General features: G+C 32.7%; 13 protein-coding genes, 1 long non-coding RNA gene and 4 other non-coding genes across 23 annotated transcripts in view; 5 read left to right on the top strand and 13 right to left on the bottom strand.

Annotated features, from left to right (window-relative positions):
• LOC132277210 (ras-related protein Rab5-like) overlaps positions 1-3,095 on the top strand; it is a 5,440-nt gene extending 2,345 nt beyond the window's left edge. For both annotated transcript variants that reach the window (XM_059778990.1, XM_059778991.1), the window contains exons 4-8: positions 187-235; positions 1,455-1,528; positions 1,910-2,003; positions 2,413-2,540; positions 2,802-3,095. In XM_059778990.1, coding sequence (XP_059634973.1) covers positions 187-235; positions 1,455-1,528; positions 1,910-2,003; positions 2,413-2,513 — 318 coding nt within the window. In that variant the 3' untranslated portion in view covers positions 2,514-2,540; positions 2,802-3,095. The remainder of the gene's footprint in view (positions 1-186; positions 236-1,454; positions 1,529-1,909; positions 2,004-2,412; positions 2,541-2,801) is intronic.
• Positions 3,096-4,236: 1,141 nt separating this feature from the next.
• On the bottom strand, positions 4,237-8,356 carry LOC132277209 (uncharacterized). Of its 2 annotated transcripts, XM_059778989.1 has the most exons (7): positions 8,278-8,356; positions 8,143-8,198; positions 7,902-8,034; positions 7,049-7,152; positions 6,345-6,489; positions 6,116-6,256; positions 4,237-5,899 (listed from the first exon to the last, which is right to left on the bottom strand). In XM_059778989.1, exons 2-7 carry the CDS (start codon positions 8,181-8,183, stop codon positions 4,493-4,495), a joined length of 1,971 nt encoding a protein of 656 aa, XP_059634972.1. In that variant the 5' UTR covers positions 8,184-8,198; positions 8,278-8,356; the 3' UTR covers positions 4,237-4,492. The 2 variants fall into 2 exon arrangements, with proteins under 2 accessions (XP_059634972.1, XP_059634971.1); XM_059778988.1 differs by having other exon boundaries at positions 8,143-8,350.
• A 7,558-nt stretch (positions 8,357-15,914) lies between these two features.
• On the bottom strand, positions 15,915-16,736 carry LOC132277208 (uncharacterized). Its single transcript, XR_009470990.1, has 2 exons — positions 16,544-16,736; positions 15,915-16,357 (listed from the first exon to the last, which is right to left on the bottom strand). It is a non-coding gene; the product is annotated as an uncharacterized LOC132277208 (long non-coding RNA).
• A 1,956-nt stretch (positions 16,737-18,692) lies between these two features.
• On the bottom strand, positions 18,693-24,440 carry LOC132277207 (uncharacterized). The gene is made up of 2 exons (XM_059778987.1): positions 24,018-24,440; positions 18,693-19,187 (listed from the first exon to the last, which is right to left on the bottom strand). Exons 1-2 carry the CDS (start codon positions 24,282-24,284, stop codon positions 19,002-19,004), a joined length of 453 nt encoding a protein of 150 aa, XP_059634970.1. The 5' UTR covers positions 24,285-24,440; the 3' UTR covers positions 18,693-19,001.
• Positions 24,441-25,541: 1,101 nt separating this feature from the next.
• LOC132277206 (uncharacterized) lies at positions 25,542-39,379 on the bottom strand. Its single transcript, XM_059778986.1, has 6 exons — positions 38,647-39,379; positions 38,490-38,559; positions 38,250-38,355; positions 27,767-27,865; positions 27,545-27,676; positions 25,542-27,460 (listed from the first exon to the last, which is right to left on the bottom strand). Exons 1-6 carry the CDS (start codon positions 38,771-38,773, stop codon positions 26,186-26,188), a joined length of 1,809 nt encoding a protein of 602 aa, XP_059634969.1. The 5' UTR covers positions 38,774-39,379; the 3' UTR covers positions 25,542-26,185.
• TRNAL-AAG (transfer RNA leucine (anticodon AAG)) lies at positions 39,158-39,238 on the bottom strand. Its single transcript has one exon. It is a non-coding gene; the product is annotated as a tRNA-Leu (tRNA).
• A 4,376-nt stretch (positions 39,380-43,755) lies between the features above and the next one.
• On the top strand, positions 43,756-45,032 carry LOC132277205 (heat stress transcription factor C-1-like). Its single transcript, XM_059778985.1, has 2 exons — positions 43,756-44,056; positions 44,150-45,032. The coding sequence occupies exons 1-2, from the start codon at positions 43,850-43,852 to the stop codon at positions 44,933-44,935; spliced, it is 993 nt and encodes a 330-aa protein (XP_059634968.1). The 5' UTR covers positions 43,756-43,849; the 3' UTR covers positions 44,936-45,032.
• Positions 45,033-59,522: 14,490 nt separating this feature from the next.
• Positions 59,523-62,628, top strand: LOC132279886 (indole-3-pyruvate monooxygenase YUCCA2-like). The gene is made up of 4 exons (XM_059781937.1): positions 59,523-60,704; positions 61,448-61,696; positions 61,935-62,057; positions 62,161-62,628. Exons 1-4 carry the CDS (start codon positions 60,015-60,017, stop codon positions 62,392-62,394), a joined length of 1,296 nt encoding a protein of 431 aa, XP_059637920.1. The 5' UTR covers positions 59,523-60,014; the 3' UTR covers positions 62,395-62,628.
• Positions 62,629-84,650: 22,022 nt separating this feature from the next.
• Positions 84,651-85,780, bottom strand: LOC132278411 (transcription repressor OFP8). The gene has a single exon (XM_059780201.1). The coding sequence runs from the start codon at positions 85,560-85,562 to the stop codon at positions 84,651-84,653; it is 912 nt and encodes a 303-aa protein (XP_059636184.1). The 5' UTR covers positions 85,563-85,780.
• Positions 85,781-89,308: 3,528 nt separating this feature from the next.
• On the bottom strand, positions 89,309-89,390 carry TRNAS-GCU (transfer RNA serine (anticodon GCU)). The gene has a single exon. It is a non-coding gene; the product is annotated as a tRNA-Ser (tRNA).
• Positions 89,391-90,712: 1,322 nt separating this feature from the next.
• Positions 90,713-99,011, bottom strand: LOC132277203 (subtilisin-like protease SBT6.1). Of its 2 annotated transcripts, XM_059778983.1 has the most exons (10): positions 98,131-99,011; positions 97,774-97,902; positions 97,327-97,479; positions 96,354-96,470; positions 95,037-95,221; positions 93,800-94,063; positions 92,570-93,638; positions 91,511-92,008; positions 91,319-91,379; positions 90,713-91,228 (listed from the first exon to the last, which is right to left on the bottom strand). In XM_059778983.1, exons 1-10 carry the CDS (start codon positions 98,746-98,748, stop codon positions 91,137-91,139), a joined length of 3,186 nt encoding a protein of 1,061 aa, XP_059634966.1. In that variant the 5' UTR covers positions 98,749-99,011; the 3' UTR covers positions 90,713-91,136. The 2 variants fall into 2 exon arrangements, with proteins under 2 accessions (XP_059634966.1, XP_059634967.1); XM_059778984.1 differs by lacking the exon at positions 98,131-99,011 and having other exon boundaries at positions 96,354-96,480.
• Positions 99,012-99,917: 906 nt separating this feature from the next.
• On the bottom strand, positions 99,918-106,210 carry LOC132277202 (uncharacterized). Of its 2 annotated transcripts, none has more exons than XM_059778981.1 (3): positions 105,913-106,210; positions 101,124-101,218; positions 99,918-100,469 (listed from the first exon to the last, which is right to left on the bottom strand). In XM_059778981.1, the coding sequence occupies exons 1-3, from the start codon at positions 106,063-106,065 to the stop codon at positions 100,061-100,063; spliced, it is 657 nt and encodes a 218-aa protein (XP_059634964.1). In that variant the 5' UTR covers positions 106,066-106,210; the 3' UTR covers positions 99,918-100,060. The 2 variants fall into 2 exon arrangements, with proteins under 2 accessions (XP_059634964.1, XP_059634965.1); XM_059778982.1 differs by having other exon boundaries at positions 101,124-101,215.
• Positions 106,211-115,876: 9,666 nt separating this feature from the next.
• Positions 115,877-120,307, top strand: LOC132277201 (chloroplast processing peptidase). Of its 2 annotated transcripts, XM_059778979.1 has the most exons (5): positions 115,880-116,461; positions 118,170-118,307; positions 119,383-119,469; positions 119,715-119,782; positions 119,905-120,307. In XM_059778979.1, exons 1-5 carry the CDS (start codon positions 115,937-115,939, stop codon positions 120,035-120,037), a joined length of 951 nt encoding a protein of 316 aa, XP_059634962.1. In that variant the 5' UTR covers positions 115,880-115,936; the 3' UTR covers positions 120,038-120,307. The 2 variants fall into 2 exon arrangements, with proteins under 2 accessions (XP_059634963.1, XP_059634962.1); XM_059778980.1 differs by lacking the exon at positions 118,170-118,307 and having other exon boundaries at positions 115,877-116,461.
• A 1,671-nt stretch (positions 120,308-121,978) lies between these two features.
• On the bottom strand, positions 121,979-122,070 carry LOC132280630 (small nucleolar RNA snR60/Z15/Z230/Z193/J17). The gene has a single exon (XR_009471637.1). It is a non-coding gene; the product is annotated as a small nucleolar RNA snR60/Z15/Z230/Z193/J17 (small nucleolar RNA).
• A 546-nt stretch (positions 122,071-122,616) lies between these two features.
• Positions 122,617-122,708, bottom strand: LOC132280632 (small nucleolar RNA Z43). Its single transcript, XR_009471639.1, has one exon. It is a non-coding gene; the product is annotated as a small nucleolar RNA Z43 (small nucleolar RNA).
• A 2,112-nt stretch (positions 122,709-124,820) lies between these two features.
• LOC132277200 (protein LIKE COV 1-like) lies at positions 124,821-135,129 on the bottom strand. The gene is made up of 7 exons (XM_059778978.1): positions 134,845-135,129; positions 132,059-132,111; positions 130,806-130,915; positions 126,315-126,482; positions 126,125-126,222; positions 125,682-125,808; positions 124,821-125,267 (listed from the first exon to the last, which is right to left on the bottom strand). The coding sequence occupies exons 1-7, from the start codon at positions 134,995-134,997 to the stop codon at positions 125,170-125,172; spliced, it is 807 nt and encodes a 268-aa protein (XP_059634961.1). The 5' UTR covers positions 134,998-135,129; the 3' UTR covers positions 124,821-125,169.
• A 1,844-nt stretch (positions 135,130-136,973) lies between these two features.
• Positions 136,974-137,785, top strand: LOC132277199 (dynein light chain 1, cytoplasmic-like). The gene is made up of 2 exons (XM_059778977.1): positions 136,974-137,358; positions 137,482-137,785. Exons 1-2 carry the CDS (start codon positions 137,221-137,223, stop codon positions 137,623-137,625), a joined length of 282 nt encoding a protein of 93 aa, XP_059634960.1. The 5' UTR covers positions 136,974-137,220; the 3' UTR covers positions 137,626-137,785.
• An 844-nt stretch (positions 137,786-138,629) lies between these two features.
• Positions 138,630-143,160, bottom strand: LOC132277198 (uncharacterized). The gene is made up of 5 exons (XM_059778976.1): positions 142,843-143,160; positions 142,639-142,716; positions 140,421-142,193; positions 140,082-140,226; positions 138,630-139,528 (listed from the first exon to the last, which is right to left on the bottom strand). The coding sequence occupies exons 3-5, from the start codon at positions 142,188-142,190 to the stop codon at positions 138,876-138,878; spliced, it is 2,568 nt and encodes an 855-aa protein (XP_059634959.1). The 5' UTR covers positions 142,191-142,193; positions 142,639-142,716; positions 142,843-143,160; the 3' UTR covers positions 138,630-138,875.
• Positions 143,161-144,179: the final 1,019 nt, after the last annotated feature.

Raw genomic sequence — 144,179 nt, 5'->3', positions numbered from 1 at the left:
GTGCTAAATGTCCTTTAATGGCATGTTAATACTAATCTTTATTTTCATCCATTAAGAAAAAAATGGCTTCTCATGAAAAGTTTCATTTATATTTTAAATAATTAGTAATTTCATGATTGTATTTTATACATTACTGACTGGGAATCCCAATTGACAAGTAAAGAAAATGGTGTTTTTATTTTTCAGGAGTCATTTCAACGAGCCAAAAAGTGGGTTCTAGAACTGCAAAGACAAGGTGTTATACTTAAATCTGTAACACTACTAACACAGGCTCTAATTTTCTCTCTTCAGTTGATATTTGAAGCTAATCTCGTTTCAGTGGCTTCTATGGCCTGGAAAGTGATGTTCTTATCATGATTAAGTTATTTCTTCTGAATGTGTTCTCTCTTTTTGACCTTTTAGGCTTTTAATGCATTACTATTTGAAGTTTATAATATATGATTTCATATTTTCAGAAGTTGGCCTTCATATTTTCCAGTAGAGCCTAATTTCCACTAAACCAGCATTTGTTCTCCATTACATACTCCATTTACATTATGTTGTCCAATCTGGCCTAATTAAAGTGTTGACCAAAATGATCTGCTTTCAGTAGAAGTTTAAAGTATGAAATTTTATACCACGTGTTTTTTATTTTATTTATTTTATTATTATTATTCTTTCTCCTTTGTTTTTCTTTTTACTTATAAACCTCCCCTCCCTCCCTTCCAAGGGCCTGGGGGAGGGGGCGTTTGGGGGAATTGATTACTTAATTGCATTTAGGATATATTAGAGTGGTGGAACATTGACCCAATTTTATTTTTCAAGTTTTTTGGGTGAGAAAACTATAAATTAAGTTTTTTAGGTGAGAAAACTATAAATAGTATATCTTATTTATGTTGAACTGATTTAGAAGGAAACTTTCAAACATATTTCCTAATTCAAGCTTTATTCTGAAAGAAGATGTCTCATAACTAATGGAAAAGTATGAATAAAACAAGGTGAAGGATAAGTCAATTCACAAATTCAATGGAACAAACAAATACATAAGCATTCACTAGGAAATCACGTCAACTTATGGTCAAAGGACCGATTGATGTAACCTGGTGGACAATCTGAAGGGAAAATCTGAAGTTACAAGTATCTGTAGACTCGATGAATAGTCTTAGATTAGGCTGAAAACTAGCAACTCTGTTTTAGGGCAGAGTTGTGCCAATTCCAGCGATGTCTGCTCAATTTACTCTAGCTATGGGTTTAATATTGATCCTAAAAGAATATAAAAATAAATAATCTAATCTCTCAAAATCTGGAATTTATTCTATATAGCATACAGAGTAACATATTTAGTTATGTGAGCTCCTAACCTTACTTGCATTGTTGAATACAATATTAAGTCAATAACTAAGAGTTTACTGATTATTTAAGAAAATTTGGAGCTTATCCAACATCTTATTTAATTTCATCTCATGCTGTTGTAGGAAATCCAAACTTGGTAATGGTTTTGGTGGCAAACAAGGTTGACTTGGAGATGAAAAGAAAGGTGGAGAGCGAGGTAATTTAAACTAAATATTTTTCTTCTTGTTATCTTCAAGTTCCATTCAATTATTATCCACAGTTGATATTAGTTAGTCAAAGGCACTTTTATGAACAAAATGCTTTATGTGGTTTTCTCTTTTAAGGGTAAATTGTTTTCTTGAAACTTTCGCTTGCATTTAAATGAATTAGTCTTTTAAATCTCCAGCCAGATGTGGAACTTTGACTCGGTAATTCCTCTCAATGATACTCGTATGCTCTAATTTTGTAATTAGATTAATTAGATTGGGTGGAAATGTCTCTTAAAACACAGTTAAAACTTTTATCCTTCTGCACTTTTATGTGAGTTCTTTGAAGTTACTTAAGACAAGTTCTCTTGTTATTTTAATTACTGATGCAGGAAGGGGAGCAATATGCTAAAGAAAATGGCTTGCTTTTCTTTGAAACTTCTGCAAAAACTGCACAGAACGTAAACGAACTCTTTTATGAAATAGGTAACTATATAACTTATCTTTTTGGACTGAAGGCAGTGATCCCATGTGGTGGATTGCCAGTAATCTTCGTCTGATTCAAATCGGCGATAGTGACTGGTGATGTTCACAATCTCATAATGATCCCAAAAGAAAGGAAAAGAAATACATTTTTTTGTATGCTTTCAAATTAAGACATTAATAAGTGATTAGTAAACAATTCCTTGTAATGGATAATTGTGGTCCATTAGTAATGTTCCTTTTTTTATTTCTCTTCGGAAAGTTTAGTAGTATTGTTCCTTTGTATCTCTGTTTTCTGGTTGATGTGGTCATTATCTTCTAATAAGGTAACGATTACCTGCCAATAGGGTGGGATATTCGGTTTTCATCTGTAACTTCCTTTAGTTTACTTATTAAAACAAGTCTATTTCAGCAAAAAGATTGGTGAAAGCGGCCCCTTCACGGCCGACTGGAATGAAGCTGCACAGCATGTCACAACAAAGGGGAAGAAGACTATTTTGTTGCTCTATATGATACCCAAACTCGGTCAACAATTTAATTGTAAGTAACTTTTTGAATGCGTCACATTACTGAATTGGATATATTTCCAAATTGATTACACCCAATTTTTCTTAATCACTTCCAAAACACCTTTTGGTTCCTTAAAAATTACGCAAAACTTCTAAAAAAAAATTACTCTTCCTTCTATCCAAATGGTATGCAAATTTTTGTGCTCGACTAGCTTGCTTCTGCTCTTAATAGTTTCAAATTTGAGTAAATTTTTCTCAATTTGTTTGTTCTGCCATTCGTTTTTAATTTCAGGTATCCTCCTATTATTTGCGACGATGTGGGTGTATGAGATGGGAATTCATGATGGGCCAAATCAAAGTTGAAGATTCCACGAGTCACATTTCACAGAGATTTGTATGTCTATGGTGTGTTTTGCAAAATCTGGTGACATGTGATGAAATGACTTGCATGCTGATTTGTGCACAAGAATTGTTATTAAACTCTAAATGAATGAAGCTGCTGCAATAATGTCGTACATAAAAAATATGGCTTGCATCAGCCGAGAATTGATATTTATAAACCAAGGACAGAACCATTTCAAATTCAGGTATTTAGAAGCGAACACCAAAAACGTACTTTCAGTAGTAATGGAGAAATCAGTTTCCTAAGCAACTAACTCAATTAAAAATGACTTCAAAACACGTTTTAATTGTTTAAAAATGACTTCAAAAAGTTAAATGTAGTAGGCTATACAGAAAAAGGTAGACATAATTCATGTGGTATCAATGCAAGGTGAACCGCATTCATGTGGGATCAAGGCAAGAACGACGGGCGTAGACATCATTCATGTGGGATCAAGGCAAGAAATGTGGAATCAAGGCAAGAACGACGATAATAGTAATTTGATACATTATTAGAAATAATTTCTCTTCTGCAATAGGATTGAAACCTTCTGTCATACGAAGGCAAGGAGAAAGCCAGGTAAATTAGGTAATCTATACATCTTGGTTGATCTTTTCTTTTTTCTAGACACTAGTTTGATTTTCTTTCCTTCTAAAATATTCTCTCACCAGGAGAGAAATGATCAAGAAACCATCATTTAAGAGAGGAAGTATAAAGACAAAGGTTTTGTTTGAACGGCGAAATGGAAATGGAAGCAGAAAAATAAATGTTTTTCTTTTCTTTTTCTTTGCCAGAAATGATATGGAGGGCCCTGAAGAAGAGGGAAGTTTCTCCTCTTTTCCTCTTCCTTTTCTTCTGCTAGAGTGAGAACTCTCTCCGTCTCCAAGGAATGGTCAGCGCTAAGGCTGTTTGGCTCCCACCAAGATGGTTCAAATTTTGGTCAATTAATGGAAGTCCATTGCTTCTGAGATTAGGCACACCCTATTTTTATCTAGACTACAAACTCGAAATTAACAGTGAAAACCAATCAACCCATGAAACCACTCTTTTGCTTTTCGATGAAGCACGATACTTGCAAAAATTTCAATCATTGCAAAACAAAACCTACCACTCTAATCTTCTCCATTAAGGGTAGTTAGCTATACCCTAATATATATATATATATATATGTGGACAACTTCGGTTAGCATGGGTGCGGCTTTGGTTGACAGCAACAGTCAACCTTGAGGACATAGTTCTAAAGAGTCGTACAATTTTTCATGCAAGGGTATTACTATATGTTAAATGCAACTGGAAAGGTGTTGTGACAAACGGTATTAAAACTAATAACAGTAATCAATATCACTGAATTAAAAGAAATTCATCATTAGTCATGGTCTGATATAGTAGCAGTGTTGTTACAATTTTACAACCAAATAGTCGACACAACGAAAAATCAGACTAACAACATATTGTCTAAAGAGGCTAATCAACCTCTTTGCCTACTCCACGACAGACACTACGAGAGCCACTCAATAAATGGATGCAAATATAATAATAATTTTGATAGGTTGTGCACATATAAAAAGAAAATACTTCAAAGTTCCACTTGCTCTTACCCTTTACCGACCTCGCAGGGCTGCAAAGCGGGCAGCCAAATCATCATAGTCCGGTAACTTAGGATGCACATGCCGTGCCTGGTTATCTGGTTGAAAGGAATTGGCACGAGCAAAAGCCTTATTCACCTCTGTTGGAGCAGCAGTTTGCTTGCGAGGGAGAGAAACTGATCTGGTGTGATGAGGAACCATTTCTGTCTCTGCACCAGGCCAATCTTGGCTTCTATTTTGCAGGGAGTCACCAGCATAAGCGGTTGTATGGTCTGAGGGAGGAGCTTTTGACTTTTTTCTCACCATTCCCGGTTCGTAGTTTGATGGTTTCTTGCTGTAATGTAACAACAACTTATCTATCATCCTTTCCTCTTCATCTTGCTGTAAGCCCCTCCTCGAATTTTCTCTTCTTCTGCTACCTGAACTTCTCTTTACAACTCCAGCGTCTTCAAAATTGCCAAGATCTCCTTGACTGGTTGATTTTGGGTGTTTCCTCCTGACTGATCTTGGTTTTGGTAAGGGCATATCATATTGAAAATGATGATCTTTCTCATAACCATTACGATCTATCCTCACAGGTCCAAAGACCTGCCCCTCATGTTTGGGACATTCTGATTCTACCTGGCTCCTTTCTGCATTCGCTCCGTTATGGCTTGAAGGGTCAATGGAGGTTCCATCACAGTCAGAATCTGAATTTTTAGACCCTGCACTGGCCTCGTATTTGCCATCTCTTAGCTTAACATATGGAGGAGGGATTACTTTATCTTTTGATTTAACATATGGCGGGGGTAGAGCATTACTGTAGAGGGACTTTGGCCCATCTATTTCTTCCTTTTGAGTGCTGCTCTCTGAACTCACAATATTATGTTGCTCCCTATGGTGATAACTGGCAGATGAGACATCTTTAACCTCACTCTTAGAACAGACAGCAGCTTCCAGTTTTCCATGAGAGAGAAGTTCCTGACCGTCTTTTCCAGAGGCAATATTTATCCAATCATTCTGCAGCTTGTGTCCATCATCAACATATTCTGCCTTTATTCCGCACGATGGACTCATTGATCTAACTGTTTTTAGTGCAGTTTCCTTCACATTCAACTTTTCATGCTTATCAGCATTGAATTCTCGTCTTGCGTGGATTGGAATGTCACGTTTGTCTCTTCTTGGGATAGTATTTCCCCTGCTGGCGTGTGGCCTGTACTCATTATTGGTGAATTCCTGTCTTCCCAAACAATGAAGGTCTAACTGGTCTCGCAAGACATTGCCCTCCAAGCCATTGCGTATCTTGTGCCTATCATTAACAAGCTCAACTTTTTCTTTAGATGAAATACCAGGTTTATGTGTTCTTGGGACACTGTCATTGCCATTGGGCAATTTGTATTTATCATCAGTGACATGGAGAGGCCCGTATTTCCAAGGTTGGTCCTACAAAATATTCAAAATAGATGCAGAACAGTTTCATATTGCCTCAGATCTTAATGGTACCCTCCTGTGAAATTTTTTTTAAGACAAAAAATGGTTGCAGTGAAAATTTTAAAAACTGCTTTTGTGGGTAAAATGATGTCTTGAATTATTATTGTGTCTTATTGCCCGTCTTCTCTATCTGATCAGTCGTCAAATTAAAAAATACAGAGGGCATACCTGCGTAAATGCAGGGGGAGTAGCCATCCTCTGTTCAAAACCCCAGCAGTCCCACATGATTGAAAACTCCAATGCTATGTCTTGCAGTAGCTGCAGTTTCTCCTCCATTGTAGGTGGCTTTGAAGCTACTTTCTCAACAAACTTACATTAGCAATCAAGCCAGTTAGTTTGAGTAACATGACCATAAAATTACTAATGTCCTATTTAAAGTGGATCTACAGATAATCACCTTTTGATTCACAAAATATTCCAAAGAGTTTCCATATCTCTCTTGAAACATATCCCTGAGGTCACGTAGTTCAGGCAAATCAGAAAATCTTGCTGCAGCAAACATCAGGGACGATACAGCCTCCCTGCATTCTTTGGGACATTCCCTGTAAAGAAAACAATGAAAAGTTGTTTCAACAGCAATAGAATGGAGCACAAAGCAAAGTGTAACTAACTAAGAGTGCATTTAAGTGGGCATGCATAAAGAAGAGGATACGACCGTAATAGATCCCATTTCTGTCTTTCAATATTTTCCTTTTTGCCATCTAGCTAGTTTTCAGTGATAAAACAAAATATAAGCATATACATGTATACATGCACATTTACACTATTGACATATAATCTGGCAGCTAACGATAATAAATAAGGACAGCATGACATATGCAACAATTTGGAGGAAAATTTTATATTGCTGGTGGACGATGCCATAAACAGATCATTACACAGAGTTGGTCAAATCTAAGTGGGATGTTCAGAGGGTGGACCGGACAAAGAACTGATCTTTGATAGGAGTATTATTTTGCACAAAGTGGTTCCCTTCAGACTGAAAACTACATTCAGTTCTGGCAGCCTGAGCTTTTTGCATCAAGCAATGACCTTTTGATGTGATATGAAGCAAAACCAAATGCATTGTAATTATAACTGTCTAATTTGTCATACCCATACCTCTGTTTTTGCATGACTGAAAGCTGCTTCAATATGAATTCACAAGACCCCTCAATAAAATCATAACAGAACAAGAGGCACAGCCCAGCAATATATTCTTCAGTCTGTTTCACCTCCTTGCATAAAAAAGCACTTTTTAAGCCAAATTAAAGTATCGATAACATATGTAACATACATGAATTTTCATAGTTATGTAAATGTAAGAAGTGTGGATAAGCTGTCTCTTGGATGAAATGGAAGTTCTTAGAGAATAATAACTTGAGCATAAGCATAAAGTTGCCAATTATGAAACAGTAATTGCTTTTCAATCACGAGAAACATGAGTATGATGGGATTAAAGTTTGTCCAAGGTTGACTTTAGCTAATTCCAAACATTTATTATTATTATTATTATTATTATTATTTTTCCTCTAGTAGTAATTCCTAATATATATATATATATATATATTTGAAAAGCCAGAAAAGCTCGTAATCTTTTCTTTTGCTATATTTTCTCAGAAAACATATAGATATTGGGGACCTCAACAATCCAAGGTGCTTAATTTTGTTAAGCATAGTAATTTTTCTTCTAAGTATTCAAGGCTCTTTATTTTAGGTTTGATTCCTGCTGGACGATTGCAGTTTGATTTAGGAAGTCCCAGGTTAAAAATTCAAAATCCATTTTCATCCTAAAAAATAAATCAATCCAATGGATTTAAAACTTATTTTACGGTAAATGAGTTGCGAAAACAAATTCTGAATCAAATTAACATCAATCAAACCAACGGGTGCATAGAAAAATACTCCGTAATAAATACATAAATAAACAAAGTGAAAATGAAATTGAATTCGAAACAGAGCATGATAGAATTACCCTTCCGAAAGCATTTATATCGAGTCCATTAGCGAGCAGATCGGTAATATCTTTCTTCATAATCCTCTGCCGCGCGTCCTTATTCCTTCGACTCGCATCGATTCGCGTCCTTGTTTGCTTAATCAGTGCTTTACTGTATCGTAAAACAAAATTCAAGAATGTCATCCGCACAAGAGAAGACTGTATATATCTAAACATATACATACAGAGAGAGATGAAATCGATTCCGAAAACAACTCACCATTTACAGCTAAACCCTCGCCCTAATAGTCCGTCCAACATCTTCGATCTCTATTTCTGCAATCAACACAGTGAATTAATGATAATGCAAAGGACAAAAACAATACCTAAATTGCATATTTATCAGCAAATCCACCTCTAAGCCCACTCTAAATGTTACAGTATCGCTCACTCACTATATATATAGATATATATATATATATATATATATATATGCCTATATAGCGAGCTGTATAAGTAGTATATTTAGTATTAAAGGCTTTTTAATATGAACGGCGTCAAAACACTTCCGAGATGACATGTGGAGTCAAGGGATGACTTGTGTAAACTACGATTATGCCCTAACCTTTTAATTAAAAGGCGGCGGGATTGGATGCGGACGATGGTTGAAGTTTGTTGGGGTCCTTTCAAGCAATGAGGTAGGTGGAAGGTCCTGATTGGTCGGGAGTCTGGGACTTCGTTCTGTTAAGATAAACATGCTGGTCGGATAGTATGTGATGATTGCCAACAACCGTATGGACTTCAGAGCCGTTGGTCAGTGAAAAGTAAGCTTAAAAAGTAACGCCCGTTATAACGGTCTTATCCTTCTTTTCCATTTAAAAATTATTTACATGCATTTGGGTTTCCAAACATTACCCATTATTAACTTCCAAAAAATATTTATACATTATTTTTTTACTATTATGATTTTAAATACTCATTATGGAACTTATTAAGGTCGAATTTAAAAAGAAAACAGAAATGGAAATCATTGAACATTTATATATATATTTGTAAAATGATAAACATTATGAATGATTTTCAAGGTAATGTACTATAAATTATGTGGCATGTGAGTTGGCGGCAGCTTTGGGTAATCTAAAAGCAAATTTTTAGGAGAAAAAAAAAAAAAAGAAAGAGAAAGAAAGAAACTAATATTACAATTGATAAATATATATAGGCTTTTGGTTGATTAAGAAGTTTTAAGATAAATATTATGGAAAATGAAAAACTTCATTAATGATTTTCATGATAATAATGAATGATGTGACATGTGAGTTGCCAGCTAGGTGGAATAAAAAAACCAAAATTTTAAGAAAAAAACATAGGGAAAGAAAGAAACTACACAATATATGCTATTGATAAACATACGAAAAATGACTTAATTGACAATTATAAAATTCTCATACAAAATCGACTCATATAAAAATCTAAGAGTATCTTCAACAGTCTGTTAAATTATTGTGTATTTTACATAATTTTTTTACACAGCTAAATCAACATATTTCCTTTTTCCTCCATTTTTCTCATTCCATTAAAGAATTAACTCTATATTAAGTAGATTTATAAAAGTTATATGATCCTCGCATGACTATTGAGATATATATTTTTACACAAAAAGTATAAAATAATTGTTGGTGCTAAAAATAAATAATTCAAATTTTTTTGTGTAAATCAATCATGATATATCAGATTTACACAAAAATATATACACAACGGTTGGAGACGCTCTAATGTCACTATGCTAAAATTTCAACTCAAACATAGTTCTTTCTATAATGTGACTATCCTAAAATCATTTTAACTCAAACACAGTTCTTTCCATAATATAACTATCCTAAAATCCTTCTACTCAATCGCAATTCTTTTCACAATCTTATTATCCTAAAATTTCATCTCATACATTATTCTTTCCATCATTTATTTATTTATTTTTATATAGTTAGAATAGGAGTACATAAACAAACTCTTTTCATATATATATATATTTCATTTTCACAAACTGGGTTTCCATATATCTAAAAATTATTGGAATGCTTTTATAAGAATTTTATAAGAAATTAGTTTTGAATATTAACAAAAATAGATGATTGAAAATTTTAATTCTTATTTTATTAAGAGAAGTGATACTCACACCAAATACTTGTACTGAATTGCCTAACCGAATAATTTTTAATTGACTATTTATATCAAATACAACTAAGTAGAGGGTTTCATTTTCTTATTTATTATATAATTGACTAATTAAAAGAGTAGGTCTAACAATTCATTGCAACTATTCGGTTTAAGAATCATTTTCCTTTTATTAATTTGTTTGTATTTTTTTTATTGTAGTTATTGTTTTTTTAAATTTTCAATTGTTATTTTATTTAAAAGTTATTTTTATTTTTTTATTTTTGGTAAGTAAAGAGAGTTAATTTTATTAATTTATTTATAGACAGTTTTTGTTTTGAAAGACATTTTATATTTTAGTTTTCGATTACCTATTTTTACATGGCCGCTATGAAGTATCGATTTTGTATTTGTCGGGCCAAATAGTACTACTCTAAATATATATAAGCTTTTGATTGATTAACAACTTTTGGGATTATGTTTGCACAAATCTGATGGTGTAAATGTATATGTGTACATAGTGAGATGTAAGTGTCTAACCACATACAATGGTGTAATGCCACGATTAATATAAAAAAAAATCCCCTATATGTATACACAATTTTTTGTTAACCATGACGGATGCTTTGTTGAGATAATTAGAATCCTCATGGGATTCAATTAGGGTTTATGTTTGAAAGTTTGAGAGAGAAAAAGTTCAATCAGATGATTTAGAAAAAAAAAAAAAAAAAATGGTAACCGGATGATTTAGGAAAAAACTAAAAGAAGTAAATTGGATAGAAGAGAGAATAATGCTTTAATGAGGACTTTTTATGATTATGAGTTCTTTATGTTTGTTTAATCACAGGATTAAAACAATTTTTTGAGATGAGGAAAAAGTCAAATTATTCATTTATGGAATCTTTTAATTCATTGATTTGATAAGATTGTTTACATGAACCTTTTAATTTATTGGTTTGAAAAGGTAGTTTAGCCGTTAATTTTTTATTCTTTCTTTTAACATTAATTTGTTGTAGCAGAGCTTTTTAAGGCAAATTTTAAATATATGTAGAATCACCAAGTCACGTATGGATGAAGTATAATGTTTCTATGTTGAAATTTTTGGGTCATGCAATAGATAAAAAAAAATAACAAAAAAATAATAATAATAATTCCTACTACATGAATATATGGCAATCAATCAATCAATCATCATCACTGTGCACCCCATGTTATGGAGAATGTTTAGAAAATGTTCCTTCAATCGCGCGCTAAGTTGTTGATGGGTAAAGAAGGATTGAAAAATAAAACCTTAAAACAAGGCATGACTTTGTAGGATTGCCATATATGGTAAATCTTAAGCCTAGTAATTATTATATTATTTAATACCTCCACCTCAAACATATACATATACGTACACTTCCTTGTCAGCATGAATGTGACAGTCTATCTAAATTCTTCAATTGATACACACAACTTATCCTGGCAGGTCGAATAAAATAATATTAATTTATATATAGCGGCTCAATATTATATGCATTTTATAAGTGGCTCAATATTATATGCATTTTATAAGTGTGTCGATATATTTATATAGATACATCACCAAACCATACTTTTTTTAAAAATGGCGAGATTCAAATTGCTGTATGTACACCCTTAATGAACAAATGTTTACAAGTGAGTTTTTTCCCATATATATATATATATATTTATATATTGGGAAATGATATCCCCACTCTATTTTTATCTAATTACATTTCATTTATTTATTTATTTTAAAAAAAAAATAACAAAAAAGTCATTGAATTCATTATATTCCTTCACTTATTTTATAATATCAAAACTACCCTTTATACAAACTCTAACTTTTTTTTTTTTTTTAACCTTCTTTACTTCTTACCTTTTTTTTTTTTTTTTTTATAAGCAATTTTTTTTTTCTGTAATTTTTTTATGGTCCGGTCAAAAGAAATAATTTATTCAACAAAAATAAACTTTTTTTTTTTTTGGTTTTATCGAAAAAGATAATTTATTCAATTGAGATAAAAAAATAAATAAAATTTAACCTTTTTTTTTTTTTTTTTTATCTTCACAAAAGAGAAAATTTCTTCAATAAATATATTTTTTGGGATTTTTTTTTCCGATCAAAAGAGATAATTTTTTTAACAGTTACTTTTTTTAAAAAAATTTAGTCAGAAGAGGCAATTTATTCAACTTAAATTTATTTTTGATCTTGTAAAAAAATTTAAAAATTGTTCAATACTTTTTTTTTTTTTTTTAGTCTTGTCAAAAGAGACCTAAAATATTAAAGATAATGGGCAATTTGGGAACTAATTGTAACTCACAATTAGTTATAAGGTGAGAAAATTTGAAAGGACAATTGTGTTATTTAAAAAATTATTATTATTTATTTGTAAAGTTAGGGTTAGAATTATTATTTTATTTAAGATTAAAATTATTAATTTATTTAAAGTGCAATTGAAGAAAAATAGAGTGCTGCCTCCTTATATTTAAAATTTATGAAGATGGGAGAAGAAGGATTAGTGTACATATTAGATTCCATAATAGCTTCTGGATGAAAATTATTTAAAAGGAGTGTTAATTGTCGATATTCTGAATTTAATACAAAGACAACCCTTCCTAAATTTATCTACATCACAAAAATGGAATTCTGAATGGGACACATTACTAAACAATAATTAATTAATGATACCCCTGGAACCTTAATTTCAGAATAATTAAACCGATAACTGGACCGAATGTGATAAAGGGTCAATGAAATTAAGAACATGTCTATTACTTTATTCTAATTATTTTCTTCATTAATCCATGATAACGAAAGGTTTCTTTTAAATAATCTTTTGTCCTTTCCCTCACTAAATCAGCAAATCAAATGGAGTTTTAATGGTTCATTTATTTCTTATCTCGGATATACAAGCCAATTGATTTTCATTTTAACAAAACCAGATTAATTAATTGTGGTTTTTTCGGCAAGTGGATAGTCTTCATTCAAGTGCTAGTAAAGGTTTGTATATCTTAGTTATATCATGGGACAAGCGTTAAAAAAAAAAAAAAAAGAATGTCTAAAGTATATTATACATAACACTTTTACTCATTATTTAAAAAAGTATGTAAAAAATATTTTTAATCTTTTCATATTGTACTACTAATATCATAATATAAGGATATTATGTGCACATTACCTTATATATATTTTTCTTTTTTAAAACTTTTTTCTCTATATATATATTTCTAAAACTTCTTCTTCAAATTATATATATATATATATTGAAATTTTGAGAATTTGTAAAATAAGGATTTGAATTTTTCAAAATTTCATTTTACTGTTTCTACTATATGTTTTTTCTTTATTTAATTTTTTTTCTTACCAACATTGTTAAGCAAAAAAAAAAAAAAAAAAGGCAAAAAATCCCAACACCTGTGTAAAATAGTTTTAGGAGTTTAGAACAAATTTGTTTTCTTTAATTTGCACTTTATTTTTATTTTTTTATTTTATATATTCAGAAAATTTGTTGAAGTTGAACAAGACCCGGTGAATAATGTCTTTGGGATCCCAGTTGATGGAGCTGAAATTCCAATCATTGCAACGTTTCCAAATTTGCCCACATACCAATGAAGCGAGACCTAACATAAGTTTACCGTTAGACAGGTTTCCAAACCTCAATAAAGCGTTGCCATTGCCTAAACCATGGGATATATACTAAATCAAAATGGAGATGAAGAGGACTGAGTCGCCAAACCATATGGGATGTAGGACATGTGCAGGTGAGATGGTAAGTCGTTTCAGGTTCGAGGCCATATCTTTTGCAAGTATCATCAATAAAAATGACTCTGAATTTGAGGTTGGAAAGAGTAGAGATTCTGACATTAGATATACACTCCTATAGTTTAGTATGCGCATATAAATCTATAACATTTAAAAATATGTGTAAATTATTCCCAAATACTTGTTGACAGTTAATTTTGACCAATTTTTTTAATTAAATCCCAAAATATCCTGAATTTACACTTAAAAACTGAGATCAGTGTTTTTTTTTTTTTTCTTAAAGATGTTTTTGGTATTTCAGTTTTCAAATTAACAAAATTTCCTTATTTGTTCAATTTGAAAAAAAAAAAAAAAAAAAAAAAACTTTTTTTGAATTCAAATTGGTAGAATTTGAAAAAAAATTGGTTCGATTTTCTTAGTTATTTTTCTCAAATTACAGCAATTATAATTTCAAAACTCCAATTTTATGTAACCGAAATTAAGTTGAACTAATTGATAAAATTGGAGAAAAGTTTGGTTCAATTTTTTTTCCAAAAGTTAAATACTATAATTTCCAAATCTCAAACATTATGAATAGTAAAAGTTCTAATTACCTACAATGTAGGTGACTTAATACTTATAGTTCTTGAAGTTGCAACCAAGAAACGAAGATCGTGCATTGAACCTTAACGAATAGAGAGCCCTAACTTTTGCTATGCAACCAGAGCGAATTACAAAGATGAAACAAAGAATTGCAAGTATCATCACTAAAAATGCCTCTGAATTTGAGGTTGGAAAGATTAGTTATAGTTTAGTATGTGCATATAAAATCATAACATTTAAAAATATGTGCAAATTATCCTCAAATATTTGTTGACCATCAAGTTTGACCAATTTTTTTATTAAATCCCAAAATATCCTGAATTTACACTTAAAAACTGAAATCAGTTTTTTTTTTTTTTTTTTTTCGTCTTAAAGATATTTTTGGTATTTCAATTTTCAAATTGACAAAATTTCCTTATTTGTTCAATTTGAAAAATATGAAGAAAAAAAAACACAAAAAAACATTAGGTATGTTTAACTGCATGGAATTGGTAGAATTTGAAAGAAAAAAAATTGGTTCAATTTTCTTAGTTATTTTTCTCAAATTACAGCAATTTTAATTTTAAGGCTCCAATTTTATGCAACCGAACTTAAGTTGAACTAATTGGTAGAATTGGAGAAAAGTTTGGTTCAAAGTTACAAAAAGTTAAGTTGAACTAAAATTTTCTCTAATTTCATCGATTTCAATTTTAAGACTTCAATTGCATGCAGTCGTATTTGCAAATTTTGTATATGAACTTCTTTTTTATTTTTTTTAGTGCACTTTACCTATATTTTATGTGAGCAGATGTCAAAGCCATAGTAATTTAATCAATTTACACAATAGGATTTACAAATAGAGAAATCATAATAGTTCTCATGCCAAAATAAGACTCACAATCTGAAAATTTCACGACACATGCAGCACACGTGTTCTAGACTTCTAGTACAAAGCATCCAATGTCAACCACAAATGAATACATTTGTGGAATGTAAAATATTCGTCGGTTTCTCTGATGCGATTCCCTTAAATTAATGAAATTGATGACTTACCTATTTTAACATGTTCAGCACGTCTTCAACCAATTCTTATTGTTGGACCTACATACCAGTCTAGACGCTAAGTTTGATTTCTTTTTTAAATGGGCTTTGGAAGTTGCAACTTTTAAATAGTCATGAAGATTTATTATGTACAAAGGGCTGGGTTAAGATATGGGCTGGCCTGAACAGATCGGGCCTGCCATATCTACCGTTCTACATTCAGATCTACCAGTCCACATTCGCATGGGCCTGCCCCATCTACCATTCTACAAACCAGCTCTGTTCATTGTTCATACAATGACCAATTTATGTAGTGCAGGGGTTAGATGGATCTTGATTTTTACGTATTAAATGAAATATTTATTCATAATGTTACATGGGAAGGCCTCAAGAGTCTTTAAACAAATCTACATATTTCCAATTAACAGAAATTATTTTAATTTCTAAATTAATGTAACTTCTCACCTTTGTATATTTGATGACACAAACATCATCATGGGAGTTTCTGAAAACAAATCAAATTACACAATTCGTTAAGAATATTCAAAATCGGATACAAAATATACTCACCCAAAATCAATGGTTTAAGTATTACAAAGAAAAAAAAGGCCGGGTCCGCAAAAAATCACAACCACCCGTCAATGTTCATGATTCACACATGAATATGGACCATTAATTGGAGAGATTGATTGAGTTGATGAACCTTTGTGGTCATGTAGATCATGACTTGATGATCTCTCTCTCTCTCTCTCTCTATATATATATATATCTACCAAAAACATCTCAAGAAGTTGATGAGGAAATGAAACAAGTAATTCTCTTGATCAAGCAGTTCATGTCGAACCATTCTCTCTAAGACGACGTTTTGAGGAAGAAGGTCGCTGTAGTAGAGCAAGGTTGTGACTGAGGCAGCTGGATCACCCACCATAGCTGTCACAAGCCTCACCATTGACCGAAACATCAAAGGTGTTAGAGACTGCAATATACATATAACATTATCAACATTTTTTATAATTTCTTAATTCAAACACATAAAATAAAACACAGGTACCCCCACTAATAGTAAATAGTCACACATTCGTTTGATTTATATATAAAAAAAAAAACCATAAATCATAAAGAAAAGAAGGATAAATTGAGATATGATGAGTGCGAAACATACCATGGTTTTGGTGAGCAGATGCAGCTCTCAACAGTTGTATTGTTGGGGGTGAGAGAAAGAGAGACAGAGAGGCTGTGCTTCAACTCTAAAAGGGCCAATATGCAGCTGAAATTCAGACCTACCCGTCCATGCACATGTGTTACTGAGCTAAAGCAATACAGATGGATGTTGAGAGAGAATCCAGTATTTCTCAGACCACTGGGAATAGGTGGTCTTGACTAATGAAATTAAGACACTTGTTATGCCCCCAAATTAGTGTTTCAGTCAAATCAACTAATCAAGCTCTCCCAAGGATTAAGAGAAAATTGGATGCACAAAAGTGTAGAAATTTATTACAAACAAATCGTTGGTTGATGGTTTAGCAAAATGTACCGTGTGGGCGTTACGATATAAGTAGAGTGAAATTCTAAAGTATTGTATGAAGAGATGCAAGATTCTAAAAAATATTAGAGAATTTATAAATATGAATAGAAGAGTGTATAAAAGATTCTAAAAGTATTGAGAGTGTTATAAAATTGTGGATATTCAGTAAAAAAAAAAAAAAGTGAGCAAATAGAATGCTATAAATATGGTACATAGCTTTTACCTTTAAAAACCTAATATGCATACAGGATGTTATATGCACCATCATCTCCTAGTGCCTTTGATCTCGTCTTTCTCCCGCTTATCTTATTTTGTAGTATGTCTCTCGTCTAGGCAGTGAATCACCTAAAAGTTACACTATTTTTATCTGAATTATTACTCCACAAAAGTATGGCTATAGTGGATCACCCATGTTGTAAACAAATAACTATTTTCAACTCCATCACAACAATTCTTGCTATTGTCATTTCAAATTTTAGTCATGCAAAAAAATTTTAACATTATAATGTAAGTTTCACTTATCTATATAAATCTAATTAATATTTATTTTATATGTACATCATTATTTCTTCAGAAATTTGACTATAATTCTAATATGTGTCTAGTGCTCTCACCATGCAAAGAAGCAATCTACCATAGAACAACACTATAATGTAAAAATAATAAATTAAAAAAAATAAAAAAAAGCCAAAATAAATACTACTACATATAATTTTTTTTCCAAAGGTTAAATACTATAATTTCCAAATCACAAATATCCAGCTCAAAATCTAAAACATTATGAATAGTAAAAGTTCTAATTACCTACAATGTAGGTGACTTAATACTTATAGTTCTTGAAGTTGCAACCAAGAAATGAAGATCGTGCATTGAACCTTAACGAATAGAGAGCCCTAACTTTTGCTATGCAACCAGAGCGAATTACAAAGATGAAACAAAGAATTGCATACAAGTTAATTACAAAGCCAAAGCCCCAATTTTGTACTTTTTATGCGGTTTGGTTTTTTTTTTTTTTTCCTCCCCCAATTATCTGATATGTTAAGTAGGATGCTAAACGCGGGTGCACTTGCAAAGTAAAAAAGTGTTCAGTTTTTGCCATTTTACTTTTTCAAGTAGTAATAACTGACATAAGTTTTGAACACGTAAAATCACAAATCCAAGGATATTTCAAGGACGTAGACTGAAATTCAGCAACTTAAGGGTTGGTTTGAATACGTTTATGTTAAATTAGGGAACTTAAATTGAGGGTTGTGTTTTTATTCATCCCTTTTTCAGAAAGAAATAAGTCATAAAGCAAAGTTGAGGATAATTAACTTGGGTTTGGAGTCAAGGAATTGAACGATTTGAAACGCAATCCCATTTTAGCATTTGAAATAACCTGAAATTTAAGAGACTAAAATAGGAGAGATTCGAGTGAACTGCAAAATTCAAATAGTATCAAATCCCACATATTTATGTTGACCTTAAAACAGAAGCCACTAATAAAAAAGTCCATTGTCTGACATAGGAAAATAAATCAGTAAGAGCTAATTTTTCTTTCTAATACTGGTAGGTAAGATCTAATTTTCCTGATTACTTGTACCCTCAACCACCTGCCTGAAACTGCCAAAATCTGAAACCTATGTGGCACCATCTGGAGATTGAGCTAAATCCCAGTAGCCTTCTCTCATCTACTTCCTAGTCCCACAGGAACTAACGTATTTCAGAACAGATCGATTTTTTTGAAACCTTACTTTTAAACCCCTTCTGAGCCTTCTCGATACTAGAAAGTTAGAAACAACGAACATAACCTTCCATCTCAAACTCGATAGCTAACAAAACTGTTACATTGTTAAAAATTCTAAACCGAACCACTTTAAAGACTACAATGGTATTTTTGTCTGTCAGAAAACCCCAAGTAACATTAGGAGGTTTACCACGATCTTCAGTTCCATGCAAATTCCCATTAACACCTCTTCAAACAGAAGGACTCCACTTTGTTGTGTATTAATTCCTTCTATATGCATTCCATATGCAGTACATAGCAAAAGGTAGCTCATTCAAAAGTTCCATGAAAGAAATTTAAGGCTAACAATAATCCACTACAGACTGAAAGCTATTGGTTTTCTGGTTTATCTGTCTCTTCCTGTTCAGGATCTTCTTCTTCCTCCTCTTTCTTCTCTTCATCTTCTTCATCCTCTTCGGGAGGATCATATGGCAATGGGGGCGGTAATGGTGTTTTCATTGGACTAAACTGAGGGAATATATCAGGCCTGCGTCCAGGTTTGGGCCTTTCCCACTCCTGTTATGTAAAACAAAAGTAAAATATTTATCATACTAATTAAGAAAAAAAACAAAAATTAGAGTGACTCTCCTCATTATTATGATAATTTCGAATATGGGATTCTTCTCACTTAAGATGATCCCAGGATTATTTATTAGCAATTGCATTATTGACACATAATTGTACCACAAACGCTAAGTAGATCCCTTAGAAGATGATTGCATGTGAAAGTGCTAGCTACAAATATAAGCGAGAAATTCAATGGCATGGAACTAGAGTAACAGTTATATAATACCACAATCATAAGATAAAACTGGTCATGATAACAGCAGCGACAAGTCAGGACAACTGAATCCCCGTTTTAGATGCTTTTCCTAGTTTTCTATTGGCCTAGCCCAAAGTATGACTGCAAGCGGGGCTCAACTTGAGCACATAATGGACTCTAGGTGGCCCTGACCAGTTATTTGTAGTTCAAACCAGGCTTGGGTTGTAATATTAGAACCTGATCCTTACCTAGGATGATGCATTTGGCAACACAACTCGGACCAAAAACGACGCATTTGTCAAATATGAACCTTGTTTCTCTTTCCTTCAACAATAGATTTCATTTTTACCCATGATAAAAACTTGGGAACCATTTTGGGTATCTTGTATTCAACCCAAACTTGTGATGGTGAACAAACTGAGGTTGAGTTGTAGCAGGTTCTGCTGGATATCAGTTTAGATTGGGCCCAGCTAGAGACGACCCCTCTTGAGTTGAGCATGGGACACCTCCAGCCCCATCCGACTCAGCAGAAATAGGGTATGCTTTCCCGGAAGAGGTTCCAACCGCAACAAAAACTCTCATCTTCCCAATATTGAGAAGCAAGAAATGCTATTCAGCTTGACAGCTAACGGTGAAGAAATTCCCAAAAAGAATTCATGCAACTTTTGAACAATGAGCTTCCAAACCTTCCCTCACCATAAAATTAAAAAAAAAAAAAATTTAAAAAAAAATTAAAATTAAAAAAAAAGGACAATTCTTAAACAAATTTAGATCAACCATGGCCGTGAAATCTCAATAAGCATCACTGACTATCACGACCCAGCCCGCATTGTATAGATATTGTCCGCTTTACACACACTACTCTTGGTGCTCACGGTTTTTCTACAAAATGTGTGCATATGGTTAAAGGGTGTCCACACATATAAATGTCATCAAACCTTTCCCAGCGTACAACTTAAGCAGACAATATATGCATGGTGTGGGGTGAATCGAGACAGATGGTATCAGACCCAATCCCCAGCCGAAATGAGAGAGCATGCAAAAGCCCATGAGGGTCATGCCAGTGAAGCCGCTGGTCCCAAGAGGGGGTGATTGTGATGTCTCTCTTATATGTGTAACCACCCCTTAACCATGTAAACGTATTTTGAGGAAAACCGTGAGCATCGAGAGGACGGTGTGCAAAATGGACAATATCTATACGGGGCGGGTTTGTGACAGTGGGTGGTAATAAATGTCAATGTAAATGGAAGTTGTTCTCCACAAAAAAATAAAATAAACTTAAATCAGGTCCCTGGTCACCTTAAAGACACAAAGGGGCTTCAAACTAGCTAGTAAATTATATTACAATGTCATTTCTTAGGCAATTAGTTCTTGAGTATATTTTTCAATGCTCCCAGTGTATGCATCTATTTTCCTCTATCATCCAAAAGACACTCTAGAAAATTAGAATTCACATAATGGAATACAAGTACTATTCAATTCTCCTATTGGAATGTGGCAGCAATAACAGTTACAAGCTTGCAGCAGATGAGGCAATATTTAAGTGGCATTAAGTAAATTCAAAAGGTGGTGGTAGTACTGCTAGTAATATTGACCAGATGAAATTAATAGAAAAGAGAAGGAATTGTTGAGAGAAATATCAAGGAGCCTTAAACTAAAAAAGATTCTCCACAAAGAACCACCATGGCCCCCCATTTATAAAAACATTGCACTCAATTTCCGGTGGGATGGAGATATTTTGGAAGGAAGTGTGTGAGCACAGGGGAATGTCTAAAGCGCCTTGGCTTTAAAGGGAGGGATGACAATCTTAGCCCCTTCAACAACCCGCTATAACTCAACCACCAAGCTAAAACCCCTAATGCATCCCATAGGTGTGCTGTTAACACCCATTGCTACAGAGAAAAAACCTTGGAATTAAATGTTAATGATCCGTGTTTTGCACTCTAGGTACAACAATACATCACGACAGCTCAACATAAAACACCTACACCACTAGAGGTTGTACCCTGTCAATACTCAATGAAGAAAAGGATAACTCTGTTTCACAATCCAACTTTTTCACACACTGTAGTTAAACTATGCTTCACCTACTTTGAACCAAGTATATATGCTTTTCCGATCGTAGATCTATGGAGCTCCATAAACACACTGATTATGAACTGCTACCATAGTAAAAAAGTGGTTAAAGGCTTCAAAATTTCTCAATGAGGTAAGTTCTCGCGTAAGGAAATTGTGCTCGTCCAGAGCTCTATTTCAAATAATCTCAGAGATTCCAAAGGAAACGTAGTCCAAAAATGGGCGATCTAAAGATCGAATCACATGATTAGAAAGTGTTGGATAGCAGAAGCGCGCAAATAAGAAATATTATCCAACAAAAGCCAACAAAGCAATCACATAAACACAAGATATACATGGTTCAGCCAAAACCGGCCTACATCCATAGATGAGAAAAGACTCCACTAAGATTCGTAGAGATATTACAACAATAGAGTACCAACACCACCACTACACGAGCCTATTTCCTCACTACATGCATCACCAGTGTTTTTCTTACTCTTCCAACTTGCATAATACCTCTACCCATCAACTCACTCATGAGACTACATCTCTCTCAATCTCATAAGTCTCAACCCAACGTCTATGTATCTATTTATAGAGTTCCAAACCCAATTCCTTATTGGATAAGGATTACCAAACATAATACAACTCTAAAATAGAAACATAATTAGAGTAGGAATTTGAGACACAAATCCTAACAATCTCCACTTTGGCTCAAATTTCATCGAACCAATCATCGCTTCCCATGGCACTGATCATGACAATTCTTTTGCAGCTTCAATCTTGACGATACTCCTACAAAACTCCAATTGTCCACATTATACGTTGCTCGATCAGTCAAACCTCCAAGGCTCCACCTTTACTACTCGAGCTCTATGCCATGTAACCAAGCCGATTGACTCCACCTACAACCGAAGCCCATTGCAGCACATGTTGAGACTTCTTGTGTTTTCTGGATCTCCTTCACCTTTGGCTCTGATACCAATTTGTTAGGCAACGGAAGCACACGAACAATGAAAGATCCAACAAAAGCCAACAAAGCAATCACATATAAAGTTATAAACACAAGATATACACGGTTCAGCCAAAACCGGCCTACATCCATAGATGAGAAGAGATTCCACTATGATTCTTAGAGATATTACAATAATAGAGTACCAACACCACCACTCTACGAGCCTATTTCCTCGCTACCAGCGTCACCGGTGTTTTTCCTACTCTACCAACCCGCATACTACCTCTACCCATCAACTCCCTCATGAGACTACATCTCTCTCAATCTCATAAGTCTTAACCCGAAGCCTATGTATCTATTTATAGAGTTCCAAACCCAATTCCTTGTTGGACAAGGATTACAGAACAGAATACAACTCTAAAATAGAAACATAATGAGAGTAGGAATTTGAGACACAAATCCCAACAGAAAGGGTAGCATAAGAATAGGAATTAAAGTCGGCTTTTAGGGATCATCCTAAAATTTAAAACAATCCAAATACAGCCATTACTTCATTAATTATTTTCACCTTTTTGGATAAGTTCATTATTATTTTTATCTTACTTTTAATAAAAACTACTAAAGACAACAATGCAATTAATTAACTATTATATTTTCTGATTTTATTTTTGCCCAAAACAATAATAAGATAATGTCATTACATATTTCCCTAACTATACATGGGTGTGTGTGTGTGTGTGTATTGCTATATATCAGACCAAGTGATAATACTAACTTCGTGTTATTATGTTTATATTTTTTGTTTTGCTCAAATGTCATTGATAATGATGATAATATCATTCACTATATATATATATATATTATGATCTCATTCTCTCCCTTAATATTAGTTGTTTAGAATGATGATGCCGTTATATCCTCAGCCCCCTCATTATTGACAAATATCTAATAAAATACTTGGCACCACTTAAAATTTATTTTATCTTATACAATCATTTCATTCAAATTTCATGTTCAACATATTCCGTAATATTTATTATATCCTATACAAAAACAATATTCTATTCCCATTTCTAATCCCATAGTCAAGTTATCCTGTATATAATTTCTTGTTCTAATTGTGCCTTTTAAATTGTATCATTTTTCTCTTTTTGTGTGTACATATTATTTCTAGTTTTGCTCCTAATATCATTTACTTATATATCAAATAAAATATTATGCTAAAAGTCTAAAAATTTTCTTACTTAGAATTACTAATAATTATCCTATAATCTCTGTGTTAACATATTTCAAATTTTCAACCAATATTATAGTACTTCACATCACCTGATACATTGAAAAAAAAAAAAAACCATTGAGCTGTTGCCTTCTTAACCTTGTGTACATATATGATACTATGATAGTAAGCAAAATGTTTGGTTTATTATCACTGAAAGAGGAGAGACCAAAATTACATCATCAAACAAATAAATACTGTAAATAAAAAATCACAGATACTAGGCAATTCCAACATAATATGTATGTGTGTGTCTGTGTGAATATATAAGTATAGAGAGAGAAAGAGACATACGATTGGGAAATCGAGAGGGTTCCGGCGAGTTAATTTTTCCTCGTCGGGGGCCATACGAACCACGTGCCTCCCTGTCCTCCGATTACTTTTATAACTCGTAATCATCAGCGTTCGTCGAGGTACGAACAACGGCGTGAGCACAGAAGAGCATGGGCAACTTGTTGAGGACGACGAAGATGGAGATGTGTATGAAGATGTAGAGGGCAATGATACCGATTTTGAAATTGACGATGGTAGAGGAAGCATTGACAGTAATATAGACGCCATAATTTATATATGTGTGTTGCCTCTCTACTTCAGTGTTTCAATTCCTCCTCCTTCTTCTTCTTCTTCTTCTTCTTCACCAGCTCCTCCACTTCTGCCCCAAATCCACTACCTACGCCAAAACCACCTTTCAACTCGCAGTACCTTCAGCGGCTTATATAGTGCGTCGCAGCTCTACCAATTTTCATGCACTCCCGGGATAACGGACTTTTTAGCCGATTACCAAAATGAATGACATGTATTTCCCAAAAAAAAAAACCAATAATAATAAATAAATAAATGAAAGGACTTGTCTAATAATGTTGGGTCCATAAAAAATACTCTCTACTAGTATTACCTAAAGTTGTCTAATTTGTTTTGAATTGGCTATTATGATTTTACCATTTATTTCATAATTCAAACTATAATCCCAACTTCTTTTACATGTATTTCATAATTTGAAATATATTTTATTTTGATTTTAGGTCAACTGAAAGTGGTTTATATGTGTTTATATATATATATATTATTGTGAAAAAAACTCATAAACTATTGTCCTTTTGCAAATAACCCCTTAAATTACAAAATGCCCTTTGAACTAATGATTTGTTGTAGTTAAGGATAAACCCGTACCAAAAGGTTATTTTACCATTTCTAATTAAATTTGTCATTTCTTATTAAATTTTTTTTGTTATCTTTTTCCTTATCTAAATATTAATTAGACCATTTACCTTAGTTTATTATTATTATTATCAATTTATGATAAGAATTAAAAATGTATATATAAATAGAGTTGTAATTGCTAACTACCATTTTCTATAATAATTAACATATTATTAAAACTTTATTATTTAAAATAAATCTTATTATACTTGGTTTAAAAAATTTTATCTTAAAAACGTACCTTCTTTTTTATATAATATATTCATTAAAAATAATAAATTACTTAAATAAAAAATACCCTCTTTTTCATTCAATATATTCGTAAACAATTAAGAAGGTAATTGAATTGTTTTACAATTTTCTACAAAATTTTTATTTAAACAATTAATTTCAAAAATTAAAGGTAAATTTATGCAAAATTAATAGAGAATATGTCATCAAAATTAGTGTGAATTTTTTTTCATAATTTATTTTAATAATAAAAATAAATTATGTTTAATTCAATAAGAAATGGCATTATGATCATTTAATAAAAAATTAGTCCAAGCACGAAAACATTTTGCAACAAAATGTAATACTTTAAGGAATATTATAAACAAAATATACTATAAGGGGGTTATTTGCAAATTCGGACATAATTCAAGAGATTTTTTTTTTTTTTTCACTTTACCCTATATATTATAAACTCATTTAAATTTTGTTATCTTAAAAAATATATTTTCATCCAGTAAATTGCACAAGGACATCACTACTAATGCCACTATTTGCAAAGCACATGCACAACTAATGCCAGTATTTCGTTGACAAAAGAAGTTTATCAGGAGAGCTACGTGTCTCTTGCCTCATAAATCGTGGGTCAATATACACATTCAATGTGAGGTACGTAGTAGTTTTTTCCTTTTCTATAGATATTGAAGATGAAGCTGAGTTAAAGTCTAATTCAAATTTTATTATACATTGAGCTCCAACATAAGATCAAGTTTAAAGATACTTAAAATCTCAATCCAGGTAGACCTCAGGTTAAGAACAAAATTACAGTTAATCTCAAGTATTGTAATAACAGGTAGACCTCAAGTTCACTGAATCGCCAATCATATTACAAAATGAAAGAGCAACTCCAGCATGAAGTATCAACTATTTCATTCAAAAATGTTCTCAAGTTTAAATCCTAAATTATTGAAAGCCAAAATCCATTTCTTTGGAACCCTACTAGTTAGACCAACAAGAGAATTTAACAGCTGAATTGCAAACTGTTCCAAGTTTCAAGCTTTAACTTTCCATTTACCTGGCAAGCGTTTTCGTGCAAGCAACAATTTAGGCTTCAAAGATCCATTATTTTCCTCCTCACTATCTTCACTGTCTAAAACAATCACTGTGTCAGATATTGGTGATCCGTCTCCCCCTTGTTTGGTTGCTCCAGCCTCTCTCTCACCATGACCTTGCTTACTCTGCTGCTTCTCATCACGTCTGCAGTCATATAGCATAGGCAAAGACTTGGATGGAGTTCTAGTTTGGTTCTCAGTGTGCATGTTCATTGTGTTGTCACCACTACAGGACCCTTGCAATTGGCACAGAGGTTCCAATGGCAGCTTGCCGCCAATCCCATGCATCCTATATGCCATATTTTTGCTGCAGCTCCCTGCTTCTCCTTTGTGACACACACTCATTTGTGACATCGTCAGTGATGACATGGCTGATGAGGTAGAAAGGCTGTTGGGTTGTGAAATGGGTAATCTTTGAATTGGAGCCACATTCTCTTTGTTATCCTTTTCCTGACACTGCAATGATCCCAAAGAAAGCTTCTTACCAGCCAAACCAAGCTTCTTACGTTTTATGTTTGGGGAACCATTTTCAGTTCTATATAAAGGAACCTGGTAAAGCTGTAGTTCGTTGTCAATATCCCGTGGCATTGGCAAGGATCCATGAGACACACTAGAATTGGACTGGGAGGGTGACAGTTGAGGCATTGCCTGCAGGTTATCATCACTATCAGCACTTATTTGGGGAGGATGTAAAGATTCTATACACGGCTTTTGGCCAACACGACAGAGCTTCTTCACACTTGTGTTTGTACTCTCATTTATTGATTCACTATCTCTATCTTGATGAGATTGTTGCTCATACTGGTTGCTAACCTGCAGCAATGGCAACGAGCCTGAAGAAACCACAGAAACACTTTCAGGGTTCAAAAAGAATGAATGCTGATCTAAAACCACATTTTCCTTGTTAACATCACCTCTCATCAGGGATGCACCCAAAGGTTCCAAAGATAATTTCCGCCTGGTCCCACTTAGCTTCTCACAATTCCGATTATACTCATGGATCTTTTTTTCTGACACTTCTTTCTGTCCTTTAACTTTGATCTGGTCTATAAGGTGATGAATAGGAATCCCATTCTCTCCTTTATCACTACCGTTTTTTGTATTCAACATAGAAGACTCCAGCGACAGCTTTCGGCTGATCCCACATAGCTTTTTACGACTTACAACGCATTCATTAACTTCACACTGCAAGTCATCTGGCCCCTTAGCCTCCATCTGTTGTAAGAAAACATGAATTTACAAAAGCAAACTCATAAAATTAGAACAAAACAAACAATATGCTAAACTGCTAAATATTACCATGCTTGGAGAGTGGGAATGAATGCTTGGGCTGCCACTATCATTTCCATTTTCTTCAGCCCTTGCATATTTCTGGGTCATAGATCGTGCCTTCTGGTCAAAAGCTTGTCGATTATATTTGTACTCCTTGCTCTGCACATTAATTCAAACAGACCACAAATTAATCAGACATCTTCAGTACCACCAGTACGGCACAAACTATTTGAAAGCTAATCCACTTACTGCTTCACACATTAGGCCATCATCAGGGTTTGGTTCACTCAGTAACAAACCAATGCTAGTTAGCACAGTTGAAATGTTCAAAGATGGCTGCCATGCACCCTGCTCCGATGGGATGTAAACCTTGTCAATATTATATAGATGAATTGCACACAAGTTGCTTTTAAAAAAACAAAAATCCATTCTAAATACTTTAAAGAAAAAAAAAAAAAACTTTCTAAATACCAAGCCCATCCAAAACAACAAGATGAAAATCACAATCCCGGAAGAGCACTGGTCATACAAAATTCGTCACCCAGTACAACTATTTCACATGTTATCTTAAAGAGATATAAGACTAAAATCAGAAATTTGATCAGTGTGATTGTTTGCTATTTTTGCTTATTTATTAATATACGTATTTATTTATTTTTATAGTTTGAACAGGTTGGAACCTTCAGTATGCACTAGATTGTCATATCAGCAAATTTAGATACCAACTAGATGATGGGATTTATATGCCCTGGCATAGTAAATTTCCATTTGGATTAAAGTGACATATGTTCCTGACCTTTCTGAAATATTTATGTTTTATACAATTGGTGAATTCAATGTATTATGTTTCGATTCATTATAGAATTGATAGTATCCTCTTGATTACAAGAGATATTTATATATATATGTGATGACGATCAATACATGAATATAAATAGTAATCATAAATTGTTCATAGTCGGTAATTATGGATGGAATCATAATTAATTAAGACTTGAACTGGATCCGCGTTAGGTTGAGATATATTACGAGAGACGTCGTATGCAATTACTCCATATCACCGTCATGGCATTTGACTCTTAAGCATGAGAAAAGTATAGACTCTTTTATTAATTAATAATTACTTTAATTTGTTCGGCAAATTCTTCGGAATCCTTAGACCGACACTTTAGGTAGTTATGTAATTAATAGTTAGAGGGTTATATTTTCAATATTTGCATCAATGCTACTTGTTTTTATTTTGTATTGATTATGGTTGATCACAAAGTAAATTCGAAGGCCTTCGTGTGTTTTAAACAAAATGATTTATTATATATTTATTTACTTAAATTATTATTTTTGTCAAACAAATGTTTTATTGTGATCGAATCAGAAATAATCAAAAGTACCAAAATAAATATATTAATTAAGTAGCCGGATTGATGGCTTTATTTATCCGATAACTAATTATGCATAGAGGGGTCAAAGTGCAATATTGACTTAGAGGTTATTTATTATTTAATTAGAGTTCAATTAATTTCTTTTAGTGGAGTAGAAATTAATTTATGAATTAATTGAATTGGGTCCATGGACCGGGCCAATTATTAATTCATTGTAGCCAATAAAATAATAGGTCCAATGGATTCTCACTCATAGCCCAACTTGATATTGGAATCATATTAGATTTGAGACATGTGAATTAGAGATTGAGAAGGATTTGTTATTTCCTTTTCTTTATCTTTATGTTGCCTATAATTATACATGGTTTATGCATATTTTAGGTGTGATTTTTAGAAAAAGAAAAAGAATATATTTTCTCTCTCTAGAAAAGTAGGGTTTATGTTCTCATCTAATGGAGGCTCCCACAAGCTTAGTTTTCCAAGGTCATTCATGGAGGCATATGAGTGATTCCTAAAGGCAAAAACAATTACCAAGAAGATGGAGATCCAAGAAGAAGGCATCTTGCTAAGGAATCTACAATAAGTGAGAACATTCACTTCAGAAGAAAGTTTTAAAGGTTTACTGAGACCTTTGATGTAAGTATTGAATTTGTTAATTGAATGATACATCATATTTTATTTTTGCATAAAACTTGTCTCTATGTGATGAATCAAGATCTATGAATCAAAATCCCTCGAAAAGTTTTTAAAATTAGCACGTTTCCCAACAGTGGTATCAGAGCATGGTTTGATTCATCACTAGAGATCATGATTTTATGAAAATCATCATTCATGGATCCAAATTTATATATGCATATGTATATATTTTTATATTATCATGATATATGTATATTTGTGATTGAATGAATGTTGATTTATGATTCGGCCATGGATGAAGCTTATAGATTATCGGAATGTAATTTAATCTTTGGATGAATGTAATTAAGACGTTGATTTAGCCGTTTGAAAATTCAATGATGTAATTTAATTTTTTTCATTGTATTTCAAGTTATAAGTATTTTTAAAGCCATGTAATATTCATCAAAGGATACTATGAAGCTTCAAGAAGGTCTAAAAGGGTTAAATTAGGCTTCAGGAGTTTTCTAGAATTTTTTCGGCGATTTTTCGGCAACCGGAGTTTCGCCGGCAGCGAGGTCATTGCCGGAAGAGGACACGAGATTCAGTGCATCGTGGTACATAATATTACTATGCAACCGCATTAATAACCGCTGGATCAAATCATGTGAAGAGAAATGATCCGGTGTGCCAGCCTCCATATAGCGCGTGAGGAGCACGCGCTATAAAGCCAACTGCAGTCAGCGCCCTTGGCGCGTGAAGAACACACGCTGACAAGGTCAGCGCCTCAAGGCGCGTGAATACCACGCGCCGATTTCATGCAGCGCCATCTGGCACGTGCAACACGCTACGCACACCCACACGCGTATGGGGGCGCGTGAAAGGCACCCCAACCTCCTCCCAGCACGTGCAGGCACGTGGGAGCGCGTGACACGCGCTGGAAATCTCCAGGAGCGCGTGTAGGTTGTTCAGATGGGTTTTTGAGGTGTCCAATTGTGTCTGGTGGTGCGTGTGATAGAGTTACAGCTTCCTGCAGGTGTATACAAGCTGATGAAGGACCCTCGCTCAATAATTAGAGCACATAAATGTTAAAAGTTGATTCCAGTGGCCGTTTTTATTTGTTTTATCTGTCATTTATTTATTTATGTGATGCATGGAATAAATAATTGTTGATTAATTATTATTCATGCATTGGATCCATGATATTTAATTAAATGACTTGGTTTATATTAATTAAATTATGAAAATTAATTGGATTTGATTACTAATTAATTTGAGGACACTTATTGGGAAATAAAAAATTATTTTTTTAAATTATTTTTAAAGTGTGCTTCAAATTAAATATTAGTGAATCATTTAAATGTCCAAATATTTTCTAAATTTAATTGGATTAAAATCAAGACGTTTTGCATGCATTATATCATGTAAATGAATAAATTCAAAACCCTAATTATTAATGATTAAAAATTGAGTAGAAGCAGGGATTTTTATACATTGCCCCATGGCCTTCGTTATTAAAACCATTGTAATTAGATTTTCAAAAATAAGGCCTCACGCATGATTTGAAGAGTCTTAATACTATAAGAATGGTTATCTCATGAAAATAAAAATAATAAATGTTCATTGTAATTAGATCTTTAAAAATAAGGCCCTACGCATGATTTAAAGAGTCTAGATTATAATGACAAGATATTTAATGTTTTATTTTTCATTAGAGCATTAATAACGTTATACACTCAATCTAAAATCAATAGTGTTAGCTCCCCAACGGAGTGGTCTACACTAGGTGATTTTAGAAAAACTAAACATAATCGAGAATCATTTCATATAGATAGACAAGGCATTATCTTAAGAGATATGGAGATGATGGGATTTGCCCGCCAATAGCAATAATGAACTTCGCCAACCGAATAAGTTATTGGCGTATTGGTTATTTGATTTTTCATGCAATGGTTAAGGGACCCACATACTATTTTAATGGAAGTGCTCGCCTAATAGCAAATGAATCTCAACATTCGTAATAATGAACTCTTCCAACAGGATAAATTATTGACATATTGATTGGTTGATTTATTATGCTACAGAGTTGAGGGACCCGCATTAATTAAAAGGGATTGTTCACCAATAATGATAATGATCTCTTATTCAATTGAGATTTATTATATTATGTGGTTAACAAACTCATTTTAATTTTAAATATGCATGATAGTATTAATAATTCACCTTACATATTGTATGAATGCATTTATATTCAAATTAATTATGTCTAATCCATTTTATCTGCTTGCTAAAATATTCAATGTATGTGGACCTCATTTATAATGATTGGAAAAGAAACTTAAATATTTTATTCACAACGTAAGAGTACAAAATGTATTTAATACTCCTATACCTAATTTCTTTACTTTAAGATACTTAATGAGATGTTTTAGTGATATTAGATAGAGAGTATGCCAAAGTACTATGTCAGACTTGAATACCATCAAGATAGCCTAGGGAACTCCAGTATGAGATCGAATTTTGGAAAATGATTGTTTATTATTTAAAAATTGAACTGGAGGTCAAAAAGGCTGACTTAAATAGTAAGTTTAAGTTGACATGATTATTGCCTTGTTACCAAATTGGTTTGGCTCTTTCAGAGTAAACTAAATAACGAATCAGTTTGAGTTCACACTTGCTGATATTCTTATAGACTTGGTAACAGATGAAAGGATAATCAAAAGTATGGACGTTCCTACCAATCGAACCTAGTCTATACCATCTTCTTCTAGGCCCAAGTGGACGGGCAATAGAAAAAAGAATGATGATAATAGGACTAGGCAAGCACAAAACATGGATATCCAAAAGGTTAAAGGGAATAAAGCAGTGTATGTTGAGGGCGAAGGAAACTGTTTCTTTTGCCCTTAACTAAGACACTAAAGGACGAACTGTCTAAGCAATGACGTGGCATAGGAAAATGTATATTTAATCATTGAGCTATGTTATGTGGTTGTATCTATTGATCCCTGATGAATAGATTCTGGAACCACTAAACATGTTTGCAATTCATTGCAAGGATTTCAGGAATCCAGAAGCCTCGACGATATGGATATATATTTTTCTTTTAACCTGATGCCAATGTTGTAGCAAAGTCAATGGGAGTATTACATCTGAAATTAGAGAGTATGAGGATATTAGTATTAGAGAACTATCTTTATGCACAGAAGTTAAACGCAATCTAATTCGTGTTTCACTTGTGATTTATAAAACTGGTTTTATAAAATTGAATAGATATGCAATTACTTCTGCTGCATTGAAAGCTGGTTAATATACTATAATCACAAACTCTTCAGATTTGCAGGATGTAGAAACTAATGTGGCATCTTCTAAATTGAATGTTAAGAGAAAAATTGTTATTCCTAACTCATTGTATTTTTAGTGTCTATTTTTGGGTTATAATCAGTCAAAATGAGATTCAAAGATTGGTCAAAGAAGGTTTATTACCTAGTGAGGCAGAGGAGCCCAAACCAAACTTGTGAATCCTGTTTTAAAGGATAGATAACTCTAAGGGCTTAATCAGCCAGATGAAATAGACATAAAGGACAATTGGAGTCGGTACACACAGACACGTGTAGTCTTATGAACATCCAAGCAAGTTTACTCACGTTTTGGATCAATTTATCTGATGCGACACGAGTCTTAAAAACTTTTGGTACATTCTGAAAGTGTCAAGACTGATGTGGAGCACAGATTAAGTAAACTTATCAAAACAATCCGATCTGATCGTGGATATGAGTATTTCTTGGGATAATGCAAAGACTATATGGTCAATGAGGGTGTGGTGTACCAGGTTTTCCGCAATTGACGCTAAATGAATTTAGGTGTCAAAAAGGAATAACAGAATTCCGCTTAACATGGTTAGAGCTATGATCTGTTATGCTACATTATTTCTTTCATTTTAGAGTTTAGCTTTGACGATATCAATGTACATTATGAATTGCATTCCATCTTAGTCTGTCTCAAGGATACTGTTGAGCTGTGTTTTTTACTAAATCTTAGTTTGAATCACATGCACATATGGGGTAGTCATGCACATGTGCGCTTAATATGGACAAGTAAGTTGGAAGCAGATCATAAGCATGCTAGATTTGATAGCTACTCTAAAGTCACTAGGATGGATTATTTTATGATCTCAATGATAAAAGTTGATTGTTTATCTATAGGAGGATCATATTGTAAATAACATACCCGGTAACATAATGTTAGAGAATATGGTATTAGTACCAGTTGTACCACAAGATGAACACACTTATTATAGAGATTTAGAATTATAGATGAATTCCCTATTGATGCGTCTGTATCATCTTGTACACAGATTCCTGCATCGGTACATTGGGAGGATTATCATCCAATCCGACAGAATTATGTTTTTAGGTGAGACCGTTTGGAACATCCCTGTTAAACATGAGTTGGACCCAGTAAGTTACACGGAAGCGTGAACCGATATGGATACAGATCGTTTTGGTGAGTTACTATGAAATCAGAGTTGGAATCTATATATTCTAATAAATTCTGGAATTTTGTAGAACTTTATAGTAGGATGATACCTATAGAAGGCAAGTTAATCTACAAAAAGATTCCAGAAGATTTCTTAGTGAATAAATCATGAGTGTACAAGGGAATGTCATTATTTTTCTGATTCTATATATATTGATGACATCCTACTCATTTAGAATGATGTGGAAGTTTTGTCATCAATAAAGAGGTAGTTGTTCAATTACTTTTAAATGAAGGATTTTCAAAATGTTAGCTATATTACTAGAATCAAGCTTTTACAAGATCAGGTTAAAAGGAAAATAAGCTTATCTTAATAATCCTACATTGATAAAATTTTGACCAAGTTTGGTATGCATAACTCAAAGAATGAGTTCTTACTTTATTGATATGGATTGCTCTCTCTAGTAAGTAGTTTTCCAAGACTAGCAGAGGAAATTGAGCGAATGAGACTGGAACTATATGGTTTGGTATATGGGAGTCTCATATATGCCATAGTCTATACCAAACAGGACATCCGCTACATTGTAGGGATAGTCAATAGATATCAGTCCAATCCTGGACTTGATAACTGGTCTGTTGTGAAAAATATCATTAAGTACCTTAAGAGAACCAACGATCTCATACTCATTTACGGATTTGATGATATGGTACTAGTCAGGTACGCTAGTTCTGATTTTCAATCAGAAGTAGATACTATGAGATTCATGACTCGGTGTATATTCACTCAATAGAAGGAAAATCAGTTAGTAGATTGTTAAGCAGATTTAAACTGCTGACTCAAACCTGAAGGTAGAGTACATTGCAGCCTTAAAGGCGGCAAAGGAAGCTTTTTGGTTTGATCTCACTGATTTAGAGGTTGTGGAGCATAATAGCCTGCCTATCGAGCTATATTGCGACAATAGTGCAGAAGTAGTCCAAACCAATGACCCAAGGTTCCATAGATGGACAAAATACACTAAGAGGAAATATCATGTTCTACATGATATTGTCCGGCAAGAAAATGTACTTGTGGCTAGAAGATTACATTGGAACACAACTTTGTTGATCTATTAACAAAGGTGTCATTGATCAATAATTTTGATCAACGCCAGGATAACATTGAAGTTAGACGCAATTTGAATTGGCTATGAGGGCAAGTGGGAGCTGATGGGATTTATATGCCCTGGCATAGCAAATTTCCATTTGGATTAAAGTGACATATGTTCCTGACGTTTCTGAAATATTTATGTTTTATACAATTGGTGAATTCAATGTATTATGTTTCGATTCATTATAGAATTGATAGTGTCCTCTTGATTACAAGAGATATTTATATATGTATGTGATGGCGATCAATACATGAATATAAATAGTAATCATAAATTGTTCGTAGTTGGTAATTATGGATGGAATCATAATTAATTAAGACTTGAACTAGATTCGCGTTAGGTTGAGATATATTGCGAGAGCCGTCGTATGCAATTGCTCCCTATCACCGTCATGACATTTGACTCTTAAGTATGAGAAAAGTATAGACTCTTTTATTAATTAATAATTACTTTGATTTGTTCGGCGGATTCTTCGGGATCCTTAAACCGACACTTTGGGTAGTTATGTAATTAATAGTTAGAGGGTTATATTTTCAATATTTGCAGCATTGCTACTTGTATTTATTTTGTATTGATTATGGTTAATCACAATGTAAATTCAAAGGCCTTAGTGTGTTTTTTGACAAAATGATTTATTATATATTTATTTATTTAAATTATTATTTTTGTCAAACAAATGTTTTATTGTGATCGAATCAGAAATAATCAAAGGTACCAAAATAAATATATTAATTAAGTAGTCGAATTGATGGCTTTATTTATCCGATAACTAATTATGCATAGAGGGGTCAAAGTGCAATATTGACTTAGAGGTTATTTATTATTTAATTGGAGTTCAATTAATTTCTTTTAGTGGAGTAGAAATTAATTTATGAATTAATTTAATTGGGTCCATGGACCGGGCCAATTATTAATTCATTGTAGCCAATAAAATAATAGGCCAAATGAACTCTCACTCATAGCCGAACTCGATATTGGAATCATATTAGATTTGAGACATGTGAATTAGAGATTGAGAAGGATTTGTTATTTCCTTTTCTTTATCTTTATGTTGCCTATAAATATACATGGTCTACCTATATTTTAGGTGTGATTTTTAGGAAAAGAAAAGGAATATATTTTCTCTCTCTAGAAAATTAGGATTTATGTTCTCATCTAATGGAGGTTCCCACAAACCTAATTTTTCAAGGTCATTTATGGAGGCATATGAGTGATTCCTAAAGGCAAAACAATTACCAATAAGATAGAGATCCAAGGAAAAGGCATCTTGCTAAGGGATCTACAATAAGTGAGAATATTCACTTTAGAGGAAAGTTTTAAAGGTTTACTCAGACCTTTGATGTAAGTATTCAATCTGTTAATTGAATAATACATCATATTTTATTTTTGTATAAAACTTGTCTCTATATGATAAATCAAGATCTATAAATCAAAATTCCTCGAAAAGTTTTTAAAATTAGCACGTTTTCCAACACCAGAAACAGAGATTGTTCATAAACTTTTTGCTGTAAAGAAAATTCAATAGGAACCAACACGAGCGTAACTGACAAGTTATAACAATCACACCTCATCAAATTGATAGAACAATGGGTTTTATAGGAAACCGTAAAAACTAGGCGAACAACTTGGAAAGCTTCAGCAATTAATTAAATGCATGACTAGTATTCTTCTATTATTGTACTAATTCTTGGGTGATAGCTTCACTTCTCCGCCAATAATCCATGGAAATTTCACAATTTCACAAAGTTCAATAGTAGTGCATGGAGCTAATCAAGCAACAACAAACTCTTTCGTGAAGGTATGATGACTATAAGTTGGTTTTGCATATTTGAAAGAAGTCACAGTTGTTCACAAGCAGTAGCAAAAAAGGACGCTGAAGAATGGCTACTATCAGTTTTGACATTTGACCAAGTCAATGACTTGTCCAAAATAAAATTATATTGATAATTCATACAATGATTATGAAATTATTTTTCACTGTTAGTGTGCACAGGAGGATTCTGGCTTTCCCTTCCCAATTTCAAATGGAATAATTGTTCCCAGACACAGAAGAAGGTTAGGCTGCCTTGTCAGGAATAAAGAAGTGACATTAGCAAAAACAACTGTGGTTAGGGTCTGCCAACTTGGGCTACTTTAGGGGTTTGTTATAAATGTAATAAAGGGTCTCAGTTTCATGTTTTACACTTCTCATGTTTTGCATTTTGGAGCAACATCATGACAAACGTAGGCCAGGGAAACAAGTAGAATAAGGGGTTTTGCTATGATATGAGGTGTTTTTGTTGCAAGAGAACTCCAAGCAACTGACTACTACATCCGAGACACGTAGGAATGCAGGACATCTTCAAGTTTCCGCACTGTCTAATCTCAAACCAGGGCATATGCTGATGAGGAACATTAACAAACTACTTAAATGTCCATTAGCCTATAGAGGTTAATGGGTTAGTTAATCACCTGCCTAGGTCAGTTCTGCTTCTTAGTACTCTTACATTGCCTGCTCTTTCTCATATCTTTTGCTAACAATCTTCTAATCATAAGAAACTATTTCTAAAGTGACCAACTTGGCGTGATTCAGCTATTTCTTGCCCAAGGGAACTGACTCTGACATTTCCACTACGAGATCCTATTTACATGTGGGCTCCTCTCTTTGAGCAGAACTCTGCTAATACCTTACTGAAAATTCTAAAACAAATGAATATGATATATTTTTTTTCTACATGAAAACAAGTTGTTTCTTTTTTTCTTTTTCTTTTTCTTTTTTTCTATTTTTGGAATTAATTTGCTACTCTGTAAGGACATCTTCAAGAAATAATCAATTACCCTCAGGCAGAGATTTTGGAAGTTAGTTTTATTTCTTCCAAAAAAACATCATTATTCTTACACCCTTCAATAAACATAATTTCAATAAATAAAAAAGAAAAATGACACATAAAATTTATCAAATCTATATTCTCCCAAATTCTTCAGAAATATTTCATCAATTCGAAGGTTTCTGCACAATTACATGGAAAAAAGGCAACGATCATCACATTTCTTTATTTATTCCACAAACAGTCTCAGACAGTTAAAAGTTCACACACAAACCAAGCATTAACTTGTGCAATTTACATAACTCACCTTCGGGGGAAGGTTGAGAATGTCAAGGCAAATCCGGCCTCCATTGTCGATATTGGGGTGGTAGATGGGAGTAGCGAAGGTCACAATTGGAGGCTGAAATGGATACCTGTAATGTAATATTATAATCCAACAAAAACCCATCAATTCATCAACACAACTTACAACCAAAGAAATCAATGAAGCTGTAGAAACATAGGAATAGATATAAAGACAAATGTATATATGTGAGCAAAACCACACCTTTCAGGTATTTGAATTTTTATCTTAAAGAACCCTTCAGCATAAACAGTTCCTTCTGGGCCTTTAATCACTAAAAGAAAGATATTCAAACGATATATTCAGAACCAATCACTAAAATTTGACATCGATAACTATAGGGGATGTATTTTGGACTTACAGGCATCAATGGATGAGAGAGAGGAGGAGGAGGAAAGAAGTGGAAAGGACGCGCCAGGAGGGGGGTCGGAGAGGAGAAGCTTGAGCTCCTTCTGCATCCGAAGGCTGAGTCTGGCGGCTTGAGCCATTTCGTCGCTTGATTGATTGATCTCCCTCAGCAAATTGCTCTGATTTTTAGGGTTTTCTTCGTCTGGGTTTCAACTTGGGAAGGGAGAGGGAGCGAGCGCGGGGTCAGTGAATGTTGAAAATTTTGAATGTGATTTCAAATATGATGGAGACATCTTTACCGTACGATTTAGAAAGAGGAAAAAACAAAAGGGGGCAAAAAAATAGAATGTGATAGGCCAGATTTGATGGAGGAATCTCTACCGTTGGAAAAAAAAGGGTCTGATATGATGGAGGAATCTCATCCGTCCGATTTAGAAAGTGACAAAAAAAGTAAAAAAAAAATTGAATTTGATAGGCGTTATATGATGGAGGAATGTCAACCGTCCGATTTGGAAAAAGGGAAATGTTGAGAGTGGGATTTGAACCCACGCCCTTTCGGACCAGAACCTTAATCTGGCGCCTTAGACCAACTCGGCCATCTCAACATTGACGTTGGACTTTCCTTAGCCATTATAAATATCTATTCTCCAATCTAATCACGTGGGCCTTCCTCATTACCATTATCTTCTTATTGTTCTTTTTTCCATAATTTATTTATTTTTTTTTTGTTTGGAAAGACACGCATGCTCTTGTTATAAATTTATAATAATTCAAAATCCAAGCATTTGTTAGTTGAGAGGTTTTTTTTTTTTAATAATATTTTTTATAATTAATTAAATAAACAGATCAAAACATATGGACTTTTACACCCCTTTAACTCTTCCTCCTCTTCTTAGTTTATGTAAGATTGACAGTCATATATTTCTTATTTGCTCATACAAAACCCATTCATTCATCAAAACATATACGGAGTACATGCTTAGGAAAAAAATATGCATGGTGAGTCATGGAATTAGCCCTAATTAAAAGCACGGTGATTGAGATAGAGTTTTAAAACATCAAACATAGTCAAACATGTGAAAGATTTTTCTATCTTTAAACAAAAAAAAAATGAAATAACTACTTGAAGAATTGAAGGTAGTGGGGGCAATTGCCCCGGCAGATATATATATATTTTAGTATTCTACCCTTATAATTTGTTCATTTTTAGTAATATACACATAAAATATTATATTTGTCCCTCTTAAAATTATTTAAAAAATACACTATTGCCTCCAAAAATTTATTTTTGTCCTCCCTTACCTTACATCCTGACTCCGTCGTTGGTCTGCTCTAACGCTAGACTATTTCTCCAAATGCTTGACAATTCTCAATGTCATGTGCCATTATTAATTGAAAAAAAATATTTTGTAAGATTAGAATTGAAGGAAGAAGAAATGAATTTTGTACCTCTCCTTTGTTAAAGTTAAGAAATTTAGCCAACCATTTCATTCCTTTATGGTTTAAGCTTATAACTTGACCTTTTGTGCCTCCGAAATGAATAAGTTGGTAATTGACACAAAACAAACGATGAAAAACAGGACAAGGGCCTTTTGTGCTAGCACAAAAGTGGACAATAGTGGCGGCATAGTTGACAACAGATCAATATGGACTTACTCAATCTGGCACTGAGATCGTTGCCGATGATGTGTCATCTTCAATTCAATTATACAGTACAAATTACCCCCACTCGTCTAACAATCATCATGCTACTAATATTTGGTTGGTCCTCACTGTTCAATAATTATGCCACCCGGTGTTTTAATGTGGGTCCATATATCAGTGTTTGACAATCCCATCCTTCAATCATAATCATACTTGTGTATTATTCCTGTCCACTTAATCACTTGGAATGTGTCTGTCCAAAAGCCCAATGGTAGTGAATATTAAAGCCATATCATTGTGGACTTTTTCTTAAAAAGCCATTTAACCATGTATATACGAGTATACAATACTCTATTGTCAATTAAAAAAAGTGGTAGAAGTGGACTAACAAAGTGTGCTCTTGCAGAACCTTTTTGCGCATATAATACCTTTTTTGGGTTCACATAGTTGGTAGTTAGTTGACCTCCTCCAATGACAAGAATTCAAACAAAGCAATGAAGTAGCATTCTAAAAATTGGAGAATCTCTTAATGTCTTTGGGATGAGTAGTGTCTTTGAAGATACCAATTCCACTTTGATCTTAAATTCTTAATAAAGCATTAGTGTATTATAAATTCATTTTAATACTGTCTACTTTATAATCTTTATTTTATATACTCCAAATCCATGCCAGCAATGGAATGCATCACTCACTTCGATCAATAACTTATTTTACGCCACTCACTTCGATCAATTTAAAATAATGATTATATTAAGGGGGTAATGTTTGGTGGAATAATAAAAGTTCCAAGATATTGGTTGGAGTTGAAGAAGCCTTATTTTGTACTTTTTGTTCGAGTTTATAGAGACCTAATTTAGTGCAAAATAATTATAAATATTCTATTTATTTATCAGAATTTTATGTTACAGTTTGGTATACCAAATCAAAAATCACCAGATTAGAATACTAAAAAATAATTAATCAAATAAATTTAGTTCAAACCAGTGTCACGTAGACGTTGTTATTAATTAATTAATGGGTCATGCACATGGAGCAAGCAAATTGATTTTTTTATTTTAAAAAAATATATAGTGGACCATCTTGTTTATTTTTCGTAATCTTTGTCGTCAAGATCTTCAGTTCATCAAACTTAGACCTTGAGAAAATGAATCACAAATTCACAACTAAATATTGCTGAATGCTGAACCAACAACCATTACCAATCAGAGACTCTGTTGCTACACAAAGAAGTGTCTTGGCCACACACACACACACAAAAACAAGGCCAAAATGTATGTAGTATTTAATTTGGAAGAAAGATAATATAACACTTCGCTAACATAGATTTAGCATGGATGAGAGAGAATATATATATCAAACACTACAACAACTATCCGGCTAAAATATTGATAAATGATTGCTGTCCAATGCGTCAGCCGTAGTAGTATAATAGCAACTACTATATATAGTAAATTGTAAATTCTATATTTAATACCAGGTGCTGTTTATAACCCATCTGAGTCAATATATCCATTCGGAAAAAATATAATAATAAATCCATCAAATGGATATTTCATCATCTTAATTACTATAATAAGAACAGAAATAGCTAATTAGTGAGCGAAATTCCAACATGTTATGCAATTGATCCCAGATCATTATTTGTGCCACTTACGTTTCAACTTTTGCTTTGGATTAATTTAGGATTTCTTAGGTTTGATCACTTTAGAAAAAAGATAAAAATAAATAAATAAAGGATTACTGAGTGAAAATCAATTAAGCAACCAACAGGCTTACTAGAAAAATAAAAATGAATAAATAAATGATGATGAGCTAACATCGTCCAATAATAATTTTGTCAAAAGAAAACATGGTCCAATAATAAGAAAGCATTTGAATGCGTGGACAAGCACAGATTTGGAATATAAAAATATGTTTCCCAGGGTCCAAACACCCCATTCAAAAGCCCGTTTTAAAGTGGTCAGCGTTACTCGTGTCCAAACCACATGAAACCACGTATCAAAGTTACTTTATGTGCCAACGCACGAGAGAGTAACACTTGGAAAAGCCAAAATCAAATCGAATTCCTCCAAACAACTGAATCTTACCCCACTGTTTCCTCATTTAATTTTTACCACCCCCTATCTATATATATATATATATATATATTGACTCCAAAGTACTGTACCATGCCCCACCAATGGCTCGTGTTTTTTATGGCGATTATAGCAAATGGCTCTGCACGACCAAGTTTTTTTATCCAGTTGAGCCTAATCGAGTTGAGCATCTATCTGATAGAGGCACGACTCACGAGTTTGAATCTGATTAGTTATATTCTAGTTCTAGGTTTGAGTCAAAATAAGATATAAGTCTATAATTTCACGATTAAACTCAAATTCAAGTTCATGATCAAATTTAGTAACTAAAGAAATTCAGTTTCATTCTCACAAATTCTACCAAATTTGATCACATGAAAAATCTATTTGTGAATACACTGATTTTTAACATAAGTTATAAGTTGTTTTTATTGTGTCTAGTTTATTTAGTGAGGTCAAAAATATTGTTAATTTTTCATTATTTTTTTCCCATATTTTTTTAAAGTAATTTCTCATGAGGTTGAGTTCAAACTATTTAACGATATATGTAGTGGCGGAGCCAGAAATTTTCTTGGGAGCAATTTTTAACAGCAATAATATATATATATATATATATATATATATATATTATTTGAACCAAAATAATATATGTAAAAATTAAACAGTACTAAATATTTCAAAATATTTTTCATATTCTGAAAATTAACAACGCATTTGTTTGTGGTAAGTCAAAAGTTAGAAAAAATATCTTGTATTGCTGAAGAAAGTGTGAAAGAATATAATATTTTAAGATATTTTTTGAAAATATTATATTTCTTTAATATCATATTTTTTTAAAAGATTATATTCCTTTTTTGAAAAGATTATGTGCAAGTCAATTTTTAGTGGGGACAATTATACAAATATAAAAATCTTTCTATATAAAATTTAAAAAAAAAACTAAAAAAATTAAAAATTCAGTGGGGCAGTTGCCCCTACGTGCTACGCCAGTGGATATATGTATACTTTTTAATTATAAATTTTAGTTTCTCCATTATAACTTGAATTTCTTGTCAGTAAAAAAAGGGTTGGCGTCTTGATATAAATTGGATTGAATGAAAAATTATTGGTGTATGCAAAGGAAGGATGTAAAGTGTAAAGTAGAAAACACGTGGTATGGATGGGCTTTGGTTTTGAATTAAAACAGAAACACACTCATTGTCGGAGCGTGAGAGAGCATCGCCACCTTGAAAAATATCTAAGCTGACGTGTGTGAGAAGAAAGATAAAAGCGAAGGCATGTGGGACCAACCATGTCACCCCCCAGAGTTAGCAGTAACGACGACTGCCACGTTAGCACTTGATACTGTAGTTGACTCTCTCTTATATATTACGGTGCTCCCTCCTCAACAATACATACCAACTGAATCCATCCATCCATCTATCTATATATCTATCTATTTATCCCATCCACAAATACAAAAGCACAAAACGGAGTTTGTCGGGCCACACAGTGGGGATGGAACCCAACACCCCCCTAATCGCACCGTTCGTTATGAAGACTTATCAGATGGTCAGCGATCCCATGACCGACGGCCTCATCACATGGGGTCTAGCCAACAACAGCTTCATCGTCATCGACCCCTTAGATTTCTCTCACAGAATTCTACCTATCTACTTCAAACACAACAATTTCTCCAGCTTTGTCCGTCAGCTCAACACATATGTAAGTAATCACACACACATATATGATATATATATATATAGATAGATAAATGAATTATGTAATTTGAACTGTGTTTGTTTGATTATGTATCAGGGGTTTAAAAAGGTGGATCCAGATAGATGGGAGTTTGCGACCGAGTGGTTTCTGCGGGGGCAAAAGCAATTACTGAAGAATATTGTGAGGAAAAAACATAGTCGGAATAGTAATTATAAGTATGAGGAAGGTGATGATGAGGAGATATTGATGGAGATAACAAGGTTGAAGCAAGAACAGAGAGATTTAGAGCAAGAGCTTGAAGGCATGAACAAGAGGTTAGAGGCAACGGAGAGGCGCCCACAACAAATGATGGAGTTTCTTTATAAAGTTGTTGAAGACCCAGAGATTGTGCCCCGTATGATGCTTGAGAAACAGAGGACTACAAAATTGGCTGAGAAGAAGAGACGTCTCCTGATATCACCCCCTTCTTCTTCATCAGGAGCGGCGGTATCAGATTCGGTCAAGAGTGAAGAGGGAGATGAGAACACTACCGCAGGGGTAATTCCGTCAACTTCTTCATCGGAGACGGATTTTGACCTCGACGGGTTTTGCTGGTCATCGGCATCGCCCGAGACGTCCTCTGTCGCGTGGTTCAGTCAAAGACAAGTCATCGGTCGGCCTCTAATCATCCAAGAACCTAATTATTGTACAGCCATTCCGAGGCGGACATCGACAGCTTCTGCCGCCGGAATAAATGGTTTTACCACGGCGTCGCAGCCCATGAAGGATGTATCCGGGTACGACAGTAGCGGTAGCGAGATGGGTTACTTAGGAGGTTTAGGAGCTGGGGCGGATGAGAGTCCACCGCCTTATCCGTTCTCACTGTTAGGAGGGGGCTTTTAGTTGCTTCACAAGTTTTCATCATCTTATGTTATTACATATTATTTTTTATTTTCTTTCTGTAAAACAAAAATAAAAAAATTTAATATTTGTTTTTTTAGTTTTTTATTCTTTCTTTTCACATGAACTTAAAGCAAACGCACTCATTATACCAACTTTTCTTTTCCGAATACAGCCACACAAGCTAAGGAAGCTATTTTACCAATTAATAATAAGTCACTAAATAATGCACAATCTTTAGAAAAGTTAAATAATGTAGCAATTAGTTTACTGAATAATCTGTTTTACTTTTTTTATTATTTATTTTAAGGCTTAAAGCAAATATTCATCACTAAATATATATATATATACATATAAAAAAAAAATTTTATTTTTTACTTTAGAAAGTGAAGAAGTACAATTAGGCTACCAGGACTTGATATCACAAAATATATTTACTGTATTTAAATATTCTTTATTTTTTCAAAAAAAAAATGATGTAATAAAATTATAGAAAATTAAAATGATTAAAAAAAAAGTTCAAATTTTTTGTGTGCACAAAGAATAAGAATGTGTGCTTAAATGGCCAGCTTGGTTGGTAATTCTGTGGATTACTCCATGTTTGGTTTGAGTCTCATTCAAGGTGATACATGAGTTTGTTTGCATCAACTGCATACATTTGGAGTTTGTAAAATCATTCAAAAGAGTTCAAGGTGGGAAGAGGGTATAGATTAATCCTTCATTTGTTTTAAAAAAAAGACGTAGGAGTAATATATAAAATGCGCACATACATATAGAATTGATATACACATGTGAGTATATATTGATATAAAATTGTTTGTATATGCATTGATATAACAATTTTTATATATTAATATATAATTAGGTGTGACGATATTGCTTAATTGGTTAAAGGCCAAGTCTTAAGTGCCTCTCATCATATGTCCCTAGTTCGAATCATTTCCTCCTTTAACCCTCACTAACTATTAATTCTTTAATCATTGTTAGGTAAAAAAAATAAAAAAATAAATACTAATATATAATTATTTTATTTCCAACTAAATTCAAAAGAAAATAATGATTTTGAGCTTCAGAATTTGGCAAGAGATGATAAATTAACTACTAGAAAACTATTCAAACCAATATATTTGTAGCATGAAATCTATGTTTTAAAATAAAAAAATATAATCAATGTATAATTGAATATCAAATTTAAAAAGGGTTCGATGCATATATAGTTTCCAACAGAAAAGAAACCAAATTTGGATAGAAAGAGTACAGTGTAACTAACTGAATAGTCCTTCTCATAAGTTTAGGCAGGAGAGTGTGTGATAGGCATAAACAGAAATAGCAGATTAGAGTTGGCCAGAGTGTGAGTGCAGTACCACACCAATCCCATGTGATCACGCGTCCCTTTGCTGCCCCCCAAGGACAGCTCTATTCCCTGCTGCAAATGCGCCCTTTATAATTATGGTGGCCCCAATATCCTCTATGCCTCTGCGCTCCTACCAGGAGTTTAATAATATTTATTTATATAAGTTTGAAATTCCTATTCAAATTAAAATTTTAGTCTACCTAGTACTTACAGCGTAAAAAGCAACTAGGCCACTAGTTTATTCTCCACAAATTTACTTTTGCAAAGTGAATTTTGAATTTTGTCTTGGAATAATTATTTTGATTATCATATTGATTTTAACAAAGAGTTGTACTGTTTTTGTTGAGAATTTGCATTGAAATCTATGACACATAATAATAATTAATAAGATATAGCAAGTGGAATCCAACGTACATGAATCTTATCGATAATTTCAGATTTCATTATTTTAAGTTTAAAAATCATTTCTCTTTTGCACAATGGTTCATTTGTGAACATATATTGAAAATTTATTAAATAATTTTTGGAATAATTAAACCTGATAAATCATCGTTTGACCTGCTAACAAATGTATCGAAAATACATTCAAATGACATATGCTATGTAATAATTTCTTCCCAGACATATGAAACTAAGTTCACTCTCTATTACACGTGATGGACTTGATAAAAGTGCAAATAAAGAACAAAGCTAAAATTAAGATTAGATTAGCAAAAAGTCTAACTAATCTCCAATGAATCAATGGCTGATTGATGCCTCAATTAAAAGAGCCTGGTCAGACAGACTCTTCCTTCCAAATAGGGTTAGGTTTAATCACGTGATGGCGAGCGAGAGAGAGAGATTAACGTGAGTGATGATCACGTGGTCCCCGCTCTTTTCCATATATTTTCAAAGGTACGCGTTGTGATCTGGGATAGGCTGTGGCACCCAGTATTTTGACAATAATGTAGAGAGAGAGAGAGAGGGTGGGCCCACTTCTTTTATGAGACAAAAGCATCTCGTCTTTTTTTCACTCATTTTGAGGGGACCAATCCAATGCTCGTGCGAACACGTGGGGGCTACATAGTGGGAGGACACGTGTTACAGCAGGAATGCACCACGCCTGTCTTTTTTCGTAGAGCGTTGCCCCTGATGGTGTGTGTCCCATCATTTGTGCCCCCACTTTTGAGTGGGACCTACAATGTGATACGTCCCACAACTCGCCACCAATTGCCCTGCACAATTCATGAATAAAAGTTACTTTTTGAATTAAACTTTTTTTTTTTTTTTTGTTTAAATATTATTTCTCTCTTGATTCTCTTCACATTTGATTATAAAGGGTGGTAATGTCGGTAACAAATTATTGGTTATATAATATACCATCAGGTCAAATAATCATTGAATGTGTTTATATAACTCTGTGAAATTACTTATTAGTATTGGTATTGTCAAGTAACTTAACACTATTAATGATGTTAGAAACAAAACAATGAGTGTAGTAACATGATTATGGTGGTCTTCACAAGGATGGCAGTATAGGCAATAATTCGAAAGATAAGTCTTTAAAATTATGCTTTCGAATCACATTACTGACTTAAATAATGTATATATTATGGGGTTGATATATGTATTGAAAAAAATAATAATAATTACAATGAAATATAGATATCTAAATATCTCTCAATTGAAATTATTATCAAAATAGTTCCTAACACTTCTTTAAAATTTGTCCAAATTTCTATGATCACCCGACATTAGTCAAAGTTAAGTTTGTTTGATGGAACATTTTATAAATGTCAAAACTACTACTACGTGAAAGAAAATTACTCAACTGTCTTTGTTAGAAAACCAAATAATCATTTTTGTATACAATTCAATATATTTGTTGTCAAAGCAAAGTATTCAACAAAATAGATATTGGCTAATAGTAATTCATCATTCGATTAATCAATAAAGCATTTGTTAAATAAAAAAAAAAATTGTCTGCAACTACACACAAAAAGTTGTTTTCAACTCTGCAAAACCCAATAAAAAAAATGATATATATAAGAAATGATAATTTTGTTTAATTAATTTTTTTTAAATGGTCATTGGTATTCTAAGAGATCATTTGAGTCATTTTCTCTCACTTATGGATAGCTTGGGTATTTAAAAAAGATTCCATTGGTTAACGGTAAGAGTTGTTAGAGAAATTTGGACAAACTTTAAAGAAGCTCAAAGGTGATTTTGATAATAATTTTAGCTAAAAGATATTTCAACAAACATGATAGGAGGTTGGGGTATTTCATCAATATAATTATTACAATTTAGTGTTTCATTATTCTTCCATATTTTTAAAAAGTGCTTTAATATAAGTCAGTATAATCCACTTATTTCGCGCATAAGTACATGTTGATTCATTAAACTTAAGTAAAAATATTTAGAAAAAAAAAAAAAAAACTTAAGTAAAAATAATTATCGATTTTCATATGTTTTAGAATTTTTGTTCATAATTATGGTTTCTTTCCCACGAATAATTTGACTTTATTTCTTATCTGAACCAAGGAGGTATCATAAAAAATTATTTATATAAGGAGTTTGGGAATATTTTGTTTCTAATTCATTTACACATTGGATAACATATGAAAATGTAAGTATCGTATTGCCTAAGTAGTTAGATTATTCTCTATATTCAAAAACCAATGTCGGAACCTTGCACCATTCCCTTCCGTTAACCCTGTTCCCCTGCCATAGTTGCCAAATATATATATATATATACCTTGAATGATATGAATTCCAAAATCGGATTTGATGGGAATTAAGGAACAGGTGAAGAAATGTGTACATATATATATCCCGGAGAAAATTTATTGTCAAAAATGTTCATTAATACAATTTTCTGAAAATGAAACTATTGGATTAAACCAATCAACCAATCATAATATTTAAAAGACTCTTTTTTCAGATGGTAATTTCATGATACTTGTATAACATTTAATTTCGAATCTTACCAAAAATTTAATGTTTACACTGTTGTTATTGTAATTTTTTTTTTATATTGACAAGAAATTTATATACCCACTTTACTTTTTTGAAGACTCAAAGTCTCACCATCCATTTTAAAATATATAAAAAATACCATTAAATCACAAGACTTTTGATTTGTTGTTATTGTATAATATATAGGTCACACTTAAGTGTTTCATATATCCTTTGTAATATAGGAGTGCGTTTAGTAACATTTTCGTTTTCTATTTTTGTAGTCTTAAGAAAGTAGAAACATGATTTTGTTTTCTTGAGTGAAAATAGAAAACAGAAATGATATTTATTAACACTTATTGTTGCCACAAATTTGAAAATATAAAACAATAATTGTGTTTAGTAATACAACATATTTGTTACAAAATGTATATAATATTATTTAAATTTTTTATTTTTTTCATTTCTATTTTATTTTTTTCATGGCAAGAATTTTAGTGGTTAATGATTAGAGGGGAGGGTAGATGACTTGAACACAAACTCTCAGACACAGGGAGCAACCTAACCATTCAGGCACGACACTTGCTTCCATTAATATCAAAAAGTCATAAATCTAAAAAATTTAATTTAAAATTATAAATCTTAAAAATACTCAATACATAAGTACAAAATTAGATATACTAAGACAAACACATTCCCACCAATTATATATATAAACACATGTATTTGCATGATGTATACATTTGTTATGTGATATATAATATATTTAGCATATGATAATTTATTATGAATAAAAAATATAAACTAATATATCTTATATGTAATAAAATATATATTGTGTTATAATATTATAAATTAATTATAATTTAATATTTACATATAATATAATATAGATATGATATATAATAATATAAAATATCTACTACTTATTAATTTAATAACATTATATTCTATATCAAAAATTATTTTGTCACAAAAAATCATTTACATTATTATTTAATATATTATATATTAAAATATATTTTTATCAAATAAAAAATAATATACAATATTTAATTTATTTTGTATTAAAAATATATATTTTTATTAACATTTAGTACGGACAAATGATATGAATTTTATTTGAAATGAATAGTGCCTGCACTAACATTAGTGAAAACGTTTCTATGCTACAGTGCCGAAAACATAAGAAATATCATTTGATGTTTTCTTTTTTCTTCACAAAAATTGAAAACGTTTTCTGTTATAAAAAAAACAAAAACATTTTATTGAACGCAATTTTTATTTTCGTTTTACCTTTTTAGAAGTTGACAACAAAAAACAAAAACTGTTTCTCGTTACTAAACCCAGCCTAAGTTACAATAAGTGTGTGACTCTTACAACTCTTTACTGCTTTAATGAATATATCTCTATTTTTTGCCTTGAAAAATACGAGTATCATTAATGGATTATTCGGCTTCTAGAATTGGAGCCTGGAAGTGACGGAGCCAGAATTTTTTTCGGAGGCATATTTTACACTAAATATATATAAATTACTATTTTTGGTGTATATACATAAAGGGACTTGCCGTTTGGTATTACTTTTCTATTACTAAAACGCACTTTTAATTTTAAAAATTGAGGTGAGATGTGTTTGATAATAATTTAAAAAAAAAAAAAAAAAGTACGGTTAGATAGTTACAAATGGTAACTTTTAGAATTACGTATTTGGTAGAGGTAGATTTTTTTAGGTAACTATATTTTTTTAAGACAATTTAATCCCTCTTTATTTTTTAAAAATACAATCTTATCCCTGATGTTAAAAAGAATATATAATAATTATGCAATCAATTTGTGTTGTCTGGGACTTTATCACAGATCTGCACCACTACTATTATTGTTATCACATCTAGTATCACCCCTTTAAAAACTTAAATTAGAAATTCAAATTATATTAGAAGTTTTGTTTGCTAGAAGTTTAGTTCATTTTTACCATCATCTAGCGGAATCAAAGAAAATTCACACCCCTGTAGCTAGATCGGAAATCTTATTCGTCTAGTCTATTTGAGTATTTTGTAAATTTTATTTTACGGGTTAAAAAGTAAGCAATATAATTTTTGGAACTTCTATTCTGATTGTGATTATTTCCTATTTATTAGGTGAGTTCATTTTACCATATCTAACCAAACTTCGCAGTTAAGTTCTAAAATGTGCTAGTGTATCCAAAGAAGGGATTGGATGGCCAGATAAGGATGGATGCACAAAGCATGCCTGCTCAGCTGAATAATTTTGGGAGATGTTGGAAATTGAAAAAAAATTAAATTTCACTCTTGGTTAACTTTATTTAAAATTAAAGTCACATAAAACCGTAGTTAGTATATTCATGAAAAAGTCAAGCTATAATTAGTCAAACTAAACTTCAATATCTTAAATCTGATACAATTTGAATTTCATAAAACATGAGTACTGACGATATTTTATTATTTTCTTTTGTAAGCCGGAAAAATACATATATAAGATAGGGATATTATTAGTAAATTCAGTAGTAAAAGTGCTTTAAGAAACATTTTTACCAAACAAATTTAAAATTGATTTAAGTATAAAAAGTGCTTTATACAATTTATCACCAAATGTATAACATACTTTTTACTCACAATAGTTTAGCAGCTCTACTGATAAGAGGGTTTTCATCATTCTATCGGCAATCCCAAATGGGCACTTAGGTGGATATGTATAGAGATTGATATTTTTGGGTTGGGCTTCGGAACCAGGACCTGTTCTGACGGTTTGACCATTGTGATGGTTTCGTCACTAAATAATTATGGGCCTTCCTACTTTTACAGTTCTTTTGAAGAGCTGGATTAGCCCAATAAACTTTATAGTTCATTTGAAATTGGAGCCCATTTAAACTCTATAAATCCCTCAACCAAGGCCATACAAGAATTGTGGTTTTCTTTGAGTTCTTGTAATTGGACTACCAATTTCTTCTAAGGATTTTTTTTGGGGACCTAATTCGATCACTCAAAACCAAAAATCTTTTTTAACATATTATTTAGCAAAGGATAAGTTGTTAATAATATGGATTCAGCTCTTTTGAAAACCGATCATATATATATATATATATATATATCATATAAGGTGGCAAAAAAGTGCTTTCAAAATGACATCTCTTCGTAGACAGGGTCTGGTGGCATACAAGTTTCCTGTAACTATGGGAAAGGTGATTTTTGGAGGGGAAAAAGAACAATATTTTATTTTATTTGTGTGTTTGTGTTTTTTTTTTTTTTTTTTTTTTTCATTAAAAAACATCTTACTTTTTCTTTTTCCCAACAATGTTCTTATTCAAATAGTAAATTAACATCACATTTGGAAAAAGTATACATGTCTTCTAGTGTTGTCTCAATGTCTATGATGCCAAAACAATATTTATATAGTAGGTAGTGATTTTCCTTCACTCTCCTTACCCTAAAAAAAAATAAAAATGGCCTTCACTTTCTACCCCACCTTCCAAACTATTATTTCAATAGAAGCCTTACTTCCAAAATTAAAAAAGCTTTCACCAATGCGGGTGCATCCAAAACCTGCTTTTGGTTACTAATGCGTGTCTAGCCCCTTATTGGAATCCACTAATCTTCCGCGTGGATATCTTTATCCACCACTAAATTAAGAATTATTCTAAGCTTCAATTGTACTATTTTGTGTTAATAAATGTCTCCCTTATGTTTCTTTGTTCATTTTTGTAGCTAACTTTTATTTTATTTCATTCAAATAAATTTAATCGTTCAACTTTTAGACAGGATGAAAACCAACATATATGCCACATGATTTTTCGCATGCACAACAAATTATTATTATAATCCCCATAAATACATTATTGTTATTTTTTTTCTTCTACATAACACTTGTTCAACCTTAAACCGGCAGGCCTCTACCTTGTCTCTAGTTTCAATTTAGACAAAATATGCATCTTAAGAGAAATTATTTGTGTAAAAATTTAAATTTTAGTTACAATACGTATTATGAATGCAATTTAATATCCGTATCTTAAATTTACATAAAAGTGACATAATAATGATATAATTACTTCACAATTAAAAAGGCTTTATATGCAATTGAAAAACAAAAAAATCCAAAAACCTTACTAATATAACTTTTTTTCCGTATCCGCGGACCCCAAAGTCTTGAAGCAACCATCCATTCACTCTCTTCCTTTCATGATTTTTAAAAGATGGATTTAGATTAGGAATTTAAATTTTTTCTTTTACCTATTTGGAAAACTCAAATTTTGTTGAACACCTAAGCAAAAAATGATTATGAAGTTTTTTAAACAATAGACTCCATGGTTTTAAAAAAAATAAACTATTACCTTAATTTATATGTCCACTAACACTTGATAGGTCGCTAAAGTCTAATTATGGCAAAGATAGAGAAAAAATATTTGTAAATGAAAAGAAAAGTGACATCCCACTGTGTCTAATCAAGCTATTGATTTGTGTGGACTTGGGCTCCAAAACATAGTTTAAACGAGTTGAAGGCATAGTGATATACAGTGCCCACCCACATACTCTTGTCTCATTACCACCTGTTCTATCAACTTGGAAGGGCTGAAGGAGTACTATTCATCTCAAACCTAAAAAATCATTCTCTGCATGTGTATTTATCATATATTGTAATGTTTGTTACGTTATACACAAATCCAAACACTATTAATATTGGACTAATTTGAACAAAAATATCTGAACATTGAAATAATTGATAGAGTGGTGACGTGGTGTTGTCTTATGTCCTTTAAGATAGTGGCCCATGATTATTGTGAGCATCATTAAAGTAGTCGTCATTAGTTAAAAAGCTCCCTAACCTTGTCAGAAATGGAATTAGGGAGATATTTTATTGACAACAAATGGGTCGGTTTCTAACTTTAAATGTTCAAGTTGTATAATAATATTACTTATTTATTATATTATTTTTTTAATTTGGAAACACAGTTTATTAAGCATCGTCCATTTAGGTCAAAGAATAAAAATCTAATTACATTGATTCTCCCAGTTTATTATATATGTGTGTGTGTGTGTGTTTTTTTTTTTTTTTAATTTATATTGAACAATATAACTTCCTTTGCGAAGGCAAACGGTCTTATGCTGATGGAGGAAAAGAAAAAAATCAATTCCCTGATTATTTTTTTAATATATACGCATCACCTACAAACTTGTCATCTGCAAGCCTCGAAGTAAATTTGATATATATATATATATTCTTTTTGGGACTCAAATTCTATGGATCTAAGGTGAAGCGATGGAGCAAAGGCTGTGTAGCTCCTTAATATATCTTCTAAATTTAAATGAAAAAATCGAATAAGAAAATTCAAATAAAGATTTAATACGCTAATTATTGCATTAATTGTCACTGATTAAGTCAACAACTGTAGTTAATACTTGACTAAGTTCTCCTAGCTAGCTTACAAGAATAAGAAACATTCCTTACTATTTTTTGCATACGAAAGTACAAGTTTGGCAAAGGATTACTTAAGCATGTATCAAGTATATATACATTTATATATATATATGCGTCAAGAATGAAATTATAGCATAAATAAAAGTTGATTAAATGTTGTCATTATTAACTTTACTTCTTTGCTTTTTTTCTTTTTTTCTGGGAAGAATTTTAAGCACTTTCTCTCCATTTAGGATCCATAGTAGAGAATAATAATTGCTTACCAAAAAGTAGAGAATAATCATCTAATTATATATGTTGATGCTCCTAAGTCAAATGTTTAATTTTTTATTTTTAATGCCCAATTAATTGTTTGCTATGAAGGAAAGAAGGAAGGAATATAAAGAAAAGATGATTAGTAAATAAACAATTATTTAATTTTAGCTTGTACAAAGTATTTGTCGGGAGAAAAGTGAATATGACCATATGTGATAGGCTGATAGTGTTTAAACATTCTCATCCCACATTCAGGGCTCAATACAGTGACACTGCAGCAAATGCGCATAATTACATTATTATAAATTTAACAAACCAATTACAAACTTAAGCTTAATTAAAATATTCTCTTGAATTTCCTTTTTCATAAATATATATAAATAAAGTTGTTAGTCTTGTGTCCCTCATGTTTGTTAAAACACCTGCATTTCAAGATATTGGAAAACAAAACATTGATCATAATCCAAAACTGATCTTCAAGAATGAAGAAATCGGTATGAGTATGTCCCCATTATCCCCAATTCTTATACTGTATGATTGGACAACAAATCCGTAATCTTTTTTATTTCTTTGTTTTATTTTATATTAGTGTTTGGTCCAGAGGCATGAATACAAAATGTATATAGAATACAAAATGTATATAGATCAAAATTGAACAGATCCTATGATGACATACAAATCACCCACTTTGATTTAAAACTAGCTTGCACAATACTACTAATTACCCTATTTTTCCAAATATTATAGTTAATTAATAAATTACTATTTTGTGGAACTATTTTGTGGAACATTTATTATTTGAGATGTTTTATTTTCAGTGCCAAGCCTTTGGTTTGGATGCTTTACTTTCTTGTTTCATAATGTCCACTAGTTTGTGATGCTTAATTTTATTAATATTATAGTTCTAAGTAGCACTTAATTGGAATTGGAACTATATACAAAAATATTAATTAAACGCTAAAGAATGGTATATGATCCTTCCAAACACTAATGCATGACATATTTGTTGACATTCCTAAATGACCAAACAAAAAACCATTCAATGATAATTGTTTCTGTGTGTGCGTGTTGACAGTTAACTACACCTAATAAATTTTTTTGAAAAGCGAGCTAGCCTAGCAAGCACATCAGTAGTAATATGTAAAGGTTAGAGCTGCATATCAACATAATGTATATATCTAAAGAATATATATAATTTTGTATTAATTTCACTAGCTGAACCTACTTTTTAATGATTGTTCTGAGTGTAACAAATGAATGCCAAAGTAAATCTGAATTAAAATCAGTAGTAAATAAAAAAATCTCATGCTGACACACACAAGCGCGCACACACACATATTCAAACTAGTTGTGTTCAACAATCTGTCAAACTCAATTATGATATATAGTGGTCACCAAGCGATGGACCAAATTAATTCTCCATACTAGTAAGATGTTACAGGAGTCGTCCTATATATGACAACACATTGCAATCCTATCACCCTTTAGTTGACTGTGTAACAATATTCCCTAGCCTCTAGTCAGACATAGATATGTATAGATTGCTAATATATATATATATATATATATATATATCACAAAAAATTGTGAACCCTCAATAGGTACATTCATGAAGGAAAAATGGGTCCAAGTCTCCAAGGATAAACAATGTGAAGTCTCAATCAAATATGAATGCTTCGATATATCATTGCAAAAAATATTTTAGAGCCTCAATAATGTTGCTCTAATTAAAATTTCAACTAATTTTGTACCTCGTATAATATTATAGGTGGTACCAAATTTGGTATAAGCTAGGTTCTAAGCGTGCGACTACATATTTATAAATACATTGGCTGAGTATTATCGAACAGCATGAATGATATATATGTATACATGAATATATATAGGTTGGCAAGCTGTAGAATGGATCATAATAATAATAGTGTGTACGTATTGATGATATTGATATTGATATTGATATTAATGTCGGTGAACTACATTTGAGTGTCTTAAAGCTAAGTGAGTTATAGATGGATCCAAGTTAAGAAGAGAAGCTTTAAGGACCACTTACTAGTAGAATTGGGGACTACTTATTAATTGCTTAATCATTGCCCACTCTTAATCAACGCATTCCTAACTTGATGCTACTGACACTACTTAGTCATCATTCAAAAGTCACCAAATTAAATTTATATACCTAACACTTTTAATTCATTACTAAGCTATTTTGGTTGTGTAACACTGTACTGTACTGGTCCATCCCTATCATTACCTTGTGGTCTCTCCCTCAAGTATTGAAATTCTATTATTTCCAGTTATATATATATATATATTCTTGAATTAATCACAAAAATCATCTAAGCCTATAAATTTGATATTGATGAAAAGTAAATATATATATTGTAGATTCAAATGCATTAATTGCAGTTTTCCCTCATACACTCTTGTTTGGTCATCGATCAAAACACGATGAATACTTGTATAACTACTTTCTGAATTTTCGAACTCTATATTCTAACCACGGATAGATTCTGAGTCTTGCATTGTCACTACAGCTAGCTAAATGAGTGTATGATTGGTATGGCAATGCATAATTGGAAGGAAATTTGGCAAACCGTAAATTCTGTTTTGTGAACACATCATAAGTGTCCATGTTTGGAAGGAAAGGATCTCAGTAGAAGGAAGATACTGTTGGTTGTTTTTGATAGATTTTAAGTTGAAAACATAAAACAAACAATTAATAGATAGCAAAAGAGATTCCCTGAGTTGTAAGGTTTTTTGGAGGGTACTTTAAAAGAGTTGAGTGTTGTTTGATTCTCATTTACCACCACCCCAATATTCCATACAATTTTCAATTTTGGTAACCTCTCAATATTAAGATTATTGGGGCTTGTAGGATCTTGATTCCCTTGTTTTATCAGTGCAACAAAAATTCAAATCGGCTAAATTATGCAATCTTTATGACAGTATACCCAAAGAGAGTAATTTTAATTATGTGAAAGGACATATAATGCATGTACCAATAGTTTGACTATGCATGCAAGCATAAACTTTACAGATTTTTCATACACTGTGAGTAATAGCTAGGTTCATTTGGGCTCGTTTGTTTGAGAGTAAAATATTTTTAGATTTTTTGTGTTTTCTGGTGTTTGATTTTTGTAAAACATTTCTTAACAAAAATAAAATAACTTATTCATCAATTTTCAGCAAGCTATTCTACACGTCTCACCTGATGGACTCTACTTAGACTTTTACCAAACACCAAAAATATAAAAATATAAAAAAATATTTTATCTAAAAAAAGAAAAATAATGGAACTTCAATATTTCTGAAATTAATAATAGTAGAAATATAAAAAAGAAGAAAAATAAGATAATTGTGTAAAAGTTTGAATGAGATGAATCACTCATTTACAAATTTATAGATAAAATTTATAAAAAGAGCACATACTCATATTACAAGAAATCAAATCTAAATCAAATCACAACATATTATAAAACATATTCTATAGTATAATCAAATTTCTGACATATTCTATAGAGTAAGTCATTCTATAAGTCGTGAATATCATATATGCTAACAATAATATTATTGTGACATAATCAAACACGACAAGAAACAGAACATTTAGGGGAAGAAAAGTCACCAGAGCAAATGTCAAGAACTGGGCATTAGCTGTTTTAATGGACCAATGGTGATAGAAAATTAGACACAGTGATCAAGTCGTCACTAATTGTTTGTTGAAACGTCATATGAAGAAGTCCCTTTTTCAGTATTCTCCCCGACAAGTTTGAAAACTGGGAATGACGCTAACAACAATTCATTACAACAAACAAAATCATCCACTAAAAATCATAAACTCACCTGTTAGCGCGCGCGCACAATAAAAATAAATAAATTAATTAAAAAAAAAAAACTCCTAGACTAATGAATGAAATTGTTTAATCCGCCGTTAACAACATAGTGTTTTGAGGGTTTTGTCCCGTTGTTCCTTTTTCCTCTTTAATAAAATTTTATTTATATATATATATATATGAAAATTTATTATAATTAAGAGGCACTTGTCTTAATACAAGAGTGTTTAGTTTCAGTAGTTTTTCTCCTCCCATACAGAATGTTAGGATAAGGCTTTCATCGAGGTACCTAACAGTGCACATTTTTAGTGTATGTTACTTATCACTAAGAAAAAGAATTACGAATAAAAGAAACAAATATAAAGTACATTTTTAGCGTAGTTAATTTGGCAGCCTTTGGCTTACCACTACAAAATATCCTGGAAAACCTTGACCATCCATCATCTATCACATCATCAATGAAATTGATACCAGTCCTTGTTTATCTCTCTCAAGGCAAAAATTATTAAATAATTCGATATCATGTGATCTTGGTCATTCACAAATTATTATGTAATTTAAAAATTAAACAATACTTGTGTCAATGAAATCTTATGATCGATCTTATTGGTTAATGGTAGTTAGTACTGTTACTAATTTATAAATGTTCACTATATAAATACTGGTACGAGTCTACTACTGTGTACTGAACCCCCCCCCCCCCACACACACACATATTTATATGTGATATATATAGACTACATAGTTGGTTCAAATCTCAACTCCATCGTGTTTCCAATCTCAATTTCCTCAAACCTCTTCCGGAGCTCTCGCTTTCTCCGTTTTCCCTCCAATACTGAATAAAACAACCATCAGCAAATTCCTTTCCTCAACCTGTTTGGATAAGTCCCTTATCTCTCAAATATCCATTCCTTAAATCCAGGATTCGTTCATTGCCAAAATATCTCCATAATCTTCCCTTTCGATAAGCTGAAAAACATGTCTCAAATCTTAGCCTAATCTCTAATCTCTAATCTCAATCACCTGCACATCAAGATTCATATTTTGTGTCAAAAACTTACTTAGATACATGGGTTCGTTTCACTTAGTTTTTCATTTTGCTCTTTTTTCCATGAACTAGCTAGTATACCTACTAACTGGGCCATTAGCTCAACTGGTATAATCTCTTCTCTCTCAAACAAAAGAAGGTGAGGGGTTCAAGTTTCAGACATTTCTGAGCGCGTGTGAGAGCATTTAGTACCCTAGCCCCCACCCAATTTTTTTTTTAATTCTAATGCTGTTGATGGACTACTTGAAAGAAGTTGAAAGCAAAATGATTCATGATCCTTTCATCGACAAGATGACTAAAAGTTCGGTTTGGGTGCCCGGACCGGTCATAGTCGGTGCCGGACCTTCGGGGCTGGCCACAGCTGCCTGTCTCAAACAAAGAGGTGTCCCAAGTTTGATTCTTGAAAGGGATGATTGCATAGCTTCTTTGTGGCAACGCAAGACTTATGATCGTCTTCGACTTCATCTTCCTAAGCAATTCTGCGAGCTTCCTCTCATGTCTTTCCCTTCAAAATTTCCAACTTATCCAACCAAAGAACACTTTGTGGCCTACTTGGAGGACTACGCGCAACGGTTCGATTTAAACCCGGTTTTTAACAAGACAGTGGTGAGTGCAGAGTTTGATTATAGATATGGATTTTGGGTAGTTAAGACTATAGGACCAAAAATGGAGGAAATGGAGTACGTGTGTCAATGGTTAATCGTCGCGACTGGTGAGAATGCAGAGCAGTTTTTGCCGGAAATTGAAGGCAGGAATGAGTTTGATGGGCCTATTGTTCATACAAGCTCATACAAGAGTGGCGAATCATTTCGGGGGAAGTCTGTTTTGGTGGTTGGTTGTGGCAACTCTGGCATGGAGGTTTGTTTGGACCTCTGCAACTATAATGCTCGACCATCCCTTGTGGTTAGAGATTCAGTAAGCATATATACTTCAACTCGATCTTATCTCTCTCTTTCTCTCTCTCTCTCCACAGTCAAGTTCAAGCATGTAAAAGATTTTTAATTATCCTAAAAACTTCAAGCAGATTGCATGTACAAATATTCATGGTATTTGACTACACGAAATTTAGTCCTACAAAAGACTTGATAATAGTAGGGTTTACTTCAAAGTAAACAAATTATGCTTTTAAAATATCTTTTTTTTTATATATATAAAAGAAAAATTATTCTTTTGTAACGAAGAATCAATCCCTCTGCTAGCCACGAATAGTTTGTAATCTTGATATCTGCAAACTACACATTTCATTTAAGTTCGAGTGTGAAAATCATCCAAATTTAGGGCTTATACCAGGACTACCCACGCGGGTTATAATTTATATTCTATAGGAGAAATAACAAGAACTTTTAGTATAAAATATTGTGAATGATCTTTTTAACTTTCTTGGAATTTGTATGCATGCGTGGTACTGGTAAAGATTGCAACAAAAAATCTTGGATTGTAAGAGTCCTTTTCTTTCTATAAATTTTCTGTGCAAAGAAGCGTATAACAGTATAAAGATTCTAAAGCATGGTATAATAAAATGGAAGTCGTGACACAGAAGATGCCATACCTTACCATATATGAGGAAAAAGCCTCATTAATATCTCAACTTTAAAGCTTTTCTAAGAACCCTTCTTTTTTTTTTTCTTTTTTTTTGTTTGGTTTTTTTCACTTTGCAGGTGCATGTCTTGCCTCAAGAGATGCTGGGTAGCTCAACTTTTGGGCTTTCCATGTGGTTGCTCAAGTGGTTTCCCATTTGGGTGGTGGATCAATTTTTACTTCTAGTGTCACGACTCATGCTCGGTGACACGGCTCAATTCGGACTCCATAGACCCAAGCTTGGACCCCTAGAACTCAAGAGAATGTCCGGGAAGACACCGGTATTGGATATTGGGACGCTTGCCAAGATTAGAACTGGGGAAATCAAGGTTGGTTTAACTAATGATTCATAACCATGCATTTTCTGCCTTGTCTTCTCGGTCTTTATAAATTGATTAAGAACCATATCTGTATCACATTGATATATCGACATTAAAAAGAGAGACCATATTTTTGCATGAATTTGTATATATATATATATATATATATGCATAAACTTTAAAACAATAGACACAGTTGAAATACTTTAATTTGTAATAATAAAAACGTTTAATCCCAATTGTGTAGGTTTGTCAGGGAATAAAGAGGCTAACACCTCACACGGTGGAGTTTGTAGATGGGAAAGTAGAGAACTTTGATGCCATTATCTTAGCGACAGGTTACAAAAGTAATGTTCCAACTTGGCTGAAGGTATATCCTTTATCTATATACATACATACATACATATATATATATATATATGTTTTTCCTTGGAAAGGTGAAGAGCTTGAATTTTTTTTTGATGGTCTAACAGGAAAGCAATTTGTTCTCGGAGAAAGATGGATTGCCCCAAAAACCGTTCCCAAATGGATGGAAAGGCGAGTATGGTTTATACGCAGTGGGGTTCACCAAGCGTGGGCTACTTGGTACGTCCATGGACGCAATCAGGATTGCAGAAGACATTGAACATCAATGGAAAGCCGATGCCAAACATTTGAAGGCCTTCACTCATACCCATGTACCACCACCACCACTTCCACACTCATGAATATCTACGCGCCAAATTGAGGAAGTTCCTCCCGCTATAGAGGAAAACCTTTCAAAATGAGAATGTAAAATTCTATTTTTCTCTAGTTAGGTTGGTAGGTTAAATTTTTAGGATTAGAATTAGGATATGATTTCAAGGTGGTGTGGTAGTAATTGTGTATAATCTAAATTTGCATTAGATTTGATATGGGCGTATATATAGATATTTCCATCAATACAACATTGTATGCATGTTTGGCTGTGATTGAATTGGCTATAGCTAATTAATAATTCTCTTCTTGTAAGCTCCATCTCATTGTCACAAGCACACGTAAACAAGCAGCAAAATGCATAATGAATTGTGATTTTTTAGAACTATACTTCCCTCAGGCCCTATATGTACTAATGCCCTTTTGATACTGACATGGACCAATAAAAACATGACATGTGTGAAAAACTTTTAAAAATAATTAATAAAAATTGTTTGGATCTTTTTGAGGATCATCCAAAAGAATTTTTTTTTTTTTTTTTACCTTATGCTTTTGAGATTTTCTATTACAAACCCTTCCTACCCTTCCTATTACAATCCGTTATAGAAGAAGAAGCTAAACAATTAGTCCAAACATGGTAAATTAACCACAATTGTAAGACTCCAATTATCAATGGAGTTTAGGGTGTGTTTGGTAGGGTTGATTTGGAGGAATAGGGAGAGAAAAGAAATGAGAGGATAGTATGAGGGTGTGTTTGGGTAAGTGAAGTGGAGAGATAGGGAGGGATAGGGAGAGAAATGGAGGGATAACTATCATTCCCCATCACTTGTTGGCTTTCTCTCCCAATTTGAGAAGATAGGAAGATAAAAGGATAGTGGAATAAGTTGTATATTACTAATACCAAAAATACTCTTTAAAATTCAACCTACTGAAATGTAATTCCATTTATGTCCCCTTAACTGTATCCTCATTTCTATCATTCTATGTTGTTCAACACCGTTTATGTAGTTTTTAGAATTCATAATTTTGTCTCAAAACTGTACTCCATTAGCTGTACATAGGATGGGACATTTGGAAGAGGTGAAATAAACAGCAAAACGTATATTAATATTCATACCATTCTTCATATATATAGTGTTCATTTGCCATTTTTTAGGTTCAGTTAACCACTAAACACCTCCCAGAAATTCTCAAGGTAGGGTTGACTAGCAGAACAGCATTGGCCTGATGGGTAACTGATTCCTGGATGACAGAATTTCATCACTGGTAAGTGACAACTAAAAAAACTGTTATCGAATGAATTGCAAAAATTTGCCTTTTGTATAAGCATATTATGCATTCTTAATGAGGATGTCTGGCTAGAAAAAAGAATGTTAATATTGCACCATTTGGTAGTTTCTTAGGGTCATGTGGTTACAAAGGGTAAGATAGTAATTTGGTTACTATCCTTTCTTTTCTTTTCTTTCCTCTATCTTATCCAAACAAGAATAATTATAATTTCTTTTCTTTTCTCTTCTATCTATCCAAACACAAATAGAAATTATTACTATCCTTTCTTTTCTCTCCTAACTAATACTATCTTTTATTTTCTTTTCTCCCCTATTTATTCAGACACACCCTTAAGGAAATCAATTTGACTTCAGATTGCAACATGTGGTGATAAATCTCAAAATTTTGAATGCCTATTTATTAATTGGTCGGCCACTTGAGTCATTCTGGAGATGGGGTTGCAACAGAGATGGCAGGCAACAAATGTGGCTGCTTGAATTTCTCTAAAGATTGAATGTAAAAGATTATGGTTTGGGAATAAAGGAGGTGGCAAGCAATGGAGGTGGCGGATGTCGGTTGGCGGGAGAGAGAATTAATATTAGGGTTTCAGAATTACGGATATGGTGGGCATCAATGAGGATTTGGTGGGAAGAGAAAAGGAATAGTGAGTTAAAGAGTTCTCTAAAGATTGGATGTAAAATATTAGGGTTTGGGAATGGAAGAGGTGGCAAGCAATGGAGGTGGCGGAGGTCGGTTGGCGAAAGAGAGGATTAATATTAGGGTTTCAGAATTACGGATATGGTGGGTATCAATGGGGATTTGGTGGGAAGAGAGAAGGAATAGTGAGTTAAAGAGGGGGAGAGCCGTTACCAAGTCTCACACATGCGTGAGAGAAAATCCTCTTCCTTTTTGGATGACATGTGAAAAGATCCGAATAATTGAGGTTTAATTTTTTTGTTTTTGTTTTTTTCACACATGTCATGTTGTTATTAGTTCATATCAACACAAAAGGAGAGATTGGCCTAAAGCAAGCTTTTTCCTTTAAGAAATATACAATTAGTGCAATGTTTATTTTCTAAATTACGAAATAATTTATTTAAATTTAAATAAGTATATTCACACACGGACCCAATTCAGGGTGGCTGATGCCCCTACTGATTTTTTTTTTTCTAATTTGCATTATTATCTATAGTTTTACTTAAAAATTTCAAAAATGCCCCCTCTCAATTTTTTAATATACTCCACTAATTTTTTTTAGATCCAAAAGATAATCATCTTTCTTTTTCATTTTGTACCACCTTTGCATTCATGATAATCAATTCTCTCTCACACTCTCATATTTCTCCTTTACATTGATGATAATAAATTCTCTCACACTCTCTCATGTTCTTACTCAATTTTTTAAATTACCCTATATATTAATAATCAAAAAAAAAAAAAGTATAGTAAATCAGCTATCTTGTTTCTTTACTTTCTACCATCCCACATCAATGATAATTTAGGAAGCATGAACACGGTTAAAATGTTAAAGAATCTCAGCTCACACCTAGACATATTATCTTGGATACAGTTGTTGATGCTAAAATCGGGTCCTTAGATCCGATTCGGAATTGATGTGATACGAGCGTGCCCGAACCAATTATATGGTTCGAGGTTAAATAGTCAACTGTAGTCTCTTTGGGAAGGTTGACTTTCAGACAATGCCAGGATAAAGAAAACAGTAAAACTCTTCTTTGAGTTCAAGAATTGCCTTAATTAAAAGGACTTTTATAATGAATAATTTATAGTAACGTTTTGAGAATAGAAAGGGGAGAGAAATAGATATAAAAAGAAATATAGAGAAAGATTGAGAAAGAGAGAGATAGAACGAGATATTAAGAGAGATAGAGAAAAAATAGTAAGGATGCTATTCTGAGAAACCCTTGAGAAAACAATAACAATATTAAAATGATTTTGAGGGTGCTGGACTCCTAACAAACTCCTACCCACAAGCACTTTACTTGTATTACAACTCTTTCACAACTAACTATAAATTCAAAATAAATTAATCCTATAGATAACCCAACTAACTATAAGTTTAGAATAAAGTAATCCTAAAGATAACCCAACTAAGTATAAGTTTAAAATAAATTAATACTAAACATAAACATAAATATTTAACTTACATCAACTAAAATATAAATACTAAAATTATAATCTCTATGCATTAAATAATTCAAATGCTTCAATTTCCTTTGCCTCTGAATGTAGCTTCTTTACCCATTTTTACGTGTCAATTTATATCCAAATTGGTTACCATATCATTAATACAAAATTTACCAAAAAGGATGTCAACAACAGCCCATCCCTTGTTGAACAAGCCACACACTCCAAAAAAAAATTTGTGGTCTGTCACTACGTATGTTACTAACTTGAGAGATTTTTAAAAAATTAAAATGGTAATTATGAAAAAATAACTTTTCTTTTCTTTTGATTGGGACATAAAAAATTAAAAAAATAGATAACTGACAATATGGAATTGAGGAAGTATATATTATGAAAAGTCCATATATAATGTCATATCATATGTCTGTGTCCTTAATATCCCAATGATTAATTTTAATATCTGAATTATGAACATCACAACGTCAAACATTCAGGTAAGCTTCACTTAGGACCATCTCCCATCTCCTTTAACCCCAAAAAAATAAAAAAGCAAAGTTTCAAAACAAGGAGAAAATATCTTTAGGCCCTCCTGTAAGGTCCCATTTAGATAAAAGTGACACACACTTTCGGTCATGTAACATGTCCAAAAGTACCTTTTCAGAATTTGCAACCAATTTAAATCATTTTGGGAAAATGAAAAAAAAAAAAAAAAAAAAAAAAAATGAAGACAAGTCGTTGGTTATCATCATCACCTTATCTCTCAGCCTTCACTATGTATATCTTCAAGGCTCCATCAGCCAGTCGGACCACAATTATTCCTTTTCTTTGAACAGTCTACAATCTCCACCCGATTTGATTGGTGTCAATTCTTTTTTTCGGTAAATAAAAGTTGAGGGACAAGGGGATTGATTGGTATAAATTCTTGGATGGGATCTCCTACAATTCAATGAAGAAACTTATATCAAGTATGAACTTTCTTGGTTGGTTTTTGGATGATGCAATTGAACTAGTAAAACCCTCAACCTTTAATCCTATGACATGTCCATTCCTTGATCAATTGAACTAGTAAATATCAGCAACGGATGGATGGAAAAAGTGGGGGTGCAATTTGAGTGAGCCAATCCGAGCCCTAATCCATTTTTCGCAAGTTTGGATAATCATTTCTACGTTGGAACCCAGAGATCTCAACCAAAATTTAGTTGAGCAACTCAAACTCGGGACATAAATATATATACATATATATATAGATAGATAGATATAATTGTGATCAACTTTGTATTTAAATATTGAATTTGTGTATATATTGGTACACACAAGTTAGGTGTGGCAAAATGGGTCATGACCCACCAATCCACTCATATTCGCATGTTTTAAAATGGATATGGGTGAATCATCTTAAAATATAGGTCAAATATAAATAATCCATATTCAACTCATTTTTATATAGGGTTAAATAGGTTGAATATGAGTCACCCATTTTGACCTGTTTTTCATCCATTATATAAGAAAAACAGTTTCACACTATCTTTTCAACTCAAATTCACATATTCTACCTCTCTAAAATTCTCTCTCTTAGATTCTCTTTACATCATCCTCTTTCTCTCTCTAAAATTCTTCGTAGTACTATAGTATTGCTCTACTGTATTCACAACACATGTACAATGTATTCATGCGCTCTGCTTTCCGACCAACGATATCCGTTACTTTTTTTGGTAATTCTTGCGACAATATCTAATGGTTCATTCCCTTCTTTCTCTACATGTGCATATACATATATAGGATGTTGAAATTGAATACAAGTGCTTCTTATCATCGATGGTCTAGAGAGGGAGGGGCGTAATGATCCTAAAGGATTCTATGGGAAGGTGCGTAGAGTTGCATCAATCTTGGTTTATCTATTACAAAAATAACAAGGAATTTGTCTTGAGGGAATCATTTTCTCTCTCAGCCCAATGGGTTTACAAATAAGTTGACATTGACAAGAATTGTAAGTCAATTATGCAACTCAAGCAGTGGATTGTTCAACAATTATAATAGAGAACATTGTTAATCTATTGAAGCATCTTTCAGATTATGGACTTCTCGTGTATTATTATGGCTCGAAACAAACCTATATTACATTTGTATTTCAAAGTAAGAATACCGGATTTATTCATTTAATTATTTATTCTATAAAAAGTTTAACAGATGATTTCATAATATATATATATATATATATATATATATATATATATATATATATATATATATATTACTTTTATGCATGTCTCATCATAAAATAAAATAATATAAATTTAAAGAAATTTCAAAATAAATTGGTAGATTTACAATTATCGATACATATTTTTACAAGATTTTATTAATCTAGAATAAAAAACTATAATAATGAGATTATCTAAAATAATAATATTTCTTATTCTTAAAATGGGTTGGTGGGTTATGACAGGCAGGGACGGACCGAGCAGGGGACTAGGGGGGGCAGATGCCCCCCCTGAATTTTTAATATTTTCATTTTATACCCTAATGTTTTTAAAATTTATGAAAATGCCCCCCCTAAAATTACAATTCGCCCCCACTGGATTCTTTTTTTTTTAGCATTTTATACTTCAAATTTTGATAATTTATGAAGATGCCCCACTATAATTATAATTTGCCCCACTGATTTTTTTTTTTTTCATTTTATACTTAAATTTTTTTAAAATTTATGAAAAAAAACCCTACTAAAATTACAAAAATAAACCCATTATATAATTTTGTACCCACAAATTAAAAATTCGCCCCCCCTCACCAAATTTTCTGGGTCCGTCACTGATGACAGGTTAACCCGGCCCATTTTGATTTAATTCATATTTAATTCGTTACAAACGAGTTGAATATGATTCACAATCCATATTTAACCTTACCAAAGCCCGATCCAACTCGCTCATTTACCACCCCTAACACAAGCATACAGTTTACAAGGTTCGGAAAAGAGCACAATGTTAGAGATAGTGTGAATTGGTTGGGTTTTAAAGATGTAGTTGTAGGTGGTGGGGTTTATTCCGACCGAGTGGAGTTGATGCAGTATGAGCTCAAACAAAACGAATCTTGGGAGGTTCCGCATTAAGACATTGAACTCACAGATCGATCATGGCATCAACATCAATGACAATGGGGGGGAGGTATTTTCTCATCCAAAATCCCGTTTGGGGTCAGCAGTATGCCCTACAAATTATTGCTTGGACCATGAAATCCCATGTTGCTATCCCCCAATTCAATCCCTTTTCCCTTTCACTTCCATCCACTCCCACTCCTTCATTTCTTTCTTCTTCTTCTGTCCTTTCCATTTTAAAATAATAATAATAAAAGAACTAAGTAGAATAAATGAACAATAATACATAAATTGGAATAGGGTTCATATGGGTATGAGCTCATTGATTCTTCTGCTAGTAGCTTCATACATTAACTAGGGTTTTAATTCCTGTAAGGTGGAAATGCATATATATATATATATAGTATGTTTCTTGAGCTATTAAAATTTTCTAGAATGCACACAGTTCTAACAAAGCTAAATGAAGTTGCTGGCTTTTCAACACTATATTTTCTAATACGAAAAATGTTGCAATTTGAGCGAGCCATAAATTAAATTAAAATACTACTTATATATTTTTTAATAGAGACATTCCAGCTGTTTTCCTTGATAGTCCTTTTTGGGTAAATATTGGTTGAAAGTCAGTCCTAATATAATATTATACATAATATGGTCCAGAGGCACGTGATTAGCACAAGGACAATACATGTCACAACCTGGGCGCATCTTTCTCTACCGTAAAGGCTCACATGGTGCACATTGTGCACATGCTCGTGGATGGATCTGCTCCATCCATATGTTCAGTTGATGGATTTAATTACTGCTTTTTTATTTATTGTTCGTGGTCCTAAAATTTATTACCCACTAACTGCTTGATTGCTATCTAATTTTTGCAGGACCATTATTTCCCATCAGTAATTAAGATCAAAATACAGAACCGCCTAAACTGCATTCTGTCAGTGTTCTTCTTCTACCTTTTTTCATATATTATTCATTTTCATTAGGATTAAATACCAACAAATAAAAAATAAAAAAACTCAGCATTTGTAATTATCTCTCAAACTTTAAGAATTCCCTTAAACTATTAAAACTTTGGAAGTAGACAATTCTCCATCATTCAATTTGATACAATGAAATTATTGTGAGTTGGGCAGCGAAAGATGTGAAAGTTTGTATTAAAAGGTAATCTAGAGGGATAAAAGGATTTTAATTTTATCAAAATAAAACTAAAATTAAACCTACAAAGCATAAATAAAGTATAAGTAAAGTAAATAAAGTTTAAGAGATGACCACCTAAATTTTTAGCGATGAAACCTCAATTGGTGAAAATCAAACAACCGGTATGGAAAAAACCACGTGAACTACGCCCTCCAAAACAAAACGATTCACTATGTTTAAAACAAAGTACATCTCAATTTGACTCAGACTCACACCCCTTCACTCTACCAAGACTTAACTCGTTGAACGCCACCGGATTTGCAACCTCCAGTCCAACAGCTCACGACTTCAGACTTACTCATTGAACCTTGTAGAAGGATTGCTGGTAAATTAACAATACTCCGTGAATGCCTTGACCCATTCAAAGTGTGATCGAATCACCTATTTTCTTCAATTCTGAAATTGATGAACAACGATTAAAATTCTACTACTCGAAATCTTTGAATTTTCAATTATACTCTAATTCTAATCAAATAGAGAACACCACTCATAAACCATTCTTGTATTTATGTGTGTGCTCTCAAAAATATAATTATAAAAATCAAATTTGATTTTCTGAACAAAAATATATCTCAAAGACTCACAAAATCTTTGAGTTTTAGTTCCAAAAAGTCACAAAACCCCAAGTGAGAAAACATTTATTTATAGAAATTTTAAAAACAAGTCAATTTCGTGCATAATCATTAATGCAAAAGTTGATCCAAAATAGAAAGCCAAAACAAGAATGAAAGTTACCATTTTGGTCTGCAAAAGTTGAACCGATTCAGAAATACTGAATTGGTTCAAGTTGGCCAGAAGTGAAAGTTTCGAATTATTTTGAAAACTTTTAAAAGTTGAACCGATTCTGGGACTCTCAACCAATTCAAGTTGGGCATAATAGAAAAACAACACTTAATACTTAAAATTTTTCCCTAAATGCATAATTTCGAAATCATTTAGTGTCCTCACACACTCACTTACTTTCTTAATGTGTTATTTTCATCATCACGGAGTGTATCGAAGTATGGATGTGATGAATTTTTCTAATTCCGCTTCCGATCTTTAAACTTGACAATTTGAACAAAAAATTTACAATTCAATCAAACTTGTTTGGACACCAAAATTTTCCAATTACAAAATAATATATCACAATAACTTTAATCTCTTCCCAAATAAGAATAAAAAATTAAGTTAAAAGATAATTTATAAAAAAAAAAAAATTCAAAATTCTCTCCCGTATATTAGAAAAATAAAAAAATACACGAACTTAGGTGCTTCTTTTACAATCAAATAAAGTCAAAATTTTGAAATTTCGAATAGATGAATTCTCATAAATGCCGATAAAAAAATATTGTGCATCTTTTTCAAGCTCCCAACCTTTCCTTTTTATGGTTGTTGCAAAATATCTTAGGTGGCACTTTTGTACACTTTCTAAAGTACAATGATGAATTTGCGAGCTAAGTTTTAGTCGCCTCTTCTCAAGAATGACACTTGAGGTTAAGATTTGTTTATGTCCACGTACTTACTTTTATGCACAAACTTAACACCTTTTACGGATTCAGATATCACTTTTTATGCATGTAAAAAAATATGGTAAAAAGGCAAATTATGCACTTAGAAAAAATGCCGTGTTTTTTCATTTCTGACATTAGCATTTTTGAAGAATTCATTTATTAGAAAATTTAAAAGTTTGACATCATGTGACGGTAAGAAAGAAGTAAATACAAGAATTTGGAGGTGTCAAATTATAACACGACATGACAATACAATACAAATACGATACGAGTTAAAAGGGTTTGAGTTTACTATTAACGGATTTGGGTCATAAAAGAGTCGACACGATTAACCCGTTTACTTAACTGTGTCGGGTTAAAGTTGAAGGGTTCAACCTGCGTAACATGTTTATGACCCATTTAACTCAACATATTATAATCGTGAATATGACCTATGTAATATGTTATTTGTTTAAATCCAATTACTATGCATAATTAAGTCATTTCAACATAACATTGTCTATGCCTTATGATTTTTCTTTTTATTTTGAATATTTGGGTTAATTACGAATTTTTTTTCTTCTATTATTTAGTATTTGATTAAATATTAAATCTCTCGTTTTAATAAACAGATCATTAAACGAGTTAACACGTTTACCTATTTAATAAACGAGTTGGGTTAATATTGAGAATTCTTGCTACGATTATTAAATGGGTTGAATTTGAATTTACCTATTTAATATAATACCCTTACATCAATACAACACGAACACGAATGGACACCAGTACTACAAGTACTAAGTATATGCAAATCACATACAATCATATACGGTATATCATATAAAGTATTGGGACAAGAAGGTTTATACAAAATAAAAATCTCAAAGTCAGAGATATTTAGTGATGAGTCTGATGACTGACAGAGATGAAGCACAGAACTGATATATATACATATATAATTTGGAACGTGTAAAATAGTGGGCTGTGTGTGTGTGTGACTGTGGGTGTGCGTGTCATAACTTTATTACGTATATGAAAAGGGCAAGACATGCAGGCGCGAGAGTGTGGGAGAGGAATAAACATGAGTCGTCGTACGTCGGACAGCTTCGGGAAGGAGATCGATCGAGAGACACAGAGAGAAAAGTGAGAGAGAGAGAGAGAGAGAGTTGTAAAATCTCTTACTTCTCTTACTCGAGAGGTTTTGACGGGGACCGCCACTTGCCAACTAGTGCACACACCATGCGCATTTTATCCTTCAATCATTTTACTTCCATGTTGTAGATTCCAAATTAAAGATTTGCCGCCAATACCGCTTGTGTACTGCAGCGTAGGTCAATGAGAAAATTTCAGTATACCATATTTATTGTCGGTACTAGTAATTTTCTACCAAAACGCATCTATACAATTACAATTTCAATGTGTACTAGAACCAAACAAAATTTTTGGTACACGTTGATAGGACCCCATTTTTATTAGTGAGATGCACCACATACGGAGAGTAAGAAAGTTTTTCTCCTGTCTTTTGGGCATACAAGTAATTGCTTGGGGTCAGTTAATTCATTAACCACATGGTTTGCTCAACTCATTATAGGATTTAGTAACTTGAAGCACTTTCTTTGCCTACAATTCCTTATAAATAGTTTAGAGGGGCCTCTAACATTACGAGATTGCCACACTGAAAAAATTCATTCTCAACTAGTAGAGCACACTGTTATAATCAACCGTGTGTGTACACACACACACACACACATATATATATATATGACCAAAACATTGAACCATGCATGGCCAATTAACTAGTGCCGTTTCATTTTGAGGTATCTGAAATCTGCTCTGAAAAAAGATTTTGGTTCACTAAAAATACTAGTTATCAAAATATAGATGCATATATTGATGCTGACTGGGCTGGAGCTATAGATAATAGGCGATTTACTTCTGGTTACTTTACTTTTGTAGGAGGTAATCTTATTACATGGAGAAGTAAGAAACAAAATGTTGTTACTTGCTTGAGTGCAGAAGCTGAATTCAGAGATATGACGTTTGGAATTTGTAAAGCATTGTGGTTAAAACTTTTCTTGCGGGATTTGAGTTATCTACCTAGGCAACCTATTCAATTATATTGTGACAATAAAGTAACATGTGATATTGCCCATAATCCAGTTCAACATGATTGTAAGAAGCATATTGAAATAGAGCGATTCTTCATTAAGGAGAAGTTGGATGAAAAAATTATGGAGTTGCTTAAGATTCGATCTGAGGATCAACTAGCCAACATTCTCACCAAAGCAGTCTCAAATCAAGTGTTTTCAAAAATTTGAGACAAGTTGGGCATGTGTGACATTTATGCACTAACTTGAGGGGGAGTGTTGAGATTTGATCTCTTGTAATATAAGATTATACAGATTGTACAGTTATATGATTGAATTATTTACTCCCTGATTTAGAACTAATTGATAGATAATTAGTTTGCTGATTATTATATAGTTAGTTTTCTATTTTAACTAAGTCTTATTCTATAAATTAAATGTAACACCATGACTAATATAGAATATAATTTTAAATCTTATATTCTTTATCTGAATTACAAGAGTTGATTTTTTAAATGGGTGTCAAATATGTGGAGATGTTAGCATCTAATTCTTCAGAAAACCTGACACGTGGTGAATCAAATCATCCAATAACGTTTGTGAAAGACATGATGACATGCATATAAATAATTAAACATTTGATGTTGGTGAGATGTGAGATAGATAGGCCATATATGGAGGAGGCACTATCCCAGAGAGAGGGAGAAAAAAGAGAGGGCAATTCCACTTTCACTATAAGATTTGAGTGAGAGGACATGATGAAAAGATTGGTGGCTCCTCCTTACCCCAATTTTCAGCCCAGCAGATGGTGTAGAGAAGATTTATATATATATATATATATGCATGGTTGGTTAGAGAAAAAGAAGATGAATTCAACCAACCAAGTAAGCTCACTTTTCTAGTGGGGCTTTTTGTCTTTTTTTACCTACAGAATCTCAACAGTAGATTCCATTCCAGAGGAATCTTTCTTCTACAAATAAATGAGGGGTAGAGCGAGTTCTCAAAAGATCGATGTAGGGTCTTATTGGTTCCATGTTTGTTGGGGTTTCTAACTAAGTAATAGTAGGCTTTGCCTTTGAAGTAAGCATGTATAGGATGGGATCCACCACCAATAGATAGTAGATATTGAGTGGAGAGAGGATTAGGTTTTTTAAATCTCCATTCTTTTCCTTTCCTTTCCTTCCGGGTCAACTACTTTTCCAATTTCTTGGAACTTTTTCCTTTACAATGAATCTACCATCTAAGTATCTAACTAATGGACGATGCAGGAGACAACAACTAAAGATGGTTGTTGGCAAAAGTAGATCAAACATCTAGGATTGTGATCGTGTCTACAGCCGCACTTAAAAAATTTCAAAAGAAGAAAAAAAAAAAAATCTCTATTTCAAACTCACACATCTACTTTATTATTATTTTTTTTTCTTTTTCCTCCTCTTCTCTTGTTTGGATACATAAGGCATAAACTTTTTGTTTGATTGACATGATTTTGGGCCACAACAGACCAAGTAGAATGGGCTAGGATTTTGCAGACAGAGAGAGAGAGCGCTTAGCAGATTGGTCCTGTGGGGGCTGACCCTTATAACTTGATTTACGGGCCTCGTAATTTGTCAAGGGTTTAGTCTGACTATAGCTCGTATTTCTAACACAAGGCCTAGTCGACAGGACAAGACTGGCCTATCGTGACAAGTTACAACGTTGGCTTTTAGAAGCCAAATTCAAATTCACAAATATTAGGAGGATTGGAAGGCCAAGGGGTGATGTCATGATGGAACTGGCAACGCAAATATTTTCCCAAATTTGTGAAATCCTTTTTCAAGTTTAAAATAATAATTCATAAAATATTTTTAATTTTGGATTTTAGATATCTTACCAAAGTAAAATCTCATTAGATTTACCCATCCAAACGCACTTCAAGGTTAAAAATCAATTATTTCAGATTTGTATAATCCAATTTTCTTCAACGTTACATATCAACTCGCGTATTCAATGCTAAAAAATAAAAAATAAAAAATTTGGTGCTATGGAGAAAATCCTTTCCTCAAAAAATATTCTGTGTGACCCCCATGCAGGGTAATTTTGCTAAATTGATATACATACATATATATGTGTATGTGTGTGGATGGTTTTGAACCTGTCAAGTTGCTTTGCTTCAAAGGTACAACAAACTTCTCCCCTTGCGATGGTATAAGGTCTTAATCTCAGAGGATGTTTGGATGGCACGACTCTGTCCGTTTGATGGATAATATGTTATGGCTATAATAATATACGAAAAGTTAATCATTTGACGATTGTTAATCATTTGCATACCCTTCTGTTCTTGTCACCATAAACAATGGATTGTTCTTATCCTAATGTTAATTCATTCTGCAGGGTATTCAATCCCAGGTTCTGCAAACAAACATCCTTCGAAAAGAAGATATATAAAATTTATGCACAATATATATATGTAGTGACAATGTACAAAATTAATAATCTCCATAACTTCATTAACCTCTGTATCAAGTCAAATGCATCAATCAGTGAGACAAAATAAACATACAGCCAAATTAAACGAAATAAATTTATGAACGGAAAAGGAAAGTGGATTGTAAGCAAGAGAGAGAATTCACATCAAATATTGATCCCTTGAGACCAAATTACATGGAAGAAACAAATGGTAACTTGAAATCAATATTTAAAAAAAAAAAAAAAAAAAAAAAAAAAAAAAAAAAAAAAAAAGAATGAAAAAAACCCAATGCAAATAGTTGCAGAATTCCTAAATTTTCAGTTATTTTTCCTTGGAAATCAATTAGCTAGAGGGTAATGGTGGAAGAAGAGTGATGATCTACCACTTGAGCATTGGGCGTGAATGGTTACTGTGAGTTGATGTGTGGACGGTGAAGAGTTCTGCATACATGTCCATGAAAAACTTGTCAACAATGTCGAGATAGGCGGGGCATGTAAGGCGAGAGTAGTAATGAAGAACCTCTTCAATGTCCAACACATGTTCTACATTGCTTATGTCCAACATTTCCAATTCCTTCAGCTTTTGTGCCACTAGACCACTACTTCCACCCTCTCTCATCACACTTTGAGGACATGACAATTCCTCTGCTTTTCTTTTTCCTTCATACACAATTCTCTTCTTCTTTTCATGATCATCTCTGATTTCCTCTCGATAGCTCTTCTTCATAGGACTTGAAGTTGGTGATGACACTGTTTTCTTTTTGCTCCTCTTCTTTGCCTTGTCTTTGCCTGCAGTGCTATCATCCCATCGGTCGCTGAAGTCGGAGTAGAACTTGTCCAACTCCTTGTAATTTTGGGTGAATTTGAGGTCGACAACGTCGTCCCTGCAAGAAAAGGGATTGAAGGGAGGGGTCTTGGGAAGTCTTTCATAGCCTCCGGATAGAAAAGACTTGAAGGTTTTTATGGTTTTTCGAAATAACTTCTTGGTGTTGGAAATGGAGGTTCTGAATAACATTGAAGCTTTTTGTGGGATTGGATTAATCAGATCTCTCTGTCTTCTTTCACTTGGTTATGTCTCTGCTCTGAACATTTATTTACACAGATAGGGGTTGCGGAGGCATTGAAGCTTGTTGAAGCACTTATTCACAAAAAGAAACAAAGAAACAAAAGTTTGAGCCTCTCCTTTTGGACTTCACTTTATTTTTCTGTCTTCACACGCTCTCTTTCATTCACAATTATATGGTGTCATCATCAAGAAAAGAAAAAAAAAAAAAAAAAAAAATTACTAGGTGCTCCACATGGATAAATTGTGCAAAAATTGAATCGAATATATGAGTTTGATACAACTAAATTTAAATAAATAAGTTGTTGGGTATATTTGTTTGGATCAATAATATTTTTTCTTATCAAAAAACTTTGGTCCAATCATATAACTTTTTCATCTTAAGATAAAAGAGACTGAAAAATGACTAAAGTACGTCGAACAAAAGGTTGTGCATTTGCTTTACTTTTTAAAAAAATAATAATAATATTCCTCCTTCTAATATTAAAGTAATGGAATTAATATTTAAAGGGTGTAAGACTTAGATATAATAATATACGTTAAGATGCCTTTTCTTTTGATTGTGGTCCTTGTGGAGTTGGTACGTAGAGTCTATAGGAGGAGAATGAAAGGAGTGGGTGGTTGTTGAAATGACTCTCTTTCTCTTCACATCCAGCTCACCTGAAAACTGGTTTAGAAATTGACTGAATTCGTATGTTACTATTAATTTTGACCGTTCCAAGTATGCATACCATGTATGGTGTCACCGGTATTTAACTGAACTTTCCTATTTTAATGGATGTATACCAGTTTTTCACTTCACAAGCAATCCAAATCGGTTACCTTTCTTTGCTTCATGGTTGGTGAAAATAATTGGTGGGTATTGTGTCAAATTCTTTGGGGGTTTTGGCCGGTGACAAGTACTACTGTACGTCCAAGTTTAGTAGTATTGATGAACTTTATACATCACATATCATAATTACTTACTATGGCTTCATATCCTAAATGCATGTGTATATATATATATATATATATATATATATATATATTTATTTATTGGGGGTTGATCTATATGATGTTTGCATTACTCATGTATTCCTGTTAAATTGCATACTCGAAATGGGACACTGTTGTGCGTATCGGCTTTGGCCGATTTGGCTGAATAATGGAAGACAGTAGCAAACGAAGACAAAAGCTAGAGTAGTTTGAAATCCCACCACTGATAATGAGCCACGCGTCCATAAAGTTTGGAACTAATCACAATCAGATTGGGACGGTCAAACGGTCCCTCCTAGACTTTGTAGCCGGCGTCCACACGGCTATTTACTACTGCACATCAACAGACATCAAAGCCACATCCACTTCTTGCTAACTACTTACCAGACTATTATTCTATATTAATATATTAAATTATTTATTTTTTCTTTTAAAGTTATATACCGACATTTTGTGTATTACTAATTTATTACTACATTTATAAAGAAAGCCAAGAATGAAATTAGTTTTATATTTGTAAGAGTTGTGCTATCCAAGACCCAATGAAAATAATTGTTTTATTTTTATACATCTACTAGAACCTAACGTTTGATGTGATCAAGCTAACTACTAATTTATATAATAATTAACCTTTTTTTAATAATTAATTTTTTTGTTTTTTTGAAGTTTGCTTTAATTAAGTATGAAAACAAATTGGTAACCCACTTTGTCCATTAAAAAATATATTAAAAAAAAAAAAACAAAAACCTAGTTAAGAAAATTTTCAATTAGGACAAATTAACGATTCTCAATTTGTCCATTAAAATGTTTTTAATGGAACATGTAGGAGAGAGAAGTCCATAAAGGTGACATAATTGATGATCAATTTTGACTGTGATGAACAAATTATCAAAATTTTGACCCCAAGTGTCAACAAGGAGCCCACTGACTATTGTCCTTATCTTTTAATAATCAGGGTAAAATGAAGAAATAATTTAATAAAGGAGACGTTAATAGCTTTAGTAGGGCTTGCAAGAAGAGTGAAGCGGATCATTTTTTGTTTTTTCCTGTTACAAGTCATCCTTAAATAGCAGGAAACTATTTACATGGAATTTGTATTTTTTTTTTATTTTTTTTTTTTGGGTTGGGGATAATTCTCATTCTATTGCCCAAGTCAAGCTAGCTGGACCTTTTACTGCTCCTTTTTAAAAATCTTTTTCTTTTTTTTTTTCCCTTTCTTTTTTGTTGTTTTTAAATTATTGCCTCCATTCGCGGATAACCCACTGCTATATATGTGGATTCACATGGGCTGAATTGTGATCAGAAGTAATTTACTACTATCACCAGTCGTGTGTAAGGTGTTAAAAGCCCACTCCATTTTGATAAAGCCAACTCCATTTAGACTTGTTGAACTTGAATCATAGAGCCCGTGTAACAGCCCAAATTGATTTTGGATTAGTGCAGTCCATCCAAGCCAAGCTCTTTTTCTTCCATGCCAACCACCTAAACCATGAAAGAGAAGTGAATTACTTGAGCTTTACATCATTTATCTTTAATGGTCAAAACAATGATGAATAAGGCTGCAACTTGAGCCAAGTTGTAGACAATTCAAGCTCACACTCGAGTTTGATTGTCTAGATTAAGTTTTTTCTTTTTTTTTTCGAAAATTAAAGCAATTTTCATATATATTAATAAAATGTACATTATTCGGCCTTTGGCCCAAAAGGAAAAAATAAGCCCAAAGGGTCAAGACGAGTCCAAAGGAGCAACACAAGCCTAGTTATGGGACAACACTAAACACATAACTGCGACAAAGCACATAACTGCCATTAGTACGTGTGTTTGAGTTCAAATCGAATATTACTCGTCAAGTTAATTTGAACTCAGTTCATTTAGTCAATCTCAACTTCAATCTCCGCCTACTCTTGTACAGCTTAAGATAAAGATTACCAAAGCGATAAATTAATTATTTAATTAAAAAAAAATTATTTAAAAAATCCTTAATAAATAAGTCATGTATACAAGTCATCGAACTTGTTCACCAACACCAATTTTTAAACATACTCATGAGCTAATAAGCAGGGCATGGGAATGTTTGGCTTGATTTGTCAATAAACAGGATTAAAAATCAAGACAGAATTGTTTTTAAGTAGTTCAATTTGTTCACAATATCACCTAGTTATGAGTTCTGATGAAAGTTGACACCATCATTTTATTTCATTCTTTTTCATTTTATTTTCTTTTCTTTTCTTTTTTTATTCAAATTAATTTGAACTGATTGCATAATACAAAACGATGGTTCCAAGTGTAATTTTTTTTTTTTTTGGAACCAAGTTATTAATTTTGGGAAAGTGAATTTCAAATACCTAGAAAAAAAATAGTAAAACCAAACTACCTAAAAAACAGGATGCACCTTCAATTGCTGTTTTGTTTTCCCAATTTGGCGATTTATGAGAGACAAATACAAATTATATACCTCAATTGCAAGTTGGGAGGATCTAATTCATTGGATAAGCACATAATAGAAGAGAAATTCAACCTCAAACCTGGTGTGCTTCTCATCTATGGTTTACCACACATGGGAAGAGAAAAATGATGAGATCTTCAAAGGAAAAAATGCTACTCAATGAGCGGTTCTTACAAGAATCTGTTCCACCATCACCACAATCCTGAAATTGGGTTTTCTATGTGAATGTCTGACCTCCAGACACTGACTGGAACATGTCTCTGACTTGCCGTCGCCCTCCACTGAGACTGTCGGACTAACTAAGGTTCACCACATTGGCCTTCTAAGGTGAACAACCGAAATGAGCACTAACAACCTCCTTTAACGACTAATCAAGCAGTTGTAGTTTAGTATCATGGTCCAGGTCTTCTCCCGTGTTGGGCCACTCTCTTGGGCTTTTGTTTTCCCATTAATTGGGCTGTATTTGGCCAAACCACCCACCATGTAATCCTTCATTATATTTAGGGTAAAGTGCATTAAACCTCCTTTAACTATTGGTCATTTGCAAGAAACCCCCTTGAACTACAAAAAACCCCCCTGAACTATGATTTTGTTACAATTTACCCCCTTGAACTATTGGTCATTTGCAAGAAACCCCCCTGAACTATGATTTTGTTGCAATTTACCCCCATGACATCAGCTTTCGGTACCAAAAATTTTGAAAGACCAGTTACCCTTATAACACGTACATTGCGTCGTTTTAACTTATACACTTCCTACTTTTTTTTTCCTGCCAAAAGATGTTTTTCACCCAACACAACCCAAAACTGAGAGCTAGAGAGAGAGAGAGAGAAGAGACCAAAGAAATCCGAGGTCGGCGGGATGGCTCGGTCTCAAATGATGGCGGCTTGTGCGCGGAGGACTCGGCTGTGATGAGAGCTTGGTTGACTCGGTCGTGAACTGTGGAGGTGGCAGCGAGCTCAAGGGGGCTCGGCGGTGAACTGTGGACGGCTGTGTGCTCGAAACACGGACGGCGGTGTGTTCGGCTATGGAGATGGCGGAATGGGCCAGCCAGATTGGAATGGACGGTGGAATGGACCGGCGAGCAAGGTGAGCTGAACGGCGGGCAAGGCGGTGACGGCGATGGGCTGACTCAACGGTGCAGAGAAGTGCGATATATATGGCCGACGGATCTGGTGGGTGATGCAACGGCTATGATGGAGCTATGACAGGAGACCCAACAACAAATTCCTCAGCTTCATCGTCCCTTTCAGTCAATCAATTCGCGTGGATGGGGCAAACTGTAAAAAAATATATAGTTTAGGGGGGTTTTTTTGCACATACCCCAATAGTTCAGGGGGGTTTTTTGTAACTTTTATAGTTCAGGGGGATTTCTTGCACATACCCCAATAGTTCAGGGGGATTTCTTGCAACTTTTATAATTTAGAGGAGTTTTTTGCACATATCTCAATAATTTCAGGAGATTTAATGCACTTTACCCTTATATTTATATTAGTTGCTTAAAATTTCAAAAATAAAAAAATAAAACTGTTGGCAAAGCAACTTGAAGAGATAAATCTAGTAGTACCTCCATGTGAATGTGGTGGGCTAGACCATGTGTCCTCTGGCTATGGTTGTACAACTTAATTTATGCAGGTTTGGCAGCACCCAACCAAATACACTCCGAGAAATCAAATCCTTCCGCTTGGGGTGGGCTAGACCCTGTGCCCTATGGCCTATGGGTAATTAATACCCGTGACAGAGAGTTATATAGAAAGGGCTCGGCAACCCAAAAAATGCGACCATTAATGGCCCAACTTAAACATCACCACTGACATCACCAGACATTCTTTTAATTTCAATTCCATTTTTTGCATACATTCGAAATTTTGCTCCATAATGTGCCTTCAATTATTAAACACCATACGGAATTTTACCGTCTCTCCCTCTCTCATTCTCTTATGATACACTGTTACTCACAGTGTGTATATATATATATATCTTATATCTGTATATGCATACACAGTGTTATATAGCTGTCAAGGTCAGACACAGTTAACAAAAGCTCTAGCCTAAGTCCCCACACGTAGATAGAAAAAGGAAGTTTGATTCCTTTTCGCCCTAAACCTTAGACATGTCCCTGCCCTTTCCTCGTTCATTGTCTCTTCTTTTTCATTTCAATTGTTTCAAAGTCTCACACCAATTGCAGCCCTTGCCCTAGATTTAAAACAGACCTATCACTTTCCTATTAAACTGCTCACAAATGATCCATTGCTTTCAAAAAAAAAAAAAATTTTTTTAAATATTTATGTATCAACCACAAAAGGAAGTTTTGTAAATCATAGAAAGCGACACATGGATCATATCAGACTGAAAAAAACATTATTTTTTAAAAAATTACAAATCAGAAAATTAAAAATTTATATTTGATAGTTCATATGTTTCAATTTCCTTGTTGAAATAAGATGGTGGAAAATCAAAGTTAAATTTATTGATTTTGAGTTTGATTTTTTTGTGTTTCTTGCTATTTGGAGATTAGCAAACCATAGCTACTGGATTAATTAATATTTTTCCCCTTTTTTTTTTGAATTTCTTGTCTTTCATGTTAACGCATTTAAACCATCTTGTTTTGATTATATTGTCATCTTATGATGGTGTTTACAAAACTGTGCACTACATTACAAAGGAAAACTCTGTTCGATGCTAGGGTGGTGGGTGTGTGTTTTGTTCGTCTTGTCTAATTTTCCAAGTAATGAAAACAAATGAATTGTAATAATTAAACAGATTTGGTTAATAACGATACAAAAAGTAGATGTACCTAATACTTTATCACATTTTGTCTCTTTTATGTACCAAAACTTAGATTAACTTATAAATTTTGTGGTTATGTATGTATACATACATCTTTGTCCACTGCCCAGAAGTCAACTAATGCCTGAATCATCATAAATTATAGATTTTCTTCTTCCTTGCAAGGGTCTTGTGTTCGTGATGTCGGCTAATTTTATATGTAAAACACAAGCTTGTGAAATGGGGTTAAGAGGGTGCTATATGATTATCAAATATGAAATATCAATACTAGCATATAATATTATTGGACAATATTACAATACATAGCCTTTTTAATATTTTATTATTGTAGAGATTGATGAGCTTAAAAAAATATATCATATGAGGACACATGAAATAAAAAAATTCTATTTTATTTTTAATCATTGCCCACGATTTTAAAAGTTTTGTCATGGATGAGTAGAATAGATTATTAGTGTTTACAATAATAAAAGTTTCATATTAGTCAAGTTAAATTACTATTTAAAAGTAGGTTTGAATCATATAACAGAGATTTGTAACATTATATTACATTCTTCATCTAAGTTGCAATGTTTATCATTTTCTCTTCCAAACAGAGCATCAATTACACTCATTCTACACAAAAGCCATTACAAAGTTCTTGTCATCATCAACCTTATCATTTTTCTTCTCTTCCTTTCATTGAATAATGATTTTGTTTAGTAAAGATTGAACCAAGAGTCATTACTATTTGTCAACATCTTAATAATAATATTCATTTTAAAAAAATAGTAATAATAAAAAGTTTCCCTCTCTCCATTTGAAAATGTAGTTCACCTGAGAAGAAACTAACATTTTGCTTTTGAAAAAAAACAAAACCATCCCTTCAATCTCTATCATCTTTTTTCAAAGTCGTAAAATCTGAAAACCATCCATAGACTTTGTCCTCACTCCTATCTTTTTCAAATCAATCACAAAACTTTTCACAACTATCATATCAATTCAAAAAGCATTCCAAAATGCAAAAGCTCTTTTCTTCTTCTCTCTGATTCATCTTTTTATCTCTTGGAAATCCACAAAAGAAAAAGAAAAACAACAAATGAAACAAACAAACAACACCCATTTCAGAAATCAAATTATAACATTAATTAATATCAGTAGCTAATTAGTCTGGTAATACCAAAGACTGAAAATGCAATACAACATTGACTAATTAACAATTGATACAGTCGATAACATGCAACAGTTAGACCGCTAACTATATTTTTTTTTTTCATGAACACATAATTAAGAAGCAAATTAGAGAAAACAGAGTAGAGTTTTCTTTTTCTAAGACCAGTCAGAAAACAGAGCTTCCCAAACCTCTGTGAACACTTCAAGGATGACCCTGTGATGATGATACGAGTTCAACGATAGAAAACACTGCAACAAATTCTCCAGATCCTTGGTCGAAAAGATCTGTCTTTCCACAATCATTTCCACCATAGAAGTCCTGAAATCATTGTAAGGATCACTCGAACGCTTCACCACCGCCAAGCTATCTTTAACCTTCCCCTGTAACGTCACTACACCCGTTTCAGACTCCTTCCTTTGAGATCTTCTCTGTCGATTGGCTGACGGTTTGGGGCGGCGACTGGGTTTTTTCCGGCAAAAGGAGTTGACAGATGAGTCGGAAGATAGAGATTTTGAGGAGAAGAGGGTCGTCTCATCGTCGTCTTCCTCTTCATCGCCGTCGCTGCTAAACCATCTACTATAATTGTCCGCCACTAAAGCGTCAAATTGAACTTTGTCACCCTTTTTGCTCCTCACATGGGTCTTCTTCTTCTTCTTGTTCTTCGCATCTCTCGATCTTTTCTCTTTGGGATTTGATGATTCGAAAGATTTGAAGTCGTAGAATGTGTGCAGAGGCGAAATGGGTGAAACAGGTGGGCATTTACGGCCGTCGACGTCGGCCGGAAAGAGCAGGGACTTTCTGTCCGAGACTTTACTTCTGGGAAAGAGCTCCTTAGCTACAATACAGCTGTTTTCTACAGATTTCACTGTTTGGGAACATTTGTTTCTGCAAATGGAAGGAAATGGACGAGTCGGCTTTGGAGAAAAGAGTTCGCCGAGTTGGGAGTGTGGGGGGTTTTGGGAGACGAAAACGGGTCGGTCCATGACGTCCGATATGTTTCGAGACCGACATGAACCGAATGATGAACGGAACAAGCGAGAGACTCGTTGCTTGAACCGGTTCTCCATTGTAGAGAGAGAGAAAGAGAGGGGCAGGTTAGAGAGAGAGAGAGATTTATTTTGAAGAGGAAGGTGGCGGAGTTAAGTAATAGGGTATGTATATATAAGTACAAAGAAACTTACTTTAGAAGAGTCTTAAATTGATGGTATTTTTAAAGTTCTGACTACAGGTCTTTTTGCTGTTTTTGTCTTCTTTTTTGTTTTTATTGAGAAATTTCAAACATGAAATCCACGCGCAGCAAAGCTTGTTCAAACCACGTTAATTAGTGCTAATTCAAATTTATTTGCAGTGACATTATTATTATTATTATTATTATTTTTTGAAGTTTTTGATGAGTATGCCTACGTGCACATTTGTTTGGACTGTTAAATATATATATATATATATAATTTGGATGTCATGATATACATGACCACATCAACAATCGGTTCGAATTCACCATTACGATATTTTTTATAGGCACTTGCACATTTGTTTGAACTTTTGAAATGTATATATATAATTTTGATGTTATGAGGTGTCTCACATCTCTGTGGAATCCACCACTACAACTGTGGTGATATATTAATCCGTTGTTACTTTTAGATTTTTTTTTAGAAGTGGAAAGCAATAATTTACATTTTAATGTGGAAAGGGCACCAATGGTAATTTAGTAATAAAGGGTAAGACTAAAACAAGTTCATTATTTATAAAATGTAAATTTATTTGCAAATATTATTCAAAAGTAAGATTTTTTCCCTTTTGAAATTTTGTAAAGGATAATGCTTCAAAATTCCTAAAGAACCAAAAAAGTATAGGTCTTTTTTGTCTTTAAAATGTAAAAGTGAGAGGACCTAGTAACTTAGAATTCTAAATTTTAGATGGTAAATTTTGATTTTTCTAGATTTATAATTCTAATTATGAAATTAGGGTTATTGAGTAAGTCTATCAATGAAGAGGGTCTACTTAATTTTTATTTTGTCACTTTATTATTTTGTAGACTCGAACCCTTGTCATTCACTTTGAAAGATAAAAGAGATACTATTAGACCACAAAACTTAAGAAGAGAGAGTCCACTTAATAAAATCATATAAAATATTGGTAATAGCTCATAATAAATTTTGATGTCAATAATTGTTAGTGAGTTGGCTAAAGACTTATATTCTATTTTTCACTTCTTCATACGTGAGTTGTGGAATTGATATGTTGATAGTCAAAATGAGATAAGAAGATGCAAAGTTGACACTCGTGTTTATACTTTATACTCAATGCATGATTCCTGGTAATCTGATACGCATATTTATACTAAAAATGGATTAGAAATATGCAACACCACATACTTTATTTTCACTTTTCAAACTTGAAAATGATGCATTTCATGGAATAGCAAAATTATGGGTGGAAAATACAAAGTTTTAAAAAATAATAATAATAATAATAATAATAATTTGAAATTGTGGGAATTTATTATGAGGAACAGAGGAATCAAATGGGCAGTACCTAATTAGGGTATTGTTTTCTAGGAATGGTTATTCAATAAATGCCCCTCATCATGTTACAGTGGCATGTATGTAGAAAGCAGCCAGAAAGGGTACAAAAGAAGATATTAAGTGCTAAAACCTAAGGTTTTATATTATTTACTCTGTTTTTTATAAACAATTACACACACGTGTGTATATATATAGTAATGCTGTGGTTTCCAATAGGGGAGTATATTAGGACAAACTCTTCACCATTAGCTTACAGACTAACAGTAGTCTTCCCTTTATGTACATGGTAAACCACTGTTTGGATTTGCTTTGAAAAGACAAACATATATTATGAGGCATGGGCAATATAAAGGAGTGACTACACTATTTATCTCTTTATCAGACCACAAGTTTTTTACCTTGGTCAAATCGCAAAGCATAAATTATAAAACTTGGTTCTGTCCAAATTAAAGGTGAATTGCATAAAAATGAGTTTGTAGTTTTTGAAAGTCAACTCACTTTTTAATTTATTCTATTAAAAATCCCTTCCAACTAATTGAGGGAGGTTACTTTTACTAAAATACCCCCACCAACATTATTGGTGGGGGTATTGTTTGGTAATAAGTCAAAAATATTAAATACGTTAACCTTCTATTTCATTATTTTAATTTTCTTGTTAAATATATAGGCCATTGGATCAACAGATATATGGTGATCAATTAGGTCTGCACCGCAACATGCAACAGCTAGCACTGTAAATTTGTACTCTAAGCCATGGAATTTATCAGTTTGGCAGCTTGTAAACTAGTACTGGATTCACTTCCAATCAAATTTTACAATGAGATTCGTGTGAACAACTTAAATTTCCAATGTTGTGAGATGAACACTACCACCCTCTGCTCTCCTTTCACTCAAGATGAATGTCAGAGAGAGAAAGAGAGAGAGAGAGAGAGAGAGATGGTGTGTGTGTGTGTTTTGGAAAATGAGTTTGAGGGTGAATGACAAAGGCAATATTGTCACCTTTTCCATGTTTGATTCTAGCAATCTAATAGATTTAAATCAATCCTTTGTCAATATACTCGTGTCTTGTCCAAACTTTTTCAAAAATTGAAAAAAAGTGGGAGTCTTATATAAGACGACACTCAACAATAAGGAATAAATTATACTCTATGTATACCCACCATATATCCCAATTCCCAAAATTATATATATATATATGACTATATAATGTCAAGGTCTTTCTCTCTGTCTCCCTAGATTTCTCTCTACAAGAGCATCTTGAAGTCCTAGAAGCTTCCAAGAAGACAGAAACAAACTAATCGGTTCAGTTGATTGCCCTTTACTTCCAAAGTCTAACGTACCAAATAGCAAACAGACAGTTTTGGGTTAGTTTGTTTCAGGTTTTGAAGTTGAAGTTAGGTGAGTGACAAGCAGAAACCATTGCAAATGACATTGATTAATTTCGTAATTAAGCCCTACTTTTGCTTTGGTTTGATGCTAGCAGCTGTGTATGACCAAAGTGGCTCTGAAAAATTCAAACACCCCATTTCTTAATTTTAATTAATTAGAACTATATATATATATATATTACTTTTGTTAAAGTTGGTGTATAATATTGTATTTCAAACTTCCATTTAATGTGATAATTGTGAACATTAAGAGATAGAAAGAGTGAGCATGCACATTGAAGGCTTTGAAGCAGTAGGGTCAGCCTCAGGACCCGTGACCAAGTTTTATATGTTTGTCATATATCAGCCAGCATCCCCAGGTAGTGGCAATGGGGTCCTATATTACACCTACTAATAATATTTGTAAAATATTTGGAGTTTTTATAGAATAAACAAACTCTGTTTTATTTAAGTAGGAGTAGTATTATCAAGCATATATATATGCCAATGTTTTCCTGAGTTGTTTTTAGGAATTGAATAAGTATAAATTAATCCACCCACCCAATTTTGTCTACACAATTGACAAATCAATCAGTTTCTTTCCAAGACACCACTTAATTGAGTGCATGATGAAAACAGAAGCTGCAATTAATATTGTTCAAAAGTCAATTTTCTCAGGTGACAGCCAAAAGTCCATTAATGTTGAAGGTGCTTCCAAATAGAAATAAGTTCACCCATTTCCACCTACTTAATAAACCATGCTCTTCTTCAAACAAAATATTCTCTTGCCTTTACATTTCTTCTTTTCATTGATTTCCCAGTCTAGTTATTGGCTATCATTTGAAGAAAAGTGTGCCAAAAAAACCAAAGAAAAATAATATTCATTTCATCTTTTAGTTAAGATGAACAAAAAGTAAACGTCGCCTGAGAGATTCGAACTCTCGCGGGGAAACCCCATGTACTTAGCAGGCACACGCCTTAACCACTCGGCCAAAGCGACTTTGTTGAAACTCCACTGTGGTTTTTAGTTATCAAACAGTTAATTTAAGGTGGTGCCACATTCTAGATTCACCAGACTCTCCTGAGTTGTGTTTTTCACTGCATGTAGTTTTTCATTCTGGAGTATAAGAAAAGAGAATGCAAGAACGAAAGAGAAATTATTATTATTTTTTTTTTTGGGTAAGTAAATTTTATTAGTTTGATTAAGAAGATGTGAAAGGAAATGAAAAGAATAGAATAAGCATGGCTGTTCACTTTATTTACCGAAAATAAATAAGCATAACTGTGCAATCACTTAAATCCAAAAAGAAAAGAAAAAAATTAATCACCTAAGTTAAATCATCCCACTTGCAGAATGTGTAGCTTTTGCAACCCGTTAAAAGAACCCTATTCTTTCCCCTACTTGTTAAGTAAATCAAATTGTGGAAAGGAGACTAATTTTAAAAGTTTCTCCTCCCTTCTTTCAATCTGTATTCAACGGCATTTATATCCATGCTATATGTTGAACTCAACTAGTAGTTGACTCATTTGGACTGTATATGGCCTTCCAAAAACTCAATGATTATGTGGAATTAAAATTAATCAAATCTCATCCTTTTTCTATTTTCTATTGTTGAGTTTGTATGTGGAATTAAAATTAATCAAATCTAATCCTTTTTCTATTTTCTTCTGGATGAGTGTTAAATTGTTGAGTTTGTACCGTTCAAAATTATACATTAGGCTTCGTTTGTTTGGATGTAAATTTTCAGATGTTTGGTTGTCGTAAATATTTTACGAAAAAAAAAATATTAAAAGTTAACAAAAATAACTTATCCATCAATTTTCGGCAAATTATTTTACATATCTCACTCGATGGATTGGACCTCATTCTCAACGTAGACTTTTGCCAAACACCAACAAAGTAAAAATAAAAGAATATTTTACCTGGATAAAAAAAAATATTTTCTAAAAAGAATAGTTTAGGTGTACAAAGAGAGGATCCGCTTCGACGTCTATGATTAGACCCAAAAAATAATCCCTGACAAATAACAATGGGACACTAATCTACATACTATAAACTCTCTTCTTTAAATGAGTAGAACTTGATAAAATAAAAAAAAAGAACCCACACCACACAGATATTTGAACTCTCAACTTTAAGAAGAAAAGGTTCTACTACATTATAGCTTTGTTTCGATTTCAAGAAACGAGAAATTTTCTCCAGTGAATATCACCGACACCATATGGATCATGTTGGTAAGTGGTCAGCTCAGGCCATATCAGTCAAGGTCGCAATACTCAAAATTGAAACCAATAACAACATCATCAACGAAGCGCCTGAAATTCAGTTAAAACTGTATATTTATAAGCCAATTAAAGAGTTACAGATTCCAAGCATTTTCTTGTGAAATTTATCAATAATTTTCCCCTATACATTAACAAGGAAAAGTTAACCTGCTCGAGAGCAGAAGAAGACATTATGACACTGCACTTGCTAAGGAATAGAAACCGCATTCTTGCCCAGCGCTGAAGCCCCGTTGCTTGGAGGGATCTATGATTTTTCATTACATTCAGAATATTTGTGCACTGCAAATAATCCGAACAAAGAAAAAAGCTACAAGTGTAGATTATGAATACAAAACTCATTTTCCCATGATAATGCGGACACCAAAATTCTCAAGCTGTGCAACAAAGTTACAGGAGACAACACTCTTGACCGTGTGTAGCAATCGTACAGGAGAAAGGCCATCTCAAAATTCATCCATGACTATAAATTGCCAAAACGACCAGAGCCAGATCCCTTCCTCCGCCTCCTGCGCCTTTGTCGAAGTCTCCACAAGATTAAGAAAAGCAGAAGGCCTAACAACCAGCATACATGTCAATTAAAACACGCAAGAATTGAAGTGATTTACTGTGCTCAAGTATTGAGATCAAATGATGTGCACTAACCAGAAACAGCAACAATAGAAGGTACAAGCCACTGACTTGCGACAAGCACAGGCATATCAAGCTGCAAATAAAGGCATAAAATGACAGTAATTTCAGCGTCTCTAGAATATAAATGATGAGCAGAACTGATGGGAAAGAATCAATAATATTAAATCAAAAGAGAACCACAAAGTACTATTTTCAGTCTCTTACATCCTCTCCATAGAATAAACCCAAGTACTTGTTTCCCGAAGAATCATCCTTCTTCTTCCCAGTCAAATTAGGCTGCTTCATATCAGAAGTCTCCACAGTAGAGTTTGAACCACTCCCCAAATCGATAACAGGATAGCCTGGCAGTCTGCGGTTTCTTCCCCTGACCTGTAAACCATAGCCCTTAGTCCCCCATACCTCAAAACTGGAGTCACTCCTACAGACCAATTCCTTTCCAACAACCGCAGAATAAGTAGAGAAATTCACATCAGTTCTGCGAGATGGTAACTGGTTGTCATCTTGGTATAAGGGTGTATCTCGTCTAGCTGAGTTCAAGAAAAGTACAGGATCTTTGATGTTCTTGCTTGTGAAATCTAATATTTTCCTCAAAAGCCAATAACAATTAGTCACCATGTGGCTGCTGTCCAAACAGTTGGAGTCTCCATAGACTGCAATTCGACCCTTACCCATCTCCAAAAGACCAAGAATAGGGGAGTCTGCCTACAATCATTGATATACACATTAAATTTATAGTGCACATTACATCAAAATTGTCACAGAAAAGATAAATAATTTTCATGTTCCTGGAGGGATTCTAATTGTCCTTGATCTGATGACATGAACTTTGGTTCAAGTGTACATGGTCCATCAGCTGGGCATTAATGAAACTTTTCACATTAATTTTTCACAAAATTATCAACACGTACTAATATTATCAACTACTTAGAGCAACTCATCTACAAAAATTTTAATTAATTGAGAGAGAAATTAAATAAAGATTAAAAAAGGGTCAACTGCAAATACAGAATTTTGAATTTTTTAGTCACATTTACATCGCGGGAAATTTTTCCAATTGCTTTCATTATGCTTGTCCAGCTATTGTTTCAATTACTGGTGCGGCATATAGGGTAACAAAGTAGATAAAACTGCTTAAAAATTCACTCTTCATAGCCTAAAAGGTAATACCATCCAAAAAATAATTTTACCCTCACCTTTTGTTTTTACTTGGTCTTTTCTTTTTCAACAACCAGAAAGAAAATAGAAGTAGCCTTGTGTGCTCACCCTTGTCAAACTCGAGCTTAAAATATTCTGGGTGGCTCCACTCTCTGAGCTATCCAGGAAAGGAAAGCTGTGCAGATATCCACCTCCTGGAAACTTTACAATATCAGTTCCGGACGCATAACGACTCTGCTCACCATTGATAGAAAAATCACCATTCAGAATCTTATCTCCAAAGGCAATCTCAAATGGGGCCAAAAGATCATTTAATGCAGGGATATTCGCGCCTCCAGTCACTGGGGTCCACCAACTCCGTGTGTTATCATCAAAAAATCTCATCTTCACCATTGTGTCGACATTATACCACTCAGCAAAAACAGCCAGACCTAGTCCAGTATTGATTACATCATCCCTCAGCTTTTCGATCTCTTCAGTGAAGTACTCATCCTCAAGATCCACTAGCAGAAGTGTTCCGTACTGATTTGCATCAAAGCATGTAAGAGGCGAACCAAGTGTTTCAACATAGTATCCAGCATCTCTTAACATGTTGAACATAATGTGGAAATTCGTGTGCAGGTGATCCCCATGCCAGTCAAGGATGTCATTCCGAACATCCAATGAGTCTCTTGGAATATAACCAGGTGGGTATTTGATACTGTGAAATTGATCCCATAAAACCCGTTTTGATCTTGGAGGAGTTGGAACCACTTTCAGTTTCAAGTGAAGGACACAGGTACTACTTCGAGGGCCCTTCTCTCCTGGGGCTGCAGGGCTGTATACAGCAACTGTTACATTGCCTTCAATAACTCCAGAAAACTGAGCTCCTTCTTCCTTAATTTGCATGTGCAGTGCTATATAACCAGTCCACGGCCAAATGACATCCGAATAAGTGAAGTGAATGCTGAGAAGATTGCCTTCCTCATTTGAAGGATGCCATGTTGGTGGACTTCTAACAAAGCCAATTGCACCCATCCCATTCAAAATGGTAGTATTGAAGATAACAGGCATGGCACCTGCATAGAGTGGTTGATGGCAAAAAGGCCAGGAATAAGGGCAATCAGTATAATCCAAAATACTAGGGAAGAAGCTTGCTCGAGGTTGGTAGGTCTTCAAGATTTCGTATGATTTTAACCTGACATAGAATTCAAACCTCAGAAACGGTAACACAAAGATTAGACATAATAATGACAATAACAAGAATGGATAATGGTAGCGTCAACAAGAACTAGCAGTGTTTGTAGTAATAAAAAATTAACATGTAAAAGTAAGAGCCTGGTTACATGGAGAACTCACAGATCAACTCTCCCTGCACCCTGCTCATACATATTTGGACCAGAAAGTTTTGCAGCCCCCTCAACCAGTGCTTGTTTCATGCTTGCCGGATTTAAAATGTCCTTTCGGTTGGCTTCAGGTATGACACTAACAAGAAGGCACACCACACCAGCAACTACAGGACTTGCCACACTAGTACCAGATAAACTTTTACAACCTGTGCTGATCTTGGATCCCATAATTTCCCGTCCATATGCAACAATATCTGGCTTCACACGACCATAACTGCAGGGGCAAAGTTGCTTGGTCAAAAATGTACAATTTCATCAGTATAAACAACTCGTGGTATTTCCGGGAAAAAAATAAATAAATAACTTGCTGTTGCTGTCAATTTATCTTTTTTGTCGCGTGGATAAAAGAATCGACAAACCAGAAGTTGCAAGTAACATTACTTTCAGGGTGCCCAAGCAAGTGGATTGTGCAAGGAGGAATTTTAATAATAAAGCAAGGGATGACTGAACATATTAACAAAAAGTAAAAATCTTCATGAATAAATTAACATCGCCGATAATCATGCTAACAAGTTGTGAGTAGCAATTGATTAACATGGTTCATGTATAGGATGGCATTGTATAGTACTTTATAGCACAAGAAAAAGGAGCTTCAGAAACAGCTCAACTCTCATGATGCAAAAACGGCATTACGATGTCTTTGTCCAACATAAGGAAGATGGTAAAATTCTTCTGTGCAACAAAGATTAAAATTTCTCCATCATTTACAGATTAGTATCGTGATTTTCAAATTCAATGTCAGTAAATGTGTTTGTGAGTGTGAGTAAACTTGTGAATGAGGAGCAATGTCACATTGTCTAAGGCATACAGGTCGAGGTGCAGTTTTGTATAAGAGTCAGATCTATCTAAACCCAAAATGGTAGGATGCCACTTAATTTCCAAATGTAAGATATTATATCATCTGCATCCAATCATAGTACATATATCAATCTAGATAAAACAATTTGAAATTAGTAGTTTCATGTGTTCATTTTAAAAGCAATTTTAGAAAACTCGTGGTAATCAAGGAATTCTTTTGTACTCTTTTGTCGGATATGCCTATCTGCTAAATGTCCAACCATAGACATGTCTGCATGCATGTGCATTAATCATGGACTACCAGAAAGAGGATCAAAAGAGGACACATTTAAACCATACAAATGAAAAACAGACAGACAAGAACAAAAATAAAATTTAAAGAAGAATACCCATGAGGAATCTCCCAAGTACTCATGCCACGTGAGGAGAATGAGGCTATGTGATCACTGTAATCGATACCACCAACACCTATAACGTCACTTTGATCTGCTGGGTTGTTTAGGGTACCATAAAGTGGTCCATCATTTCCAATTGCAGAAACCATGATGATATTGTTTGCCGTCAGTTCCCAGACCTGGTGAAAAATGCAGCCATATAAGATTATTTTTTATCACTAAAGTAATGTTAGTTCTTAGAATGAATGGCAAAAATGATCAAAAGAAATAAGCACAAGTATCTCATGACATATTTACATTGGAAAGCTAATCAAATCACAACTAAAATTTTAGAAACTTGAAATTTCTTTCAAAAATGGTACTCGATCCTCATAGAGAATGTTAGGCTAAACATCCCAAATTCTTTCGGGATCCTTGACATTACTGTGACCACCACTTGTGAAATTCGAGATCAGTACTGACGTCATAACAGAGCAAGAAGCACCAGATGCTTGAGGCATGCCAAAATCTTAACATGTTTATCAAGATTTCAATGTTCTCTCAATGTCATAGTCAATTACTCTTGCTATTTGCTAATTATATTGTCTTGATTGATGAAACTAAGGACACGGGTAAAATTAGAGGTGAAGAGAAATCTATAATTAAGAGGGTTTAAAATAACCAAGAGTAAGACTGACTATATTAAATGCAACTAGAGAAATTTTAGAAATAAAAGTGAGGATGCAATACCAAAAGGAAAACGGTGTAATTACCGTTTCATTATTCACATAGAGAAAAATTGGAAATGATGTTACTCGGATGGGTTACATTGTGCTTCTAGCATATTAAATGATCGACATATAATAGTAAAATTAAAAAGTAAATTCTATCAACAGTTCATAAACCAACTACGCATTTAAGGGACCAAATGTTATTAAGAAACATGTTCACAAAATGAGCATGATAGAATTGCAGATGGTAAGATGGATCTATGGTAAGACAAAAAAGAACAAAAATTAGAAGTTGAAGTAGCATCAATTGAAGATAAAATGAGAAAAGATGTACAAATACAGTTTGACCATTTGCAACAAGACAAAAAAACTGCATTAATGAGGAAGAGTGATATGATCCACATTGTAGGTAAGTGCTAGGGGAAGGAAAAGGCCAAAATTAACATGAATTGGATGGTAAAAAAGATACGATAATGTGCGTTTTAACTGTAAAAACAGCCTCATATTGAGCAAAATGAAGAAATAAAATTAATTTAGTCAACTCCTAATAGTTAGGATAAGGATTTGTTAAGATGAGTTAATATGTGAATGGGAGTCTTACCTTCTCTACAAAAGGAAGGTCCAAGTAATCAGGTCCACCTATACTCAAATTTAGAACATCCATTTTGGTTGCAATCGCGTAGTTGAATGCATCAAGGAACCATGATGTGTATGATACCTGCAATGAGCTGAATACAAACTTCTCATAGTCTTGCCAAAACAATATTATCAGTTGTTTTTTTGATAAGTTGAAACAATATTATCAGATTAGATTAGTAAAAGGAAATGCAATCAGAATTATGTCTTGAAGCATACTTAGCATACTGAATTGGAATTTCTAAAATTTTGCTCATACTCGCTGCTCTTGGCTTGAATTTTTGTAGTTCACAATTCATAGTACTTTTGATGCGTGGTCATATTTTCTTATTTTGAAAAATACATCTTCAAAACCGAATTTGTGGCTCTTTCTTTTATCTTGTAATATTTATTTTTATTCTTTCCGGCAAATAACCCACACACCCACTTCGCCCTTGTAGGGACTTGAACTCTCAACTTTCCACTTTTGTAGGTAGAGAATATAACACTGGGCTACAACCCTTGGTCGTGGTCCATTATTTGTTCAACAGATCCAAAATCCAAGATAGATCATATTACATAGTAACCAAAAGCTTAAAATTGCTCATATTAAACAGCAGGTGATAATTAACCCAAAGACCACCATTTTATAGCATTGATCACAACACCATGAGCATCAAGTTCACATAACAAAAGGAATAAACACTGAAGAGACCAAATCCAACGAGGATATCATCTATGCCCCTTCTTTTGCATCGAGCAATTTGTGGCTGAAATCTCCAATGCGACATTTTTTAGTAAATAAAGCACTGATTGTTAGCCTTCTCTTGAGCAAATCAAATGACAATATTATATCCTCTATCTCAATTGCAATACAAAGAGAAAGTAGGAAAGGTAATGCAAATTCTACACAAATTGGTGATATGAATCCATTAGTTGAAATGCACACTATGCATTACCTGCGCATCAGTAAACACACGAAAAGCATAAATCTCTGTGTCTGGAGCAAAACCAAGGCACTCTCCATAGTCACCCGCAATAACTCCAGCAACAAATGTCCCATGTCCAAGATTGTCATTTAGAGTGTCCTCATTGGTCCAATTTGTACGCTCCTGAAACAGTGCAACATGAAAATCAACCCCACCCTAACCAATCGTATTATAGCAAATTAAGGAGTTTTTTTCTCTTAGGGTGGAGGGCAAGTAAATCACTCGCTCAAATTTGTCCCAATGAGAACTCCAACCCTCAACCTTCCATAAACCAGTTAAGCTAAGCCATTGGTGGTAAATTAAGGAGTTTTTCTTTCAAGATGCAATAGAATTCTATACCCAGATACAGTTTCAATTGAACACACCTGACTGAAAAGAACACTAATGGACTCCAACATACTCTATCAACAAAGATACCTTTATATTACGGAAATGTGGGTGGTCTGCCCGGATTCCAGTATCAAATATGGCCATTTTGACTTTTGAGCCAGTGTACCCTTTCGCCCAAAGCACATCCGCACCAAATAAGGATGTGACTTGAGACTTCTGCAAGAAAGCAATTCAAGAATCACAGTCTAAAAACATAATAGTTAACAGAACAAGAACACTCCGATTTTGAAGAACACTCTGAAATTGAGATTAAACCATCATAATTAGTACAAATTATTTAAAAAGAAATCAAGAATCACACTATGCAATAACTAAGGGAAAAAAAAATAAAAATAAAAAATCACACTATGCAATAAAAACACAGATAAATATAATGAAGCTTACCTGCATCATAAGATGACGTTTCCAGTGAATCGTCAAATTACTAGTCTCCGCAGCCACGTATTGATCTCCTTCGCTGAACGACATCGCCGTGAAAATTTTCCCCGGCCGCTTCTTCCCATCCACAAAAGCCCCAAGTTTCTTCGTTCCTTTCTGAAGCAAGCTCCTTTGATGGCTCAAATCGGCCCATACATCCTTCACCAGCTGCAATTTCCCAAACTCCTCAATCAAAGCCGGCTGAACTGAATCTTCAATCGACACCAAGCCGAAATCAGTGGGAAACTTCGCCGCTGGGTTTCTCCGCTCAATCCATTCCCAACGGTCCGATTTGACATTCTCTTCAAGATACGTTTTGTGATCTTCGGCTCTCTTGTATTCAACAAATCTGACAATATAGTTCTTGCGAGTAATTTCTTCTTGTTGTTGCTGTTGTTGTTCTTGATTGGTTGTTAGGTCCGACTCGGATCTTTGTTTCGTCGTTAGGGTTAGGGTTAGGGTTTGGTTTAGGGATGAAGAAAGCTGAGTTCGATCTAGGGAGGTTTTGAATTGAAAGAGAGAGATTGAGATGAGGAGGACAAGGAGAGAGAAACTGAATTTGTAGATTAGAGGAGTGACGATCATGGTGAGTGTGACGACCTTCTCTAATGCTGAATTATTTGGCGCGAAAGTTCCCACATTGAGAGAGAGTTCTTAGTGAAAGGCTGACTGTGGTGTTATTTATGCGCAGTGTAGGAGTTGAGTTCACGTTTCTTGATACTACTCTGTTTCTGGGTTTTATATGAGGAAACACTGTACAGTTACGCAGGGTGCGCGGAGAACATTTTTTCTTTACCGATCTGTTTGGGAACACGAGGATTTCTTCTTCCAATCGTGGATAAGTTTATTCGTGTTTGTGGAAACCATAATCCAGTGGAGTAGTGATATTTAAATCGAAAGAGTTGTAAAGTATAAACAAGTGGAGGCCCAATTTCTTTCCTTAATTATTGTATAGATGGCCAATTAAAAATGGACAATTCTTTGCAACTATATTTTAAGTAAATAAATGTAAAATTTAACTTCTAATTTAAGTCACATAAAGAGGGGCGAGAACAAATTCGAAAGTGAAATTGCGAAGACAGCAAAATTGCAAATAGTGAAAACATAAGCAGGAGCATGTAGAGCAAGAATGCGAGTGTGCCACTTATTGACAATGATTGTGTGACTTAACTTTTGATTGATCAAGACATTAATTTTGTGTTTTTAGACAATAGACATTGAAGACACCTTTTTATTAATTTTATTCACCAAAAAAAACTAAAAAACTGAAGATTTTTACTTTAACATTTTCACCAAATTTATCTGTCATTTACTATTTTTTATTTTTGTTGACTCAGAAAATTATATTTAGCCCCCACCAGGACATTATTTTATTTTCTTCCAAAGTTCAAGCCCTTTATGCTCATTTCTCAGGTTGGAGCCCAAATTCCTAGTGTTTAAATGTTGAGACAATTTTATTTTTATTTTTTGTAACTAAAACTTTTATCTAGATTATTCCTGCAGGCATGAAAAGCCGTCCTATTGCAGAAGTCATGCTATAATCTCTTTAGGAAGAAGAGTTGAGCACTTAAAAAGTTCCCACAAATAGTAATTCTTGCATATGATTTTCAACCAGCAACTAGAAAAGTTGAGGAGAATGCAGTGAACAATTAAGATTCCCATCAAAGTAATAGGCTTGTATCTATCATTGAGTTAGAAGCAAAGATCGGTTTCAACAATAAATGGCGTAGGCATAATCATTCCCACATTCCATCTTACAAAAAGGAGAAGTTGGCATTTTTTATTTTTATTTTTTCTTCATTTGTGTTTCTTACAGTTTTACATGAATGAAATGCTGTGAATCATCCATCAAGACTACTGAAGAGGAAAAACGCAAGGGAAGAGATAGCAGAGACCATTATCTGCCTTGACCTTCTTGTTTTTTAAGAGAAGGAACTGACATGAACCATTGCTTCCAGGGTGCATCTTTCTGTTGTTCCAGCCATGACAAGAAAGCACTGTCTAACAAGCAGAAGATATTTACGTAAAGAAGCTGGTACTTCACTGGAACATATCGGAAATTCAAAACCTGAACAGCTGGCCATACACCGCCCTCCAGAATCAACGCAGGGAGAAAATCCCTTTTCACATCTTCCTTAACTTGAGCAGCATTCTTACCAGCTGAAAATCCCATGTAGGTGAAAAACACAAGCAAATCGAAGGGGCCAAAGATTAGACCATCCAATGCAACTTTAGTAGCAACAAATCGTACAGACTTTGGCTGTAGTTGAAGCCTAAACCTAATCAATCGGTCCAAGCCTTGATACCTACAATGGAAACAAATAACCCATCAATTCTCCTCCTTCAATTGCGCACACAGACATCTCTGTTCTATAGTCAATTGGGCATTTGATATTTAAACATCTGCATTCAGCTCCAGAAGTTTCAATAAAAATGCTGGTTAAACTAATTATTTATTTTCAACCCAAACTCGTGTTTCAACAACGTTCAACATTCCAGCTTTGAGAAAATGTCACATTGGATGTGTATGTATACATTAACACAATGTTGTAAATTTTTATTTGCTCTCTATTTCTAGCATTTCTAATGTATCAAGTATTTACAAGGCACTTGCTCTTTGTCCACTTACCTTCCATTTTTTTTCATTTCTGTGAACCTGTTTGGGATGTCATCTCAGGATGTACACAGCATACAATCAGATTAAACACACAAGTGAGTACCCCAAGTGAGTACCCAATGTGCAGCGAATGCATCTTCAGTCTAAACAATACAAGTGAAACAATCAATCTGCAATCTATCACCCTAATTGCACAATAATGTACCTAAGGATCTAACAGTAACTGTAATTTACGAAGAAAATAAAAGAAAAAAAGAAAGGAAGGATGATTCATAAATTTAAAGCTGGAAACTAAACTAAACGCTATAAACAGAATGGATAGAACAAGCCAGGAATAACCAACCAGAAGTGCCCTGCTGGCCCAACAAAACCAAATCCAAACATACTAGTGATAGCGACCCGTTTCCAGTTAATTTTAAATTCTTCACCTGCATCCTGCTTCAAGAAACCGATATTTCAGTCCCAATTTGTGCAAAAGAACTCATTGATAGACGCTCATTATAACTTTTAAGTCAAATACTAGCATTGACATCAGCTTCAAAATAGAAAAACAGGAAAATCAAATGCCAATGCTGCTATAGCATCAACGGAAACCAAAGAAAATGAAATTAAATGGAAAAACATAACAAAACAAAAACATTTACTTAAGAATTCATCCTGCATAAGACATATGCCCGTGTTACTTGATAGGTTTTTGCTTTAAATTTAAATAATACAATTTGTATGACCGTCATAACTTTAACCAAAAAGCCCTTGGTGCCTTTTTAACAACAAAAAGGTTGGGATATACAACAGCACTCCATCATGTACCATACACAGCTAATGCATGTTGTGTAATAGTTGACAACATAGAATTGGAAGACACACAAACAGGGACGGAATTTAGTAATTTATCTATTCCGCATAAAATTTTAAGTGGAGGTGAATATACTTATCACTAAACACTTAATATTTAAAAAAGTTTCAAAAGAAACTATCAATTTATAATTAGCACTTAAAATTCAGCATTTAAGATTTTTATACTTAATTTTCAATTTTATCAATACAAACACCTAAGTCAACCCCTAGGTTAATGTGTGTAATTCACCAAAGTGAACACATTCAAGAAAAAAAGACTTACAAGGACGACTGCCAATTTCACATGACTTCCTTGAGTGTAAGACTAAGATTTATTAGCTACACATGGCATATGGATCGCCAGGACTGACAAGCAAATGACAAATAAATGCACAAAAATCCTAAGAGCGCATTTTGGTTGTAAACTATGAAAACATACCCACTGACATAGGATGGCAATTTCTTTCGACCCGGTAGGTTTCCGCCCCACCCCGCCCCTAATGGGGTGGATTTGGTAGCCCCCTAAATGAATTTGGGGCGGGTAAGGTTAAATAATTAGAAACCCGAAGCGGGTTTGGGGCGGAGGCGGATTAAATAATAAATCCGCCTCACCCCCGCCCCGATTATATATGTACCTTTAAAATTTATATATATATATAAAATATATATTTAATATTTTTAAGGCCCTTGTTAATTTGCTGCAAATGTTAGTTAATATATTAATATTCACTACTTAGTAATTTAAAGGGCTAAAATCTGAAAACCCCCATGTTGTTTATCGAAACTATCTACTAACCCCCTTGAGTATTAAAAAATCCCCTGATATAACATAAACTATCACATTGCCCCCATTCCGTCACAGAACCATTAAGTTCTTGCAAAATGACAAGAATGCCCTTAATAATATTTTAATATTTATTTAAATACAATTATAGTAATTATATATAATTATAATTTTACATATAATTATATATATAATTACTATATAATTACCATAATTACTATATATAATTACTATAATTATAGGAGACTGTAGAGGTGCGCATTATATAATTACTTCTGTATATTATTTCATCAATTCTTAAATATAAAAAAGATGTATAAAATTTACAACCTGTGACTCGTAATTTTAACCTGGGAATTAAAAATTCCTACGCCGTGGAACGTTTGCCGGAACAACATTCCGACGAACGCTGAATTAGGCCTTCTTCCTGCCCGTCTTCATCGGGTCCATTAGGGCTTCCTTCCCGGCTCATAAAATGGTTCCAGCGATGTATGGTGGTCCCAGAGAAGACGAGCGGCAGCCACGTGGCAGTGGCAATAAGCAATGCCACCACCGCCACGACGACGGTGCCGGTACGGCTCTGCCTTCACCGGCGGCTTCGCAATCAACTGATATAGTTGTCGTCGTCATGTTGATGGTTGTGGGGCGAAGTCGTCAACTTTACTGACTTCATCGACGCCAACTTTACTGACTTCATCGACGCCAACGTTCGGAGAGGGGCGACAGCGAGTGGACTGGTAAATAGGAAAATCCGATATGGGTTGTGTTCTGTTTGATGTAAAACATGAGTTCTGATAATCTGATTAATGGGTTGTTGATAGATGCAAGCATTACAAAAGAAGATGCAGTTCAATCTTGATATCGAAATTAACCTTCTTCAAGAAGTTCTTCCTTTTTCCATTTTGTGAAGATTTGGGTTCAGGCCGCAGTCACTTCTGGCTATACCGAGTCATGGTCATAAGAGTTATAGCTAACGTTCTGTAACAACCAAGTCCGAAGAAGAGTAAGCTTAGGTAGGGGGAAATCCAATTCAACATCATCCTCCCCACCATGCCACATAAGAGAAATACCACTTGCTCTACGGATGGGGTCTATTTATGTTGAGACGAAGAAGTCACCAATGACGAGATGATGCAAGAGCAAAGATTAGAGCTCCTGTGATGAGGTCTTTGTGTTTGGGTGTGTTTGGGTGTGAGAGAGAAATAGAGGAAACTGTAGAGACTATATAGAATAAGGGTATTTTAGACTTATAATGTAATATAGGGTGCACGTGATAAACTCCGTTAATTTTTGACGGTCAACTAACAGGGAGGGGGTGATATGATAGTTTTTGTAGTTGAGGGGGTTAGTAGATAGTTTTTGTAAACAATATGGGGGTTTTCAGATTTTAGCCCTAATTTAAAAGCTGGGTTAGCTTATTTATCAACCCAATTTGAGCACATTGGGTTAGTTTTTTTTTTACAAAATAATAAAAGTGGTATAACCCGCACCACCCCCGCAATTAAATGAAGTACGCAGGGCGAAGTTGATACTTTGTCTGTCGGAGTAAGAGCGAAGATGGTATACCAACTACAAACCTGTTCTAGAATAGGGACAGAGTTGGAATGACGAAATTTCTAACGGAGTAGAGTAGGTTTAGCTAAACCCGCCCTAACTCCGCCCCATTGCCATCCCAACCCACTGTCTGAATGTCATAGTGACTCAACCTAGCTACTAATTATTAGAAAAAATATATATATATCGGTGCAATGGTAACAGCTCCGGCTGAAAAAAACAGCTACTTTGTACAAAAATAATGTCAAATACAAAGTCTATCTCCAATCTTCCCCACCATTACCGGCATAGACCAGACCAGAACTAAGTAATGTTGCCTTGGGTTCAAAATAAAGGATCCTCTTTTACCAGATGCTAAATATCTTGTATAGGTACAAAGCCAAACAAGTCCATGCAGACTTGAAGTTTGAGCTAATGTAAAAGAAGGCAAATGCAAGTCATGCAGTCTGAATTCCACTTATAACAGATAATATCAATGAGACCACTGAAGGTCTATCAGAATGCATGTCAAAATATTAATATGTTATAAGAAAATCAGGAATAATAGCAATGGAGATGTAGGTATAATTACTACCAACTAATGAAGATTGTGCAACTCAATGTACACAGCTTAGAGCCCAAGATAGAATCATCTACTTTTAAAAACTTTGAGGTGCATAGGTAGATTACAAATTCATTAAAGGACCAAAGGTGGGGGAACCTATAAATAAAGACCCCAAAATCACAAGTACATAAAACATGTCCGTCACTGAGATAAAACTTGACTATCCATATAATCCACAAAATCCAAAAAGGAACAATGAACAGCTCCACCCTCTTCTTAAAAACTATAGAAACTCAAAATACTTGCTTATCATATAAATAGGCAATTCCACATTTGCAAATGATCTAACAATCTCTCTTTCCACATGCTCCACTTCTAATAAAGTGAAGCAGTTTTTCACATCATATTTTCCTACTCTCTACTGTCTCACTCTTCCAACCACCAAGCATATCAGCCAGTGTGAACATGGAAGACCAATTTGGAAGGAATATTCTCCTTTTGACTACATTATTTATGTGAAGCTTTCCCAGTGTGCCACCATACAAGCAAAGAATGCTGCTTCAGATTTAGCATTTAAGCTCTAGTGCCCCTAGGCCCAAGTTCATTTCTGTGGGAACTAGCCATCTAAGTCTCCCACCAATTATTTGTAAGCCAACCTAACTTCAGACATCCCACTCCTCGTAGGACCCCAAAGCCACATCCTCCCATCAAGCCCACAACTTCACCCTCCATCCCCCAATAATGAATAATCCTCCTAATCATTGCGTCCCACAATACTCTGCTCTGTGATTTCTAGTAGTAGTCAGCCACCAAAGCTTCCTTATTCGCAACTATCTTATACTGGTAAATGTCCCCCCAAAACTAAAGTCCCACATTAAATGTAATTCCAAGAGCTCATTAGATGCCATTTCCATCTTTGAACCAGAAATTTTAAATAAAATCATCTGGTCCAGCCCTGATGGTCTTCCACAAACAAACACCATGCAACTTCATAACCTCTATAGACATTCAGTCACCTCCAGATTCCCATACATCTCTAATAATACTTTTCTAAAAGCTGTCCTTATCTTTAGAGTAACCCCCAAGCAAGGTTTGATTGAAGTCCTTCAACTTCTTACTCACAATTAGACAAGCACTGTAGATATAGGTGTGTTCAAGGGAATAAAGGCTAATAAAAGATTAAAAGTGCTGGGGTATAATACAGGGAGGATTTAAAGTATCATTGGAGATAAAAATTGCACAAGATTGAAAGAATTGCTCTTTTTCCGTTATTGCATACACCCAATACTTTAATAATAAACCTAAGCATGTATGTGCGTGTATATGTGCACAAATTCTTATATATATACACACACACACACACTTGCACATTCGAATCAGGAAAATATGGGGATACGAATAACGGGTACTCACAGAGATTTGAAGATGTTTCTTGGCAGTAGAGTGAGTGATGGATTGGGCAACGATATCTCCAACGCCCCAGAGAAATCCGGAGCTGATGACCTGGGTCTTCACTGGATGAACCGACAAGCAATTCTGGTACCATTTCCACACTCTCAACATCATCCAATTGATTTGTCTGGTCAATTTAGATTGAGAACAGCGATATGGTTGTTAATGGGTACTGGGTAGAATCGAATTTTAGAGGGAGAAAGAGAGGATACGAGTTTTAAGCCCATGCCCTATTCAGCACTTCAGGACCACCTTTGGCAGGTGGCCTTTCTTTGTATCTCTCTCATTGATTTTTAAATAAAACTTGTGAGGTTTATTTGCCACTTTTATTATTTTGTTGTCTACTCATATTCTTATTTTGACAGAAATCAATTCTATTACTTCCGCAATTATGGATCAGTATTACCTAGCAATTTGGGAGTAATTTTTCCATTAAATTTTTTTAAAATAAAAGTTCAACACTCACTATATTTTATCTTTATTGGGCTCGAACACCCCCCACCTTGGATAGATTGGTGAGTTTCATTTCATTATAATTACAACAATGAAATGATTAGTTAAAACTATAGATTTATTTTGTGAAGAAAATAGTACTAGTATTATACTAAAACAAATTGGGATCAATTTAGGTGAATTTACAGGCACAATGAGTTTTTAGGAAAATTTCATAAACAAAGGATTATGTATAAAATGTGATGCAATCTTCAAGTGATTATAGAATCGCTTATTTGATTTCGTTAAGAGAAATTATTTTTTTGACGGCAATTGCTCTTTGTTAATTGATGGAACCAATTGAAAAATTGACATTAATTTCTCAGTGTTATTGTGCAAAATGGATTTTTAAAATAATAATAATTATTTGATGTGATTTTATTTAATTTTATATATTTTTTTAATATGTTTACTTGTGATACATTATATCCTACTGTCTATATTTTATTCTCCTCCTTTTTACATTTTTTCTACTTCTTGGATCATCTCCAATGCAAAATATCATTTTTGCATGTCAAATCTATATTTTAAGATGAGCTATAGTGTCAAAATATTATATTTTACCAATTCTACTCCAATGGTGCATTTAATCAAAAATGCTATTTTTTGACACAACAACTAATATTTTTCAACTACCATTCCCAACTACAATTTTCAACAACCATTTTTTTTTTTTTTTTTAACTGTTTATATTTTATTTAGCTTATTTGTCTTATTAAAATAATAAATAAAAACACTGACATATCTATACTATTATTAAATGTACAAAGTATTTCAATGTTTCAGTATTTCAGTATTTATTTATTTATTTATATAAAAAATATATTTATTAATTGATATAAAAATAATTTTTATAAAAATAGTTTCTATAAAACTTTAAAAATTATCTAATAAAATCAATCACAATAAAATATTTATTAATTGATATAAAAAAAATAGTTATTTTTTTATGTATAATTATCACAATATAACGAGCCCGGCCCAGTTATGATTATGTCATTATCAGGAAAGGACACATGTCATCATCCTATTAATCCAAGAAGCCTATAAAGAGACGCATGGAGGAAGGACGAAGGGGTACAAAAATTCAGAATTCTAAAAATTCAGAATTCCAGAGTAAAATACAGAAACTCTGCCAAAGAGTTTCAGTATTTATTTATTTATATAAAAAAAATTTATTAATTGATATAAAAAAGAGTTTTATCTATACAACTATTAAATATGCAAAGAGTTTCAGTATTTAAGTATTTATTTATTTATATAAAAAAATATTTATTAATTGATATGAAAAGAGTTTTTATAAATAAATAAAAATTATAAAACTCTAAAATCTACCTAATAAAATTTAAATTAACCTATTTAAGTATTTATTATTATAATTTTTTAATAAAAGAAAATCTAATTAGACAATAATTATTAATATAAAAAATATTTATTAATTGATATATAAAATAAAATAATTTTTTTTAAAACTCTACCACAAATTAACTTTTATTATGAGTTTCTTAATAAAATTAATTCTAATTAAACAAGTATATATTTAAAGAAAATAAAATAATTTCTATAAAACTCTGTCACTAATTATCTATTTAATTGATATAAAAAAAAAATTATCTATACTATTATTAAATATGGAAAGAGTTTCGGTATGTAAGTACGTATTTATTTATTTATATAAAAAAATATTTATTAATTCATATGAAAAGAGTTTTTATAATAAAAAAAAAATCTACCTAATAAAATTTAAATTAACTCCTTTATCTATTTATTATTATGAATTTTTTAATTAAAATAAATTAATTAGACAATAATTATTAATATAACAAATATTTATTAATTGATATATAAAATAAAATAAATTTTTTTTTTTTTTTAACTCTATCACAAATTAGCTTTTATTATGAGTTTCTTAATAAAACTAAATCTAATTAGACAAGTATATTTAAAGAAAATAAAAATAATTTCTATAAAACTCAATCACAAATTATCTATTTAATTTTCAATAAAACTTTAACACACTAGAACAAGATATATATTTAAAGAGTTTTTCTAAAACTCTAACACAAATTACCTATTTATCTATTTTATTATGAATTTTTTAATAAAAGAAAATCTAATTAGACAACTATTATTAATATAAAAAATTATTTATTAATTGATATAAAAAGAAGTTTTAAAAGAGTTTTTATAAACTCTAACACAAATTACCTATTTATCAATTTATTATTATAAAATTTTTAGTAAAAGAAAATATAATTAGACAAGAATTATTCATATAGAAAATATTTTTTAATTGATATAAAAAATAAAATGATTTTTCTAAAATTCTACCACAAATTATCCTTTATTATGACTTTTTTTAATAAAAGGTAATCTAATTAGACAAGAATTATTAATATATAAAAATATTTATTAATTGATATAAAAAGAGTTTTTATCTATACTATTATTAAATATGCAAAGAGTTTCAGTACTTATTTATTCATATAAAAAATATATTTATTAATTCATATGAAAAGAGTTTTTATAAAAAAACTCTATAAAACTCTAAAATCTACCTAATAACATTTAAATTAACATATTTATTATTAAGATTTTTTTAATAAAAGAAAATATAATTAGAAAATAAATTATTGATATAAAAAAATATTTATCAATTGATATATAAAATAAAATAAATTTCTAAAACTCTACCACAAATAAACAAATATTTATTAATTCATACAAAAAGAGTTTTTATATATAAAATAATAATAATAATAAAAAACTCTAAAATATACCTATTAAAATTCAAATTAACATATTTATTACTAAGAATTTTTTAATAAAAGAAAATCTAACTAGACAAGAATTATTGATATAAAAAATATTTATTAATTGATCTATAAATAAATAATTTTTTCTCTACCACAAATTAACTGTTTTGTTTTTTATAAAAGTCTATCATATTATCTATTTGTTATGAGTTTTTTTAATAAAATAAAATATAATTAGACAAGAATATATTTAAACAAAATAAAATAATTTATATAAAACTCTATCACAAGTTAGTTATTTTATTTTCTATATAACTCTATTACATATAACCTATATTTATGAAATTTTTAGAAATATTTTTACAGGAAAAAAAGAAAAGATTTTCTATCAAACTCTAACACAAATTATCGATTTTATTTTCTTTAAAACTTAATCACATATAATATGTATTTATCTATTTAATTTGAATTTTTTAATATAAGGAAATCTAATTAGACAATGATATATATTTAAATAAAATTAAATAATTTTTTAAAAGAGTTTATATAAAACTCTAACACAAATTACATATTTGTATATTTATTATGAGTTTTTTAATAAAAGAAAATATAACTAGACAATAATTATTAATTAAAAAAATATTTAATAATTGATATAAAATTGTACCACAAATTAGATGTTTTATTTTTAATAAAACTCTATCACATTAAACAATGATATTTTTAAAGAGTTTCTATAAAACTCTAACATAAATTACCTAAACTCTATCACAAATTAACTATTTATTTTCTTTAAAATTATATCACATATAACAAATTAGCTTTTATTATGAGTTTTAGTATTTCAGTATTTATTTATTTATATAAAAAATATTTAATAATTGATAAAAAATAGTTTTTATAAAAATAGTTTCTATACAATTTTCAAAAATTACCTAATAAAATCAATCACAATAAAATATTTGCTAATTGATATAAAAAGGTTTTTTTTAAAATAGCTTCTATAAAATTCTAAAAATTATCTAATAAAATCAATTACAAAAAAAAAAAAAAAATTTAATTGATATAAAAAAGAATAGCTATTCAAAATGGATAATTCTCACAATATAACCGGCCGGCCCAGTCATTATTTGGAGAGAATACATGTCATCATCCTATTAATCCAATAAGCCTATAAATAGAGGCATAGAGGAAGGAGGAAGGAGTACAAAAATTGATAATTCTAGAAATTCAGAATTGCAGAGTAAAATACAAAGCTCTACCAGTATTTTAGTATTTATTTATTTATATAAAAAATTATTTATTAATTGATATAAAAATAGTTTTTATATAAAATACAGAAGCTCTGCCAAAGAGTTTCAGTATTTATTTATTTATATAAAAAAGAGTTTTTATAAAAAATGAAAAAAAAAAAAAAAAAAAAAAAAAAAAAAAAAAAACACTATAAAACTCTAAAATCTACCTAACAAAATTCAAATTAATATATTTACCTATTTATTAGTAAGAATTTTTTAATAAAAGAAAATCTAATTAGACTCGAATTATTGATATAAAAAATATTTATTAATTGATATATATAATAAAATAATTTTTCTCAAACTCTACCACAAATTAACTGTTTTTTTTTCTATGAAACTTTATCATGTTATCTATTTATTATGAATTTTTTAATAAAATAAAATCTAATTAGACAAGAATATATTTGAACAAAATAAAATAATTTATATAAAACTCTTCCACAAATTAGTTATTTTATTTTTTATAAAACTCTATCACATATAACCTATATTTATGTATTTATTATGAATTAACCTATTTTTTATAAAACTCTACCACAAGTTTTAATTTTTTTGCAAGTTTTTGTAAGGTTTATTGTTACAAGGTTCAAATCAACAATTAAAAAAAATATGTATATGAAAACAAAAATTCTATAAGTTACAAAACATTACCACGTGCAATGTACGTGCCTTTTCCTAGTATATATATATATATAATATATATATATACAAGCACAACAGATATATAGATACACATATGTACATACACACAATAGACATATACATATATATACACACAACACTAACATATATGTGTATATATATATATATAAGCATAACTGACACACATATATACACAAGCACAACATCAAATTAACAGCCTATGCGAGAGAGAAGAGAGTAATAGCAGATTTGATAATAGTTATATGTTATGTTATATTTGGCATAATATTTGATAAAGTTATATTTTAGCAACTCATTTGGCATGTCATTGAATAACCCATTATATTTTGAAAATAACAGCCCAAATAGCAGCCATTTGAGTTGCTCTTAGGATGATATATTTGAATCCATTTCATTACGTACACCTTGAAAAAAATTTAATTTGGGTATATTGACATGGCTAATCATAGCTAAATTGTTATCCATGAAAAATTTATAATATACTTATTTATTTAACTCTATCTACAAGAATAGTAAATCGTTGAAACTTGAAATTGCGGTTTAGGTGTTGGACTAAAATTGGTGCAGGCGCGAATATAGTTGTTGCATAGTTATAACATATTTGTTAATTCTATAAGGACAAAATTTTCATGTTTTTTATTTTATTTTTTATGTTGTTGACACATTAGTTTTATTAGAAAAAAATAGAATAAGATTGATGTCGTGGTGTGTAGTAGTAGGTAGAATTAAGATAATTGAGACTTCCAAATGATATTATCAATGTCTTTTTCTAATGCCAGATGTTCATTCAAACAATAATGAGAGTTTCCATTCGACTATATTATTATATGAAATCAATATCTTTTTTTTAATGGCAGGACACTCCATTCAAATAATAATGAGAGTGTGTATTATTTGACTATATTATTACAAATAAGCTGTACATTGACTGCATTTGGTGACGTTTTGATTTTTTATTTTTTCAATTTTAAGAAAGTATAAACATAATTTTGTTTTTTCAAGTGAAAATAAAAAACAAAAATAATATTTATTAATACTTGTTGTTGTCACATATTTAAAAATATAAAATAATAACTGTGTTTAGTAATATAACATATTTGTTATAAAATGAACATAATATTCTTTAAATTTTTTATTTTTTTCATGGCAATAATTTTAAGAGTTATTGATTAGAGGGGAGGATAAATGACTTGAACACGAACTCTCAGATAGAGGGAGCTAACCACCCACTCAGGCATTACACTTGCTTCCATTAATATCAAAAAGCCATAAATCTAGAAAATCTAATTTAAAAGTATAAATCTTAAAAATACTCAATACATTATAAGTACAAAATTAGATATACGAAGACAAAAACATTCCCACCAATTATGTATATAAATATATGTATATGCATGATGTATACATTTATTATGTGATATATAATATATTTAGCATATGATAATTTATTATGAATAAAAAATATTAAATAATATATATTATATGTAATAAAATATATATTGTGTTATAATATTGTAAATTAATTATAATTTAATATTTACATATAATATAATATAGATATGATATATAATAATAGAAAATATCTACTGCTTAATAATTTAATAGCATTATATTCTATATCAAAAATTATTTTGTCACAAAAAATAATTTACATTATTATTTAATATATTATATATTAAAATATATTTTTATCAAATAGAAAGTAATATACAATATTTAATTTATTCTATATTAAAAATATATATTCTTATTAACATTTAATATGCAACTTAGTATATAACATAAATAATATGAATTTTATTTGAAATGAATAGTGACTGTGCAGTAATATTAGTGAAAATGTTTTTGCGCTACAGTGCCGAAAATATAAGAAACATTATTTTGATGTTTTCTCTTTTATTCACAAAAATTGAAAACGTTTTCTATTATAGAAAAACAAAAACATTTTATTGAACGCGATTTTTTTTTTTTTCGTTTTGCCTTTTTAGAAGTTGACAACAGAAAACAAGAAGAGTAATGTTACAGTAACCGAATTTAATCACCGAATAAGATCCGAAATTGCCACATCACTCACTCATTCATTAAATGAAAAATTCTATCATTTTAAAAAGACTACTTTACCCTAAAAAAATCATCCAAACCCTTCCACATCTTTTGTCTCTCAAATAATCATCCAAACCCTTCTTTATTTCATCCAAACCATTTCTTATTTTTCTCTCAAAATTCCTCCATCTCTGTCATTGTCCTACTCGCTTCTCCACTTCCACTGCCACCATCTTTCTGTTCACTGTCCTATCCACCTCTCCACTGCCATCATTTCTGTGTTGCCTCCACCCCTCCACTGCCACAATCCCTTAGCTTCATATCTCTCCCTAAAAGACTTTCAAATTTGTTCCTTCTCAATGACCCATCAAACTTTTCAAATTATCTATTTATTTCTATTGTCTTCTTTATTCAAATAAGACCCAATTCAACAATACACCATGACATAGACGAGTATAGTCATTTTTCTTCACAAAGCCCTAATGAAGTTAGAGATTAGGGTATATATGCGAGAGATGCGAAATTGAAGAGAGAGAGAAGAGAGAAGAAAAATTATGATTTAATTGCTGGTTTAATGGGTCACCATTAATTTTTCTAGTGACTTGTTAAATTGAATGTTGGATGATGATACAGCCTTTCTTGTTTATCGCTTGACCCAATCGAATTAATTAAAGATTAGAGATCATGGAAGGAAATTGCATACTTATTGATGAGACGATGGGGTTGTGGTTGATATATATATATACACACACACACACACACACATACATATAGAGAGAGAGTCATTTTGAACACAAAGACTAGATGATTATTTGAGAGAGAAAACGTGGAAGGGTTTGGATGATATTTTGAGGGTAAAGTAGTCTTTTTAAAATGGTAGAATTTTCCATTTAACGAATGAGTGAGTGATGTGGCAATTTCGGATCTTAATCGGTGATTAAATTCGATTGCCGTATAATTAATCAAACAAGAAATGTTTCTAGTTATTAAACGCAGCCTTAGGGCTCGTTTGATATAACTTTTACTTATGCTTTTACACAGAAGAAGAAGAGAAGTAGAAGTTATCACTTCTATTCGACTTATTTGATAGTGTTTGGGAATTGCATTTTAGAAGAGTTTTTAATGTTAAAAGAACTTTTTTGTCGGTTTGGCAAAATGCTTACTAAAACTCTTCTACTACTAATATAACTAATTTGCCCTTAGATGAAATAAGTTTCCAAACACTAACAAATGAAATAAGGTTCTAAACAATAACCATCCTAACAACTGTAATCAGAACTATGATATTAACAAACATTTGTGAAAGAGCAAAATATGTTACACATCTATCGTGAAAATGATTTAAAAATTATTTCTTTTACATTGTTGTTGTCTATAAAATGATCTAAATAACACTCTTCTACATTTTTCATTAATTTCACTATAAGGAAGTCGTTCTATATATATATATATATAAACAGTAAACATCCAGATGTAGATAGAGAAATATTAATTAATTGGAGAAATAGGTAGGGTATATATAAACAGTAAACATCGAGAAATATTATTTAATTATTTTTCTTTCTTTCGGTTTTTTCAACATAATATATGTAACTCATTTTATAAATTCTTTCTTTTATAGTGTTTTGAGAAATTGATATATGAAAGGATTTTTTTTTTAATTTTAAATACAACGCTTTACATATACGTTCACCTATTTTTCAATTCAATTTTGAGGTGAAAAAAGGAAGAAGCTAAAAATGGAAGGATCTTTTTTTTCTTCATTTTTTTTTGTTAGTACATCGTGGTTGCCATAGAAAGATTCTGAGGACACCATTATATACATGTTCATTTTGATGTGAAAAAAAAAGCTCAAGATGAAAAGTATTTCCCAATTCAATTTTGATGTGAAAAAAAAGCTAAAGATGAAAAGATTTATTTGTTCTTTATATTTTTTGGTTGACCGTGGTTATGCAAGTTGAAAGAGTCATTAGCCCAACTTATAGAGTTTATTTTCGTAACTATCATCAAGCAAATCATATAAAATATACACATATATTACCTGTATATGCCCACAGCTTCGCAAAGCTAAGAGAAAATAAAATTGAAAGCAAAAACATATGATGGTAATGTATATGAGAAAAAGGGAAAACAAAAAACCAAAATCAAGAATGAATCGAAATATAAATTGCAATAAAATAAATAAATAAATAAATATATATATATATATATATATATATATATATATATATATATATATATTGTTTTCACTCATTGTTCGTTAAAATCTAACAAATCTGATTCACGATAAAACTTAAAATAATACTGTATTTAGGAGTTATTTATCCAATAAAAAAAATACAAAGTACCTAGTTTTGAAATCTTGAAGATGAGAAAAAAGAGAGGAGGAACCTGCTACTATGTGAAATTATGAACCAGATGAAAGAGACAATATGTGATGCGGCTAGATTTCTTTACATATATATAGGGATATAGGTAGAATATTTTATTTTTTGTTCATAAATAAAAGAGTATGTTTGGTATTTTGGAAGTTTCATTAAATCCTTTAACAGCTTTCCGATCTTTAAAAAAACCAGCGTTTAAGAAAAGAAGTGATATCTTACTAGAGCTGTGTGGGGACAGTATGGACATTTCACTAGTATTTCAGTTGCAGATACAGTACTGTTACATAAATTCATGTCTAATTGCGAATTCAATTTTAGTGCGCCGTGGAGGGTAAAGCTGTGACAAGAGATGATATCCGTACAGGTAGTCCCTCCATTGCCCTCGTTGCGAAGCCCTGGTTTCAGTTTTACCCATTCCTTTATACCCTTCAAAAACCCTAATTCCACTATCCTCAGTTTCAATCCTACACCAAAATCAGTCCAATTTAATCAAACCCTGTTCACACCTCCCTCCAAAACTCTTAAATCTCGAGGATTTAAGCATTTATGCCATAAAGATCGCTTGCGGAGACTGAATTGCAATGGGTTCAGAGACTCCGCCGAAGAAAGCAAGGCGGTTTTGGACTCTGAGGGCGGCGGCGGAGGTGGAGGCGACGGCGGAGATGGAGATAAAGATGAAGATGATGGGCAGTTGGGGAAGAAGAATGGGATTTTGCCGGAATGGTTGGATTTCACTTCCGACGATGCGAAGACCGTTTTTGCAGCGCTTGTTGTATCGCTTGCGTTTCGGTCGTTTGTGGCGGAGCCTAGATATATTCCCTCGTTGTCTATGTTTCCCACATTCGATGTTGGAGATCGAATTGTTGCAGAAAAGGTGATAACATCATCTTTAATTTCTTAATATACATTTCATATGAATTGTTGTTCATTAGTTTTGAATTTTTTTTATCTTGAATGTGATGAACATGGAAATTAATTTGTTTTCATGTTATTTGAAAGTAAGTCGGTCCATGTTTGTTTGTAAAATGGAGGTTCAGCTTTAGTTTGAAGCTTTCATGGTGCGTGAATGAATTGATTGTTGTGATTCAATTGAGTGACTAGAGGGGCAATTTTGTATGTAATACAAATACATGCATTTTGTGTGTGCCCCTCTTTGGTTTTTGTGTTCTTTTACCTTGGGGACCAGTGCAAATTAAGAGTATCTTAACTAGGGCAAGATACGTAGGCAGCCTTAGGTGGTGTTTGGAAAATTTTAAAATTTTAAGTGCTATATTTAAGTATTGATTATTAATTAGGAATTTCTTTGAAATTTTTATGAAGTTTGAAGTGTTTAGTGATAAATCCTTCACCTAAAAATTTATCCCATTTTCATTGTCACTTATTCTTGTAAGTGATATTTATTTTTATGTCATCAAACATACTTAATTGAATAAAGACTTTTTATTAAGAAATAAGTACTGAAAACTACTTATAAAAAAAAAGAAAAAAAGAAGAAGAAATAAGAAATAAGTACTGAATTGAGTTATCAAATTATCAAACAGCAGAATAGTTGGAGAATTGTGGATCAAAGCCTATAAAATAAACAATTAAGCAAACAAATAATGGATCAAAAAGGCATGCCACCACCACAACATGTACCTTGACAGTGATGGGGACAGATAGACACGGTTTCCTCGGCATTCCCAGCCTAACCCTCATTATCAGCTTCCAGACCCAGCAAGTGGACGACCACTACCCTAGTCATGCACAAAGGGCTTGCCTTTTGAAGGATTAGCAAAGTCATTTATTTGAAGTAGATTCTATTTTGGTGCTTAGTATTCGCTTGAAATTTGAATTTTGATTCATGTAGAATATTGTTGTGATCACAAGATTATAAATCGAAATCTTTTCTAACATGATGGAAAAAACTATGTTGCTAGTTCTTAAGATTTCTTACATAAATATATATATATATATAACTCTCTATCTCCATCTCTCTCTCTATATATTTATATGTGTGTGTATATATGGGCTGACACACACACAGTAGCCTTATAGTATGCATCTATAGATTAAAACAGCTATGTATAGCCTTTCAACTTTACTCTTTAATCAGGTATTTTCAGAGTTAGTTTTAGTACTTCCCCCCACCCCCCAAGTTTAGTTTTAGCACTTAGGCTCCGTTTGTTTCGATGGAAAAGAAAATATTTTCCTTTTTCAGGTAAAATATATTTTTTATTTTTGTTTTTTGGTGTCTGGCGAAAGTCTAGGTTGAGTCCATCTGGTGGGGTGTGTAAAATAACTTGCCGAAAATTGATGAGTAAGTTATTTTTGCTAGATTAAATTTTTTTTTTTTCTTTGTAAATATTTTACCACAACCAAACACCAGAAAATAAAAAAAATATTTTCTAAAAAATATTTTTACATCCAAACAAACGGAGCCTTAATCTAAAATAAATATGAGGAAGTAATGCTCGAGTTTTTGTGGCCATTGAGATTTATATGTTCCTTTGTTCTGTTTTTCTAAGGAAGTAACCTTTTGGCAAATAATCTAGTGTTGAACTTTTAATCGTTAAACTGAATGTTAATCTTCAAATTTTCAGGTTAGTTATTATTTTAGAAAGCCATGTCCAAATGATATAGTGATTTTTAAAAGCCCTCCAGTCCTTCAGGAAGTAGGATATACTGATGACGATGTCTTCATTAAAAGAATTGTTGCAAAGGAAGGAGATATTGTGGAGGTGAGACAACGAAACTCCATAAACTCATTTCATTTCTTTTCTCCTGCACCATGCGATTTCTATATGTAAGTTTTTCATTTGTATCTTGTGCAGTTATTTTCTTATTTTTATAATTCCTTGGCTTCCAGTTTTTTTAATAGCCCTAGGAAAATTAGTATAGTAGTATTTGTAGTGGTGAGAATATAAAGATGAAAAATATTTGATATAGTAATCCCTTCTACTCGGACCATATTTTGCCATTTCAAGCTTGCCAACAGTTTGTTACTGTAAACTGTCAAAAGCACTGTGGACATCTTTTACAGTCATGGAGGTTTCAATAGTACTTGGGATTGTTTTCATTACATTTCTTTTTATGATTATTCTGAATAGAAAATCAATTTTTGTCTGTGAAAAGCTAAATAAATTAACATACATACATCTGGAGTAAGCCACACTGTAGATTTCGTATTGCTTGTGTCCAAAAGCAAGTCTAAAAATTGTGCAATTGAATGATAATTTTTTTAACCATCTTCTACAGGATGGAAGAAAATTAGCCTTGCATATGGGAACTCATCATATTTTAACTGTTATGTTTCAATTGAACAGTATAATCTAATCCTGTTATTATTATTATGAGTTGAGAGATAAGTGGCAACATGTGTACAGTTAAATCCATTAATTCAACCTCTTGCATGCAGCCTGATCCATACTGTGTACACAGTGATCCATGTTCTAAGCACCATTGAACCCTCAAACTAAGTTTCTATGTTGCATATTTTTTAGGTCATGCAATATTTTTTCAGAAAGTGTACATGTCATTTCCATTTTTTCGAGAGACAAATTGGATTTACTTAGATGTTTTCCCATTGTTACCCTTTCAAGATATAAGACCGATGATCACCACAAGTTATTCTTCAGTTACCAAACTCTAAGATTTCCTTCAACTCCCTGGCCTGAAAGCGCTGAACTGTGACTTATACTCTCTGAATTATGAAAATAGAAGAATAAATATTTGAGCCTGCATTTGATAAGCTCATTTAAATTTTTTGAAATATTTTGACAGTATTACATAATTGGTTGATTTTGTTGACTGCAGGTTCATGGAGGGAAACTAATTGTCAATGGGGTTGTGAGAAATGAAAATTACATCCTCGAATCACCTCACTATGACATGACACCAGTTGTGAGTTCTACTCTGCTATCAATTTCTCTTTTTCGTTTTCTTGCCCTATCTTTTTCCCCTCGTGGGTGATTAAGAAAGATGGCACATGCAGAAAAAAAGTTATCGTATTGTTTGAGGTCTGGAGTTTAAATCTGTGAGCTACATTCACTCATAAAGTGGACAGTAGCTTTAGAAGACTTGCCCAAAAAAAGGATTGAATTGCAGATCAATATTGATTTGAAAGCGCTCTATATTTTGTGATGCAGCGTGTACCAGAAAACTCAGTCTTTGTGATGGGTGATAATCGTAATAACAGCTATGATTCACACATATGGTAATATATTCTCATTCCTCAGTTTACAAGAAGTTGTTTGTTTCCTTGTATTTCTTTTCTTCTTTCGTTGTGGTGGTTGTCATTGTTGGGAGCTAACTGACTTCAAATTATTTGTTGTGAAGGGGCCCCCTTCCTGCCAAGAACATAATCGGAAGATCTGTACTTCGCTATTGGCCCCCAACTAGGCTAGGTGGAACGGTTCTTCCAGATGGCTGTGCCATTGACAAGCAGGAGAGCAGTTTGGCATCTAAATAAAACAGAAACCCAGCCTCGCCTACTGGTGATTACATTTAAGGGTGAAGCTGCAATATTGAATTTCATTGCCATTTTTTTACAGGTCCCCCTTGTACTTTACTTTTTCTGTAAAATTATAGTTTCTGTTGTAAACCGAGAAAGGGGACAGGCCTTAGGATGGTTAATTTCTCGATTCTCCTGTTCACAAGTTTGTACATCCACTTGTTTTTGCTGTACGCTGATTTTGTTCTCTCTAAGCGAGAGATGCCAAGTGGTTTTGTTCATTTCTCAGATTTTGTTATGCATGGTAAAAGATGCGAAAGGAGAAGATTATTTAAACAGATCAGTGGCAAAAAAGAAGGGATTGATATTTTTCCTAAATGTGGGTAATTGTACTGAGAATAATATACAGGAGATACAAACAAAAAATTAGTATTAAAAATAAAATTGGTTGTCTACAAAGTGCACAACCCAGAAAGAGAGACAATCAAAATAAACTATGAAAATCTCGCAATCAGGAGACATCCAGAGTCTGTCTGCATCTGTCTTCATGCATTCTCTCCTTTGGAAATGAACATCTATTTACTTAATTCAGTCAAATTTAGGTCATGCAATCAATTTCATGTCTTATTTTATTTAATTTTTCCCAATTAGAATAACAAATTTAATGTTGTTAAATAATTTGTATAGAGAATGGTTATGAGCAAGAAGAGTTGTTTTCTAAAAGTTATATAAATGACAAACCAAAAAAGATCAATATAACTTTCAAGCTCGTTGGAATTGAATCACTAATTTTATAAAATCCAAACTAGCCTTAGACATCCAAGTTTTATTTACTTTGTTATTCTTTCGGTTATGTTATTCCTTAATCTATTTGAATTCATGTGTAACTGAACTCCTCAACCAAGATTTAGAAGGTAACCTCTATTAATAAAATAAAATTCTTGATTTGAATTCTATATGTTTTCATGATGATTAGAATTTTACAACTTGTAAATAAAAAAATTTAAGTTCTGCTTGGTTTGTAATATGAAAACAATTTTCTATTCTCAAACAACTAAAAACATAAAAGAGACAAGTGTAGAAAACACCCCTAAAGTATTCCTATTTAAAAAAATATGCAAAAAATATTCTTAATCTTTTCATATTATGTAAAGTATTTCTATTTAAAAAAATATACAAAAAATATTATTAATCTTTTCATATTATACAAAAATATCCCCGCTGACACAAATGAGTGCGCTGTAATAGTGGGGAAGTATTAAAGGAACTCTTAGGACCTGCTTTGGTTAGGAGTGCTGGTCTCCAGGGTGTTGGTGAACAATGATTCGACAGTCAATGTGAGAACTAATTCAACAGAATTCATGTCCGTTACAGGGCACCAGTCCAGCCAAAGGTTGTCTTTTTACTCTTCTAAAAATGCCCAGCAAACGATCATATATGTTTCTAATTTCTAGGATAGAATTGTTATGTAAATATTGCCTTACATATATATATATATATATATATTTTTTTTTTTTTAACTTTTTTCTCCATGTATATCTCTAAACCATTTTTTTAAAAAACTTTACAAACTTTTAAAACAAAATTTTAATTTTGCAAAATTCATCTGTTTTCTTTAATTTGCCCTTTGTATTCTTTAGTTTGCACTTCATAATTATCCATTGCTATGTCCTCCAATAATGTCATTTTCAATTATTTTACAAAAATTATTTATTTTCACAAAATTGAAACTTTTAAGAATATTTTATGCACCGTGTTTTTAGATCTTTTTCTGCACTTACACAAACATAAAATTATACAAAAAAAAAAAAAAAAAAAAAAAATCTGCTGAAGTTATTGAGATTTTATTAGAGTTACAAACCAAAAACCAACCAAACATTGAAAGGCAATTAAACTAAATTTTGACTTAAAACACCCACTTTGCCAAATTTTGTTTTACAAAATATATTCTACCAACAGAGGAGTCATCAGATAGGAGCGAAAGACATTCAAATTATATATAATCACAAGGATATCATTTGAACTATGCTTCTGATCATCACATGACCCATCTCATCTAAAAATTAAATTTAAAACACAAAAACACATATGACCATATGTTTCTCTCGATCACACATTTATGACACAAATATTATACAAAGTACAAACTTGTTATGGTTGTATATATACATATACACACACCTCAGAATGGCAGGCTCTTCATAGCCTTTTTTTTTTCCTTTCTACATATCTATCTATCTATATATATATATATTGAAATTAAACTATATTATAATTACATTTGGAGTTCTGCAATTAGAATTGAAAAAGCAATTAAAAAAATGTGAATTTTCCCCCGACTCTAATTCCATGCAGCCAAACACAGCAACAAGAAAGACAAGGATAGCAGATTAGCCTCATAGAGAAGATTAAGAGAGTCAACACAATTTGTTTCAGACATATGCTTGTCAAATTGAAATCGTATAATCATTGGCCAATCTATAAAGCATGAAATAAAATGAGAAAAGTAAATAACACTGTAAAAAACCAAATTAAAATAGAGATAATTATTTAATAGAAAAGGAAAACAAAAAAGCACTAAGAAAAAAAATTAGTGAGGACTCAGTTTATGGGTGGTGATATATCAGAATGGTCGTCAAGGCTTATTTGCCATTACGACGAACGAGACCAATCACATTCATCACAGTCCTCCCCTTCCCTTCTCGAATCTAATAGAAAAACGTTAATAGATACATCTAAATCTATATATATAGGCACAGCCACTAAATATACTTTCTTGTTCTTTCAATTTTCACAAAACAATTCAGAAAGAATTATACAAAATATAAAATAGACCTTTTGGATTCAAACTCTGATCCATCTCGAATAACTATATAGAAATATATAAACATCAGACTCATAGAAAACCCCGACTCAAATTGAAACCCCATCCAGACTTTAAAATCCTTCATTATACCTGTGTGCATGAGAGAGAGAGAAGCATGAGAGACGGACTTCGTCTCCAGCAAAACCCTAGCTCACAAGGAATACTCTCGAAAATCGTGAACGCCAATAAATTGGGTTTATTTGCTAGTACTTATAGAGAGGCATCTGTGGGAGCTAGGGTTTTGTAAAGACATATAGATTTTTACTAAAATACGCCGGGTGCGTAATAGTATCTGTCCCCCCTGTTTGGTTCCGTTTGGATGCGGCAATTAAGGAATAGGTTGCCTCTGTAATTCTACAAATCACAAGTAAAAATACACATGGATTGCTAGCGAAAGTGTATGCACAACGATCAAATAAAAAAATTATAAATAATAAAAAAAATATATAAATAAGAATAGTTTTGCAGTATAAATAATAGTTTAAAATTTTAAAATAAATGATTAAAAATTAAATATAAAAATAATTATATATATAGAATTCTCAGTTTAAGATTTTATTGGTATATTTTGATATAAAATTGTTGTTATATATTTATTTAAATAAACTATATGTTTTATTCTCCAATTATATTTCTTTTTATTGAATTTCAGTATTCTAACTATATATTATTATTTCTCCTCCAATTAGATTCATTTATTGAATTAAATAATATTTTTTAAATATTATATATTAATTTTCTTTCATTTAATTTCAATAATTCATTTTTAAATATTATATATTTCCTTCTCTGATTAAATTTCCTACTACTATATTATTAAATAACTTTTTAATATTATATATTTTATTCTCTAATTAGATTTTCATTTATTGAATTTCAACTTCCCCCCACCCCCCAAAAAAAAAGAAAAAAAATTTGTGCTTACAGAGGAACTAATTGTTTTAAAATTTTCATTTGTAGTTATCTATCTATGATAATTGAAGTTGGTTTGTTAAGAAAGTACACGTGGTCCTTTCAAAGTCTCTAGTATTGCTTTAAAAATTTTAAATGTAATAAAAAAAAAAAAAAAAGTGTTTGAAAGGAAAGTTTCCGGCTCCGCTCCTATATAGATATGCATATCTAGGGATGACAAAGTTCGACCACCAACACAATATTAGCAGGTTTAGGTTGACTTTAAATGGATTCGGATTGTAAATAAATTAATACAATTAACCTGCTTAATTAATCATATTGTGTTATGATTGAAGAGTTTAACTCATTAAACCGTTTTACTGTAGACATTTCCACCTAAATCCGTTTAGGTTGACTTTAGCTCCTCAGTTATCATTATTATGGAATTCTATAAATCGTAATAACTATCTAAACTTGTCTTTTAATTTACCACAGACTAAAGTCTATTTAGTAATTTAGTTGGATTGACACACATATATTTTTTTTATTAAAGATTATAAATAGTATAATCTTAAATTTTGACAAATATATAATTAAATAAGTTAACAAGGGCCTTGCGGCCATTGATGACTCTTCTAAAAAGTTTACATTGCATTTAATTATTTTATTATGGCCCAATGACAAATAGGTCTTGCTTGAACTCAGAAGTCATTGCCATTAGCAATCGCTCCATGAGGCATTGAATCTGGTTCTTCTAATAAACTCGCACAATTTTGGTCCGAAAATCATTTAGCCCATATGCGAGCCAAGGAGGGTAATAGAGAAGCCATTGATACAAGCAGTCACGTGAATCTCTCTCTATTCAATAAATATTTTATAAATTCCCTTAGAAAACACTATAAATATCAACTAGGTTCATTTATGAGTTCATTCATAATTTATTGTACAAGTTCAATCTGATCAAAGGATAATCAAGAAATTTTCTATCCACGAGCGCTATCAAGCTTGCCATTGATGATTGAACTAAAGATACGGCCTTCTACCTACAAAACTTGACTGGAGATTGGAATTTGGAACATGAAAACCCATCGACAGAGGGGAGAAACAACATTCAATACAAGTACGAGAGAAAACTAAACTTCCAAGGAAAAAAATTCCAAAGCAAAAATACATTTCAGCTTGGAATATCTACTGACTATATTCCCAGGAAAGTGATGTTATGTATACCATCAGAATCCGACCCTCAACCATCATATAATTTAAAACATGACTACAGATTCCTATAATGCCAACACAAACCGATCACACGGCCATTCCAAGGAATCAACCTGAAAAACAAATTGGTGATTAAAAAAAAATAAAACACATCTCACTACATCTAATATCTTAATTCTCAGCTTCTGTTGGGTCTACTTCTATCCACTTGAATAATGCTTGAATCCAGTGTCGACAGGATTTGGGGCATTGACATGCCCCCAGACACAACGATTTCTGCAAATAAAGACAAAGGATACAAGTTGGTACCATATAAACCGATGATTAAATGGATTTTGATCTCATCTTCTTCATATTATAGTTAACAAGGTTATAAACATGCAAGACACTAATTTAGGCACCCCTATCTTGTAATAGAGACACATCCCCTCCCGGTGAAGAGATGCAAAATCTGATGTACTTGAAATCTTCTCATCTATAAAGATTGACATTTTCGGCTTAAGAATGCACGACTAAAAATGGAAAACCTGCTTATAATGATGTTAGGAACCCCATAAGGGATCTTGTAACCACACAAGCAAGTAGTAGGTAACACCAGATTGAGAGTCATGTGGCAACTAAACGGATGCATTCCTTCCACTCACTAGGCAATCTTCATTGAATTAACAAATAGATAAAATAATCTCTTACCAATTCCTTCCCGAACTGACAAGTTCGGTCTTATAACATCGTTGGAATTGACCAGAAATATATCACCAATGTAAAGATGGTTGGTGGGAACGTATACGCAGCATAGCTCCTCTTCTCCTGAATAATTCTGGATTTTAAAAGGAAAAAATTAGGGATACGAACATAAATTAAGTTTGCCTCATTAGATCTTTTTGACAAGTTCAACAAAGTTACAAAAAAACTCAAGCCATGCTCCGGCATTGAGAACAATATTCACATAAGCAACCAAAGATAATTATTTGTCGACAAGGATTAAAAAGCGCAAAATATGCTAACAAAGGGTAAATCAGAAATTTCACATTGAGGCATGATTTGGACTTTTTGTAATCAAGTTTTGGGTTGAACGATGGATGAAGCAATAATACTAGATCTGAGGTGATAGAACATCAGCATTATTAGCAGACCTGGAGGATGACGGATGAAGTGATGAATCCAAATGCATATTCACCAATACGCGGATGCCTTATGATAGCGACCTCCTTGAATGCTTGTGTGTTCTGATCTGCAATGAGATTGAAATAAGAAAATTAACGAACTATTCTTACCAAAATCCATTCAATAAAAAATACAAATAAATATAATAATAATAAAAACCTGGAGATATGGCAGAACTAATTTGTTTGGAGGCATTGTAGATGTGGCGAACAAATGGCATTCGTTTAATGAACCATTCCCCAAGGCCCAGGACAGATGCCCCCAACCACGATGACATAAACACCCCGACCAAGAAGATGAATGTGATGGAAGTTACAAATCCAAGACCTAATTAAGAAATATGAGCAAATGGAAACATCAATCAGACCTGTAGATGTGTTCACTAAGATGCTTACAGCCAACAATTTCATATATAATTCATAAATGGAATTACATTAATTTTAAACCGGGATACATGTCATTGAAAATAAACAATCTATATGTGATATATTTACTTCAGACAAGGTTGACCGTCAAACTTTAAGCATGGGCAACAAGCACAAACAGCAAAACTATTATCTCTCATTAGATAATATGTAATTTCAGTTCATTGACACATTCTACTTCAAGGGTGCGAAACTCTAACATCGTCTGTAGCATTACAAACAGCCAAAGTAATCTTCCTTTCCATTCAAGGACAGGCTACATACCCCAGGCAACTGATGCAGAGATTAGATGGTGTAATTTGGTGTTTAGTAGGAGGGTACTTTAGTAATTTGTGTATTACTTATCTGGTAGTTATGGGTGTAATTATTTCTTATTCTTGGGTATGTAATTGCTGCCATTAGTAGCTTAGAAACTTCCAATTTTCCGTGGTTGGGGAAACTTATTCCATGGTCCAGGTCTACCACATTATTATGCTGATACAGTGGACCGAACCAATCAAGAATATGCATGCATGCAAATATTCATGTCTGCAAAAGGCTGCATAGCATAAATATATATCATGTAATGAAATTTGAATTTCAATCCTTCAAACTGACTAATTGCACGCAGTCTATTCCCGATGGGTCCAAATTGGCCTTTTTACCCCATATTGTCGGGTGTCTCGAAATATATAAAGATCCACCGTGTCAACGTGATGACATGGTGGACCTGTGTAATACCCCTAATTTTAAAAGGATAGACTCGGTATTTATTTATTTGTTTTAATTGTATTTTTAATTATTAATAATAATTTTGATTATTTGACTAATTGTTTATGTGTTTAATTGAATTAGATATTATTTGATTATGTGTCTATGTATTATTTGTATTTGTCTATGTGTTAATTGTTTAATTAGATTATATGCTTAAATGGTGTTTTGATTAATTGTAAATTAAATGTTTTCTTTTCTTTTATTATTTTATTTTATTTTTCTTTTATGGTTATGGTTAGTAGTAATGGGTCAACCAATTGGGTCCCATGGACTGCTTGGATAGGAGGTTGGATGTGTATGAATTATTACCCGTGGATAGTTGTGCATAGATATATATTATATACATATATAAAAGGGAAGGTAATTTATTGATTACTTTTATGGTAACTTGGATAGTAATATTTAATCTGATATATATGTTTTATATTTAAATAATAAAAATACACATAGATTTTATACGTGTTATGTTATAAGTTACTTTATAATATTATGTTAACTTAAGTATTACTGGATAATCCATTAATAAATAATGGAATGTGTATATTTTATTTATTTAATAAAGATTTACATAAATTATATACGTAACATATTTTACTTACCTTTTTAATATATATAAAATGGAAAGTAATTTATTAATTACTTTTATAGTAACTTGGGTAGTAATATTTAATCTGATGTATATGTTTTATATTTAAATAATAAAAATATGTATATGTTTTATATTTAAATAATAAAAATATACATAGATTTGATACGTGTTATGTTTTAAGTTACTTTATAATATTATGGTAACTTAAGTATTATTGGATAATCCATTAATAGATAATGGGATGTGTATAATTTATTTATTTAATAAAGATATACATAAATTATATACGTAACATATTTTACTTATCTTTTTAATATTTTAATATTTATTTTTTTAAGTTGACTTGGATTGGGAAAAGGGTTAGGGTTATTTTATTTAGCCTATAAATATATAGCTATAGGTTGCAAAAGGGGGTTAGAAATATTCACGTGATATATTCTAGAGAGAGAGAGAGTTAGATAGGGAAGGAGGAAAAGGAAGGAAAGAGGAGAAAAATCCTATAAAGAGAAGATCAAGGAAGAAGAAGTTTAACTTTCGATCCGAAAGGTTAAGGCAAGTTCTTCTTCTATCTCTTTCCCTTTGATTCGTATTTCTATGCATGCCTAGGAAATTCCAGGATTTATTAAACACATAAAATTAAATAATTATGCATGTTTAATTGGATTAGAACATAGATTTTATGAAATTGGTTCATATCTGTTCTTGTGTTATGAATTGATAAATGCATGATTTTGATTTGATTTCCGGTGTGAATTTTTATATGTTTACATTATATATTTTTCATATCTGTGGAATGATGGAACATAGAAACATGCCTAGGATTCCTGAACATTAAATAGAAACTAGGTTTGGGTTTAAATAAATTTAAATAGACTCAATCAAAATGATACTTTCTATTTGAATGTTTTAAACAAACGAATGTATTTAATCTTTTAAAAATGTTTTAGCAATTGAGATTAAATGTGTAGGATGAATTGGATATGGAGAATGCTTATTTAACGGTATAATAAAATATCATCATATATAAGATTCAGTTTATGTAGGACATATGATATAGGAAGCTTAAATAAATAATAAGTCATTCCTATTATGTGATAACTTGATATCATATTATCATAGTTATTTCTGAAATGTTTGATGTATTTCCTTAATTGTTACATCAATTGTTGGATTGTGTGGTTTAATGCACCGGTATGGGACGGTGGTATTCTAGGGACGGATTAACTTATCAGTTAAGTCCTACCTATTTTATATAAGGGAATGGATTAACTAAAATGTTAAGTCCTACTTATATTCAAGTCAGGTCAGCTGAATAAGTTGAATGACTTATGGAGGATTAATTTATTATATAAGGGAATAGATTAACTAAAATGTTAAGTCCTACTTATATTCAAGTCAGGTCAGCTGAATAAGTTGAATGACTTACGGAGGATTAATTTATACTGGATAGGATGGTTACTAAATTATATATATATAAGTATGGTACCATGATATGAGTTTGAGTCTCAGGATCAGTGGTTAGGGGGCGTATATCGCCAGGGATGTGTAGCTAGATATAGTATAGCTGTGTACCCTGGTAGGTCTAGGTACTCATGCCCACTATATGTGCGTTTTGCATGTTGCCTACTATTCAGGTTGAGACAACCCTATAGTCTAGTGAGGTTCCTTTAGTGTGTGTGTGTATATATATATATATATACGGATTACTAGTTACTGTTGGATTGACTAGGATGTATACGTGTATCGGATCTCTGCTTGGACTGTAGTAGAGTAGAACTTGTTTGTGGGCCTGACCCACCATTATTTTTCAGGTGTTCGTCAAGAGTAGAGGTTGTTCGTGCTGAGCAGGGATCAGTCTACTTCATTCTTCCGATGCTACATAGGAGTTCCTTTATGATTCAGTTTCCTGATTTAGATAGTTATTGCTGTCATTTGTTTAGTTTGAATTTTCTAGGGGTCCACGCAGTATGGATTCCCAAATTGTATTTTGGAAGATCAGTTGTATCAAAAGAGTTTATTAATTAATGGAAATATATTATGAGGTTTATTATTAGATTATCATTTTAGTTTCTTATCAGCATTTTATTTATTCTTCTTTATTCTTTTGTACTCTGTGTTCCTTTATTGCCGATTTGTTTTTGATATCCTCGGGTATTCGGGCGTGGGCCTGGCCAACCCGCATTCGGAAATCCGGGGGTATTACAACCTGGACCAAGGAAAAGTTTCTCACATAGTTTGGTTAGAATATAGACTAGGCTAAAATTTTAAGGTCATGGTTTTCTAATGCTCATTTTGATTTATAATCATTTGTTCTTATCAAAACTTGAATTTGAGTTCGATTGTGAGTTCAAAATTGGCTAAATGAGTCAAATGAGCTGAGCTCAAGCCCAGCGAGTAGTGTTCGAGTTCAAACACTCAAACCCTACCTCAACTCTAGGTCGAGGTTACTTGTTGAGCTCAGACTCAAACACGCAAAAGCTTAGCTCAGCTCGGTTCAATTGCAGCTTTAGTTGCATAATGAAATTTTAAATATCAGTGATTTCTTCTTAGTGGGAAACTGTTTCTGTGTAAATATTATCTCACGATACATTTCAAACAGACTTTCCAAATTAAGATAACGGTTATCATGTTACTTAATATATGAAATTAACTACGGATTAGATATTTCCCTGTCAGCCAACTTATGGTCATTCTAGAATTAATAGCATATGGCTGAATGAAGCTAATCTAAACAAGACAACAGCAATATTATAAAGTCACTTTGTATAGAACATTTCCTCAGTAACACCCACTCAAGGAAACTAATATAGATATCATAAGCTTCACGGATAAAAGGTATCAATGAAAATATGATATAGGCACATAGGGATATAATATGCTTACCAAAGATGTCAATTCCAAGTTGAACATAAATTGGAGAGAAAAAGCCATCAACAAAATGAATAAACCACCATGTTATATAGAAAGTGATCGCTATTGGAAGTAGGATGACACTGCAAAACCGCAGAGAGTAAGCAACAACTACAACAACAAAGTATAAGCACAACTCTCAGTGCAAAGCACAGGCAGTTGTCAAAATTACAATTCTAGCCTTATTTGGAAACTACATTTATGTTAAGGAAATGAGACATACAATTTGACAAATGCAGTTTTAATATATATATATATATTTTTAAAAAAAAACAACAATAAAGTACATTTCATTTCCGAAAACATCACATTACTCTGTACAAAGTCAGCATACGTGATTGCCTAATCTGATGCGTATCAAATGATATCTCTTCTATTCCAAACAAACTTTGCAAAAAAGAGAAAAGAAAAAGGAAGCATTTAAATAGTATATAAGTTCCATAACCCATAACACCATTACAGATCCCCCAGCCTAACTCCACAGTAATTCTATGAAATTGAGATTCCCTGCCTTTTCTTTGTTCCATAGATCTATTTTAATTTAATATTTTTGCTGAGTCTGGTACTATGGTTCAAATAAGAGCCCGTCTACCAATTCCTGCTTAATCTTTACAATAGAAAGTTGCAAACAAATAATATATTAAAATTTTAATGAAGCATGCTCAAGACTGGCTGGAGTATTTCATTTCTTGAAGTTTCTCCACGCCTGTAAGATTCTCTTTCAGTTGAACAATTCCACGAGTTATAAATGTCCTTGGGACCGCCTCAAGATTGAACCCATGTCCCCCTATCTTCTCCCCCATATGGCCCCACCCACCCCAAATATCAATAAATAAAATCTGCTTTCACTTGGCGAATTTTCAAAATAAATTTTCCACCTCCCTCAACCTCAACATGGAAAGATAGTACAACCAAATAATTGTAAATTATACAAGAAATAAATTTAAAAGTTCTGTAAATGGTTAAACATATAAACATGATCATAATTAACAAGGCAACCAAAGCAATTGCCAATTACTTGAATCAATCTTGTACGTATTTGCAGTAGAACTCCTCCTTGATGATGGTTATTACCAAATTATGTACTACGAGTTTACGACATGATGTGGGTAAAACATCAAGTACTAAGAAAAAAATGAAACACAATATCTAAAATATGCCAATTACTGAACAATATAAAGCATCTGTTCAGGGTAGGGAGGACGAGGAAGAAAAAGTGAGCGTACCATCCGGTCATGAACTTTTTCGAGGCCCAGCTCCTAACAACTTTGTAGAAAGTCTACACGGTGACAATATGGCATACAGAAGTCGTCAGACAATTAATATTATATATATATATATATATATATTTAGACAAACACATACATACATTGAAAGACTGAAATCAAATTCATGTCATTGTACCTTCCAGAGGAAGGCCTGCCACAGTGAATTTGGCTTATACAAGTACCAATGATATCAACTTGGGAGCAGTATGTCACACACACAAACAAAGAGAGAGAGAGAGAGAAGAGAACAAAATCTAAAAGTTGGGAAAAAAAATAAGAAGCTGAAAGAAAGGAAAAAAAAAAAAAATGTCTAAAGCAAACAACCTGAGATTGATCAAAGATTAGAATGGAAACAATCTTGGACAAAAATAAATGCACCCTTTATAGCCTAAAGGGTATAGGTTACAATCACTACTTGACAAATTTATCTGCAAAGATCCATAATTCAAGTGCACGTTGGCACCATCTCTACTTGAATGTCTAGCCAAAGCATGGTTTCATAAAGAGAAGAAATTTTTGCAACATTTTATTGCAATTAATTAAAGTTAATCAATTCATGGAATTCCTTTATAGATTTCAACCAACTTTATCTTTATTAGGACGACTTTTACTAGACAACATTTGTTCATACTCAACAAATTTCTTCCCCAACTGTTTGAGGTCAATAGCAACATTGGCTCATATCTAGCAAAAATGAATAATCTCACATTTTAAAACTTCCATAGGGTATGATGAGGAAAACAGTTTACTATTAAGTAAGATGATCAAAACAATAAAAAAAGGCTTCCAAGCATGGCAGAATTTTTAGACATGCTGTTAAAGGAGACTCTTTGCAAGGAAGAAAGTATCAAACTTTGAGATGTTTAATGTGAGTAGTACAAACTGTGAGGTGTTTAATGTGAGGAGTGGTACTTATATATCACATGCCCATACACAAGAGAGAGAGAGAGAGAGAGAGAGTTTCAGAAGGCAATTGAACTTCATAGAGGGGAAATGACTATAAACACCAACCCCGTTTCTGAAGTGATTACTGAAAAAGTAAAGAAGAAGGGTTACATAGTTAAGGAGAAGGATAACTAAAATAACAAACTACTACTTCTTATGAAAACTACAAGCACAACGAGTATTCAGTAACTAATTCTCATTTCATTTTCCCCACATTTGGAGAAGAAAAAGAAAGGCAGGGTTGTATCTGCTCCTTTTCCCAATTTCTCTATCTTACTCTCCATAATAGCTCCCAAAATGAAGGATTATCAGTCCCCTCCCCCACTTAGCTTTTCTCTTCGCTTTGTTTTTTTTCATTTAATTCCTCCCAACCACAGTGGTCCTTCACTCATATTTTCTTTTCCTTCATGTTTTCCATGGCAACCATGAGAAAATATAATGTCTTTTCATTTCCCTCAGTAAATCATGAGCAAAACAATTCACCGAACTGTCTTCCTTTCTCAAGCTAATTTCCCTTCTTTGGCCTCGCTCTTCCCTAGACGCAACAAGATGGACAATACTTGCCTACTCACCGGTGAGTAGGGAGTCTCTACTGACTCAATAGGTGGAATAATAAAATTATGACAAGTGTTTCAAATTTTATAGAATATAAAATATAACAAAAATAGAACCAGAACGTATTTAATCCATTTTAATCGGGTTAACCGCATCTTTGTCTCCATATATATCTATATACACACTTGTACATACATTGGTACAAAATTGGCTTTTAAAGTAGGGAGAAATTAGGATTCAAGCTTCCTAACACAATACCTTCTAAAAACAAGATCTTCCTAAAACAATATATTATTTTTGTTCTTAGGAATCAAAAGATCAAAATTTGGGTTTCACCATAGCTGTACAAATATAAATACATATACATACACACACACACACACATATATATATAAACAAACAAAAATCATGTTATTAAAATACCCATTCACCTCAGTAATCCTCATTCTCACTGCAACAATCCTAAGTTGGACAAGAGAAGGGTAAGAATTTTTATTTTTATTTTTTTTAAGCACAAACTGGAAGCATTTGATGATTCTAGCAAGGGTTCTTCATATCAATCACATATTCCACTTTGAGAAGGTAGAGAGCAAAACCAACCCCTCAAAACACTATTGCTATATCTCAATTCAATTATTTTGTTTTTTATAATGCCTAGACACATATTCTGATATTTATAGAGATAGTGGTCAAGGATGTATACAGTGTACTAAAGAAAAATTGTGTTATATCATATCAGATATGAGGTAAAAAATAATGTTAATCCAATTAAAAATGGGTCAACCCAGTTCTAATTCTATTTTTGTTATATTTATATTTTATAAATTTTAGTACACTTGCCATAATTTTATTGTGCCACCTACCTAGTCAGTAGAAATTTCCTACTCACCGGTGAGTAGGCAAGTATTGTCCCAACAAGATATACAGAACCAAACTCTGTTTTGCTTCAACCCCAAAAGAATTACTAACCAAAGTCAAATGTACATAGTAGCTAAGTAACCAAATCACAATGATCATCAACACAATTCTTTAAATACGTATCACGAACCATATCACAAGCCACACAGATTGAAATACAAGACAACCCAAATCAACAAAACTACTATAAATTCCTTCAAAACCCTAAACTATATCAAAGATTGAAACTAAAACCACTCCAATCATTAGTCAATATATTAGGGGAAATGACCACACACATATAATATATAAATATATATATATATAGAGAGAGAGAGAGATGATACCTCGCGACCGGAGTGATGAGAAGAAGATGGGGAGGAAGAAGAGGAGGGCTTGGAAGATGCGTCATCGTTGACAGAGTCGGCAACTGGTATGAGAAGCTCTCGATCTCTTTCTCTGCTTGCCATTACTTTAGACGACGATTTGTCATCGCCCATCAAACGCCCCTCAAATTCAACTCACACTCACTACTCTCTTTGCCCCACCAAATGACCCCTAAGCCCCAAACTCTTCTGTTCCTCCCTCTCAGATATATTACTTTCCCTGTATTTTTCTGGTTATATATTCTATGTATATAACATTAATATATTAATATTATACATGGGGAGATTTATGATAATGTTAGAATAATGTCAGGAAAAGTGCGGGTACATGACGTGTGAGGACTTCGAGAAAAAATGTCTTATACCGCTCATTAAACGGAACATTCAACATATGGTGATGATGAGCTGGCACCAATCATAACGTGCCAACTTTTAGGTGGATAGATACATAGTATATGTCAATTTATATTTAATTAGAAAATAATAGGACGGCATTTGCACTTTAATCAATAATGTAACTTCGGAGCAGCAATTTCGCTCTCCCACCGAGTTATAATTTAATTTTATTATTCTTATATTTTTGTCTTTAAATTTGTTCTTGTTCTTTGATTTGACTTGTATTACTAAACGTCATTAATTAGCTAATGACAAGTGCATTATAATGTTGGTAAAAGAAAAATTATATACAAACTGGATCTCTTGAATTTTGATTGGAATATTATTTTGCCAAATTGGTTTTTTTCCAAATTGCTTCTTCCCATGTATAAAATTGAAGAAAAGTAGTAACTACTCCAACTTACTATTTTAAAATCGAGTTAGTTAAGTAGTTTTGATGATTTAGATCTTATGAAAATTTTTAAATAGTCTCATGGTTTAGGTATCTCTATATATATAATTCTGATAAGTAATGGCCTTTTTATTTTAGAAAGTTGAGGTAGTTACCATTAAATTAATATAATACTTCTATAATTAAAGTTGATGTAATAGCATTAAATTAAATATAATACTTCTATAATTAAAGTTGATTAGCAGACAATCATCTAGTTGTTAAATTGTCGGGTAAAAATTTTAACATTAAGGCTCCATTTGTTTCGACGTAAAATATTCTTTTTAAATATATATATTTTTTTCAAATAAAATATTATTTTATTTTTATTTTTTCGATATTTGGCAAAAGTCTACGTCTAAATTAAGGTCAAGTTCATCAGCGGGACATGTAAAATAACTTGTCAAAAATTAATAGATAAGTTATTTTTATTAAATTTTAATATTTTTTTCTTCTTAAATATTTTACAAGAGTTTTATCAAATTTAATAGGAAAGAAAAAGGATCGCACGCAAGTGAGATCGGTAAAAATCAATCTCTCCTTCTCCTGTCTAGAACTTGTACATATATGGAGATAAAATATATCTATCTCCAAAATTGACTAGTGAGTCGTGTTCTTATTTTCTTTGATTCACTGAAAATTCTCAATGCCGTGATTATCATGATTTAGTCGGAAAGCTTGTTCACAGCCACACTACTTTTTTGACTTTGTTACTGCGTAGTATTTGTCTGGAATCCTTCCACTGTTTGGTCCATTATTATTATTCATGACCCAAGAGGCATGGGCTTAGTCTGGTCTGGGCTTTACCTGCATGATAGGGTCCAGATTCGGTTGTTGGGCTGGCCGGTTTGTTTAAGCAATCTGAACTCACACATGTTATATATGTGAAAACAGATGAACACCCAACCATCCACGACGAGTTTATTGATGGTCAGCGATCGTACGCTGCTAGACGACAGACCCATACTTATAGTTCTTCTGTTAAACGCGTACCAAGTGGTTCACACTCCACATATTTGCATACAATTTAAATTCTTTTTCTTTTTTAATAATTGGACAGCCAATTAAAGGCAATTACTTTTTCAGCTTGCGCTTGAGATTAGCAGGACCATATTATATTTTTAATTCTTATCATATTTTATTACTTTCTTAAAAACAATCATTATTTGTAAATTTTAATAAACATTTATCAGACACCTATTTGCAAGTCTATTCAAGCGAAGGTTCTGTTCAAGTTTATCCATTTAAAAAATAGAATCAAAATCTGGCTGTATCCTTTTGTAGGTCAAGTCTAGAGAAAAAGTACAAAATGAAATTAGATTAGTCCCTCACGACTGGTAAATGTGGAACAAAGAAAGCTGACTGAACTACAATAGAGCGAAGTTTCTAGTCCCAAACTATGCTCTACTATTAAAACCAATAATTCTCCCACTAATCCGGGGATTCCAGAACAAGACATCTAGTGAGAGAGGGGAAACGTGTTTCTAGAGTGAGAGAGAGAGAAAAAAAAAATGCTGGAAGGAAAAGCTCTGGTGAAGGAAACAGACATGCCATATAAGATGCAGATCCAAGCCATGGCTTCTGCTTCTCAAGCTCTTGATCGCTATGATGTCTCTGACTGCATCTCAATAGCTTCTCACATCAAGAAGGTATTTTATTTTTATTTTTATTTTTCTTACTGTGTTTTATAATAAGGATTTAACATAACAAATCAATCTTTTGTTTGGCTAGTTAAGTAAAAATTTGAATCGTTTTGGGGCTCACATCTGCAGGAGTTTGATAAGATATATGGGTGTGGATGGCAATGTGTGGTGGGTTCAAACTTTGGTTGTTTCTTCACTCATTCACAAGGGACTTTCATCTACTTTGCAATGGAGACCCTTAATTTTCTAATCTTCAAGGCTGCCTCTTCTTGAATTAATCTTGATGGTACTATGAAGAGAGAGAGAGAGAGAGGGGGGAGGAGTTCTTGGGGGCACTCTCTTGGAGGTGCCATAGGGTTCTTCTGTGTATGACAATTAGTTATGTATAATATTTTGTAGAAATGGGAGACTAGCAGTTAAAGTGTTTTGTAGATATGGGAGACTAGCAGTTAAAATGTCCCCATCTCCAGCTCAATCAGTGGACCTTCACAGAAGGCCACATACATCCTCCTTCATTACCAAAATATTCAGTTTCCTGCAACTAATTAAAAATACATAAATTATTCAATATGAAATCAATTGCTGATCAATTTTTTCCCCTGTATTTTGAGTTTTACGAGATTACTCCGGCATCCCATTTTGTCTGCAATCTTTATCTTACATAGCAAGCTCTTAATTTGCTAATCCAAGTATCCAGAAAAAGGAAAAAAAAAAAAATAATAAGGGAGAGAGAGATAGCCTTTTATGTTATAAAGAACTTAATATATATTATTGATGTTGAGTAGCTACTTCGAATACTGCATAATTTCCCATTTTTTTGATGCTTTAGATCAATGGTTATGAGGTTTGAGGTTCTTCTTGGCTATTCAGGTGAACTACAACACAAGGACCTATAAGTTGCCAGAGCCAAATTGCATTTACTGGAGTCATTCCCTCGGAAATAAAATATGTGACCATAATTCATAACCGAATGTGACACTGCAAAATGCATATTATATTAACCCCAGATGATGCAATCTTCAGAAATAGAGAAACACAACATCATCCAAACAGAGTGTGTCAAATTTTTAGAGTTGGAAAAAAAAAAAAAAAATTCACATCTATACATTTAGCAACACAAGTTATAGATGTAGACTGAAAAAAAGAAGAAGAGAATTTACCTTATCGATTGTTTACTGTGCACAAAAATATGAATCCGGTTTGACTAAACTCATATTCTCCTTTTCCATGAGAACAGTGTTCAGGACACTCATCAGGTTCCTGTAATCAGAATTAGGGCCATTGTTGCATATTAGAACATAAATATATAAATTATGTCAGCAGAAAGTTTGTCTCCAAATCCTGATCATCAAATATTAACCAAACCATTCATAAGTTGATCTTTTGAAAAGGGTGATAAAACCCTTGATGTCACAAGCAATCATTTGGAGTATACTCTTCCCTCTAGTATTAGCCAAAGTGTCCTTATTTACAGAAATTAGTAATACTAGCCTCTAAACCCCATATAGAACAGAAATGAAATTCTAGAGGACAAAGTCTGCAAGCACTTCTTCGATTAAGCTACTTAGAACTAGCTTCTCTATGTTACTCATAACTAGCTCAACTTCACTCATGGTATATCCATCCCTCCAACCCAAATCCCATGTTCGACTCATCATCACTCCCTCGGTCTTCAGATCTCTCTCCATAACTGCATAAAAACTTTCTATGGGAAGGTTTTCACCCGCAAGCTTATCACAGCTTCTCAGATTCTCTATTTCATTACAAACTTCCTCCACCAGTTGGTCTAGGGAGAGGCAAGTTCTTGACTTCTGCATGAGGGCATGTAAAAACGGACGTACAGTTCGTGTACATTGAAGACTTTTAAGTTCCATGAGCTCATTTGCGCAGTCAACAAAGAGTCTGCTATCAGTAATTCCAGAATCATTTACACTCACTGTCTGCGAGAGTGCAAGTTGATTTGCATTGATATTGAAGAGCTCCTCTGCAAGGCTAAGGAATGTTAGGTTACTCAAGAGCAAATCTTTTTGATTTGTTATGGTTCTGAAGCATTTTTTCTCAGTATTGTCACGATTGATGTAACAGCTTGCTTCTTCGGAAGACTGGATGCTACTTTCATGTTGGATTGTCTGTAGTGTAACCTCACAGAGCGAATTCTGGCTATTAATGCAATGTTCTGCAACCAAAGATATTAAGTCATAAAAAACAGCAACACAATTCATTTCTATAGAAACTAAAGAACGTACATATGCATCGCAAGGTCGAATAGCTCCTATTAACAAGTTTTTGTTTTCCAGTTACAGACTTACAGTTACAGAGTACAATCGTGTAGACATCTAAGTGGCAATAAATGCTAATTATATGTGGTTCTCTTTGCAAGTTACCCTTGTTCCATCAGGAGAATGAACGAACTGCTTAAATCCACGAGGTGGAACAAGCCAGTGATGAGAATAATGATTAAAACTACATCTGATGGCTACTGAAATCTGTATATGATTGTTTGTGCTAAATAACAATGGTGGAAACAGTTTCCATGATTGCTTCTTTAAAAATAATTAGAAAATAGTTTTCTTGCCTGATAGTTTCTCAGATAACAAGATTCCCCCTGAAATAGTTTTCTATAAAATGCATATGTGCATACAAAATTTTGAGATATTCCTAAAGCACTACAATTGAAAACCTTTTCAGCCATTAGTAGCAGGGTGGTGGTATCTAAGAATGTGCATTACCTTTGATCCAACTATCAGAAAAATCTGCTCCTTCCTCAGTGAGGAGTTGATCTGCCGATGCAGTGTCATTTCTTATCAGACCAGGCTCATTTTCAAGCATAGTGTTGATTATCTTGGTAACTTCCTTGCACCCTATAGTTTCAGCCTGAAATGACATCAGTCATATCAATTTTTTTATCAATTATCCTGGAGCAGACTAATTTCTGCACCATGCTTCTACATCTCCTTAATGAATTTCAAAACAGCAATAGATGCATGAAGATTTTCGAGGATGAACAGAAGTTCCAAAAGTAAAGTACATCAAGACCAAAAAAACAGTGGATTAAAAGGAAAACGTACATTTAACTCAGCTGCCAAGGGCTCGCTAACTGCCTTTTCACTCTTCGAATTCTTTTCCCGGTTAGTGGAGCTAGGAGATTTCACAGGTCTTGGACGTCTTGAAGTGGGATTTGAGGGTATTCTTTCTTGTTGAGCAGTATAATTTTTCAATATGTTTGATCCTTTCCTGGGCTCTTTTACTTCGGTGGAGATCAACTTGGCTTGATCAAGAGATCTAGAAGCACCAATGCATTTTCCATTCTCAAATTGTATTGATTTCCTTCTATTGGGTGTCACCTTATGAATCTTGTCCACTTCTCTCTCAATTGATTCCTTCTTTGCTTTGGGATTTACAGTAACGGAAGGTTTCATCTTATTGGAAGGCAGCTTCTCCTTAGTCTTCACTTTTTTTGCTTCTGATTTTGCATCTACCTCTTCACAGTCTTTAACTTCTTCCTGACTAAGCCTTTTAATTAGAGGTTCTTTTGCTTCCATGTTTCTGCACATCTCATTGGAGCTCCAAACTAGTTCTCTGCTGTCAATGGTTTTTGGTAGAAGCTCTTCTTTTCTTTTCAATTTCCTGAGCATCTCTTCACTGTCCAAAGCTCTGTCTTCCCAAATAAAACTCTGCCTTCGAGGCGTTTCTGCCTCTAGAGATGAAAAATGCAAAGGTTTCACAATTACAATAGGTGGAGCATCATTAAAGGACCTCTTGTTAGAATGGCAAGAATTAGGATAACACGATGGAGGCTTTAACCCTTCATCTGAATTGCTTTTCAAAACTCCTTTAAACTGCATACATTCGAGTATTTCTTTCAGTGTCTTCTCTTCTGGATCCACCCTCTGAACAATGAACTGAGGTTTTCTGGGCTTTGGCATATCGATATTAAATATATGTCTTCTCTGCTTTGAAACTTTGTTGATCTCTAACTGTTTTCGGGAATTGGATTGCAATGGTTTTGAAGGGATTTCTTCCAAACCCATAAGCTTGGCAATTACATTTGAACCAGTTGGCTTCTTCTGCGCAGCATTTGATGAAAGGGAACTCTCAGAAGAGGAAAATTTTAGGGAGAGATCAACTGAGGAATGGCTTGAGCTAGTGGAGGGCATATCAAGAGCTGAATCCAGTGTTCTCCTATCACAATAAACCTTTTCTTTGGCGGAACTGTTTGGCAGCAGATTTTGCCTAGCAAGGCTATCCCTGATCACTTGCCTAAGCTCCTCAAAACCATCCCTTGAAGAGCTATCAACAGAAAATCTTGGATTTTGAAATCCCATTTGGTTATTATGATCTTCAGATGGATTGGAATTCATTCTTTCACCCCCCATTTTATCAATTCTTCCTCTCTCCGATTTCTCCTGTTTTCTCTTCAACTTAGCGCTATATTGCGAAGCTTCTTGTAGTTTGCCGAGCATGATTAGAGACTCCTGCAGATCAAGAGCTCCTTTCAACAAATCTTTTGCAATATCTTTAGAATTGCCATCAAAGGGTGCCCCTTTAGACCATGAGTCAATCACCCCATTCAACTTGTGAGCTCCTTTAGAGACCTCCATCAGTTGACAGCAAGATGGGTTATCAAATTCTTCTGCAATCCTTTTAGAGACTGTCTCCTCTCTTTTTCCCTCGCACGTAGAAGACGCATTGAGATTCTTCTGTGTTCTACAGCTTTTGACTCTACCCTCATTTTTTTGAGAGTTCATCTTGGATTTTCTGATTGTCCTATATTCAACCACACCTTTCGGATCATCACATGTGACAAATGATCTGTATCTGAAACTGTCTTGAGGCATATTCTACGAGGGAAAATTCCATTGACAAAGTCAGATGCTACTAGTGCTCTACCAAAACCAAATGGACGAAGTTAAAGTAAATTGGCATAAAATGCATACATTATTATGTATATTGTAATCAAAATTTTCAATGATGGGCTGAAAAGAAAGCATAATAAAGAATCAGTTGTCCACGAAACAAAGAAAACAGTTGAGATATAAAATGCTCAAAATCATTCTCTTATCGAAACTCTTAAACAAGAGCGGTTAGTTATGTTGAATTCACAATTACTCACTAATTTCTAAATGTTGCGTGTGAGAGAGAGAGAGAGAGCATTATTGGTAAAACTTGAAATGATGGATCTGAACATGAAACATAAATTAACTGAATATAATCCACTGGAAAAGTTAAATATACATGACAAACAGAAAGCAATCATCCTTTCATGTAAGTTTCAGCCATGAAGACCTGAATTCTTGGACAAATTTCCTGCTAACAACCAGCTTCTCGAAACATTGATCAGCCTAATTCTCTCTCATTTAGCCTCTGTTCGAAAGCCAAACAAATCAAAAACAAAAGAAGGAAAGAAAATTGAAAGACCCAGATGAGAAAATGAATGCAGTACAATTCTCAAATAAAAACTGACCAAGAAGAGTTTCAAAGCAAACACACCTGCATGTGAGCTCGGAGAGAGACCTCAGATCCACAGAATCAGAAAAAAAAAATAGCAGGAAATTTTTAACTTTATATGGTTTACCCTCTTCAATATCTATATCTACATTTCAAATACTCTCCGAGAGATGGGTTTGTTTGGTCTTGCCTCTTGTTTGATACTCTTGGTGTAATGGGTACAAAATAAAATGGTTGAATGTCTACTTAATTTAATAGCCCAATTGATTCTTGACGTATATGTACTGCAGATTGCCAAAGGAAAGAAATCTACTCAAAAGCACGACGACAAGAGAAGGTGGGGTCACAATTTCAAAATAGATATTGTGGAGATGTGAAACTGCCGTGGAAATGGGCACGAATTAAAACATAATAATAATAATAATAATAAACTTGCAATTTGTTGTTCTTCGAGGGACTGTTTGGGAACATGGTCTGTCTAGGGGCAATTTGGTAAAAAACAAAAAAAATGTTCTCCACCGTCAAATCCATGGAAATGGTTTCCTTGCATAGATCGATTCCAAACCTCTGATCAGTCTAAAAATAGGGGCTCTAGGTAGATGGTTGATGTCTGATCCCGGGTTTCAGCGGGAAAATTGTTGAAATGGTTGAGACCACTGCAATGATTAGGAAATAAGTGTTTTCAACCATTGTATATTGTATGCTGTCAATAACGCATACATAATGCAATAATCATACATTTTTAATTCGATTTAGGTGGGTATGGTGCTTTTTGTCCAATAATGAAATGGAAAGTAGATCTGCATGATCAACCGACCGGTTGAAACCTGTCCCCGCTTGACACAATTCATGTTCCGGATTGGGATATATATGTACTGTTTTGGACCCGTTTGGAGTGTTGGTTGCTAGAAGTATTAAGGAAGCAAGTCCGCATGTATTGTCTTTCTGAATAGTTACTAATTTTATTTTTTAAGTTTTGAATATTTAAATTTAATTTAAAATTTTAAACTTAAAGTACATGAAATATATTATTTTTTAAAAAAAAATAAACTGTTATTTTGACACAAACAAAAAAAATATGATACATATTTTAAGATAGAAAGAATATTATTTTAATCCGCTAAGAAGGGAGATTTTTTTTTTTTAAGAGATATGAATACGGACAAATTGAGAGAGATTTGAATAAGGACAAATTGGATTCACATCACGGATATATAGGAGTCACACCATTTGGTTATTTTATTTATTTTAAAGTTTACTTCTCAACCACCTTTTTAACAGAGATTACACCATTATTGTAAAATTAAATAAATAAAAATCGAATCAAACATACGTAATAAGAACAGGCATATATTATTTGGCTCATTCAAAATTACAGC

This window comes from Cornus florida, unplaced genomic scaffold, assembly GCF_030987335.1.
Source record: "Cornus florida cultivar Cherokee Brave unplaced genomic scaffold, ASM3098733v1 CherokeeBrave_3.0.0_Hap2_Chr10, whole genome shotgun sequence".
Classification (NCBI taxonomy): Eukaryota; Viridiplantae; Streptophyta; class Magnoliopsida; order Cornales; family Cornaceae; genus Cornus; species Cornus florida.
This window is presented reverse-complemented; position numbering and strand designations above follow the sequence as displayed.

Coding starts and splice junctions, on each gene's coding strand:
- LOC132277198 (XM_059778976.1), bottom strand. CDS start 142,190: ATGCCTCAAGACAGTTTCAGATACAGATCATTTGTCACATGTGATGAT. Junction 140,227..140,420: donor CCTTGGCAGCTGAGTTAAAT/GTACGTTTTCCT, acceptor ATGTCATTTCAG/GCTGAAACTATAGGGTGCAA. Junction 139,529..140,081: donor TTCTGATAGTTGGATCAAAG/GTAATGCACATT, acceptor CTTTGGTTGCAG/AACATTGCATTAATAGCCAG.
- LOC132277205 (XM_059778985.1), top strand. CDS start 43,850: ATGGAACCCAACACCCCCCTAATCGCACCGTTCGTTATGAAGACTTAT. Junction 44,057..44,149: donor TCCGTCAGCTCAACACATAT/GTAAGTAATCAC, acceptor ATTATGTATCAG/GGGTTTAAAAAGGTGGATCC.
- LOC132277202 (XM_059778981.1), bottom strand. CDS start 106,065: ATGATGTTGAGAGTGTGGAAATGGTACCAGAATTGCTTGTCGGTTCAT. Junction 101,219..105,912: donor AGAAACATCTTCAAATCTCT/GTGAGTACCCGT, acceptor GGTTTCTTGAAG/CAGGATGCAGGTGAAGAATT. Junction 100,470..101,123: donor GGGCCAGCAGGGCACTTCTG/GTTGGTTATTCC, acceptor TTTCCATTGTAG/GTATCAAGGCTTGGACCGAT.
- LOC132279886 (XM_059781937.1), top strand. CDS start 60,015: ATGCTGTTGATGGACTACTTGAAAGAAGTTGAAAGCAAAATGATTCAT. Junction 60,705..61,447: donor CCCTTGTGGTTAGAGATTCA/GTAAGCATATAT, acceptor TTCACTTTGCAG/GTGCATGTCTTGCCTCAAGA. Junction 61,697..61,934: donor TTAGAACTGGGGAAATCAAG/GTTGGTTTAACT, acceptor CCAATTGTGTAG/GTTTGTCAGGGAATAAAGAG.
- LOC132277203 (XM_059778983.1), bottom strand. CDS start 98,748: ATGATCGTCACTCCTCTAATCTACAAATTCAGTTTCTCTCTCCTTGTC. Junction 97,903..98,130: donor AACGTCATCTTATGATGCAG/GTAAGCTTCATT, acceptor GCTTTCTTGCAG/AAGTCTCAAGTCACATCCTT. Junction 91,229..91,318: donor TTCTATTGTTGCTGTTTCTG/GTTAGTGCACAT, acceptor GCTGGTTGTTAG/GCCTTCTGCTTTTCTTAATC.
- LOC132277206 (XM_059778986.1), bottom strand. CDS start 38,773: ATGGCTCAAGCCGCCAGACTCAGCCTTCGGATGCAGAAGGAGCTCAAG. Junction 27,866..38,249: donor TTCTCAACCTTCCCCCGAAG/GTGAGTTATGTA, acceptor CCATCGGAGCAG/GGTGCATGGCAGCCATCTTT. Junction 27,461..27,544: donor ATTCCCACTCTCCAAGCATG/GTAATATTTAGC, acceptor TTCTTACAACAG/ATGGAGGCTAAGGGGCCAGA.
- LOC132277209 (XM_059778989.1), bottom strand. CDS start 8,183: ATGTTGGACGGACTATTAGGGCGAGGGTTTAGCTGTAAATG. Junction 8,035..8,142: donor CGAGGGTTTAGCTGTAAATG/GTGAGTTGTTTT, acceptor TTTACGATACAG/TAAAGCACTGATTAAGCAAA. Junction 5,900..6,115: donor CTCCCCCTGCATTTACGCAG/GTATGCCCTCTG, acceptor AATATTTTGTAG/GACCAACCTTGGAAATACGG.
- LOC132277201 (XM_059778979.1), top strand. CDS start 115,937: ATGATATCCGTACAGGTAGTCCCTCCATTGCCCTCGTTGCGAAGCCCT. Junction 119,470..119,714: donor ACTATGACATGACACCAGTT/GTGAGTTCTACT, acceptor TTTGTGATGCAG/CGTGTACCAGAAAACTCAGT. Junction 119,783..119,904: donor AGCTATGATTCACACATATG/GTAATATATTCT, acceptor TTTGTTGTGAAG/GGGCCCCCTTCCTGCCAAGA.
- LOC132278411 (XM_059780201.1), bottom strand. CDS start 85,562: ATGGAGAACCGGTTCAAGCAACGAGTCTCTCGCTTGTTCCGTTCATCA.
- LOC132277207 (XM_059778987.1), bottom strand. CDS start 24,284: ATGGCGTCTATATTACTGTCAATGCTTCCTCTACCATCGTCAATTTCA. Junction 19,188..24,017: donor ACCCTCTCGATTTCCCAATC/GTATGTCTCTTT, acceptor TTTACATAACAG/GAGTGGGAAAGGCCCAAACC.
- LOC132277199 (XM_059778977.1), top strand. CDS start 137,221: ATGCTGGAAGGAAAAGCTCTGGTGAAGGAAACAGACATGCCATATAAG. Junction 137,359..137,481: donor TAGCTTCTCACATCAAGAAG/GTATTTTATTTT, acceptor TCACATCTGCAG/GAGTTTGATAAGATATATGG.
- LOC132277200 (XM_059778978.1), bottom strand. CDS start 134,997: ATGGGCGATGACAAATCGTCGTCTAAAGTAATGGCAAGCAGAGAAAGA. Junction 132,112..134,844: donor CTCATCACTCCGGTCGCGAG/GTATCATCTCTC, acceptor GTCACCGTGTAG/ACTTTCTACAAAGTTGTTAG. Junction 126,483..130,805: donor ACTTGGAATTGACATCTTTG/GTAAGCATATTA, acceptor TTTCTTAATTAG/GTCTTGGATTTGTAACTTCC.